General features: G+C 41.8%; 1 protein-coding gene and 1 pseudogene across 1 annotated transcript; both read left to right on the top strand.

Moving 5' to 3' along the window:
• The first annotated feature begins 31256 nt into the window (after positions 1 to 31256).
• Positions 31257 to 31687, top strand: LOC115481888 (annotated as a pseudogene).
• Positions 31688 to 41099: 9412 nt separating this feature from the next.
• On the top strand, positions 41100 to 102217 carry BARX2 (BARX homeobox 2). Its single transcript, XM_030221697.1, has 4 exons — positions 41100 to 41655; positions 88976 to 89282; positions 96998 to 97082; positions 100685 to 102217. The coding sequence occupies exons 1-4, from the start codon at positions 41469 to 41471 to the stop codon at positions 100979 to 100981; spliced, it is 876 nt and encodes a 291-aa protein (XP_030077557.1). The 5' UTR covers positions 41100 to 41468; the 3' UTR covers positions 100982 to 102217.
• The last annotated feature ends 41962 nt before the right edge of the window (positions 102218 to 144179 follow it).

The raw sequence follows: 144179 nt of genomic DNA, 5'->3' as shown, positions 1-144179 counted from the left end.
CTTAGTAGCGCCTATAGAAATGATAAGTAGTAGTAGGTCCTAGTTGTTAGAACATTTAAGAAAGAAAATTTAGGTCAGTAGGTTGATCAAAGTAGTTTAGCCAGTCTGATTATATGCTACACCATTTTCTGAAATCCTAGACAACAGTGTCAGGAAATAATAAATCATGTAACCAGCATTAGCAAATCTATCTTTAAATGACACCATACACAGTGTGGTTTTAATAAAGTTCACAGCTCATGCTGGACGAGGTTAAAACCTTACAGAATTGGATATGCATTGTGAGATAATGACTTAAGTGGAGTCATTACTGAGTTGCCACATTTGCTGTGTCAGGTATTCCTGCAAAGTATTAAGAACTGCAAAATTACCTGTGGTACTTACTATCCTTTGACTTGCTAGAGGAGCCATAGTGCAGGTGATGTGGGATACCATGACAGTAATGGAACTAGGCGTAAGGGTATTCATGCTATTTCCATATCTGGTGGTGGATGTTTTCTTCTTATAGATATTCAATAATTCTATTCATTTTCCAAAAATTGATTTTAGAAGGAGAATTACTTTAATGAAAACAACAAAAAAGCAATCCAAAATCACAATCAGTGCACCATTGTAAAGATAAACATAATGCAAAGCAATCTAATTATTTGATATCCCCATGGTGGTTCTCAGTCTACATTTTAGAATATCCATCAAAAATATATATGCCATACATTTCCACACATTGGATTGAAGCCCCAGGATAATGTAAGCAAATATTTCTCAGAAGTATTCATTATGGATATCCTGAAAACCAGACCAGTTGATGGTTCTCTAAAGCAAATTACTTTGCTGCCTTAGGTCTCCTTTTACAAAGCTGTGGTAGAAAGAAGCTTTAGCGCACCCTTACGTGGTTTTTCCCATGCACTACAGCTATTTTTTCTACAGCTGGAAAATGGATGATTTTCCATTTTTCCAATTAATGGCCATGCGCTAATGTTGCTATTAGCACCCTGCTATTATTAAAAATGAGTGCATAAGCCTTTACCAACACCTATTTTGTAAGTGGAAATGGCTCATGCATTTAACCTTGCACTAATCAGTTAGCACACGGCAATGAAGCTACACTGAGGGCCTGTTTACTAAGCCACGCTATATATATAGAATATATGGGTGTCTCTAGCGTTTAGCGCGCTAATTTTAGTGTGTGCTAAATACACTAGTGCACCTTAGTAAACAGAGCGTTAACTGATTAATGTAGAAACACCCACTCTCCGCCCCCAGACATGCCCCCTCTGTGTGTGGTTTGCATGTGCACATTGGGCTTTTACCACAGGACATCTCAGCGCATCCCACAGTAAGCCTTTTCTGGTACAGTAAGAATATGCTAGTGCTTACTGCAGTGGCGTAGCCACAGGTAGGCCTAGGGCTCAGGGCCACCCAACAATAGCACACGTTTAGTGGTAGCTGGTGGGGATCCCAGACTCCGCCAGCTGAAGACTTCTCCCTGATGGTAATGAAAACGCTGATGGTAATGAATACCAGCACCACCAGCTGAGATATTTCTTTGCTTGTGGTGGTGATGCCCGGGGGGGTGGGGGGGGGGGGGGAGAGAACACTTGGTGCCCACCCACTTCTTGCCTAGGCCCACCCAAAATCTGTTGTTTGGCTACACCCCTGGCTTACTGCCACTTAGTAAATGGAGGTTTTAGTCTCCTCCATCCACCCCCTTTTTATGCCTTCCTTACATGAGAAATGATATGTTTCCACATCATGACTCTGTATTCTCTGCTCGATTCAATGTAAGTCACATCAAACTGAGTTTTCAACTCGGATGATTGTGCGGTACAAATACAAATAAAGTAAAATAACATGTCCATGCAAAAGTAATCCAAAAACCAGGAATAAACTGATTAGTTTCAGAGCAAGGACAGTGAATGCCAGTTATTTTCAATCCAGTCATCAGGACACACCTAGTCATAGCTGTTTTCAGGACATCCACAATGAATATGCATGAGAGAGATTTGCATACTGTGGAAGAAGAACATGCCAAATCTGTTTCATGCATATTTATTTATTTATTTATTTACTGCATTTGTATCCCACATTTTCCCACCTATTTGCAGGCTCAATGTGGCTTACATTGTTCCGTCATGGCGATCGCCATTCCGGAGTGAGAGATACAAGTGGTATTACATAAAGATCATGAATGACTTGATAGTAGATTAAGCAATCAAGTATAAAGAGTTCATGTTCGGAATAAGAGATAGAGAGGCTTATTTTCAAAGCACTTAGACTTACAAAGTTGCATAGTAACCTATGAAACTTTGTAAGTCTAAGTGCTTTGAAAATGAGCCCCAAAGTGGTATTGCAATAAAAGTTCGTAAGATGGATCATTGCGGTATGCCTTGATGAGGACACAGTAGATTCAAATTCAGAATGGGAAATAAAGCGGTATTGCGTTAACGTTCATAGGAGGGAACTTTGCGGTATGCCTTGTTGAAGAGGTAGGTCTTCAGTGATTTCTGAAAGTTGGTTAGGTCGTGCATTTTTTTCACGTCGAGTGGTAGTGCATTCCATAACTGCGTGCTTCTGTAGGAAAAGCTGGATGCATGACATGTGTTAATTCATTGGGGATATTCTGAAAACCGAACTGGTTAGATGTTTCTTAAGGACTAGGTTGAGAACTACTGCAGTTTATTTATTTATTTGGATTTATTTACCTGCCTTTTAAAAGACATTTTCCCATGGTGGTGTACAGCAATTTACCACCATACCTGGAGCTATAAATTTTCAGATGGTATTGTTGTATCTGCATGTATGGTTGTCAACTGGATTCATATTCACCCAACAGGATTGATCCAGTTTTGGATTTACCCTACTGCAAGTAGGGACTTATAGTTCTGATTTCCCCATTGCATGCCTTAAGAAAAGCAAGACTACAAGTCCCTGCATGCAATGGGGTAAACCCAGGACTGGATCAACCCTGTTGGGCGAATGTGGATTTAGTTGGCAGCCTAATCTTAACTTGTCAACGGTAGCCCACGTTGATAACTTCACGCCAGTTCTCATTGCATAAAGCAGAAAGTTATCATCGTGGGCTACTGTTGAGACATTCAATTTTATTGTTAGTCCCAGACTCCCAGTCATTAGTAATTGAGGGGGGGGGGGGGGGTGGAGTTTTCAATGTGGGCTACCGTTAAGATGAGTTATTTTACTGTTAACCCCAATTATTAGTAAATAGGTCTCATTGCATAAAATGGGACCTGTGCTAAACTAGCATGTGTTAGTGGTAAAATAACTTGTCTTAATAGTAGCCCACATTGATAACTTTCCCCTTTAGTGTGAAGAGTTTCAGTCTCTTGTAACCAGAGCTGATATTGTGATATCATAATGCCTCATTCCACCAATGCCTAAGAGCCAACCTCATCAGTGTTGTCCAAATGACTTGATTGTCCTATACTTGGCTCACGGAAGTAATCAATATAGGCTACAGTTGAGACATATTATTTTACTGTTAATCCCATTTATTAGTAATTGGGGGGAGGGTGAAGTTACCAACGTGGGCTACCATTAAGTTGAGTTATTTTACTGTTAGCCCCAGTTATTAGTAATTAGGTCTTATTGCATCAAATGGGACCTGTGCTAAAATAGCACATGTTAGTTTACAATAACATATCCTAACAGCAGCCCTCATTGATAACTTCCCCCATTAGTGTGAAAAGTTTAAGTCTCTGGTAACCAGAGCTGATATTGTGATGTCATAATGCTTCATTTCATTAGTGCCTAAGAACCAACCTCATCAGTGATGTCCCAATGGTTTGATTGGGTTATAATGGCCCACTTTTATTACATACAGCAGTGATTTCAATTTCTAGAGACATTCCTTTTTCTTTAATTGAGGAGGGAAGTAATCAATGTAGAGGGGCATAACTGAACGGGGCACCTAAGTTTTTATGAGGGCGTCCTCGCAGGACGGCCCCATGAAGGGGCGGGGAAACCCATATTATCGAAACAAGATGGGCGTCCATCTTTTGTTTTGATAATATGGTCGGGGACGCCAAATCTCAACATTTAGGTCGACCTCAGATATGGTCGACCTAAATGTTGAGATGGTCGACCTTAGAGATGGTCATCCCCAGTTTTCAGCCATAATGGAAACCGGGGATGCCCATCTCAAAAATAACCAAATCCAAGCCCTTTGGTTGTGGGAGGAGCCAGAATTCGTAGTTCACTGGTCCCCCTGACATGCCAGGCAACCAACCAAGGCACCCTAGGGTGCACTGCAGTGGACTTCACAAATTGCTCCCAGGTGCATAGCTCCCTTACCTTGGGTGCTGAGCCCCCCAAAACCCACTCCCCACAACTGTACACCACCACTACCATAGTCCTAAGGGGTGAAGGGGGGCACCTAATGTGGGTACAGTGGGTTTGTGGTGGGTTTTGGTGGGCTCACATTTACCGCCACAAGTGTAACAGGTAAGGGGGGATGGGCCTGGGTCCGCCTGCCTGAAGTGCACTGCACCCACTAAAACTGCTCCAGGGACCTGCATAGTGCTGTGATGGAGCTGGGTATGACATTTGAGGCTGGCATAGAGGCTGGCAAAAAATGTTTTTTAAAGTTTTATTTTTAAGGGTGGGAGGGGGTTGGTGACCACTGGGGGAGTAAGGGGAGGCCATCCCCAATACCCTCCGGTGGTCATCTGGTCAGTTTGGGCACCTTTTCACGGCTTGGTTGGAAGAAAAAATGGACCAAGTAAAGTCGCCCAAGTGCTCGTCAGGGACGCCCTTCTTTTTTCCATTATGGCCGAAGACGCCCATCTCTAATCACATCCCAGTCCTGCCTCGCTATGGTGCCGACACGCCCCCGTGAACTCTGGTCATTCCCACGGACAGGAAGCAGTTGAGGACACCCAAAATCGGCTTTACGATTATGCGATTTGGGCAAACCCTGAGAGGACGCCCATCTCCCGATGTGTGTCGGAAGATGGGCACCCTTCTCTTTTGAAAATAAGCCTGATAGGCTACTGTTGAGACATGTTATTTTACTGTTAATCCCAGTTATTAGTAACTAGGTCTCATTGCATAAAATGAGTTAGTGATAAAATAACACATCTTAACAGTAGCTCACATTGATAACTATGCCCCTATATGTGTATATATTTGCATATATATATGTATATCTATCTATCTATCTATCTATCTATCTATCTATCTATCTATCTATCTATCTATATCTATTTACATCTATATCTATATCTAATCTATATATCTGTATCTATATCTATAAATCTATATCTATATATCTATTCATCTATATATATCTATATCTATTTCTCTCTCTCTCTCTCTCTCTCTATATATATATATCTGCAAAAATGACTTTATAAAGGCACTGCCTTAGAGCTAGAAATGTCCATCCATGTTATCATGAAATTTAGCTCCATTCCTCTTTGTCCCGTGATTAGCCTACCAAATATTCCATTGCACTTCACATTTCGCTGTTCTAGTTGACTTATCTTTTTTTTCTTTAATTCAATACTTGCTATACTGCCCTTCAACAATAATATCCCTCTTACCAGGAAGTAATTTAATGAGGTGAAGGATTTCGTTCCATTGTTCTATGCACTGGGAGAGGTGTACTTTAAAATACATTCTGAGAACATAGCTATTGTGTTAAATGGAATTTCTCCATACAGCCTCATCCCCTAAGAGATGCCTGTGAGATTATTGATAGGAAGTGACTTTACAACCAGGAACTCTTGTTAAAAAGAAAGAACAGTACAAGGACTTTTTTCATTAGTTGATGTTGTGTAACAGCCAACAGGCCGATATTTTAAAGGGCTTATCCGATGAGCAAGACCTGCTAACCAGATAAGTCCCGGTGAACTCAATACTCAGAGGCACTATCCGGATAGTGCGGCTGAGTATTTCCTCTGACTGCTGCTGCACTATCTGCATAGTGCTAGGGTGGTCAGTTTGTGGAGCTGGGGACGATGTTTATGTTTATTAAAATTTACACTCACTATAGTAAACTTGGGTTCAGAATAATTTATCTTTTTATATATATATATGTATGCACTTTAAAAAAATGCTAAAGTGTTTTAAATTGTTTTAAATGTGCTCAGACCATACCGTTTACACCCATTATATCCCCAAGAGGAATATGTGGTGGTGTCACAATGGAACCATCATTGCACATATGATGTTCCACCTCCTAATATTTGTGTATGTACATACAGCTGCGCCCAAGTAGATCTTACTCACCCAATGTATGGTATATCTATAATACATATGTATAGTCATGGACTATTCACATGTAAATATTGTTAGACTTGAGCTCAAACCTCCGCCCATAAAATTATAGGGTACATTCCATATTACCTTCTGATACATGGATAATAAACATACAGTTCACCGTTTGTTTTAAACTAAAGGAGGAATATGTTAATTCATGCCACCCTGATTTCTCTTCCCCACATATCTTACACAAACCAACCACAATGCGATATACACACATATTCACATAATTATTTCACTTCCCTTGGTTTAAACAAACGGTGAACTTTATGTTTTATTATCCATGTATCAGAAGGTAATATGGAATGTACCATAATTTATGGGCGGAGGTTTGAGCTCAAGTCTAACAATATTTAATGTGAATAGTCCATGACTTATACATATGTATTATAGATATACGATACATTGGTGAGTAAGATCTACTTGGGCGCAGCTGTATGTACATACACCAAATATTAGGAGGTGGAACATCTATGTGCAATGATGGTTCATTGTGACACCACCACATATTCCTCTTGGGGATATAATGGGTGTAACGGTATGGTCTGAGCACATTTAAAACAATTTAAAACACTTTAGCATTTTTTTTAAAGTGCATACATATATATATATAAAAAGATAAATTATTCTGAACCCAAGTTTACTATAGTGAGTTTAAGGTTTAACTTGGTTGGTTGGATTTGATCTTCCTGATTTTTTGTAATTTATTAAAATTTACAGCCTGCTGTATCGAATGATTACAGTGGGTTACAAACAAATGTAGATTATAAAGTACACAATATCAGAATCCGACCAAACCCATGATCTTTGATTTCTGTCAAAACTGAATCTGTGACTAAATTGGCCACTCCATTCGATAGAAAACTGAAACCGTAAATGAAACTGCCCCTAAGTGGCTAGATGCCATCTTTGGAAAGGGAGGAGCAGCCTGGTGGTTAGAGCACTATGCTTGCATCAAGGAGTGCTGGTTTCAAATCCCACTGCTGCTCCTTGTGATCTTAGGCAAATCACTTATAACCCTTCATTGCACGTGTTCCATCTAAGCTGAGCAGGAGTTCTCCAACGGCATTGCTGCAGGTGGGGGGTGCTACATTAATATTATGCTTTCAGTCATAAATATAGGCAGATTTCCTAGAGTCCTGCAGAGCTTGCCTGTTCCTCACTATTGAAAAAGTGAGAGTGAAGCAGCATACCCCCCCCCCCCCACCCCACTGGCCAGAGCTAAATGTGGAGGACTCCTGACTCAGCTTAGAGGGAACAGTGCTCCATTGCCTCATTCACAACATTAGATTGTGAGTTCTCCATGGACAGAGAAATACCCACTGTTATCTGAATGTTACTCACCTTAAGCTACTACTGAAAAAGGTGTGATCAAAACGAAAGAATTTTGGGCCAGGCTAGGAGTGGGGCAAGCCTAATCCTAAAAGTTATCCAGACACAATCAATTAACTTAAGCCAATTATCCAACTGACCCCATTATGATTTCGGACGTTTACAGTTAAGGGGTTCCTAAGTAGGATGTTTCTTTTGTTTTGTCTTCAACTGAGGAGGGTTTTTTTTTTTAGCTCCTGACAGCAAGTCACAAGTTCTATTGTATTTCTAATAAAAAGGCATTATGCTATATTCTTTTTGTTTTGCTTTTATTTATTAATTCAACATGATCAGCGTGTTTTAATTCTGTCGGCCACAGTGGTCTAAATAAAACACGAGTATTAGTGCCGGTATTTGCATTGCAGCCACTGTTGATATCTGTGTAGTGGGGTCCAGAAATTAATTGAACAATGAATCAATTAATGCCAATAATTGGCTTTTTAACAAGCAATTATTGGCACTAATTAGATTTAATTGGAACTTAGGCCCGTAATTTGTTTTTGGCACCATATATAGAATTCACCCTATATGGCTCAGGGATGGACAACAAGGAGGTTGATCACAGGAGATGGCATGAGCCTACCTGGCCCATTATTTGGGATGAAGCCAGTAGGTGGAGCTTGTTGCCCTGTCAATTACATTGTTTTGGGTGTACCAAGATGGCAGCAGCTGCATAGGGAGAATTAAACCTCCAGGGTGGAGTGGTTGGAGACTGGCTTCAGCCTTGTGACATCATGCTCCTGTTATCAAACCTCCTTGATGGGCAACCACGATTGTTGAGGCCACAACTCAGTAGAGTTTTCAAGATTTCCACAATGACTATGCATTAATTTGCAGGTACTACTTCCATTATATCCATTTCATGGCATATCTTATGGAAATTTTGGAAACCCAACTGGGCTGTGGCCCTCGACGACCATGTTGCCCACACCTGATCTGGATACTGCTGGGGCAGTCTGTAAAGATATCCACTGTCACTATTCCTTTCATTCTATAATCTGGTGCTCAATTTTATGCTTAGTGTGCACAATTATGTGCGCAGGTGATAGAATACCTAATGTGTAACTTAATTGACAATTAGTTGCTAATTGGCACTAACAATGAATTAGTGGTGATAATGGTTTTAATTGGTGCCGATTGGCACTTTTTTGTTTTAAGAACATAAGCTTTGCTATACTGGGACAGACCGAAGGTCCATCAAGTCTAGTATTCTTTTTCCAACAGTGGCCAATCCAGGTCACAGGTACCTGGCAAGAGCCCCAAAACAGTTTAAACAGATTTTATGCAGCTTATCCTAGAAGTAAGCAGTGGATTTTCCCAAGACCATCTTAATAATGGCTTCTGGACTTTTCTTTTAGGAAATTATCCAAACCTTTTTTAAACCATGCTAAGCTAACTGCTTTCCACATTCTCTGGCAACAAATTCCAGAGTTTAATTACACATTGAGGGGTCCTTTTACTAAGGTGCACTGAAAATGGCCTGCAGTACTGTAGGCGAGTGTTTTCGGCACGTGCAGATCCATTTTCAGCATGCCCTGCAAAAAGAAATATTTTCTCTGGTTTGTTTTAAATTTACTACTTAGCAACTTCATTGCATACCCCCCTACTCCTACTATTTTTGGAAAGCGTAAACAAGCGATGCACCTCTACCTGTTCCACTCAGTATTTTATAAATCCTTTATTCATATCTTTCCCTCAGCCATCTCTTCTCCAAGCTGTAGAGCCCTAGTTGCTTTAGCCTTTCCTCATATATTATGGTTTTTTTTTTCCTGGAATCTGTTTAGTGTTTTTTAAAAATGTAATCCACTAATAGAGGAATAAATAAATAGACTAACATTATATGCAATGTATCAGATGCGATTTTGCAATTTAGAAATGTCTGATACATATAAGTGGCAGATTTTGTAAACCTGTACATCAAGAGAAGATGATTAGGGGGAGTAAACTCAAAATGTTTTTCAACTCGGGCTGGTTCTGAATTCCAGAGGAGGTAAACCTAATTCCCCTTTCAAGCACTCCTCCAACCCGAGCTGCAAAAAAAAGAAGTTAGCTGGGGGTTATGATGATTTGCACAGGGTAATGAAGATGATTAAAAACGCCCCCTAAATATGCCATTATAAAATATGGCATTACATTCGTGTAGATCACATCCCTTTTAAATCTCTACATAATACCACCTATAAGAAGCACATTTTCTTAAATTGCTGCTTATATGTATATGCCAATTTACACTTATAAAACCACTTTTTATATAAAAAAATCTGAACCTGAGGCAAAGATAATGAAATATTTGCCTAAGATCACAAAGCTCTTACCCTAAATTTAAAATATTGTTAAAGACTCACTTGTTTGAGAAGGCTTTTGCTGTCAACTGGATTCTGGACTATTCCCTGAGAGTCCACTAGTCCACAATCTTATTTACATTTCTTATTTCATTTTTTTTTCTTGTTTCTCCTTCACTTACTCCCCTTTCTTTAGAATTTATTTTTATTCTAATTTTCCTTTATTTTATTGATGTACATCGCCTTGTTATCTTATTGAGGAAAGGCGATTCAACAAGCTCTAATAAACCATAAGTAGCATTATTGTGACTTGAGCCCTGGCTTCCCTGTATCTCAGGCTACAACTCTTTTACTTCACATGCTTGTACCTTACAGTATCTTCTGTTATGCCCAGTAAGTCCAGAAGGCTTTCATAACAGTACTGGTTGAACCATTAGGCAAAGTAGGTGGCCACTTGAGGGCGTCATCTTCTGGAGGACAGCAAGAGCGGCTTTAGTTAAAGCAAACCAATAGGTCCTGAGAGGCCCCCAAATTAAAGACCATTAGAGGTTAGTTTACCTACAGGGACAGCAGGCAATTTTTAAATAGCAAGGCGATGAAAATGATAAAGCGGATGGGGCAACTTCCCAATGAGGAAAGGATGAAGCGGCTTAGGGCTCTTCAGCTTGAAGAAAGACGGCTGAGGGGAGATATGATGGAGGTCTATAAAATAATGAGTGGAGTGGAACGGGTAGGCGTGAATCATTTGTTTACTCTTTGCAAAATACTAGGACTAGGGAGCATGCGATGAAGCTACAAAGTAGTACATTTAAAACAAATCGGAGAAAAAGTTTCTTCACTCAATGTGTAATTAAACTCTGGAATTCGTTGCCAGAGAAGGTGGTAAAGGCGGTTAGCTTAGCGGGTTTAAAAAAGGTTTAGACGGCTTCTTAAAGGAAAAGTCCATAGACCATTATTAAAATGACTTGGGGAAAATCCATTGCTTATTTCTGGGATAAGCAGCATAAATATATTGAATTTTTTGGGGATCTTGCTAGGTATTTGTGACCTGGATTGGCCACTGCTGGAAACAGGATGCTGGACTGATGGACCTTTGGTCTGTCCCAGTGTGGCAATACGTATGTACTTATAAGGAGTTCTAAATAAAGATTGATGCTTATAATCTCACAAATCATTTGAAAATGAATAAAAAAAACTAAATCAAAAAGTGGAAACAGTGGAAAAAGAAGACCTCAGTCAAAAATGTCACTACCCTCCATATATATAACATATTAGGTTGGGATTATATAATCATTGGTTTAAAAAAATCTTCATTTGGAAAAACGGACATGAAAAACTCCTACTCTTCCTAAAAGACATTGTATAGATTCCATGCTTCACTGTACTTATCACCACCATAGAAAAGTCCAAATCAATAGCAAATTTATCAGTGCTTATTTCAAAGTATCCATTGCTGTATCTATACAGCATTGTATAGAAAAGTTTGGTGGCAATGGGGAAATAGGAATATAGGAAAATATTCTGCTATCCATATAATTATCTGGCCAGCCAATTAGAAAAAGATGGATGGTCCCAACACTTGTGAGAGAAATTATCAGCCCCCTCCCCTACACATAACATAATACCCTTGCTGCTGTGATTTTGCCAATATAGGTACAGGTCTTTTGACTCACTAAAGCAATAATATATTTATTTATCACCTTTTCATCCAAACAGGGTCCTTTGAAGGCTTTTGTGGTTTAATAACTTCAGAAACACACATGAACATTGCCACTGTTCTTTCTGAATGTTTCTATAGACTTCGTCAAATAAGGTCTCTCTGCCCATTCCTGGAGGCTAATGCCCTCCATATTCTGACGCAATGCCTTAGTTCTTAACAGCATTGACTATTGCAATGCATTTTTTTAACGGTTTGTGGCAGAGAGAATTATGGCGTCTTCAGATAATACAGAATATAGCGGTCAAGTTGATTACTGGCAGCTGAAGGTATGACCATGTCACTCCCCTCCTTAGATAAGAACATTGGCTTCCTGTGCACACACATATTCAATATAAAATTCTGATCTTAATTCATAAAACTCTCACTTCTGGTCAACCCCCCCATTCTGTCTCAGTATCTGTTACCCTACTGTCCCACCCGGGTACTGAAGATGATGATGAGTACATTATAGTCCGCCACTCTCCCCAAAAAATGGTTCAGAGCGGGTTAACAACAAATCATGTTATAAACAACAATAATCCTGATTACAACAGCGATCCAGATTACAAGTAAGCATACTTAAGTTTCAAGATAGACAAAATCTCATATCTACTGGAAGTATATTCCAAACTTTTGTCATTTGAAAAATCATAGACTATTCCTGAATACTTTTGAACTTAATTCCTCTAAATGAAGGAACTCTCAATGTAAGATATGTGCAAGTTTGTTGATCTCTATCAGATATACCACCCATATTACAACCTGAATGAAATTAGGAGGTACAATATGATCTAAGACATTCCACAATGTGGAGCTCCAAGTGTGGACTTATTTGTCAGGTAATAGCTGTTTAAATGTGGAGGGAAAGAAATCCTGTAAGGATGGAAGCAGAGAAGGATCAAGACAGGTGAAAAGGAGGAGCAAACCTCACGTGAACATGAGCAACAAACAGAAGAAAGTGGGGTAGATCCAAGGAGGATATCAAGTGGTTTTAATTAGAAAAACAGCTAAAAGACGGCTCAACACAGTCGTGTTTTGGCACAAAAGGCCTGTATCAGGGGTCTGGTGAATCTCTGATGTTATGGCAGAAATGCTTAACAACGAGATTGTGGTCGAAGTACTTGCTGTAAAATCCTCAGCAGGAAAGAAGCGCTAAATAGCAGTCGCCGTCCAAACGTCTAGTTCAGTACCCTATTACGCCAGATGTTGAAGGAAGTAATGTAGTTAGGATAAAGAAAAACAGGCAGTAATGATCTTACTAAGATAATGGAATGGTGCGTAAAGAGGAAAAACTGAAAGAAGGAAATTGGTGAGTAATAACCAAATCAAGAGTGTGATCAGCAGAGTGAGCAGGAACTGATATGACTTGAGATAGACCTAAATCAGACAATAAAGAAGAAAGGTAAGCAGAGCCTGGATGGGATGCAGAATCAACATGAGTACTAAAATCTCCAAGAATGAGAAAGTACTTTGTCCCTCCCTCTGAAACAGCGCACTCGAGGGCTCTCAGCGCAAGTAGCATGCAAATGCATGCTAAACAGGGCTTCTAGCGCAATTAGCTTGCAAATGCATGCTAATTGGCGCTTAACGCATTCATCCCCAATGATCAGCAACCAGCGCGCCAAAGATTGGGTCACTGGCCGCAGCAAAATCAATGCCAGCTCCGAGCTGGCGTTAGATTTTGTGGATCATTGGGGAGGAATGGTGAGCCCTGTCCAGCATGCAGTTGCATGCTGGCAGGCCCCCCCTTCCCCCTCAAGGCAAACGCGAATGGGGGGCTGGAGGTCCGGTGGACCTCCGGTCCTCCCGACAACCCCCCCCCATGTTCACGGAGGCTGGAGATCCGGTGGGTCTCCAGCCCCCGAAACCCCCTGAAATTGTTGCTTGGCCATCTCCGGACAAAGGATCTTTTCCAACTGTGATCCATCGACGGGGGTGGGGTGGGGCTGGAGGTCTGGTGGACCTCCAGCCCACCCCAAATTCTCCCCCCAGCGTTGTCCTTAGATTCCCTGGTGGTCCGTGGTGTGCTGTGGGTTCATGCCGGCCCCCCTCCCGGCCCCCCTCCTGGCCCCCCTACCTTTTGTTGGAGGAGGGACGCAGCCTGCCTTCCTCCTCCTCTTCCAGTCAGTCGACACCCAAAATGGCGGCGCCCAGCACCGCCCACTGCATCCTGGGATGCACTGGGCGGGGCTACAGACCATGTAAGGGAGCAATTCCCTTACATGGTCCGTAGTCCCGCCAGCGCATCCCAGGATGCAATTGGCGGGGCTGGGCGCCGCCATTTTGGGCGTCGACTGACTGGAAGAGGAGGGAGGCAGGCAGGCTGCGTCCCTCCTCCAACAAAAGGTAGGGGGGCCGGGATGGGGCCGGGAGGGGGGCCTGCAGGACACCACAGCACACCACGGACCACCAGGGAATCTAAGGACAACACTGGGGGGAGGATTTGGGGTGGGGCTCAGCCCCCCCCCCCGTCGATGGATCACAGTTGGAAAAGATTCTTTGGCCGGAGGCGGCCAATCAACGATTTCTGGGGGTTTTGGGGGGCTGGAGACCCACCGATCCTCCAGCCCCCCCCCCGTCGGTGGGTGGAAGGGTGGGAGAGGGTTTGTCCGGCGGCGGCCACAATTTTTTCTGGGGGTTTGGGGGGGGGGGGCCTCGTTGTTCGGGGCCTCGGGGCAGGCTGTTTGACAGGTTTGGGCTTTTGACAGCCCAGACCTGTCAACAAGTGCGGGAGGATTGTGCTGAGCACATGCTCGGCACAATTCTCCCGCACTTTAAACATAATAATCAAAGATAATAGCGCTGCTTAGATTTGCATGCATTATCTTTGATCATCGATGCAGAAAAGCCCTGAGCTGTCCCGGCGCTATTTTTAGGGCGCTGTTTGGAACAGCGCAGGGCTTTTGATCATCTGCCCATTGGTGTTTCCTTTTTCTGTCCCTTTTGACTTTTCTCTGTATATTGTAGTTTATTTCCTACTATGGCTGTCCTATTTATTGATGTTGTAAACTGCTATGATGGCACATACCCTTTAGCGGCACATCAAATAAAGAAAAACTTGAAACTTGAAACCCTTGGTAAAGTGTCAATGTTAGGTAAAGTGAGGCAGATAAAGGGCCTGATTCATTAAGCGTTTTTCTCCAACACAGACGGGAGAAATATCCACAATGAATATGCATGAGATAGATTTGCAAACAGTGGAGGAAGTGAATGCAATTTTATCTCATATATTTTCATTGTGGGTATCCTGAAAACCTGACTGACTGGGTGTGTTCTGAAAACTGTGTAGAGACCCCTGCTCTAACTCAGGGATTCTCACATAGTTCAGTGTTTAAGCTATCTATAGGAATATGTATGAAATGTGTATACATTGAATCTAAGCGCTGTAACTCATGCATATTCATTATAGATACATTGTAAAGCACACTAGCTAGAGCAGTGCCTAGCCAGTTGGGTTTGCAGGTTTATCACATTGAATATGCATGAGAGAGATTTGAACACAAGAGACATCCATATATGCAAACGTATCTCATGCATATTTATTGTGGATATCCTAAAAACCTGGCTGGCTAGATGTGCCTCCAGGAGAGGGCTGAGAAGGACAGAGCTAGAGTTATCCAAAGGAAGGACTGGTTCAGAACTACCAGTCTAACCACCAGACCTCACTTTCTTCCTGGAGCACCTATATCTACCACTACAAGTCATGGTGGGCTGTGGCAACATCATCTTGGAATGCCACAAATCAGGATGCAGTGGGATGAGAGAGAAATGCCAGAACTCCATTCTCTTGATGGCTTCGCAACAACATGGGCTGGTCACATTGCAAAGAATGGCTGGCTGATCTGAATTTACAGCTTGTTATATGATGGTGCAGAGTAGGCACTGTGTGTGCAGCATGTTTCTGTTAGCATGACGATTCATGTGCAATAGATCTCAACAGTCATTTTAAAGAGCAGCTTCAGGCAACAGCTTGCAATGCACTCCCCAAGCTCAGGCAGCTTCATAATGGGTTAGGCGGGGTTTGGGTGGTTTTTTTCAAGAAACAAAACGCAATTGTGTTGATGAAGACATGCTTCTTGATGCCAAAAGTTAATGAGCGCAATTAGCAATGATTTATACACATAACTATTTCCTTAGCTAACGCATCACACACTGCCCAGGAAACAGAGCTAAGTGCCTGTGACAGCTTTAAAGCAATCCACACTGTTTCTTCTGTTTATGACACTTTGCACAATACTATCTTGCCCTTCCCCCTTCCTATGATTTGGAATATGCAGAAGAACGATTAATCGAAGTTGTTTGCCAAGATTTACCACTACAAATATCCTGGTATTCTCAATGGGGAACCATGCAGGCTCAAAGCTGGGAGAATTCGTGCACTGGTGCAGAAACAGAAGAAATTCTTCAGTAAACCATCTATCCTACTCCCAAGGTTAGCTCAACCATTTAGCAGAAATCAGGGGCGTAGCTACGTGGGGCCACGGGGGCATGGGACCCCATAGATTTGGCCCTGGCCCCGCCTGCTGCCAACCTTTTCAACCCCTCCTCCCGCCGCCAACCTTCCCCCGCCATCGTCGGGTACCTTTGCTGGCGGGGGTCCCCAACCCCCACCAGCCGAAGTCCTCTTCTCCATCGCGGCCAAGTTGCTGATTTGCAAGGGCAGGCTTCTGTTTCTGTGAGTCACAGAAACAGAAGCCTGCCCTTGCAGATCAGCAATGCGGGTGCGCCAGAGAAGAGGACTTTGGCTGGCGGGGGTTGGGGACCCCAGCCAACCAAGGTACCCGATGGCGGCAGCGGGGGAGGGTTGGCGGCGGGGGGAAGAGGGGGTCGAAAGGGTTGGCACCGGGGGGGGGGGTCAAAGGTGGTGGTTGCGGCAGGGGTGTTTTCAAAATGGCAGCAGGGGGGTCAGCGGCGCCGGGGTGGAGATAAAATGTGCCCCTCACCTCGGGCTCTGGACCCCCCTCCCGCCAAAGTCTGGCTATGCCCCTGGCAGAAATAGGGGTCCTTTTATTAAGCCGTGGTAAAAATTGGCCTGTGGTAGTGTAGGCGCGTGTATTAGGTGCACGCCGGGCTAGTTTTTACCACATCTACAAAAAATATATATTTTTTTAATGCCGTAAAAATGAAACCAGCGCATGCCTAAAACCGCCCTGAGCCCTCAACGCTACCCATTAATCTAGCGGTAAAATGTCATACATTACACCCACGGTGATCGGCGCGTGTAGGAGGAAATAAATAAATAATGCATCCACGCATTATAGGCACACATCAATTCTGAAATTACCACCAGGAGGGCACGCTGGCCTGGCGCTAGTCTCATTTGGGCACGTGATGCACATGCATAGAGCCTGCCGCGGCTTAGTAAAAGGGCCACTAGGTTATTACCTAGGGCAGCAACTTCTGGGGGGCAGCAAGAAACAGCTGGAGTGAAAGCACAATAGGGCCTCACAACCACATAATCTTAAATAACTAACAGGAGGTACCTTTACCAGTGGGAAGGCTGGGCAGTTTTCAAACAGCCTTTTAATCCAGATGATTCGGGGGGAGGGGGTGGTATTGGGGTGATCATAACTGTTGGGGGCCAAGGAGCTTAAACTTAATTGGAGAAGGCGCAAGGCTGAAGGTTTACTAGAGGTCTTGACATTAATTTTCAGGCTGGAGGAGCATTGTGGAGTGAGTGGGCATTACTCTCACCCCACCAGATCCCGGGGACACTGAATAATGCCGGAGATAGCATTGGTGGGAGGAGGTGTGGGACCTGCTGGGGGTGCCTTCCAGTGAGAGTTTGATCATGGCAAGTATTGCTTCTGGGGGAGGGAAGTACAGGGTGGGCACATGCCCACGGGTGAAGGGGGTGGAGGGGTTCTGCATTGAAGGGGAAGATTCCTGGAGGGAGTTACCACCAGCTGCAACTGCCATTGGGGTAGTACTTTGGGTGGGTGATCCCCCCCCCTGGGGGAAGATTTGCTTTCAGCAGGGGTGATAGAGTTGGCGGGGGCTTGCTGTCTGGGGGAATGAGCCTGGAGAGCCTGGAAGTTGCTGTGGAGAGGGATGCTGGTGTGTGTGTGTGGCGTGGGTGGGAGGAGGGAGGGGACACTGCTGATCAGGCCATTTGATGAAGGGGCAGTGATTTTAGAAAGTTGCATTGGGGGCTATTTTTTCTCTCCATATCTAGATGTTGAGGGGCTTGGATGTGCAGCCCTGCTCCTGTTTATAAGAGGCTTTACATTTGCAGAGCCTTTTATAACATAGTGTGGAGAATCCACACATACTGTCTTGAAGTTTGGATTGCCTTCTACATGTCCTATTGTAACATCTGCCTCGGTGTGACTTTATAAACTAGTTCCTAAGTAGGTCCCTACTTATCCCCTTAAACTAGACACTTATTATACAGTTACACGCTTAATGAATCAGGAAAGCAATGCATATGTTTAACCTATATAAGTAAATAGGCACTCTAAATAAATTTCTAGCTGCTTATCCTTTCATGTGGATTTTTAAATTTGAAAATAATCACAAAACTACACTAGTAAACCCTCAGCTGAAAACTCCAGAAACTTTTTTCATTGCATATCTAATGGTATAATGATATCATTCTATGACTGCATAAAACCCAGTTTTTATAAAAAGTATTCCTACGCAATCACGTATGTGTCAGGTTGTCAAATCTCAACAGCAATACTGTTCAATAAAAAGCAATTTCACTGCATAATAGCTGCACTCTACTACACAGAGTTCACAGCCTGAACCACAGTGGGCTGGTCTTCCAGTCCTCAAAGGCACCAAGAGAGATTTGCATGCTATGTAGGTAATAGGCATGTAAATCTCCTTCATATACATTCATTAGGGAAAGCCTTAACAACCTCACTGCTGGTGGCCCTTGACTACTGGGAATGAAGACCAAAGCCATAGGGAGTCTTTTTAACAAGAACATTAGAAAATAAGAATAGCCAAACTGGGTCCATCTAGCCCAACATTGGCCAATCCAGATCACAAGTACCTGGCAGAAACCTAATTAGTAGCAACATTCCATGCTACCAATCCTGAGGTCCACCAGGAGATAAACACTTTTAAAATACGTAGTGAACATTAAACAGACACATAACAGTTCCCCTCATAACTCCCCCCCCCCCAAAAAAAAAACTGTCTCTTCCCAGCACTGTAGGATCTTAATATTTTTTATTAAGGTCTCACTACTCATTCTATCCTTTGACACCAGGCACTATTTTCCATGTCAACTTTTCCTCTAAACATTTGATAAATGAGCTAAATGGAAAGCAAATACTCACTCCCGTGCAATTATCACATTTCCCCTTTCAGGCAAACTCTGTAGATTGTTTTTCTACCTGTTTTTGCTATCCTGTAAATTTACTATGGATGAGTCATGTTAGTTCATGTGCAGCTGTGCTTTGCTAACTTAGTTTGTGGTGTTCCAACACTGTGGAGGGTCTCTAACAAAAAAAAAGGGAAAAAAAAAAGGTCCAGGTAGGAGGTTGTCAAAAGCTCATGCACAACACTGATTGGATGATTATCAAAGTATCACACAGCGTGCAGTAAAGCCTGTCTGGGGTGTTGTTTTTTGGTTTAATTAAAACATTTTTTCTGCATATGGTTTTATTCTTCCATTGCAAGTGATAACAAATGTTGGTACTTATATATTTATGTTATAGTTTGTGTAATATTAATGACTGGATAACAGCCTAAATAAAGCTTTGAATGAACAGTGATATATAAAGTTGGAAATAGAAGCATGCATCAATAGACTTTAGACCAGAATTATCAAGACCTTTTTTCATGGACACAGAGGGGATAATTCTATAAGAAGGGTGTCAACATTTAGGCACCAAGAACTCACATGCATGACCAGAATATAGGAATATAAGCCCGTATTTGTGGACATAAGTGTTTAAATGCTAATGTTCTGGCGATGCAATGGCATGTAGTTTGAAGGTGGGTGTAAACATGGGCAGAGTCTGGGAAGAGCACACAGTTGTTCACATAGGGAAAAATTCAGTAAAAGACATCCAAAGTTAGACACTGCGAAGATCGCCCTTTGCAGAATAGTAGCTTAGCACAGATCTTGCACCTAACTGTGGGCCTGTTGAAACAGTTCAAACTCCTCTTATTGACCTATAAGTGCATTCACTCTGCAGCTCCTCAGTACCTCTCCACTCTCATCTCTCCCTACATTCCTCCCCGGGAACTCCGTTCACTGGGTAAATCTCGCTTATCTGCACCCTTCTCCTCTACTGCTAACTCCAGACTCCGTTCCTTTTATCTTGCTGCACCATATGCCTGGAATAGACTTCCTGAGCCGGTACGTCAAGCTCCATCTCTGGAATAATAAAAGGGACAGTCCCGAGACGTGAAAAGAGTCTCGTGGATAACTGTTACAGCACAAGATCAAAAGTATGTGTCGCACACACAGAGTGAAGGCAATAGCAGATGTGAAAAGGTGGGGGCTGTCAGTTTTGAAGAGTGGTTATAAGAACAGAGAAACCAAAAGGATTTTAGAGGAGAGCAATCTGAAAGCGTGCTGTTCTCCTAGAGTAAAGGAAATTACCTCGATACGGGAACATACAGAAGAGAAAGAGCAGGATTAGACCCAGGGGAGTAATAGGAAGAGGTAGGTAGAAGAAGTTAGGATGAAGGAGAACAGGAAAAGGGATTAGGGAGGAAAGTAAGGTCGACAGAAGAAGAAAGAACAGAATACATAGTGAGAACAAGGGGACAGGGATTTGAAAAGGAGGGATTAAGACAGAACACAGGGTGGGATTGGAAGCAGAAAATGCGCAATCTCTAAGGATTGTTAAGCGAGAATGCTAGCATAAAGACCAATCCAAAGATTTTGAACATTGAAATAAACTTACAGCAAACCCCAAATCGCAGTCGCCTGGATTCGTTGTTATGCACCATTCACACAACAAGCACAGTCTTGCGCACATCACGCAAATCAAAGAGATAGACAGGATAGGAGAAAGAAAAGAGGGTGAGAAAAACAGAACAGAATATTGAAAGATAGAAACGCAAATATTTAGTTCAGCGCAGGGCAGTAAGACATTCAGGGAAGAAAGTAAAAAGACAGAAGAATAGAAGAGTATTTAAAGTAGGGGGGGGAAAACGGACAGAACATTGGTGCCCAATACCCCTCTAATGGGCAATGTCCTTGTGAGGCAGAAGGACAGAAAGTAGCGGTAGGGAGAGGCAGGTGAGTATGAGAGAAAAAAGAGAGAAGGAAAATAAAGTGACAGAGAGAAACAGAGAACATTTGAACGCACAAAATTAAGTCCGTCTTCAAATCTAATCTAAAAGCCCACCTTTTTTGATGCTGCTTTTAACTCCTAACCCTTATTCACTTGTTCAGAACCCTTATTTTATCATCCTCACTTTAATATTCCCTTATCTCTTGTTTGTCCTGTTTGTCTGTCCTAATTAGATTATAAGCTCTGTCGAGCAGGGACTGTCTCTTCATGTTCAAATGTACAAATGTACAGCGCTGCATACGTCTAGTAGCGCTTTAGAAATGATAAGTAGTAGTAAATTCTGGCACGCAACTAGTAGTGGTTGGGTGCGAAAATGACACTGCTCTATATCATCGCGTTGAAATTCTAGGAATGCCTCTGACCCTCCTATGGCCAAGCTCCCTTTTGAGCTGCATGCCATAACATTTAGGCACGTACCCCGGATTCTATATAACACGCCTAACGTTACGCGCTGAAACCTAAGTGGATTCTGTAACAACGCAAGTAACTTAATTGGCTTAATAAGCTAACCAGCATTGATAACAGCACCTAACAAACAATAATGAGCACTAATTGGCAATAATTAGAATTTATGCGCACAACTCGCTAAGCATACTCTTTCATGAACTGTGCCTAAATTCTAATGCAAGTTCAAGAGGGTTAATCTCTAGTTCAAGAGGGTTATGGCTGGGGAAATGGGTGTTTCATGGGCGTTCTAAAATTTATGCATGTAGTTATAGAATATGGCCCAGTGCGCGTAAATCTATGCACAGGGATTTATGCCACGTTTTTATTGGTATAAATGGATATGTGTAGTTTTAGGCACTGGGATATCAACTAAGTGTATTCTCTATACCGCACCTAAATCTAGGTGCCACTTATAGAATATGCTTAGTTGGAAATGCTTACTGTGTGGATTTTTTTTAGGCACCTTATATAGAATCTGGCTCTTATGTTATAGAATAGGGCACAGGGCGGCAGACCTGCATGTAAACCCAAATGAGTGCCAATTAAAACCAATTATTGATGGTTAGTGGCTCATTAACTAATGCGTTTGAACACAGATCTGGAATCCATGCCCAAATTTGCATTATCTATATAGAATCCAGGGGATAAAGTATAGCATACTATAATCTACACACACTTTTTGCACCAGCTCTATGGCTGGTGTAAGTGGTCACTCCTAAATTATACACACGCATTTGTGTTGCTATGCTACTATTCTGCAAAGCAGCACTTATAAATCTTTTCATGTCCATGACCCCATGATCGTGGCCAAATAAAATTGTGGGCCCCTCCCCCAGCGGTGTAGAATAATGACACCCCATGGAGAGCCCACCAGGTCATAATCCATTTGGGATCTCAATCCACAGTTTGGGAAGCTCTGCAAAAAGGGAAAGTAGGCGCCTACTTTCCATTATTGAATAGGCTCCAAATAGCTGCCCCTTTATACAATTGCCCTCTGAAAGGGACAAGGCCTGACCCTTCTTGTGATATTACTATTTTATTAGAATCTATTGTGCAGAGAGATAATGAGAAATGAACCAGAAATTACATTTCATCCTCCAGCCTCCAGATCTAATGAAAGCCAAGTTCAATTACATCCAATTTTGGTTTTATTTCCACAGAGGAAGAAATAGTATCAAGCAGAAACAAGTGAAGATTTTTTATTGAATAAAAGCAGTTTACCTGAATGTGTCAGGAAGAGCTGAAAATCCACTTTAACAAAAGCAGTGAGGCCTGAGGACAAGAATGTGCGACCCCTTCCCCTAGGATTTCAAAAACTAGTCACCATGTTCTCTCAAGAGTGTTAAAAAACCAACTAAAAAAAAAAGTAGAAGAGGGAAAGAGAGTGAAGATGACACAGAGAGAGAGAGAGAGTGGGGGAAAGGGGGCGAACTGCGATATTCATTATAGAAAAGAGGAGTAGGGAAACACATTAGGAAGAGAGATGAATCTCATAGCCAAGGGGTGCCAGGGTCTATGCATGAGGACGTAATGGGCAATGGAACACCTCCAAAAAGAGGTAGGTTTTGAGCTCACATTAGATCACAAAGAAGTTTGTGATCTAACGTGTTCTATTTGCTGGTTGCAAAGTTCTGGCCTTGTACAGAGAAAATAGAGTTTCTAATTCTGAAGTGAACAATATCTCGAACTGAAGAGACAATCATGCGATGTTGAGTAGTGGAGCAAAGAGATCATGCTGGGAAATATTTAGATAAGAGACTAGCAAGAAATGAAGGATCCTCAGTGGATCTAATTTTGAAAACCAAGAGCAGAATTTTGTAAATAATGCGGAAAGAGAGTGGAAACCGATGGGAGGCTTGTAGAAGTTGTGACAAGATCGTATTTCTGGGCACCATGAATCAGTTTAATTGCAGTATGTTGGACCAGCTGGAAATGGCGGAGATCCTTTGATGTAAGCGATTTATAAAGAGGGTTACAATAATCAAGTTGACTGATGATAAGAGAGTGGACCAACACATTATGAGCTGATGAATGCAAGAGCAATCGGATAGAGTGGATGAGTTTTAATTTACAGAATGACTGTGAAATGACAGATGAAAGGTGCTTAATGTAGGAGAGTTTACTATCCAAGATGACTCCAAGAATTCTAGTACTAGATACTAGGAGGACAGGGGTTTGGCAGAGCAGCAATGGAGAGGCAAGGGGAATCTCTTTTCTGCCAGTAAAAAGAAGAAGATTACATTTCGTAGGGTTCAATACCAATTTATCGGATCAGAGCCAGTCACTAATCTGTGTAAGCTTAGAATTAAGGATAGAGATCTCATGGAGGTTGGTGGGATCAAGAGTGCAGAGTAACTGTATATCATCCGCACAGACATACAGTGGGGGAAATAAGTATTTGATCCCTTGCTGATTTTGTAAGTTTGCCCACTGACAAAGACATGAGCAGCCCATAATTGAAGGGTAGGTTATTGGTAACAGTGAGAGATAGCACATCACAAATTAAATCCGGAAAATCACATTGTGGAAAGTATATGAATTTATTTGCATTCTGCAGAGGGAAATAAGTATTTAATCCCTCTGGCAAACAAGACCTAATACTTGGTGGCAAAACCCTTGTTGGCAAGCACAGCGGTCAGACGTCTTCTGTAGTTGATGATGAGGTTTGCACACATGTCAGGAGGAATTTTGGTCCACTCCTCTTTGCAGATCATCTCTAAATCATTAAGAGTTCTGGGCTGTCGCTTGGCAACTCGCAGCTTCAGCTCCCTCCATAAGTTTTCAATGGGATTAAGGTCTGGTGACTGGCTAGGCCACTCCATGACCCTAATGTGCTTCTTCCTGAGCCACTCCTTTGTTGCCTTGGCTGTATGTTTTGGGTCATTGTCATGCTGGAAGACCCAGCCACGACCCATTTTTAAGGCCCTGGCGGAGGGAAGGAGGTTGTCACTCAGAATTGTACGGTACATGGCCCCATCCATTCTCCCATTGATGCGGTGAAGTAGTCCTGTGCCCTTAGCAGAGAAACACCCCCAAAACATAACATTTCCACCTCCATGCTTGACAGTGGGGACGGTGTTCTTTGGGTCATAGGCAGCATTTCTCTTCCTCCAAACACGGCGAGTTGAGTTCATGCCAAAGAGCTCAATTTTTGTCTCATCTGACCACAGCACCTTCTCCCAATCACTCTCGGCATCATCCAGGTGTTCACTGGCAAACTTCAGACGGGCCGTCACATGTGCCTTCCGGAGCAGGGGGACCTTGCAGGCACTGCAGGATTGCAATCCGTTATGTCGTAATGTGTTACCAATGGTTTTCGTGGTGACAGTGGTCCCAGCTGCCTTGAGATCATTGACAAGTTCCCCCCTTGTAGTTGTAGGCTGATTTCTAACCTTCCTCATGATCAAGGATACCCCACGAGGTGAGATTTTGCGTGGAGCCCCAGATCTTTGTCGATTGACAGTCATTTTGTACTTCTTCCATTTTCTTACTATGGCACCAACAGTTGTCTCCTTCTCGCCCAGCGTCTTACTGATGGTTTTGTAGCCCATTCCAGCCTTGTGCAGGTGTATGATCTTGTCCCTGACATCCTTAGACAGCTCCTTGCTCTTGGCCATTTTGTAGAGGTTAGAGTCTGATTGATTCACTGAGTCTGTGGACAGGTGTCTTTCATACAGGTGACCATTGCCGACAGCTGTCTGTCATGCAGGTAACGAGTTGATTTGGAGCATCTACCTGGTCTGTAGGGGCCAGATCTCTTACTGGTTGGTGGGGGATCAAATACTTATTTCCCTCTGCAGAATGCAAATAAATTCATATACTTTCCACAATGTGATTTTCCGGATTTAATTTGTGATGTGCTATCTCTCGCTGTTACCAATAACCTACCCTTCAATTATGGGCTGCTCATGTCTTTGTCAGTGGGCAAACTTACAAAATCAGCAAGGGATCAAATACTTATTTCCCCCACTGTATGTGGTGAATCCTAGTGAGCGTATTAAGGTCAGGAGTGCTGCTAAAAAGATATTGAACAATAGAGGGGCCAGAATTGATCCCTGTGGTAAGCCAGATGCAAGAGAAAAAGGAGGAGTCAGAGTTGGTTGTCCGTACCGTACAGCTTGGGGATGTATTCAAATAGGGATCCTTTACAAAGTGACGGTAAGTTGGCACGCGCTGTTTTCCACAGTAGAAAATAATTTTCTATTTACTACCGAGGGGGCATTCTCGGCAGTAATTGGCAGTGTGGCCACATTGCCACTTGCTGCCTGATTACCACACAAGTAGCGCAGTAAGGGCTCAGGCAATTAAATAGCCGCACTCTACTTTTAATATTATTGCATGGCCATTTACTGCTTCATTTTAAAAGGCCGTTATACCTGCTGTGGTAAAAAAAAAAGGCCCAGCGCACCAATTTCTTGTGCCCACACTAGCTCAGACCATTTTTTACCACAGCTTAGTAAAAGACCCCCGATGTACCTTGGAGTGACACCACTTTATGGCACCAAAACCAGAGCTGGAGCCCTTTAACACCCCATTAAGAGGCAAATAATGCAGGTTAATGCCCTAACACATGTTGATAACTACTCCACTGGACAGCAAAAATCTGCTGATATGAAATATGCCAGGAGCTGTCCATACTTGCACTCCCTTCCCTCTCCTTTTGCCCAGCTTGCACTCCTCAACTCACACACAGACTTCTCTGCTTTAATTTTGCAAGAGCAGGTGAAAACCTGGAGGAGGAAAACAAGCATTCTGAAGGATTTGGACTACAGGCAGTGACTGCACTTTGAAAATTATCTTCTGAGTTAAAAAAAATTACTAAGACATTAATACAAATATCATCATTGTCATGTATCATGGGTTATAGAGCTGCAACTGTTTTGTCTTCTCTATACCTCATATTGGCTTAGCTTTCACCCAACGCGTAATTAAACTCTGTAATTCGTTGCTGGAGAACATGGTGAAGGCGGTTAGCTTGGCAGAGTTTAAAAAGGGGTTAGACGGTTTCCTAAAGGACAAGTCCATAAACCACTACTAAATGGACTTGGGAAAAATCCACAATTCCAGGAATAACATGTATAGAATGTTTGTACGTTTGGGAACCTTGCCAGGTGCCCTTGGCCTGGATTGGCAGCTGCCGTGGATAGGATGCTGGGCTCGATGGACCCTTGGTCTTTTCCCAGTGTGGCATTACTTATGTACTTATATGGGTTCTGTCTGGATCCCTTTATCCTGTAGATTATTAATTCTAAAAAATGGATCAAAAAATTTTAGAAGTGTTTTTCTCTTTGGAAGTGACATTTTAAATATTTATCTGGAACATTAGCAACAACTTGTTTTTTCTTATCCTATGTAAATTAATCCCCCAAAATTTTCAGTTAAAAATAACAAATACTGATTTTATAGATTCCTCTCAATGTAAGAAACTGGCCATACCTCATGGACATCTGGTCTTTTTTAAACATGTAATTATATAAATATTAATTTTTGAACTCTGAAATAAGAGGTTGGGAGGCTCTGATAGCACATCAAGCACTTAAGAGACGTGAGTCTCTGGAAGTGCGGTCATATTCAGAATATTTTCAGTAAGGTCATAGGTGCACATAGCAGTCAGCACTAGAGGCACGCATGATGTGTGATTATCCACATTTCTGTCATTACTCGAAGAGCGCTTCAAAAAGGCTTGTTTGTGTTTTCAGGAACGTATTCTGCATGCTTCGAATATCACTTGTTTCATCACTTAGCCATCCTGGTGTTAGGCTTAATCAAAGGAAGCGGGGCAAGCTGCCTGGAAAAAAGTGAGGAGGGAGACAGTGTCAAACTACCATCTGTTGTGAACTTGTGGCCTTCGTGAGCTAGTTTGTGGAGCCTGGACTCGTGGGCTTCCAATTCTCATGGGTCTTCTCAGAGGAAGCTGTGGCAGACTGAATCTCTGCATAAGTTGAATTATTTTTGGAGTAATCAATTATATTTAAAATGAAAAAGAAGGATCAATGAAAAATATTATAACCTACTGCTTTTGAGAAGTAGAAAGCTTTTAAAAGGCCACAAGACTGATAATCCTAATATATATATATATAGATAGATAGATAGATAGATAGATAGATAGATAGATAGATATATTAGCGCGTGAGTCCTTACCACAAGGTCAATGGGTAGCGGGTAAGGGCTCAGGCAATAAATAGCCATGTGGTACTTTTAATTCTAGTGCATGGCCATTTACTGCCCCATTGATAAATGCTTTTCCCAGCTGCCATAAATAATGTCCCAGCGTGCGCCAAATGCACGCACCCACAGTACTGCAGGCCACGTTTTACCATGGCTGTCAAATGCTACTTTACTAGTTTGAAGTGGAATGTGGATATAGATATCGAGAGTGGAAATGCACTAGTGCATATTAGAAACTCTAGCCCTATTTATTTATTCTTTTTTTTCTTTATAAACCCACCTATTTAAAACTCTAAGCAGCAGACAATAAATCATGAAGACTAATAAACCAGAAGACATCAAAATGTATAATAATTCACAAGCGTTCTACAATAAAATACAAACATTATGTAACATTACATAGAAACTATGACAGAACTGTATGCGGAAGGAAGCCAGTCTTCCTAAAAGGATATCAGAAAAACTGCATAAAAAGGGAAATCAAATCAGCCACTCAATAGAGAGCAGACGGCAGGGTATTCCAGAACGTGGATCCAGCGGCTTAAAAGGAATAAGAATAAAGCACTCATTTGGTCAAACCTTTACCAAAAGGGATTGTCAAAAGTGCAGACTATGCATAGGCCAGTGTAGGGCCTAAGCTCTCAATACAAAGGTGAGGAAAAATTAACACACCTACCTCGGAAACTCCCAAGAATTCAGTTTTCATGATCATTTTACAGAACAAAAAAGACTCCCAACTTCCTTCCACACTTTCAACATTCATGGGCAAGAAAGTTATTAGTGAACAGAACAGAAATAGAAACTTCCTCACGAAATATTATTTAGAATGTGAAATATCAGGAAAGGAAGAGAAAAGGAAAACTATTTTCCTAGGAGGTTTGATATTACTCTTTTCTTCATCTTTCCTTTAAACTCCTTGGTTCTGGTTTCTCACCTATACTGAAGCTAATTTTATAACAGAGCACCTAAGCTATAAGGTACATAGGAGCACATATTGCATTTATTTTATAAAGAAAACATATGTACCTATGTGCTTCTATGAAACAGCCTCTGGAGAGATGCTTCCACAGAAATTACACCTGCTCCAAGCCAGAAGTGTATTTAATAACATATGCCTATGTCTGGCCCAGATCTGCTCAACCAGCTCCCCAGGAACAACTATGCATATAGGACGAGATTCTATAAATGGAAACTAGAAAATTGGCACCGAAATAAATAATGCTTAGTGCTATTCTATAAACCATGCTTACAGTTAGGCGCAGTTTATACAATAACGCTTAATGGCGGGAACGGCAACTACATATCTACTATCTGTTGCAGTTGCTTTGCCACTGTTTAGTTTGTCAAATTGACCTATTATATCTTCCTGGTTTACAGAGTTTTGTTTCAGTTCCTTCAAGTTACTGTACACCGCCTTGAATGAACTCCTTCAAAAAGGCGGTAAATAAATCCAAATAAATAAATAAATAAATAAATTTAGGTGTGACCATTTACACCAATGAAAGCCTGGTGTAACATAGTAACATAGTAGATGACGGCAGAAAAAGACCTGCACGGTCCATCCAGTCTGCCCAAGAAGATAAATTCATATGTGCTACTTTTTTATTTGTACTGTCCTCTTCAGTGCACAGACTGTATAAGTCTGGCCAGCACTATCCCCGCCTCCCAACCACCAACCCTGCCTCCCAACCACCAGCTCTGGCACAGACCATATAAGTCTGGCCAGCCCTATCCCCGCCTCCCAACCACCAACCCCGCCTCCCAACCACCAGCTCTGGCACAGACCATATAAGTCTGCCCAGCACTATCCTTGCCTCCCGCCACCAGCTCTGGCACAGGCCGTATAAGTCTGCCCAGCACTATCCCCGCCGCCCAACCACCAGCCCTGGCACAGACCGTATAAGTCTGCCCAGCACTAGTCCCGCCTCCCAACCACCAGCCCCAGCACAGACCGTATATGTCTGCCCAGCACTAGCCCCGCCTCCCAACCACCAGCTCTGCCACCCATTCTAGGCTAAGCTCCTGAGGATCCCTTCCTTCTGCACAGGATTCCTTTATATTTATCCCACGCATGTTTGAATTCCGTTACCGTTTTCATCTCCACCACCTCCCGCGGGAGGGCATTCCAAGCATCCACCACCCTCTCCGTGTAAATCCTCAAGTGTAAATTAGGCACAGATCCTGCTAATTCTATAACAATGTGCATATATTTTAGGAACGCCCCCCACCCATCCATGCTCTTCCCATGGTCATGACCCCTTTTCAGATCCACGCACTAGAATTTACATACACCTCTTTATAGAATATAGAAACTGATAATTTCTGCCTGTATTTTACTTCTCATGGATTATTCACTACAATAGGAGACTCCTCATAGACGTATTCTGGAAGGTGTGTTCCCCTTAAACACTTTGAGTGCTGGCGCAGAATTGGCTACCTTGTCTCCATCAATATAACCTCCATACTATCTCCTGTGCCCCTTTTCCCAAAATTATGCAGGTAAACAACACCTATGAGACTCTTTTGGTGGAATGTGGCTTCTGCTCTATTGAAATGCTTCCTAACGACATGAGTTCTGAGTTTCAGTATAAATGCATTTTGGATTTAATTTTATAGAGCATTTTTCATGTGTGCATTTTATTATTGTAAAATTGTATCACTAAATGCACAAGTGTAAGGGTGTGCATACTTAGAAGTGTACTGTGCATACTGAATCGTTTATCGTTTATTCATTTTACTATACCGTTTCAAATTGTATTTACAAAACAGAATGGTTTACATATTAATATAAAAATCATAAAAAACAAACATAAAAGAACTCCATCAATTTGATAGGAAAGCAAGCTAAGACAACCATTCTAAAAGATAAAAAAACACCAATGCTTACTAAACAGCTATTCATAACAAGTACATGACTAACATAATTGTGCTGCATATTCAAATTCTGCCTAATACTGCCTAAGTTCCTGCCTAAAATTCAGCAGCATGTACATGTGTAAATGTCAGCATTCTAATTAATATAAGAACATAAGAACAGCCATACTGGGTCATACCAAAGGTCCATCTAGCCCAGTATCCTGTTTCCAACAGTGACCAGTCCAGGTCACAAGTACCTGGCAGAAACCCAAAAAGTAGCAACATTCCATGCTACCAATCCCAGGGCAAGCACTGGTTTCCCCATGTCTGTTTCAATAGCAGACTATGGACTTTTCCTCCAGTAACTTTTCAAACCTTTTTTAAACCCAGATAAGCTAACTGCTGTTACCACATCCTCTGGCAGCAAGTTCCAGAGCTTAACTATACTTTGAGTGAAAAAATATTTCCTCCTATTTGTTTTAAAAGTATTTCCATGTAATTTCGTTGAGTGTCCCCTGGTCTTTGTGCTTTTTGAAAGTGTGAAAAATTGATTCACTTTTACCCATTCTATACCTCTACAAATGTGTCTAGTTTCCTTTTAGAATAGGCTCCATATAGGTTCCCTTTAGGCCACCATAGATATCCCTTTATGGAAATGCCGTTATTGTGTGGGTGGAGCTGGGGAGGAGTTGCAATGTATGAGTGTAATTTATAATACACAGAGGCACATGCATAGAGTACACACACACAGTAATGGCTTCAGAGCAGGCTTAAATTTGTGCAAGAGCATTTGTGCACTATTAAGAAGAGTTCTGAAAGCCTGTTTTATAAACAGCGCATAGGCTTTCCGTGCGGACTCCGAAGAAGTTCAGCAACGGGCACGAGACATCCGCCAATCATCCAAAGATGACCGAGGAAGGCATTGCTGCTGGAGGTGTAATGAATATTAACACCACCCTGCAAGAAGTGCTTAAGACCGCACTCATCCATGATGGCTTAGCTCGTGGTATTAGAGAAGCTGCCAAAGCCTTGGACAAGCGCCAAGCGCACCTTTGTGTTCTTGCTTCCAACTGCGATGAACCCATGTATGTGAAGCTGGTTGAGGCATTGTGTGCAGAACATCAGATCAACCTGATCAAGATTGATGACAAGAAATTGGGTGAGTGGGTAGGCCTCTGCAAAATCGACAGAGGGCAAACCCCGAAAAGTAGTTGGCTGTAGTTGTGTGGTTGTCAAGGAGTATGGCAAAGAGTCTCAGGCCAAAGATGTCATCGAAGAATACTTTAAGTGCAAGAAATGAATAAATGGAAAATAAAGACTAAAACAAACAAACAAACAAAAAACCCCCCAGCACATAGGCACCCATTTGTCTTTATAAACAATGGGGCCCTTTTACTAAACTGCAGTAAAATTTACAATTGCTGCATGATAGCTGCAAATTCAACACAACACCTATCGGGGGTGCTCTCTGTATGTTCCATTGCAGGTCATGTGTTAATGTTCACATAGAGGTCAACCACTGAGGTGGAGGAATAGCATCCACTATGAACGTAACAGGCCAGACAAAGGAGTAGCGTGATCAACAAAACCCTTCCAATGATACCAGGGAGATGGAAGTTATCATATACATATTTATTCCATAATTAAGATGGTGTTAAAAATGATGACTCGGCACAGCACTGTGTTTTGGCTAAAGTGCCTGCCTCAGGAATCTGTGCATATATGATAGAACCCAAATGTGGCAAAGAATGCTTCACGAAAGTGCTAAGAATGGATCAAAAATGTGTCAAAGTAGTGTACTGCTGTAACTGAGGTGTGAATCACTAAACTGGTGGTACCTGCTCCTGGTTAACACAGAAGCCATTACTGCCTCCTGTTTAGGAAGCAGTAAGTGGTCCCACCTTAACTTTGCATTAGGCAGTTAGGGATAGATTCTATATATGGTGCCTAAAAAAATCAGCGCCAAAAAAAATGCTTAAGAAGTATTCTGTAAGCTGTGCCTAAAGTTAGGGCTGGTTTATAGAATTAACAGTGAAGTGGAGGGGTCATGCATTAATTTAGGCACCGCCATTTGCATCAACGAAAATGTGGTGCAAATGCCTGTACCTAAATTTACACGCAGAGCACCGTTATTCTATAATTATGTGTGTAACACAAAAAGGTGCCCCTGATGAGCACTGAAATGCCCATGACCCTCTCATTTCTGTTTCCCCTTTTTTGGGCCATACGTAAATTTTAGCCTTCGGATCCCGTGTCTAACTTTACGCATGCAATTCTCAATCTAATCAGTTGCAATAACTGCTTGGCTCATTATTAAATTGCACGTGCAAATCGGGATCATGCCTCAATTTGCACACACAATTTTCAGGGACCTTTATGGAATCAGGGGGTTAATGCTCAGTAAGGGGCCCTTTTACTAAGACATGTAGGCACCTACGTGCATCAAATTAGAACTACCACCTGGCTACCGCGTGCCCCGGGTGGTAATTCTAATTTCTACGTGCATCGAAAACGCGTGACAGAAAATAATTTCTATTTTGTACTATGTGGTGCTAACCGGGCGGTAATCGTCAGTGTACATGCACTGACGATTACCACTCGGTTAACACGTGAGAACTTACCACTAAGTCAATGGGTGGCGGTAAGGTCTCAGGCCCAAAATGGATGCACACTGATTTTTATTTTGCTGCACGTCCATTTTCAGCAAAAAAAAAAGGCCTTTTTTGCAGGTGTGCTGAAAAATGGACCTGCGTGCGTCCAATACATGCGCCTACACCAGCGCAGGCCATTTTTCAGTGCATCTTAGTAAAAGGGCCCCTAAGTGCCTTCCGTGTCCATTTTCTGCTGTTTCTTGCACCCTGGCACTTAAGTGCGGTGTACCGTGTAGTAATTGCTAAATTACTCCAAAGCTCCTTAAGGGCTAGACTTTACATATGGTGCCTAAAAAATTTGCATAGAAAAAAATTATGCCTAGGTGTATTCTCTAAAGTATGCCTAAATTCTATACAATAGACTTAAATTTCCACACAGTATATAGAATACATTGAGTGATGCGCCATGCGACTAAATTTGGTTGCATCCATTTAGGCCACATTTTACTTGGTGTAAATCCTGATGCCTAAATTAGGTGCAAATTGGGTGTATTCTATAATAATGTACATAGATTTTGGAAATGCCCACACCTCCGTTTCAACTATGCAGCTTAGAATTTAGGCGCACCATGTTATAGAACACACGTGAGTGAGTTGTACACAAAAATCTTAATCAATGTCAATTAGTGCTGATAATTGCTTGTTAACATCCAATTATCATAGCCACACCCCTTTTGAACTTCACAAATTAGAATTTAGGCACGGTTTATTACAGAATATGCTTAGCGAGTTGTGCATGTAAATTCTAATTATTGCCAATTAGTGCTTGTTAACTTCTGTTATCAACGTTGATTAGCATCAACGTTGATTAGCTTGTTAAGCTAATTAAGTTACACACGTTATAGAATACGCCTGGATTTCAGAGTGAATCTCTAGATGCGCTATATAGAATCCGGGGCATAGTGCCTACTTTTTTTTTTCACTTAAATTTGTTTTTGTTTCTTTTTTCCAAATGAAAATACAATGCAAGTAAAACATCAAACATGTTCATCCGTAATACAAATGAACATGAAAGTCACACTTTCCAAAACCAGAGCCGAATGGTACATAAGCACATAAGCACCACCATACTGGGAAAAGACCAAGGGTCCTCAAGCCCAGCATAGCCAATCCAGGCTTCAAGAACCTGGCAACCCCCACCCCCTAAAAATAATATTAATAATGAATAATGAATAAATAATAATGTTCAATGGACTTTTCCTTTAGGAACCGTAACACATTATATACAACTCCCTGTCTCAATGAACTCAAGGACTAGGAGGTTATGTGGCCACTTTAGACAATACTGTGTTGACATTCCTGGAAGCAGGATTGGTACTTACGCATGTATTCTATTAAATACACATATAGAGGTGGATTCTATATATGGCGCCTAAAAAATCAGTGCGGAGAACATTCCCGCCTAAGCATATTCTATAAGCTGCACCTACATTTAGATAGGTATAGAGAATGCACTTAGTTGATATCCCAGCATCTAAAACTATGCGTGTCCATTTACACCAATGAAAACACGGGTAAATCCTGGCATGTAGATTTACATGCACTGGGCCAAATTCTATAAGTATGTGTGTAAATTTTGGAATGCCCAAAGAATGCCCATTACCATGCCCCTTTTTGCCTCCACGTGTTAGAACTTAGGCGTACAAGTTGTGCATGTAAATTCTAATTATTGTCAATTATTGCTTGTTCTGTTAACAAAGCTGATTGGGCTGTTAAGCCAATTAACTTACGTGCATTGTTTTGGAATACGCTTGGATTTCAGTGTGGATCTCTAGGTGTGCTATATAGAATCTGTGTGCAAGTAGCTGATTGCTACTTGCACACGGATGTACAAAGTTATACCTGCCTCAAAAGAGGTATAACATGGGGTTTCAGCCTCCTTCCCTAGATGCCCTGTTTAACAATCACCCTCAGTATTTATGTGGGATAAAGCAAAGTAAACTTGTCTGAATGGTCCTTAGCAACGACACATACATAGATTAAGAAGAAAAAAAAAGAAAACACAAGAAGTCTTTTTATGGACAATATTGTCTAATCTATGCTCTACCGTATTGTTCTGAGAGTATCTGAGCCAAAATTCTCATTAAGCATGTCAAACTTGTTCCTTTGCCGAAAGTTTTAATCCTGGCCTGTCACATTTTTATTTCATGTGAGAGGGAGTTACAGGATATTGCAGTTGCAAGAGAGATGGAAGAATTTTTCATCTTATGCTGTCATGGGGGTGTTAACAGACCTTCCTTACAGCAGTTGGCAAGGATCTATTCTGGAGTTGCTTTGCCTAGGCTAGAATTATGAGGAAGGGTAGAGCAGACATGCCAAGATGCACAGATCAAAGAGCCAAAATCCAAAACAACTACCTGTGGAGAGAGACAGAATATCATCAAGATCAAGAGATGCAATCAGAGATCAGGAAAATGTGACAAAAGAATATAGAAATCAAGGGAGGTATCTTAGGTGCCACTGGCCTGATTAAAAGCCACTTCCAAACTATGTTGCATGTTCTTTGTTCTTTGAAGCAATACAAGAATGAAGAGACTAAGATCCTACCTAACTTAGGGGTCCTTTTATTAAGGTGCGCTGAAAAATGGCCTGTGGTAGTGTAAGCGCATGTTTTGGGCACGTGCAGAATCATTTTTAAAATTGTTGCCGAAAATAGATGTGTGGCAAAATGTAAATTGCCGCACGTCCATTTTGGGTTTGAGACCTTACCACCAGCCATTTACCTAGTGGTAAAGTCTCACCTGGTAACCGGGCAGTTATGACCTACGCACGTCAAATGCCACTTGGCACACGTCCGATATGCATGGCCGCACTTATCGAACGCATAGCAAAAATGAAATTACTGCAACAGCCACGTGGTAGCTGTGCAGTAACTCCATTTTGGTGCACGTTGGGTGCACACAGATGCTTACACGGCTTAGTAAAAGGGCCCCTCACCTTGGTTTAAGAGTGAGATTCATTGCTGTCATACTATGTGCAAGATACCCATTTGGAGATGTAAATCTCAGAGGACAGGCCACCTGCTTATTCATTTTATTTTATTTTTTTAATTTTTTAAAGGATATTTTATTGAAATTTTTGTTAGGTAAAAGGGTTCTGTTACCTACCAGCTGGTCTTAGCTAGGAACACACTTTGTAGTATTTATCACATCAGAGATAATTATTTTTCTGCTCTAATTCTTAATACAGAGTTTAAAAATTTTTTACTTTTGTATTACAAATATTTCACTAAATGGACTGATAGATAGAAAGAACAATCAGAGCAATTTGAATACCCCCCCCCCCCTTAAATCCACTCATCCCTATGCAAGGAAAAACTGTTCTCAACTGAACACTAAAAATTACTAGGCATAAATAAATATGTATAAATAAAAACTCCAAATCTGTCTACACTGGTTTAATGGTGGAATTGACTTCTTTTAACTGTTAGCTCCAAATGCCTGCTTATTGGTGGCTTAGCTTTGTGTTAGGAGTGGAAAATTAGTCTCTGTTTTGCAAATGAAGGGTCTGACATGAATCCCAGCTGCCCCATTGGTTACTTATATAGATTCTTAAAATGACTCACTTCATACAGCCTTAATTAAGGTGAGTCCTTCCTGATATAATCCCACCTACAATTCACTCTTTTAACTCATAAATCTTTGACAATCTTAGACTGTAAGTTCCAAAAACCAAGGACTAACTTTTATGTGTCTTTCTAAAATATCAGGGGGTATGCACAGACAATTTTTTTATTTCATTTTATTTTATATTTCATGCAGTTTATGTTTGTCAATTTAAAACGAAAAAGAAATTAAAACATGATAAAATCAAAACAAAATGTAAAACGTTGGATCCTCTGTCCCCCCTCCCCCACCCCAAATACTCCTAAGCCATTCCCCAATTTTGCCCCAGACTCTCCTATTCCGTCTTTCTGAGAAGCCTGGTTGCTGTAGCCCTGCAAAAATTCCTTGTTAGGCTAAGAGAGGCTTGGGACAGGTGGGAGTGGATTTTTTTTTTTTAATACAGCAGCAGTGACTTTATATGAGTTTTAAAAATAAAACAAATGAAAATGAACAAAATCTTCTTTTCTTTTGTTTTGCTTTAAAAATGGATTAACATTCATGGTTCAATACTATGCAAAAGATCAGTAATTACTGCTACATTTTAAGCCATGAATAACCACGTATTTGTCCCAAAGCTTTTTTTAATGCAGTGTGTGTGTGTGTGTGTGTGGGGGGGGGGGGGGGGGGGGTGTAAAAGGGCCGTATTAATCTTCTAACGGATGCAGGAGTCTTCAGATAGTTTGTTCATATCGACTGTACACTGTGCTGAGTCTGTATCATATTATTTTTAACAAGGATTTAATTTGCCCCTTTCTAAGTTATGTAGGTGATCAATAGAAATCAAACAAAATAAAACATGGAAAAGAAAATAAGATGATACCTTTTTTATTGTACATAACTTAATACGTTTCTTGATCTGACGAAGAAGGGCAACCTTCAAAAGCTAATCAAGAAATGTATTAAGTTATGTCCAGTAAAAAAGGTATCATCTTATTTTCTTTTCCATGTTTTATTTTGTTTGATTTCTATTGATTACCTTTAAAAGTGGACTAACACGGCTACCACACCTCCCTACTTAAGTTGTGTAGGAAATTGATGGTTGATCATTTTACTATGATCATACCATATCTGTTTACATTAGCTATATATCATTTTTCATGTGTTCAAAAAGGCAGTTAATAAACCTTAACAAACAAACAAACAAACAAACAAACAAGTAACCTATCTGTGTAAGTCGTTGAACAGAACACTTTAAAAAAATATTAACGTCAAATACAATTGTGGATAGGATTATGTAGAAAGGGATATAGTGGTGTAGTCCAATACAGAACTATTTGATTTTCTTATCCAAGAAGCATCATGAAAAATTGAGGACGTCACTTAACTTCCTTCAGTCCAGACCAGAAAACTGCCAACCCTTGAGATTTGCCCCTGTTTAGTGGCTTCCTTGATGTTCAGCTTTTGCTACCCATGCAAATGAGCAGGGTAACAAAATCGCACATGAAACTTTGCACCCAAGATGTCCGATGTTTCTGTGTGCACACTTTGTGATCTCAGCAGCTCATTAATATCGAATTTAAATAAACTTTCACTACAATGGAGTAGATGCAAGGATTTACTATCTGTGAAGAGGGGCGAACTTTTGAATATTTTGGCATACGGGGCTTTGCATGGACAAAACATACAATAACCTTGAACTTGTGACATTTTTGCACGGTGTTTTCACATATTTTTGCACTCCTAGCCCTGTTTGCAATAAGGTTGACCTCTTAGTTCTTACCTTTATGAGGAAGAGACATTGTAAAGATGTAATTTAGCAGGAATTATAAGAATGAGCAGAAATGAATCGTGAAACCAACTGCAGAATCTGCTACGGTACATCAGTATTTCTAACATTCTGCAAGGACGTGAAGGAAAATACAAATAATTGCAGGGCTACAACACTTTACAATAAATTCATGTTTGCATCTCTAATACCATACATACTCTTCTGATATACAATATTATTTTACAGAATAAGAAATTATATGGCACCAACAGTGTATCCATTAGAACATTAAAAACAACTCTCTTTACCTCCTATACACTACACTAAAAGGCTTTTCCAAAAATATACCATCATCCAAAGCTTAAAATTCCGTAATATGGATGGATTTCATCACATGTAAGGAAGTCTGTGTTTCAGGGGATATTTTTGCAACTATAACATCTGCAATAAAACAAGTGACATTTCTGACTAGAAATGATTCATTAGTTACTTCTGCTAATTCAGCCAGGGAGCATTTCTAGTAGTCAATAATAACCTTATTAATAGCACGGTCGATTTATCCAGCTCAGAATCAATGCCAAGGAAAATATTCTTATAAAACTTTTTAATCTGTTAAAAGGGGCAAGGAAGAACTCGAAGAACAGAGACAAATTTTTGGCTTTCCAAAGATGCACAGTTAAGTGGATTGATCTTACACGGGGGAGATGTTTGTCGTTACGGTAAGTTTAAAACTTTTTGTACATTTCTGTAATTCAAAATGGAAGCATGTCAAAATCTTGATCATCAGAAAATGTGCTATCCATTGCTTCTAAAACTCTTTAGTTTTAAAAATAGTTGTGTTATTTAATAATAATAATAATAAGCCCCTTGTAAAACACATTCAATTACCATTTGTCTAAAGAAAATACTATTGTGTATTTTGTCTTTAATAATAATGGTGATATCATCGATGGGATTGACTTGAAGTACAACATTCAATTTTTCCTGCTCCAAAAATACTACTGTAAAACATTTCTTTATTTATGAATATTTTTGTACAGTTTATTAGTGAAAAATACAGGTCCAGGCAATGAGATTTAATTTGCAAGGTAATTACAATGAATCGATCCAAATTCCAATCCAATTCAAATCATGTAAATCTGGTTAAATTCTTCGATGTTGAGAAAAGAATAATCTGAAGAAATATTCTTCCATTAAAAGTAGGCACTAAGAATTGTATAATATAAGGACATTGTTAGACAAGTAACCGGTATGTTTATTTTTTTTAATGCGGCTTAAGTCTGCGGTACCCAGACTCAATAAAAGACTCTCTTTTTGCTTTGCTTATTTGTTGTTGTTGGTTTTTTATTTGTTAGCCTTTATTTCTGAGCCTATTCAATAAAATTGATTGAAAAACAATCATGAAAATCTAGATGGAAAATACCTGAAAAGGTGTTGTCTTGAATGTCAAACCCAATGCTTATGTAGAAATTAAAAGGTTAATTTAGTAAAAAATACATATTTTTAAGTACACATTCCGAAAGTAAAACTTTGGCAAAACATTGTTATTTGTTACAGATAATATTTCGTTTTCAAAACAAGCAGAATGTCAACTCGGATCACAAACAGCTTTCCATACTGGAATTGAATTGTTAAAGATTTTTCCAAGGGGCCTCGATCTAGATAAAACCGGTTAGAATCTAAGCCGGTTTTTTAAAAATCGGAAATAGTACAGAGCCAAAGAGAGAAACCTAAGCACTTTTGGCAAGCTTAATATAAAAGTGTGACTTATTTATACACATCAAAATTGTGCATAGAAACCTAAGTACTTTTGGCAAGCTTAATATAAAACTGTGATTTATTTATACACATCAAAATTGTGCTAGGAGATTCTGAAGATAATCTATAAATTGAACGAGACAGCACAAGCTCTTGCACAACGAAACTGTAGGAAAGCCCGGGGGCATTTGGTGTCGAACCAGAAAGGAATTTAAACTGTTACAATACAATAAACTCTGCCACTTTCCAAAGAAGAGACAAACAGAGGTGCAATCAATCTCTGAAATATTTATTGGGCGCTCAGAGTTTTATTTTTTTTTCCAGCCCGCAGTCTCCTGTGACATTTGTAAAGGCAAAGATCAAGAAAATGAGAACGTTTGAAAACTGAAAGCCAGTGGGCGGAGAAGGCTGTAATTGAACATACTAGCTAATGCAAGGTTTGGGGATACTTTTGAGATAAGACTGGCAACGACTGTACAGAATCTACTGGGCACAAATAAAACGTAATTAAATGTATCAGGAAATAAATTTAGAAAATCTGAATGTAAAATACTAGGCTGTCTGGATTGCCTACTAACACCAGCGGTTTAAGTTGATAATTGTACTTATTTTTCATAGTATAGGTATATTGGCAATAAATTCGTCTCCCCCTTTTATCCACATGTGTAGTATTTATGCATTTTCCATACGTGCAATCAGATGCATTTATCATCAGCGTTTTAAAGTTGGCAATCTCTTTTTGGACTAGCCTGCTCTGGCAAACCACAAAGTAAAGTGAGCAGCTTTCATTTATTAAACAATTGCCTAATTGCAATCTGCGAAGTAGGAAAATCTGGAATGCCTCCAGCCCTAATCTGTGTACCTTGAACTGGAGATTAAGGAAAAAACAAAACAAAACCCGAGCGGTGAAGAGAGGGAGGGGAAAGGAGAAAGGAGGGAGGGAGGGAGGGAGGGAATGCGTCCCATTTGCTCTCTATGGCCTCCCTGCACAGAGTAGGGAGACAAGGGAGGAGAAGCTTGTCCTGCCCAAAAGAAAAACCTCTCTGATTGACAGCTGAAGTGTCCTAAAAAAGGGCTTGACATGAGGTTGATCTACGGGTTTATATAGGAGAGAGAGAGAGAGAGAGAGCAGGAAACCTGGAGAGCTTTTTCCACCTATGGTACTCGTTCTCTCATTCCTCTCAGGTGGCCTTTTTTCCAGTCCCTTTGGAAGTTTTCCTTTCTTTATTTTGTCCCCCAATTTGTGATTTTTTTTTAAATGTATGTGTGTGTTTTTGTCCCCTTGCATTTGATTCGGTAACTTCGGAGGGGGGAAAAAAAAAAACAAGCTTCTTTTATTTATTTATAGTTTTTTTGTGTGTGTGCCAGCCGCGGTTCTACCATGTTCTGCCAAGCCGAGCTGAGGCTCGCCTCTCCCGGGCAGCTGAAGGTAGCCAGGCGGCGCTACAAGACCTTCATGATCGATGAAATCCTGTCCAAGGAAACGTGCGATTATTTCGAGAAGCTTTCTTTGTGTTCTGCGTGTCCCTCTCTCGTCGTCAGACCCAAGCCTCTGCACTCATGTTCCGGTAAGCTTTTCAGCCCCAAATCTGACTCCTTCCCGCCACTCCTGCACCCCGTCTTTGGTCAGTAGAAACCCCACATGCATCTGCCCAGGTTTAAGACTGGCCTGGGCACGGCGCTAAAGATTGGCATTTTAGGCTGGTGGCAAAAAGCTCAGTGCCACAGAAGGAACGTATCAGCATGCAATAGATTGTCTAATAATCACAACACTCCCATAACTGCAATGGTAAAACCAGGCACTCAGGCAGCAGATTGGCGGTAATTTAGAAATCTAATAGTTTCCTAACTCTTGTGTAATATTTCTGCTGTTTCCCCACCTAGAATTGCATGGATTACCTGTGAATAGATGAGGAAAGCAAGTGAAATTTCCATTATGTTAGAAAATAATTAAAATGGATATTGCAGTCGGCACTTATAATATGAGTTGCAAGGATGATGATGTACAGAAACGATATGAACCCCCCCCCCCCAAACAATTATATTATTTTTATATACGGTCCAAAAATTCTTCTTCCAGTCCTACACAGAATCCTACAGTGAAAGACACGTTTAGAAGCTGTAGGATTATGCCTTATTTGTAATATACATGTACCTACAAAAGAAGGTGTGTATGTTAGATACACATACAGCATTAGGTTTGTGTGCTTAAGGAAACAGTATAAGCAAAATAGAATTCTTAAGCTCCCTGTTGAAAGAAGGAACCTGTTTTTAACCGTGTAATCCTCAACTTTGGATTACGTTGAAACTGTGATTGAAAGGTGTTTAAAACGGTGATCTTTGGAAACTGATGTATTTTCGGTCCATGAAAATAAAGTAAAAAATGCGAACAAAAATTAAAACCACAGACAAACCACAAACAATAACAACCAAAAATACATCAGTTGTTAGCAGACAATGTACTAAATATTTTATTTCACCGTTTGGTACGGCAGATGAAACATTAAAAAAAAAAATCATTAGTCTTTACCGAGATAACACACGAAAGAACATTTGCAAAACCTTAGCAGTCATGTATCATAATTGCAACTGTCAGATTACAAAAAACACCGAACCACCCATTATTTATTTCCCTCATCAAGCATAGTTTCTTCATGTGCTTTTTATTGGTACAATATAAAGACCGACAAACATTTTTAATTTTTTAAAAAATGGCCCTGGTCGTCTCTTCTTCAAATGTCTTAAAGGGCTGGGTTTGGTACATAGGCCTTTTGCAAAAGATAAGTAGCAGAGATATTAAGAGGATTAATAGCTTTGAATGGCATTAGCAATCAGCTGACACAAGTGAAAAAGAGTTCGGTAACTATAGACTGAAAAGGAAATTCACCTTTTTACTGTTTACGTTTATTTGGTTAATGTAAGGAGACGCAAGTTTGTGATGCTTGTTTTGGAGACGTTTTTCTAAATGTTGTAGAGCTTTGTTTTATTGTTCTTGAAAGGGTGGGAGAAAGTAAGCCTGGAAAATTTGGGCTTCTGGCTTATAGTATAACCTCCACTGAGGCTAGAATGCCATGGGGTCTTCCACCATTACCCCTCTTTTTATTGCCTCTCCCATCCAGCACAACCACGGCAGTGACAGTCTTGGCTGAGAGACAGAAACTGCGCTTCTTTCCAGAACATCAAACGCATGTGCTCTTAAGCAAGCCTGCAAATCTGTAGCTGTCCCTGTTTTGTGACTCCCCTGATCTTTCCCTTCCCTTCCCTGGCTGCCTGCTTAATACTCCCCAGTTCTAATTGTTCCAAGAGGCAGGAGGTTATATCCTGAAATCTAGTTTCCCGCAGAGCAGTGCTTAGTATTGCAGTCGGGCTGCACCCATCAGAAAAATTGAAAAGTTGAAAATTGATTTATCTTTAAGAGGCCATCCCTTCACTCAAGAAGATTAGAAAAAAATGTATATGATGTGGTCATACAGATTGGTAGTGAGTGCTATATTTTGTCAAATTTTGGACAAGCTGAACTTTGAGGAACAGAAATTTGGCTTATAAAGAAGTCTGTTACACAGTTAATGGATACGATATACAGCCGCATGACTGTACTACAGTAATAAACTTTCAAATGCTATATGGGGATATTTCCATTCTTATCATGTTTGGGGATTAATGCTGGGCAAATAAAAACAGTGGGGATGACATAAATATATAAATGCATACTTGCACCACCTAAACATGGAGACATAAAATATGTTTACCAAACGTAACTTCTGGGCAATGATATACAGGGCAATTCTATAAACTGGCACCTTGAGTGAAGGAGTAGCCTAATGATTAGTACAGAGGGCTGGGAACTGGGTTCTACTCCCAGTGCAGCTGCTGTGACTCTGGGCAAGTTACTCAATCCTTCATGGCCCCAGGTGGGGTGGACAAACAGGGCAATTGCCCTGGGCCCCCATGTCACTGGGGGCCCCAAACCTGCCTGAAGTTGAAAGAGGGACAATCTGCAAGCAAGCTTTGGGGTCCCCTCCCTAGCATCTGCCCTGGGTCCCATCATGTATAGCACTGGTACAAAAACTAAGATTGTAAGCCCACTAGGGACAGTGAAAGTACCTGAATGAGGTATGTACCACTTATGTAAAAAAGGATCACTGGATTTAATATACTGCCTTTCTGTGGGTACAACGAAAGTGGTTTACTTATATTATATGCAGGTACTTTTCCTGTCCCTAGTGGGCTCACAATCTAACTTTGTACCTGGGGCGATGGAGGGTTAAGTGACTTGCTGAGGGTCGCAAGAAACTGCAGTGGGAAGTAAACCCAGTTCTCCAGGTTCTCAGCCCACTTTACTAATCATTAGGCTACTCCTCTGTGTCAAAGGCACCATTAATTGACAGTTAAGTGCTTGTGTGCACTAGGTGCTGTTCTATAAGGCAGCATGTACTGTCATAGCACTGAACTGCAAAGGGGGGGAGGGGACATAAGTGTGTCTCCCAGTTATGCATGTAGTTTATAGGCTATTATAAATTAGGTGTGTCACTTGGGGGCTCATTTTTGAAAGTGAAAAATATATATAAAAAAAAAAGTCTCAAAAAGCACCACTTGGATGGATTTCTTCTCTAAACATCCAAATTGGTATTTTTGAAACCTGTTTTGCAGACATCTATCTATGCATTTCATCTGCAATGTGTCCAAATCACAAGGGGGTGTGTTGGGGCATTTTGAAGGTGGGCTTGGGCTGTGCCTGGTTCATCTCTGGCTATCCTTTCAGTCTTAACAGCAATGATAGAAATGATATGTAGAAACTTCTCAGAATATGTTATCTAGGACCACATAGTTTACAAATCCTGGGTGACTAAGTTTTTCCTCTTCTTTGATCCTGCCTATGATGTCATAGTCTAGCATCTGTGACATCGTAGCTCATTAGAATGGAAAGAACTGCATTTCTCTGAAGTCATCAAACAGCAGGAAGCATAGGATCATGAAAGAAAGGGTTTGTTTTTGTTGTTGTTCAACACCCATATCTTCAGGTGAACAGCAGTGATGGAAAAGAAGTCCACAAAACAAAGTGTCTGAAAAGAGAATGGGCTATAATCATTTTAAAATCTATAAATCACACTGCCTGTTTCGGTGCTCAACAAATTACCCATATTGAATTTTGTAGGTAAGATTTAAGACCAAAAATGAAGCAGATATACATAGAGAAAAACGTACTATTAAAAACAACAAATGGGTAAATATTTAGCATTCATGTACTCTAACCCTCTTTTTGATGAAATATTGGGAGCCAAATACAGCACCAAGCAAGTGCTCAAACAGTATTATAAACGTAGGGTTCTGCCAATGCATCTCCTACCGATGTTAACGTAACATAACATATTATTTTCTGCAAAATCTTACAGTTCGATATGGATTACAAGATAAGCTGGACAAGCTAGGATATACATTGCATGAAATATCTGTAAAATCTCCAGCAAAAAGTGCATCAAGGAGACCAGGGATAAATTTAAAAAAGAGAAAGAAGGGCACATTTTGCATAATTTGTAGATTTTCTAAAAATAATTGTGAATTGTTCAAGGGCTGGAGGGAAAAATACCCCTGCCTGAGTGAAATTTGCAGCTAAACTGTATTTTGACTTTGAAATATTAGGAAGACAGTTATTAAATAATACTCACTTTTATAAACAATTCCTTTGAAATATTTACACAACAGGAATGTTAGATTCCAAAAACTAGTCGAGAAATATATTAAGCTACTCCCATAACAAATGCTGCTTTAGTTATTTTTTTTCTTTGTTCATCTGTATTTCATCTGTGTTTTGTCTCCCGAAGCAACATGAAGTGCTTACAAATTGCTGAAGATAGTGATTACTTGCTGCTTTTACTGTTAATTGCAATGTTTTATACTGCTACCACATGTGTGTGACACTGTATAGATAGACACAAGAGATATCTTTATGGGACTGGAAGATGGAGGGAAGTTACGTACATTGTTGGAATGAGAAAGTTGAAAGATAGGTTACTGATTGAAAAGTGTGACTTGGGGGTTCTGTTTGGTACCTGTATGGCATATACACAATTAAGAGAGCTGTCATGAAACTTGATCAGTGGGGAAGAAATGTGGACAGTTGAATATCAACTTCCAAGAGGATTGAGGAAAAGGCTGCATGTAAGAGTCAAATTGTTGGAAAGTTAAGTATCAGCTGGATCCTCTGATTGAGCTGTAGATCAGATTAATTTTCTTTGCCTTGCCTGGTGCTCTGCGGTAAATTCTGAAATAGCCTAGAGGATTCCATTAATCCTTAGATAAAGGTCTGGAATGATTTCTAGTGAAGAAATGAATTCTTCATGTTATCTTCATGTTTTTGCAAAATGCAATGTTTCAGGTCATCTTCTACTAATTCAATATTTCTTTTTTTACTCCAGTACTGGCTGTAATGGACTAGTTTCAATTGACTTTCCATAGCTTCTCTGACTCTAAATGAATGACTTATGTATTTGAATTGCAGATCTTCAATTTGTTGGCTCAATAGGCATTAATTGTCCTATTTTATACATTAAAAAAGGCATTAAAAGAGGCAATGTTATGTACTTTATAGCATCATTCCTACAGGAGGAAGAATTTGGTGATGCCACATTATGGGAGTTTCTGTATTAAAATGTTGTACTAGGTCAGTACCAGTGTTTCCCCCGTTGACTATGCTTATGTTTTTGCACCAGGCAAATCTAGGGCTAACTTTTAACAAATGGGTCCTTGGTCCAAACTAATTATAGATTAGGACAAGGGTGGGCACCCACGATCCTCGAGGGCTGCAACCCAGTCAGGTTTTCAAGATTTAGATCTATTTGTATACAATGGAAGTAGTACATGCGAATCAATCTCATGCATGTTCATTGTGGAAATCTTGAAAACCCGACTGGGTTGCGTCCCTTGAGTACCGTGGTTGCCCACCTCTGGATTAAGGGATAGTGAAACAATAAAATTGCCAAAAATACCCTGAACCCTTTAAATATTCTGTCCCATATGCATTTCTTACTGAAATGTGCAAGAGAACAGAATTATTAAATTATTTCATATTGCCTCTACTCTGTGTTGTGTTTAAGTGTCTGCAAAACTCAACGTTATTGCCCATATTATAAAACCTGATAAAACAATTCAATCAAGGAAAACTGTATTTTTAAGGTGATAAAAGCACAAATTCTGCTGGCTTTAGATGAGTCTTTATGTAGGATATTGAAACTTGCAACATGAGGATACTTCTATAAAGTTGTTGCCAACACTTACAGGCCAATTGCATGTGTAAATATATAGAATAATGGCATATATGCACCTATGTGCACATATACACATGTATATGCCAAAAATCTACCTAAGGGGCCCTTTTATCAAACAGCTGTTAGAAAACTGATGCTGGACCCGGAGTCACAGCAAATAAGTGCTGTTGGGGAGGAGGGGAAGTAATGATATGCCAGGTGCGTGGGCAGAGGAACACTATGATTAATTGAACTAATTGGGATTTATTTTTTAAAATTGCAATTAGTAAATAATGCATTAATCACGTTTGTCCTGATTAGATTGTAAGCTCTGTCGAGCAGGGACTGTCTCTTCATGTTCAAGTGTACAGCACTGCGTACGTCTAGTAGCGCTATAGAAATAAGTAGTAGTAGTAGGTGGCCAATGGTGGCATCAGCACATGAAATCGCCGTGCAACGAGGACGCCTTTTACCACTGTGGGTAAATATATATATATTTTAAAGGGGCAGTAAATAGTTGTGCGGTAATTAAAAAGTTGCCACAGAACCATTTATTACTGGAGCCCTTACCATGTCCTTTTTAGGAGGCAGTGAGGGCTCCAGCATTAACCTGGCAGTAATCAGGCAGCATGTGGCGCTGCTCAGTTACCACCAGGCATGCCCACTCCCTGCCTGCCGATAATAGAAAATATTTTCTAGTGCCGGAAGTGTTATGCGGCAGGTCCAGAACTACCGCCAGGCTCCTGGGAGAGCCCAGTGGTAGGGCCGATTTGTCCCATGCGAACCTGGCTGCAGTCCTACCACCAGGTAATAAAAAGGGCCCCCTAAGTGCTATTCTGTAAATATGTGAATATTTACATACTGTATATTTTACAAGTAGGCACACATATAGGCTGAGTCTGGGCAGGAACAGGGGTAAGATTCACACTGATGATACCATAAGTCTCATGCACACACACCAGCTCTATGGCATTTAAGTGCATACTCTGATGCTTAAGCACATAGGTGTGTATCTTACCTGTTACACTTATTCTATAAAGGACAACGGCACCTATTTTCCTTTGCAGAACAGATGTCATATGGGATCTCCCAGGTGCTTAAATATAGATGCACCCGTTATAGAATTACACCTCATCTATCTATTGATATCCTTAGACTATTAGCCCTCCAGGGAAAGGGAAATACCCAGTGTACCTGAATGTAACTCACCTTGAGCTACTACTGAAAAAGGTGTGAGCAAAATCCAAATAAATAAATAAATAAATTAAATTCCCTATCTTATCAAATAGCAAACACCTCTAAACTTGGGGATGGTTACTTCCAATATCTGAAGAAGAAAGAACATGGCTACATTTTCCTTCTTATTTCCTAGTATGGCTGATACATTTTAGGAATATGACATGGAAATGTGTGTAGTGAGAATTCACTTTTAAAAATGTTAAGAAGAGAAATGATCTTTTAGTATGGAAACAGTTTTCGATTTTCCTGCTCCTCACTAACACTGAAGTGCTCAAGCCTGCAGCAGGCTCCTCGGAGGGGCTAGTGAACCAGGTGCACTTGAAATGAACAAGTAGATGTATTTTGCTTAAGTTCTAGCACCCCACAAGAAGCATTTGCAAAATTAGAATGTTTTCACAATTAAAGTGATTATGTTGTGTGATCGTCATGTTAGTCCACTTTATGGAAATCAAGGTCCCGAAGAAGCAAGTGTAATTCCTGAAAGCTAGTAAAAAAAATGCATTCAGTGAGTCCAGTAAAATAGTAAAACCTTCAATTTTGTTTCTTGCCATTTATTTCCGCACAGTGATTAAAAAAATGTCAGATCTGAAGATTTATGCACCGTCCCAGCTAAGTAAACATTCAGTTATAGGCAATATAATTAATAAAAACAAACCCTGCAATCGTGCTTAACATGCTTTGGTTTTTAGCCATCCATTCTTTCATTCTCCAAGAGTGGAATGCTCATTTGGAAGCACAGATAAGACCTGACTGCTATTGACAGAGAGTTAGAGAGGTGGTAGGAGATTTTCCAAATGTTCTTAAAAAGTCATAATGTCTTCTCCCATCAGGAAAGCATGCTTCATGTGTTAAAAAAATACTCAATAAGAAAAGTGTTGAGGCAGTGCAGAAAGTAATACACCTAAACTTCCGGAAAACACTAAAAACTAATCTGTTTAATAAGGCATAAATACCTGATCTCTGCAACAGAACAAAACTAAAGTACGGAATGGACATAACACAACTCTTCCGCTGTACGATTCCCTAATGTGGCTATGCCACATGAACTTTATCTTACCACAACATCACTTTGTATTTGTTCACACCGGAGTCAGCAAACGCCTCTCCGGTACTATGTAAGCCACATTGAGCCTGCAAATAGGTGGGAAAATGTGGGATAGAAATATAACAAACAAATAAATAAATAAATGTATTTTGGAAGTGTCCTGTGATGAAAGATTTTTGGGACACTGGTTGATACATGAAGGGACATACTTATAGCAGAGACCCTGGGAAGATTTTTGTATGATATACTGGGTAGAAGCTCTTCTCAGCAATTCATGAACACAGAGAGAAAACTTTTCTTTACTCTGACAAAAAGGAAAAATAATAGTGTCTCTTTCTATATAGACTGAAGAAAACTGCTTTTGATTTTGTGATTATAGATAGGAAGATTGTACGTATAAGGGAAATGGAAAGGATTCTGCTGATTTGCGTCAAAGATAAAAAGCTTTACAATGAAACCCATACTACAGCCAACTTTTTTTTCTTGCAAAAAACTTCTCATAATAAGGAGTTTCTCTGTAACAGAGAAGACAAGTTGCTACCATTATTGATGTCTAAAGCATGATAAATATATCAATTACATTCTGTAGTGAGTGCAACAAAAATACTACCATAGATTCACAGTACGATCAATGTGCTCTGGAAAAATTTCCTTTTGAAAGAGTGCTGTAAATATAAAACTAGGCTTTAAAAAAAAATCGCTTTTCCTATTCTGTGCATATGGAAAAAAATATTCATTGAATAAGGTTCATGGAAGTCCCTCAACCCTGAACAGAAGGCATGGGGTCAGGGCTAGTTTAACCATTAGGCAGAATAGGGCAGAACACTGGCAATCAAAGCAAAACATTAAGTTTAGACAGCAACTCAAAGAACCATTAGTACTTTTACCTGCAGGCCAGAGGGCAATTTTCAAACAGTCAATTTACCTGGGTAAATGGCTTTTGCTTTCTCTCTCTCTTTTATATATATATATATATATATATATATATATATATGTATATGTATATGTATATATGTATATATATATATATATACACACACACACACACACAGGGTGAGGCAAAAAACGTAACCCACCACAGGTGTTTGCAGGTTTCTCAGAACCAGTTCTGAATTTTAACGAGAAATTTTATGTACTTATTTAAGTCATCATACTTGTGTATAACCATTAAACAACATTTAATTATCTTAAGCTATGTTGATGTTACTGACATTTTAGCATCACTACCTAGCAATTTATGTGCGTAAAAAATGTTCAAGCTAAAACACAGTAAAATAACATCATTCCAACGATACAATTAACAGCATGTCAGAATTTCGCAGTCACTGTGAATGCTCAAAGTGTCCACCCCCAGCTTTAACACAGGTCTGTAGTCACTGGGAAGTTCTTAACCGCCTTTGTTCTGAAACCTTGTTCACACAGGGGTCCTTTTACTAAGGCACATAGGTGCCTACGTGCATCCAATGCATGCCAATTTGAACTACCGCCCAGCTACCGCGTGCCCCTGTAGGTAATTCTATTTTTGACGCCTGTCCAAAACATGTGGGTGAAAATATTTTCTATTTTCTACTATGTGGCGCTTACCTGGCAGTAATTGGCAGTTTATGTGCACTGGCTGCTTAACGTCCGTGGTGGTAAGGCCTCAGGCTGAAAATGGACGCACGCTGGTTTTTAATTTTGCCCCACATTCGTTTTCGGACACAAAAAAATGCATTTTTTTTCTAGGCGCTGAAAAAAATGACCTATGCACATCCAAAACATGTGCCTACACCAGCACAGGCCACGTTTAAGCAAGCCTTAGTAAAAGGGCCCCACAGTGTCTGGATTCTCATTTTGTTGACTATTGACACGTTGTCCTGATTGTCATTCTGATCCGAAATACTTTTAAAGAAATTATCTGTAAATTATCGGGTTATCAAAAACAAGTTATTCAGATTCAAATTATTGTTTACAAAATGTGACGTCATTAACAGCAAGCTGGTTCCCTGTTTTGTTTTTCAAATAATGGTAGTTTTACAGCGCAAATATTTTTGAACTTGCAAAAATCACTGGGTGGTCACATTTTAAAGTCTGTAACTTCACCGTGTTTAAAGATAATCTCATTTCCACTCAGCACTTAAATGTAGACAATAACATCAAATAAAGCTGTAAAACTTCACATTGAAATTCCAAGTGGTTGCTATGAAAACAGCAAAAAGGTTTTTTTTTTTTTTTGCCTCACCCTGTGTGTGTGTATATATATATCTCTACAGTAGAGTCTCACATATCTGACATGTGATGTCACAGTATTGTCATTGAGAAGTGCACAGGCTTCTCTTTCTCTTTTCTGGCATCACATTTAGGGGCCCTTTTATTAAGTCGTGTAGGCGCGTACGTGTGTCCTACACATGCCAATTTTGAACGCCCGGTAATTTCATCTTTTATGCGGGTCCACTAGGCATGCCAGAAATTTTCCTGCATGCGGCGCTAACCGGGCACTAATCGGTATTATACGTGCATAGACCATTACCGCCCCGGTTAATGCGTGAGACTTTACCACTAGGTCAATAGGTGGCGGTAAGGTCTCAGACCCAAAATTGATGTGCGACAATTTTTATATTGCTGCACATCCATTTTCAGCCAAAAAAGGCCTTTTTTGCAGGCGCGCTGAAAAATGGACCTGCGCACATTCAATACACACATCTACACCAATGCAGGTCATTTTTCGGCGCACTTTAGTAAAAGAAACCCTTAGTTTGAAAGACTGCTTCCTCTTTTGAAACATGCATTCAGTATACTTCTGCTTTATCCCTCATCCACTTGTTCTGCATAAGAACAGCCATACTGGGTCAGACCAATGGTCCATCTAGCCCAGTATCCTGCTTCCAACAGTGGCCAATCCAGGTCACAAGAACCAGGCAGAAACCCAATTAGTATCAACATTCCATGCTACCAATCCCAGGGAGGTAGTGGCTTTCCCCATGTTCATCTCAATAACAGACTATTATTTGACTTTTCAATTTATCCAAGTATCTATTGGTCCTCTTTACTTTGAATAATTGAGGCTCTACTTTGTGTGTATCTATCTATCTATCTATCTATCTATCTATCTATCTATCTATCTATCTATCTATCTATCTATCTATCTATCTATCTATCTATCTATTTTTATTTATTTATTTATGACATTTTTACCCCACATTAGCCCGAGTGACTCAGGTTAAATGTGGCTTACATAACAAATAATTAAATGAATGAATGATGTATATTAAAATTATATAAACAGATTATAAAGTATAATAAATAATGCTATAACATTGACTTTGTACAACAAATATAACGTGGTGAATTAATGTGGATGCAACTGTTCTTAAGGGTAGATGGATAAAGAAGAATATTAAATCATAATTAAGTTTGTAAACAAAGAAATGATGATTAATAAATATGGGTACAATTAGGGCTAGATAGGATTAGGGAGGAAAGAGGAAGTAAAATGAATTGTATGAATGGATAATGTACAAATAGAATTCTTTGTTTTCTGAAAGGCTCAATTGGAAAAAAAAGAGTATTCAGTAGGTTTCTGAAGGACAGGTAATCATCTGTGCGTTTAATTGTTTTTGGTAGAGAATTCCAAATTTTAGTACCTTGATATGAGAAACTGTCATTGTGAACTGTTTTATAGATTACATTAGTACAAATAGGGAAATGCAGAATGAAAAATTCTCTGGATGATGATATGGCATTACGTGGGGGTAATTAATTGAGATTGTTCATATATGATGGAGCAGAACCATATAGAATTTGGTGAATAAAAACACAGAACTTGAAAGATATTCAAGTGTAGGTTACTAATAAAAGATAGAGTTGCTTTGGTGAAGTGAGGTGATCTACATATGAGGCAAGCAGCAGTATTTTGAGCAGTTTGTAATTTTTTGATAAGGCTGCCTTTAATTCATATATATATGCGTGTGATTAAAAGTATGATTGTCCTATTATGCTGCTTTGTAGGATTGCTCAGAGAGGCTGGAAAGTTTAATTATCAAGCCCATTCATATCATCCACTACCTCTTCCACTTACTAAGAGAACTTATGTGCTTGGCCCATGCTTTCTTGAATTCAGATATGGTGTTCATTTCCATCACCTCCACTGGGAGGCCATTTGATTTCCCCTTCAACCTATGCTTCCTCATTCCAGATCTTTCAGTTGAAAGAGACTTGCTTCCTGTGCATTTATGCCACAGAAATATTTAAATGTCTCTATTATATCTCCTCTCTCCTGCTTTTCTTGCAAAGTATAAATATTGAGACCTTTAAGTCTGTCCCTTATACTTTATGATGAAGACCATTGACCATTTTAGTAGCCGCCCTCTGGACTGTTTATATCTTTATGAAGATGCAGTCTCCAGAATTGTACACAGTACTGTAAATGTGGTTTCACCAGACACCTAGAAAGAGGTAATATCACCTACTTCTTCCTGTAACATCCCACTCCCTATGCACCCAAGCATCCTTCTGCCACTTGCTATCACCTTCTAATTGTTTGGCCACCTTGAGATCATCAGATATGATCACACCCAAGTCTTGCACTTCTTTTGTGCACAGAACCACTTTACCTGGTTTTCATAGCTCAAATGCATGAATCTCAGCTGCCAAATTCTAGACTATTCTTCAAGTTTTGCTAGATCCTCATGCTATCCAACAATCAATGGTGTCTACCCTATTGAAGATTTTGTATTATCTGTAAAGAGGCAAACCTTTCCAGATAGCCCTTTAGCAATATTAAAGAGAGCTGGAGCTGTCTTCCATTCAACCAGTTTCTAACCCAGTCAATCACTTTAGAACCCATATCGAGGACTCAGTATTTATAAATCACCTATCTAGCACCATGTCAAAGGCTTTGCTAAAATCTAAGTAAACCACATCTAGCACTCTCCCTCAATAAATTAGATTTGTCTGACAAGACCTACCTCTAATAATACTATGCTGTCACAGGTCCTGCAATGCATTGGATTCCAGAAACCTATCCTCAGCAGGAGGAAGGAGGATAGGGGGTCTGAAAACTAATATACAGCTAAAGTTTCACTTACAGAGCTTAATACCCTTGCACTAGGCCTGCACAGAGTGGCAGTTACAATTACAACCCGAGCCAGAAGACACAAGGTAACCTCCACAGACTGAATGGTTCATTTAGGGGGACTTTTACTAAGCCACAGTAACATTTTTAGCTCGCGGTAGAAATCAGCTGGCAGTAAATGCCAAGAAGCCCATTATATTCCTATGGGCGTCTTGGTGTTTACTGCCAGCTGATTTCTACTGTGAGTTAAAAACGCTACTGCAGCTTAGTAAAATACCCCCTTAAATCTTTGGGAGCAATTCTATAACAGGACATCTCCATTTACATGCCCCAGTGCAGTTTGGGGAGTGTCTAGTGTATAATGGCATCTGGGCACCCTGACTCCATTATAGAATATTAGCATACATTTGCACTGATGTACCAAATATGCGACCTGGTATAAATGGGTATGCCTAAGAGTGCCATGCAATGTGTGTAACTTATTGCAGTCCAGTCCAGTGCCCCCATGCTTCACCCATATATACACCCCCTTGCAGTTACATGTTATAGAATAGTGTGCAGTGCACTTACATGCACAAGGTGTGAGTTACCGCACATGCCCAGTTATAGAACTGCCTTTCATATCTGCTGTTGCAGATTATGACGCCAACAGATGGAAGCTATGCTACCCAAAGTAAATCATATAGAGGGGCATTACCAAGTACTTTGTTCTGGTTTACCAAATAACTGGAGATTTGAGATAGAACCGAACTATGATTTGAATGCCCTGATATCATTTGGAGATTATGTTTAACACTGTGCTGACTATCTGAAAAGCCCTGATATGTACAGATCAAGTTGACAAGTTTATGAAGTGTTTTTCAAGTTATTGTTAGGAAAGCAAGTTGAAGTTGAAACACAAAGACTGCTGCCTATTTTGTGTGTGAATGAAATAAAGAGTACTCAGAAAAGAATACCCTTCGGCCTACCAGTATTTAGCCCAGCCTTGGCCTACGCCCAGCTCGACATCTTTAGCTCTGTTTTTGTACATCCTGGCCCCGAGGTGCCTGACCCAAAGAACTTAGCCAGTGTCTATGAACGGTGTGAGCGGGACCAGGGTTATACTATTAAGACTGGAAAAGGTCTGGGACTTCAATACTTGGGACAGTGATTTTCAACCCAGTCCTTAGAACATATCCAGTCAGTTGGGTTTTCAGGATATCTGTAATTGAGTGTGCATGAGAGATTTTGATGCATTGCCTCAGTATGGGCAGATCTATCTCATACTTATTCCAAATGGGAATCCTGTCAATCCAAGTGGCTGGGTGTGTCCATGGACTGTTTGAACATTTCTGATTAGAAGACCTGTTTGTTCTCTTTTGTCCTTCATGTGCCTTGCAATCCACTTAGAGAGGGTATTTTGGTTGTACCTTCTTTTAAGGGCATTTACTTGGCTTGTGTGAGGACAAGGGTATTATACTACTACTACTACTACTTATCATTTCTATAGCGCTACTAGACGTACTCAGTGCTGTATACTTGAACATGAAGAGACAGTTATCGATGGTTGCCCTTGTCCTCTGGAATGGCCTTCCTGAAATGATCTGTTTGGGAAAAGGATTACAGGTGGTTTTGTAAAGAGGTAAATATGGTTATGGAGGCAGGCCTGCTGGGAGAGATGAGGATTGGTTAGTAGATTCAGCTGTGGGTCTGTAGTGTAGGTAATGATGATGTAGTAGATTTGGCGGGAATATTAGCATGATTTGATTTTTATTGTTAATCATTTATTCATTGCTGTAAATCTCTTCTACCTTTTTTTAGAGGCTTTAAAAAAAATTGAAGTAAAATAATGAAATAACTCCCATATATCTGGTACATGTGGAGGGGCATAATTGAACGGGATGCCCATGTTTTCCTGAGGGCGTCCTCACAGGATGTCCCTGTGAAGGGACGGGGAAACCCGTATTATCGAAACAAGATGTGCGGCCATCTTTTGTTTTGATAATACGGTTGGGGACGCCCAAATCTCAACATTTAGGTTGACCTTAGAGATGGTCGTCCTTAGAGATGGTCATCCCCGATTTTCGGCGATAATGGAAACCGAGGATGCCCATCTCAGAAACGACCAAATCCAAGCCCTTTGGTCGTGGGAGGAGCCACCAACTGAGCACCCTAGGGGGCACTGCAGTGGACTTCAGAAAAAGCTCCCAGGTGCATGGCTCCCTTACCTTGTGTGCTAAGCCCCCAAACCCCCCCAAAACCCACTCCCCACAACTGTACACCACTACCATAGCCCTTAGGGATGAAGGGGGGGGGGCACCTAGATGTGGGTACAGTGGGTTTGTGGTGGGTTTTGGAGGGCTCACATTTACCACCACAAATTTAACAGGTGGGGGGATGGGCCTGGGTTTGCCTGCCTGAAGTGCACTGCAGTATCCACTAAAACTGTTCCAGGGATCTGCATACTGCTGTCATGGAGCTGGGTATGATATTTGAGGCTGGCATAGAGGCTGGAAAAAATATTTTAAATTTTTTTTAATGGTGGGAGGGGGTTAGTGACCACTGAGGGAGTAGGGAGAGGTCATCCCCGATTCCCTCCTCTGGTCATTTAGGGCACATTTTTGTGGCTTGGTTGTAAAATAAAAGGACCAAGTAAAGTCGGCCAAGTGTTCGTCAGGGACGCCCTTCTTTTTTCCATTATTGGCCGAGGACGCCCATGTGTTAAGCACGCCCCAGTCCCGCCTTCGCTATGCTTCCGAGATGCCCCTGTGAACTTTGGTCGTTCCCATGACGGAAAGCAGTTGAGGGCACCCAAAATCGGCTTTCGATTATGCCGATTTGGGCGACCCTGGGAGAAGGATGCCCATCTCCCGATTTGTGTCAAAAGATGGGTACCCTTCTCTTTCAAAAATGAGCCCAACAGTGTACTACAAGTGATGGCTGATGGGTCAAAAAGTAGATGATGTGACTCTAGTACCCTTCTGTACCCTCTCACCTCCATGGCCCTCTCTTTTACTCTCTTTTGTTTCTGCCAGGTACTTGTGACCTGGCTTGGCCACTGTTGGAAACAGGATACTGGGCTAGATGGATCATTGGTCTGACCCAGGATGGCTATTCCTATGTTCTTATTGTTGCATCTCTATGTTCTTTACTTTGAGTGAAACAATTACATACCACACCTGGGAATAATCATACACTCTTACATATAAGCACATTCAGTATGTGGGTTTCCTTTTACTTTTTTTTTTTGCCGAAAATGGATGTGCGGCAAAATTAAAATTGCTGCGTGTCCATTTTGGGTCTGAGACCTTACCGCTAGCCATTGACCTGGCGGTAAAGACTCACATGGTAACCGGGCGGTAATGACCTACGCACGCCAAATGCCACTTGGTGCGCATCTGTTACGCATGGCCGAAAATAAAAAATATTTTTCAGACGCGTGTATTGGACGTGTGCCAAAAATGAAATTACCGCAAGAGCCCCTGAGACAATGGTAAAAGGTCCTATACAACAACTCTGTTTTTTTTCAGTAAGTTGTCTCAAAGATGGACGATTTGGACTCTAAGGGGCCCCTTTACTGAGCTGCGTAAGCATCTACATGTGCCCAAAGCACGCCAAAATGGTGTTACTGCCAGACTACCACGTGGCTCTTGCGGTAATTTCATTTTGGCGTGTGTCCAATACACGCGTCTGAAAAATATTTTTTTATTTTTGGGTGTGTGTAACAGACGCGCGCCAAGTGGCATTTGGTGTGCGTAGGTGATTACTGTCTGGTTAAGAGATAAGACATAAGCATCACCATGCTGGAACAGACCAAGGGTCCATTGAGCCCAGCACCCTGTCTCCGACAGCGGCCAAAAGAACAAGCATTTCGTCCCGCCCATCCCAGGAATAGTGGATTATTCCTACGTCTATTCAATAACTTTCTATGATAAGACTCCTTTTCCTCCAGGAAGCCGTCTAACCTTTTTTAAAACTCCGCTAAGCCAACCGCCCCAACCACCTTATCCAGCAACGAATTTCCGAGTCTAACCATACGTTGAGTGAAGAAAAACTTCCTCCGATTCGTTTTAAATTTACTACACTGCAGCTTCATCACTTACCATGTGAGTCTTTACCGCCAGGTCAATGGCTGGCAGTAAGGTGTCAGACCCAAAATGGATGCGCAGCAATTTTGATTTTGCCGCATGCCCATTTTTGGCAAAAAAGGCCTTTTTTACAGGTGTGCTAAAAAATGGATTGGCATGCGCCCAAAACTACTGCAAGCCATTTTTCAGCATGCCCTTAGCAAGCAAGCTTACAAGCTATGCGAGCTTGTATATTTTGATATGGTCCAGGTTTGAATTAGTTAAGGGAATAGAGAATGTATTAAATTAATTTAAAAAGTTCTACTGTTGTGCCTGTAATGTTCGCTATGGGAGAAGCTTTCAGTATAACAATTTAATTTGTGTAAGGTGCTACAGTAAGATCTGATGGCTTTCTATTATAAAAACGCCCTTGAGACCAATAAAAGCACTCTGAGAAGCAGAATGTTCCAACAGCCGAAATTACTTCCACTCTGTGTGTATTTTGTAAAATGGGCCTTCTGGATAGAATCCATAAATTGTTATGGCAATCCAAACACCTGTGAAAACATACCGAGATGCACATTACAATCTTATTTTAACTAATCCTTTCCACTGAGTATAGAATAACTATATAAGAAAATCATCACACCAACTTCTCAGAACAGATTATTTACACAGTTGATATTATTGTAAGTTCTGGTAAATGACAAATTCCACCCCCCCCCCCCCAAAAAAAAAAAAAGAATTTGGAGGGTAATAATCTTTTATTTTTTTGTGATAAATGGGTCTTCCAGTTCGGTTCGTCTGCAATGCAATATCACAGTGCTTCATGCCTTTCAATTAGCTGTACTGAAATTCTGTTATGAAAGGCCCTCAGTTGGAACTGGGGTTAGGATTTAGTGCTATCAGCCTTCTTTCATAAGCACCCGAGGATTTCTCCCCAATTTTTATATCATCTCTGCCCTTAACGCACCTACTTTGGTCATTGTAGGTGCTGTCCTGGGCTGGAGGCCACATGCCAGGGATCTTTTTCAAACCCAGCAATCATGGATTCTACATCTGGTCACTAGGTGTCGCTCTTAAGTAATGACTGTGACTCCCTCTGCCTGGGAGCTTTGAATGTCTTGAAGGCATAAGCTTTTACACCTCTTGACTTAATACTTGGTGGAAGCCCCCTTTTGCAGCAATAACAGACATGAGTCATTTGGGATGTGTCCCAGTAGCTTTAAACAGTAGGATGGTACAGTTTTTGCCTGTTGTTCGTGGCAGAATATTTCAAGTTCTTTCAAGTTGGCCGGGGATTGTCTGTGGACTGCAGTGGTGAAGTATTGCCACAGACGTTCTACTAAATTCAGGTCTGGGCTTTAACTAGGCCACTTGAGGATGTTCACTGTATTCTCACCAAGGCATTCCATTTGTTCTTAGGATCCTGAAAGGTGAATCTTCCCTGTCCCAGGTCTATGGCAGACTGAAGCAGGTTTTCTTCAATGATCTTCTTGTGCATTAGATCATCCATCTTCATAAGCTTCCCTGTCCGCACTGTTGCATAGTATCCCAACAATGTAATGCTGCCACAACCAGGATTTATTATAGGGATGGGGGTTAGCAGGATTGATGTGTTTGTTATGCCATACATATCACTTTTCACTGAGACTAAAAAGTTCCACTTTGGCCTCATGAGACCTTCTCCTACATGTACTGTATACAGTCAATATCAGAGGTTAGTAAAGCGGACTTTGATCCTGGGGAACTGGGTTTGATTCCCACTGCAGCTCTTTGTGACTCTGGGCAAGTCACTTAACCCTCCATTGCCCCAGGTACAAATAAGTACCTGTATATACTATGTAAACTGCTTTGAATGTAGTTGCAAAAACCACAGAAAGGCAGTATATCAAGTCCCATTCCCTTTCCCTTTCTTAAGTGTTTCTTTGCACATTTTATGGCTTTTCTTCAGCAGTGGATTCCTTCTTGCCACCCTCCCATATAGGCCATGCTTGTGGAGTTAGCTTAAAAATTGTTAAAAAGTCAACATTTTCCCTACTCTCAGCCAAAGACCTCTGTTGTTCTAGGTAATCTTAGGCCTCACAGTGAAGCGATCTTCCTCTGCAGTTTCCTTAGCCCATGGCTACTCACGTTTGAGGGATGGCCTGATCAGTGGTGCCAAACGTTTTCTACTTTGCAATGATGGACTTGACTGTTCTTTAAGGGATATTTAAACACCTTCCAGCTAATATTCAGCCAGTGGCAGTCATAATAAAAAAAAAACAAAAAACTGACAGTCAATGGCTAAATTAATCCCAGATAAGGAAAGGGAAAGAGAATGGAACTTGATATATCACCTTTCTGTCATTTTTGCCACTACGTTCAAAGCGGTTTACATAGTATATACAGGTACTTATTTGTACCTGGGGCAATGGAGGGTTAAGTGACTTGCCCAGAGTCCACTGCAGTAACCACTAGACTACTCCACTCCAGGCCGATATTCAGCTGAAGGTCTGCATAAGACAGTTATCTAGGCTCTGCCTGAATATCAGCTTGGACCCGCATTAAGGATTAAACTGCTCCTTGGCTCCTCCAATCCCCCTCCCACCCCACCCCACCCCTAAAGCACCCCCCTTCTTTGGGCAGTGGACATTTTCTGTTCCTGTTTCTCTTGTACAGATTTTTTTTGTGTATGTGTCCAGGGCTTATTACTGCCATTCTCATCTCACTAACTGGATATGAATGAACGCACATGTTCTTTTTGAAGTTGGAATCTCCGAACCTGATAGATATTCATGGGGTTGGGAAACTGACATGGGGTTAATAGGGGGCAGAGGGTGTAAGGTACGGTTAGCTTAGTAGAGTTTAAAAAGGGGCTAGGCGGTTTCCTAAAGGACAAGTCCATAAACCACTACTAAATGGACTTGGGAAAAATCCACAATTCCAGGAATAACATGTATAGAATGTTTGTACGTTTGGGAAGCTTGCCAGGTGCCCTTGGCCTGGATTGGCCGCTGTCGTGGACAGGATGCTGGGCTCGATGGACCTTTGGTCTTTTCCCAGTGTGGCATTACTTATGACTACTGTAGTAGGGGATTCTGTAACAGGGTTGACATTAAACATGATGGCTCCTATTATGGGAGCTTGTGGGAATGAGAGAGGGGGGATTGTTTTCACTGTGGGTGGGGTGGGGGAGGGAGAGGAGGGTTGGGAAGGGTAGGGCCTATATGCATTGGGAGGTTTGAGCACGGTTTATCATTTTTATGTGGCTTTGGATGGAAAGGTGGATTGGTACTTGGCTGCGAGGCCTATTCCTTAAAAACTGGGCTGAGATCAGAACTATTGCTCGAGGGAACTGGTGGCTGGGACAGCTTCCTCTGTGGTACACATATAAGCCTTCTCTTTGGTTGGTGCAAATTTTGGCAATAATATAAGGTGCAGATTGTGACTTGGAATGTGGGAGGAATTAATTCTCCCATGAAATGTTCAAATTTTTACAGCATCTCCAACATTATAAAATTGATATTGCTCTTCTATAAGAAACACACTTCAGTGCTATTGAACATGCAAAACTTAAAACCTGGAGGGTGGGGGAATGTGTAGCAGCACAGGGAAAGAAGAGCGGTGTTGCTATTCTGTTTAGAAAGGACATAGCAGCCTAAGTCCACGTAACCTTTCTGGTCTTGCCTGATGATACAGAGATTTGGGGTTAAATTAACCAGACACATGGGTATGGTTTTGGGTGGAGGACTGCTTGGGGGCTGTGGACCAACTTTTGTTAAATAAACCAGGGGCATTTCGAGGAACAAATAAAGGTGAAACCCATTTATTCTGTAAAAGGTGTTTGGTGGTGCGTAAATATATTCTACATTATCAGAATCCCTGGCATATTGGCATTGGAGGAATCAGTTCCATCTGTTGGCAATGGGGGAGGCTAGATGTGTTAGGGGTTAACTCAAACACAATAAGCAGTTTCTGCCGGTGTGGGATTCTTACTTGCTAACACTTAGCCCATAAGGACGTAGCCTGCTTCTTAATACCATATAGAAGACACAGTGTATTTCTTAGTGTCAATAGCAAGGCTTTATCTTGGCGCAGAATTTGTTAATTTTACCAACACCCTTCGATTTTGGGATTGGGACAGGGAGGGAGGGATATAAATTGGGGAACCCTTCCCCTTAACTGGTGGTCATAACTATGGGGGGGGGGGGGGTCATAAGAATACAGGTCCCCTGCAGCTGAAGTTGTTGTACTTCTTTTGGATAGGGGGAAGGGGTGGGAGGCTTTTGTTGTATTACTTTGTGGTTATAGTGGTCAGTGAATAATATGGGAGAATAAGGGAAGGAAAATGTTTTGTATTTATAAAAATGTTGCATGACACTGTATGTTTTTATTCTGCTTTATCTTCAATCAAATTGTTTAAACATAAAATTGCGCACGTATCTGGCTGCACTCTATTCTGTGAGGCAAGGTGCCTAACTCCCATAGCATGTATCCCAGAAGGGGGTGTGGCTATGGGAGGAACATGGGCGTGTCAGGGGTGTTCCAAAAACTTACATGTGTAGTTATAGAATACTGGGTCAGTGTGCCCAATTAGGGTGACAGCATTCATACCAGGTTTCAGCAGGCATAAGTCTGACTCCCAAAGTTAGGAACAGGAATCAGAACTACCTGTGATTCTGTAAAGCAGGGGCGTAGCTACGTGGGGCCACAGGGGCTTGGGCCCTCCCAGATTTGGCCCTGGCCCCCACCGACCCTTTCAACCCCCCCTTTCCGTCACCACTAACCCTCCCCCGCCGCTGCCATCGGGTACCTGTGCTAGCAGGGGTCCCCAACCCCCGCCAGCACAAGTACCTGACGGTGGCGGTGGGGAACTTGGGGGAGGGTTGGTGGTGGGGGACTCGGGAGAGGGTTGGCAGCGCTGGGGGGGTGCTAAAATGTGCCCCCTCACCTCGGGCTCTGGGCCCCCCTCCTGCTGTAAAGGGTATGTACCTTATATAGAATAGCGTTTAGTGCCAAATTTTTCTAGTATCCATTTTTGAGCGCTATTTATAGAACCTCATATATATATATATATATATATATATATATATATATATATATATATATATATACTTAAGTTATACATAAGGCACTATATGTATAAGGCCCTTGAATAGTTGAGCCATGCTAAATGTATAACAGCTTTTATTTCTGATAGTTAGAAAAAAAAAGCAGTTATACATTTAGCATGGCTCAAAGTGTGTGAATTCTGACGTGGGCATGTTTAAACCTTTGCTTCAAATTCACTTTATGCTCTTTGAATATTTCTGTAATTGTTCTTCCATGCTGAAGGTGTGGAGTGTGTTGTATAGATCAGTAAAACAAACTCTTACTGTAATGTATTTTAAATAGTAAATTTTAGACAGCAGAAGGGGAAAAATGTACACGGGTGTGAAAACTTGTACAAAGTATTGTACGCACAGGGACCAGTATTCAGCAGAAGATAAGTAGGTAGGAGAAGCTCCTACCTAGTTAAAATCCCACCTTTTTGATGCTGCTTTTAACTCCTGACCCTTACTCACTTGTTCAGAACCCTTATTTTATCATCCCTACCTTAGTAATTCCCTTATCTCTTATTTGTCCTGTTTGTCTGTCCTAATTAGATTGTAAGCTCTGTCGAGCAGGGACTGTCTCTTCATGTTCAAGTGTACAGCGCTGTGTACGTCTAGTAGCGCTATAGAAATGACAAGTAGTAGTAGTAGTAATCTTGTGCTGAATGGGTGATCTCCAGATTTCAGCTGCATATAACCAGATAACGTCACTGAAAATATGGATATATCGCTGCAGCACTATCTGGATAGCACTGCAATAGTCCACGGGCAGGTTGAGCAGTAGTTACCCAGGCACTGCCAATCTTCAGTGATGGTATCCGCCGGATAAGTATATGGATAACTTAGGACAGCAAAAAGTGTGTCCTAAATTAACCAGGTAGTTAATCCGGGTACCATTGTTGAATATCTATGCAAATCTCTTTTGCATATTCATTGTAGATATCCTGAAAACCTGACTGGCATGGGGGTATTCCAGGACTGACTTGGGAAACACTGATCTACAGTACTCGGGAAACGTCCGGCAGCCCCCTTGTGCCTGGATATTCTGTGCTGGTACCCGAATAGAGCCTGGCATTGAATATTTGGTGGACAAATTCTAGTCTCATTCTTAAACGATAGAGACCCTATGCCATTGTCTTAACAGCAATGATATGCTTCCACCTACCAGGAACACAGAGAGAGTTTCGGCATGATAGAAACATGAAAGATGAAGAAAAGAAGCATTTGTACTTGATGAGCACACTGAAACAGGGAATTATTTATTACTGGTTTAACAAAGGTTTCCTCTACTGTGCTGCCTGTGCAAACATTTTTCAGGACACTGGTTCATAATTTATTAAAGACCAGATCCAGTGCTTATGTACACCATGTGAAAACAGACAGACCTTCCGAACATGCTGTTTCATTATATCATTCTGCAAGAAGTAAGAAATGGCACTCACTTCTGTTTTACTGCTTCAGGCTGCCTAGTCTTCAGAAGCTGGCCTATAGAGCCCTGACTTTATTGTGAAGTAAAGGTGATGTGAAGTAAAGGTGCATCATAATCTGTATGTGTTTATTGACAGCAGAGGTGAGGAAAGGAATTGATGTCCACTTTTACCACATGCTCCATTGAAACTGTCCAGCTCAGCAATCAAGTTGCTGTAACAGGGGAGATCTTGTCACATTAACTAGATCTTAAGAGTACACGAAAAGTGACAGAGGCTGGTCACACAGAGAGTAGCAGAGTTTCCCAAACCTGCTCTGAAGACCCTACAATTTATCAGGTTTTCAGAAGACTCACAATAAAGATGTGTGAGATCAGTTTGTGTGCACTAGGTCTCCAAGAGTCCACTGTGTCTGATGCAGGAGTAAATTAGTGACACAAAATAATCATTTTGGAAAGAACAGTCTCCTTCAGTGTTTGCTGCTTATACTGGAACTCCATGCACATATCTGAAAATTATCCAAGGTCTTGAGTTTTTGAATGATAGATGAGCTCTGAAAGAAACTTCCTCAGTAGAGCTGAGGTACTAACCCACTGCTGGGAGACCCATTCTAGTACACTTGCTGTGGACGCAAATGAGTCTCTATGATAAACTTTCATGAGAAAGTCTGCAAAATCCAAAATAGGAAAATGATGACGGCATCTCTTGAAGAGTTGTTATCAGTTTTGAATGTCACTTTATTAATGTTCATCTTTTTTTGTGAAAGCCAGTGACATAAAGATATATTTGGGTGACTGATGTTCACAGAATCCTGAAGTAATGAGATGCTTTTCATCATACTGCATTGTAACGCCTCATTAACTCAAGAGTCCTTTTACAAAGCATAGGTAAGCCCAATGTGAGCTTACCACATGCTAACTCAGAACTACTGCTGGTCCAATATGTCCGTTCAGGGGAGAGGCAGTTCCCTCAACCACCCACTCCTTACCATCTATCTCCCATTGGAGGTTTGTCCCAAAAAAGATTTTCCTCTGGTGGGAGAGATTTGGCATTGCAACAGTCTGAGCCACAACCATCTTCATTTGGTTTTTCCTTGAAACCTGTTGAATTTCCTGAGGAAGCCCCCAACAGAAGATGTTGAAGCTTCACAAATATCTCTATATGATGTGTAGAAAGTGGTTAAGAGAACCGAGACAATGGTAAAAGGTCCTGTACATCAAATCCGTGTATTTTTCCAGTAAGTTGTGTCAAAGATGGACGATTTGGACTCTAAGGGGCCCTTTTACTAAGCCTAATGCACGCCAAAATGGAGTTACCGCCCAGCTACCACGTGGCTCTTGCAGTAATTTCGTTTTTGGTGTGCATCTGATAAATAATTTTTTTTCGGACGTGCATATCAGACGTGCGCCAAGTGGCATTTGACACGCATAGGTCTTTACCACCCAGTTACCACGTGAGACTTTACCCCTAGGTTAATGACTGGCGGTAAGATCTCAGACCCAAAATGGACGCACGCCAATTTTGATTTTGCCACACGTCCATTTTCAGCAAAAAATTTAAAAAGAACATTTTTTGCAGGAGCGCTGAAAAATGGACCTGCGCACATCCAAAATAGATGCCTACACTACCGCAGGCCATTTTTCAGCACACCTTGGTAAAAGGACCACTAAGATTCAACAATTAGATAATTTTTTTAAGAAATCTGAATCTCAAATTGGGGTATTACAACAAGCAGGAACATCTGGAATTAAAGATAGTTTGCATTTACATAGATAGATAGAAAAATTAGGTCAGCTTAGGGCTACCAACTTGAGATTCTTGAATTTTCCTGTTTGTCCAGATATTGCTTAAGAAATATTTCAAAGAAGTTTTGCTTTTACCTAATGCTACTACTGTACTACTATTGATCATTTCTATAGCTGATACTATTGTTGTTACAAAATGTTATTATTTACTTAGGAAAGTACTAAGTAAGGCCCAAGATGAGTTGCCACTTGATATATTATCCACTAGAGATAATGAGATAGATAATTTAGCTGCTTTTTTAGAAATGTCCCAGGATAATATATCATTGCATTCCAGTCTCCTGGTGTCTTTTTCTTCAGAACCGGACAAGACTACAATTATGTGAAATTACTTTAGAAAGAAAGATTTCCTGTATTGTGGAGGGAAAATACAGATATTTCCAGATGTCTCTAAGGCAACTCAATTAAGAAGTAAGCAATTTGTTCAGTTAAAAGCTAGGGCCTTAGTTTTCCTCCAAATGTTTGATTACGGTACTTTATGTCAAATATGTCTTCTTTGAACCAGACCAGTTGGAAAGACTGTTATTAGATAGGTGAGTTAAATAATACTGAGTAGAAGAAAAACTGGGATGTTTGACCATGGAAACCAAAGACTGGAGAGATGGATTCTTCAAGAAACAAACGTTTATTAAATTAAAAGACTTGACACAAACACTGTATTTCGGCCGCTAGGCCTGCATCAGGAGTCTCAGTAAAGACTGGTATAACTGAGTCTTTTTTCGCAAAAGGTCTTTCTAAAGACAGAATTTTTTTTACACCATTCCATATTCTATAACATCTGCGCATCTTCTTCTATGTTTGTGCAGCGCTGCATACACTTTGTAGCGCTATAAAAATGCTAAATAGTAGTAGTAGTAGTCCGGTATATTGTGACTAGCTGTCCTAATTTCCTTATCAAAACAAATGATCAAAACCTCATTCTTGATTAAAAAGAAACTTTTTAAAAAAGCAATGTGTTTTTCAACATCTTCCCAAAACAAGTGCATCCAGAATTATTGATAAAACATAAATGGGCTCATTTTCGAAAGAGATGGATGTCCAAAAAGTGACATAAATCGGCACTTGGACGTCCATCTCACAGAAACGTCCAAATCGGTATAATCGAAACCGCATTTTGGATGTCTTTCTCGGAAGTCTGTCGGAAGGACGTCCAAATCTCAAGGGGGCATATCGGAGGTGTGTTCAAGGCAGAACTTGGGCATTCCTAAGACATCTTTGAACATCTTTGAGCCATAATGGAACAAAGCAAAAATGTCCAGCACTAAAACTTGGATATTTTTGTTATGAATAAGGCACAAAAAGGTGCCCCAAATGACCAGATGACCACTGAAGGGAATCAGGGATGACCTCGCCTTACTCCCCCAGTGGTCACTAACCCCTTCCCACCCCCAAAAAGTGTGGTGAAGAATATTACATGCCAGCCTCAGATGTCATATTCAGGTCCATGACAGCAGTATGCAGGTCCCTGGAGTAGTTTAGTGCACTTCAGACAGGTGGACCCAGGCCCATACCCCCACTACCTGTTACACTTGAGCAGGAAACTGTGAGCCCTCCAAAACCCACCAGAAACCCACTGTACCCACATATAGGTGCCCATTGACCCGTAAGGGCTATGGTAGTGGTGTACAGTTAGGGGTAGTGGGGTTTGGGGGGGGGGTTGGGGGGGGTTGGGGGGCTCAGCACACAAGGTAAGGGAGCTGTGTACCTGGGAGCATTTTATGAAGTTCAATGCAGTGCCCCCTAGGGTGCCCGATTGCTGTCCTGGCATGTCAGGGAGACCAATGCACTACGAATGCTGACTCCTCCCATGTTCAAATGGCTTGACTTTGGATGTTTTAGACTTGGACGTTTTTGTTTCAAAAATGGCCGAAAATCAAAGACGTCCAAATCGCAAAATGTCCAGATTCAAGGATGTCCATGGTATTTCTGAACACAAAAGATTTATGTCCATCTTTTTCGAAAATGACCTTCTCCCTGCCTCGGAATTTGGACATCTTTGTAAAACGTCCAAATTCTGACTTCGACGTTTCTTTCGAAAATGTCCCTCAAAGCATACTAGCGTCAACTTTTGGGTGCTTGATAAGCAAGAAGATCTATCACAAATCTTAAATCACTTGGCTGAAGGCATATTTTTCACTGAAGGGAAAATAAAAGGAGAATAGGTATCAGTCTTTCTACGTCTAGAAACTGAAAATTCAAAATGAGAGAATAGATATTCAGGACAATCACCATTAAGAACTCAGTGCAAAATACAGGAAAATTTAAACAAGATCCTGGCCTCCATCAGGAGCCAATGAAGCTTTATAGAAAATGTAGAAATTCTATCATGTTTATAAAAAGAAAATATCAGTCTAACTGCAGTATTTTGAATTGTCTGCAGTCGTTGAAGAATGTATCTAAGAGCACCAAGATATATCAAGTTACAATAAATAATCTAGCTTTGACAAAAGCAGAGATTGAACAAGCAATCTAAATTGTTCAACCTCAAAGAACTTTCTTATTTGTCATAATTTTCACATTAAAAAAAGCGCTTTTAATCATAGAATTGACCTGTGGTTCAAGGGAAAGGGATTTGTCCAAAAAGATACCCCAAATTTTAATTACAGGAGAGAAAGGATATTTGCCCCTCCCCCCGCCGCTTACTAAGCCATGCTAGTGGCCGGTGGAGTGCTAATGCCGACAAAGCCCATGTGATCGAGCCATGGATCAGGATTATTATCCAAAAATAAAAACTTGGTTTTCTCAGGGTTCAATTTACATCCATACACTTATTATTGACATACAACTCTTTATCTAAACTTGCAGCTTGAAATGACAATAAAGTGTTCATAAGTTTTAACCTCCTCTTGTTTTTTAAAGATGGATAGGTAAACGGATTAAGATTTCCGGTAGTAGATACCGAAAACACGAAATTGTCAGGAAAATATAAAGGAGAAAGATCGCAAATTATCTTATACAACAAATAGTAAATTTTGAAAAAGACCCTGGCCTTTTCACCTTACTCACCTTAATTTTATTTACTTTTCAGCCATAAAGATTTAATTACAGTTGTATTATTTATGGTTAGAGGGAAGAGGTGGTATCAGAAGAAACCTCCTTTCTTCCTCTTCTCAGCCCAGACCTACCTTCTGTTCCAACCCCATCCTCCACTGCCCAATTTTAATGTTGCTTCCCAGAGGTGCCTGTTTGACAGGAGTTAAACAACCTTGCACTTCAGAAAAGAAAGAATCCCCAGAACTGAGATTTCAGAACGTTTTTGCTATAGGCATAAACACCAGTGATCTTTGGAAAGTAGCACTTCAGAGTCCAAGAATGCCCCAAGCAACATCAGAGAAGCCTGATAATTTATTAGCCACGTTTAAGAAGGAGCAATAAATTCCATGGACTGTCAAAGAATTATTTAGTTGGGGGTGGAGCAGTTACAACATTTGTGTAAAAAATGTATATATAGTTAAAAGATATGCACAAGTTTCTTATAGCAGATGGTTTAAGAGACATCATGTTTTGAATAGTCTAGATATTTTATCTTGTATGCTTTAAAGACACTAATGCTTGGTAAAATTTGTATAAAAAGCTTTTTTAAACAGAAGGGGGGGGGGGTGTCTTTTTACAGCCTCTCCCTTATACAGTTTGTGTGCTGCTCTATGTAGTGAGCATCAGTGCAGGTTTTCAGAATTTGTCATCTGCCATAAACAGACATACAAGCTGAATTTAGGACAGGTAGTCTGGCAGAGGCAAAATATTTTTTGTCTTACATGGAACCTCAACAGTACAAGCAAACGTTGCTGCCAAATAATATCAAGAGCGGACAGACAGGCATGTTTTTGGTGTTGAGAATATTTCAGTAAATTAGCATCAAGATCAGTTACTACAGGAGAAGAGGTAATTTTGGAAACTTGAAACGTAAGATTTTTCTGACAAGCCTTACCTCTAGAAAAATCATGCTTGACTCCAGAAACTGCACCATCTTCTCTTTTAGCAGTGATTTCATTAATTTACTCACCACCAAGGTCAGACTAACCAGTCTGTAGTTCATAGCTTCTGTGAATAGGAACTACATCCACTCACGTTCACCATTCTATGAGTTTCTGGATTCACCTACCCCCTCCCCCGAGCTATTTAAAAAAAAAATGGCATTACATTGCCCATCCTCCATTCCTTGGAAGCCGTAGATGATTTTGGGCCTAAAATTCAAAGCGATTTAGCCGGCTAAGTGCGGCTGATTATCGCAGTTAGCGCCAAACTCAAAGCCAGCTATGTTGGAGGTATTCCAGGGATGGAATCAGCAATTGGCCACTTAAATGCTGATATTCAGTCCTTAAGGGGGAGATTCTATATATGGCACCTAAAAAGAAATTGGCATCGACTAAGCGTATTCTATAATGGGTGCCTAGAATTAGGCGCCGATTATAGAATATGCTTAGTTTATATTTCATTGCCTAAATCTACGTGCATTCATTTATACCAATGAAAACATGGTTGAAATCCCAGCGCATAGATTTAGGTGTACTGGGCCAGATTCTATACCTAGGTGTGTAAATTTCAGAACGCCCATGAAACACCCAGTTCCCTACCCATAACCATGTCTCTTTTCCCTTGTGCATGTTAGAAGTTCAGTGCACGTCATTATGGAATATGCTTAGCAAGTTATGCACCTAAATTCTAATCAGTGCCAATTAGTTCTCATTATTGCTTAAGTGCTGTTACCAGCATTCATTAGCTTGTTAAGCTTGTTAAACTACATGCATTGTTATAGAATCCACAATGATTTTGGCACTGATCTTTAGGCTCAATATAAGGAATCTGGGGGGGTAAGCGGCCAGGTTTACCACATAAATGGAACCACATTTAAGCATTTTATGCGGTAACCCATGGCCGCTTCAGTGATGAATATTGACTTAAGTGGCTATAAAGCTCATTTTCGAAAGGGATCGCTGGCAATCTTCCGACACATATCGGGAGATCACCGGCGATCTCCTGATCCCGGCCAAATCGGTATTATCGAAAGACGATTTTGGCCAGCCCCAACTACTTTTTCGTCGCGGCGCTGGCCAACCTTCAAGGGGGCATGTTGGTAGGGTAGCGAAGGCAAGACGGGGAGTGGGGCGGGGGCGTGGTTACAGGATGGCCAGCTTCACCTTATAATGAAAAAAAAAATGGCTGGCTTGAACGAGCATTTCGCCGGCTGGACTTGGTCCATTTATTTTTAGGACCAAGTCTGAAAAAAGTGCTCCAACTGACCAGATGACCACCAGAGGGAAGCGGGCATCACCTCCCCTTACTCCCCCAGTGGTCACCAACCCCCCTCCCACCCCCCGAAAAAACTAAAACTTTTTTTGCCAGCCTGTATGCCAGCCTGACATCTCATACCCTGCTCCTTGACAGCAGTATACAGGTCCCTGGAGCAGTTTTTAGTGGGTGCAGTGCACTTCAGGCAGGTGGACCCAGGCCCATCCCCCCCTACCTATTACACTTGTGGTGGTTAATGTTGAGCCCTCCAAAAAAAAACTCAAACCCACTGTACCCCCATGTAGGTGCCTATGGTAATGGTGTAGAGTTCTGCGGAGTGGGTTTTGGGGGGATTTGGGGGGCTCAGCACCCAAGGTAAAGGTGCTATGCATCTGGAAGCTATTTTTGGTTTTTAAAAAATTTTTAAGTGCCCCCTAGGGTGCCCAGTTGGTGTCCTGGCATGTCAGAGGGGCTAGTGCACTACAAATGCTGGCTCCTCCCACGACCAAATGCCTTGCATTTCGCCGGGTTTGAGATGGCCGGGCCCGGTTGCCATTATGACTGGAAAATGAAGCCAGCCATATCATGTAAACCCGGCGATCCTGCTGTAAACCCAGCGAGCGATTTGGCCGGCGCCAAGTGTATTTCGAAAATACGCTTTGCTCCGCCCCCTCGTGGAGCCGGCTCAAAGATGGCCAGCCATCGATTTGGCCAGTGCCATTAGATTATGCCCCTCTTTGTCTTAACTAGCTGAAAAATAACCTGATATTCAAAGCTGAAGCCCTCATGGGTTGTGGCTTTGAATATCTGGGAATAACGCTGTTAGTGGCGAGCAAAATACTCACTGCCCAATGGCTGAATATTGACCCTTTAAAAATTTTCCAGCTGTTGTCTCTCCTTAGCTTTCATCACACTGCTCAATTGCCCACATTATAGAATTACCATATGAATCCAGAAAAAAATCAATGCCTTGGACCAGATCTATATAATGCCAGCTATATAGAAGTGGGACTAATATTCCATAGGGATGTAACTGTTCTTTTTGGGCTGTTGGAGTGGGGCCCGACTTCCTATGCACCTTGCTTTTCATATAAAGACTGTCAGTGAGCCAGAAGCCTGATTTCTCGAGCTTTAACCACATTGCACTGTACTTAACTGCCTAAAGCCTTGATGTAGTCCTTCCCTTAAATAGTTAATGACTCCCAACGGCTCACTTCTTGATACTCAATTAATAACCTCAATTTAATCTACTTTAATCCGTCTCAGTCATTGCCTTACTGTCTTGTCTGTCTGGTTTGACGAGACTGTGAAGTTCAAGGCGTAGGAACGATGTGTCTGTGTATAGCAACGCATACATCTGGTATACACTGAACCCTGGATTCTATATAGCGCTCTTAGTGTTCCAAGCATATTTTATAACAATGCGTGTAACTTAATTGGCTTAACAAGCTAATCAGTATTGATAACAGGTCTTAACGAGCAATAATGAGCACTAATTGGCAATAATTAGAATTTACACACCTAACTCTCTAAGCATATTCTGTAACGCAGTGCGCCTAAATTCTAATGTGTGTGGTCAAAAAGGGGCATGGTTATGGGTGTGGAAATGAGCATTTCATGGGTGTTCCAAAATTTACGTGCACTGTTAAGAGATGAAAACGGTAATGGAATTCAAACATGCGTGGGATAAACACAAAGGAATCCTGTTTAGAAGGAATGGTTCTGTGGAATCTTAGCGGAGACGTCGGTAATTGGAAACAAAACGGGAGCTGGCCAGACTTCTACGGTCTATGCCCTGATCGTGACTGAATAGATAGGGATGGACTGGAGTGTAAATTTTAAGGGGCTTCGACGTTAGCTTCAGAACTTAGTACAAGAACAGTACTGGGCAGACTTCTACGGTCTGTGCCCTGAGAAAGGCAAGGACAAATCAAACTTGGGTATACATATAAAGTAACACATACCATGTAAAATGAGTTTATCTTGTTGGGCAGACTGGATGGACCATACAGGTCTTTATCTGCCGTCATTTCATTTACTATGTTATAGAATATGCCCCTCTGTGCCTGAATCTACTCACTGGCATTTATGCTATGAAAATCTGACTGGTTAGGTGTGTCCTAAGGATTAGACTTGGAAGCCCTGCTTTAGGAGCTTAAAAGTTAGTGGGATGATATTCTTCCTGCAGTGGTCAATAGTTTCAAAGCTGCTGACAGCCTCAGGCTGAATTTATTCTATTCTGGGCCATGTCTGGGCACTGGCATTGATTACCCACGTCCTCAGTAGATCCGGAAGTTATGCAAAGAAGGCCAATATTGTGCTGTTACCCAGGCACATAACTGGGCATAGTTAGGACTGCTTTTTATGCAGTCCTATCTGTCCAGGCACCGGCATTGAATATCGCTGGAGCCTGCATATCTTCTGTATCTGCCCTGACCACCAAGGACTACCCTGGCACTAAGTGGACAGTGCTGTGGCAATCAGAGGGGATGTTCAACTGCTTACCTGGTTAAGTGCTGCTGAATATCCTTGCCTGGCACACTGATTGGGGTGTAAGCAGGCAGGAGTCTCTCCTGCTCACTTAAAGCCCTTTGAATACTATGATTATACTGTAAATTTAGGCTTGCTATTTATTTGTTTATTATTTATTTATTTATTTGGATTTTGCTCACACCTTTTTCATTAGTAGCTCAAGGTGATTTACATTCAGGTACACTGGGTATTGTAGATTTATGAGCCTAATGCTGAAAATTAGTGATAAATGCCTAAGTTTTTTCTCACGCTAAATCTGCTCCCTATTGTCACCCACTTTTTATGCCCCTAAATTTAGGAGTTTAGTGAACTTTTGAGTATTAATTTAGGCACCCAGCTTTAGCATAAGAATATAAGAATATATAAACATAAGCATTGTTATACTGGGACAGACTCAGTGTCCTGTTTAAACAGTGACCAATCCAGGTCACATGTACCTGGCAAGATTCTGAAAGAGTAAAAGAAATTGTATGTGTTTATCCCAGAAATAAGTAGTGGATTTCCCAAGTCCATCTTAATAATGGCTTATGGACTTTTAGGAACTTGTCCAAACCTTTTTTAATCCCTGCTAAGCTAACTGCCTTTACCACATTCTCTGACAACTAATTCCAGAGATTAATTACACATTGAAGAATAAATATTATCTTCTATTTATTTTAAATTTACTACTTAGTAGCTTCATTACGTGCCCCCTAATCCTTGTAATTTTGGAAACAGTAAACAAGTGATTCACATCTACTTGTTCCACTCAACTCAGTGTTTTATAGATCTCTATCACATCTCCCCTCAGCCTTCTCTTCTTCAAGCTGAAGAGCCCTAGCATCTTTAGCCTTTCCTCATAAGGAAGTCATCCCATCCCCTTTATCATTTTTGTTGCCCTTCTCTGTATATTATCTAATTGCGCTATATCTTTTTTGAGATATAAAATCCCCTCTGATTTTTGAGATGTGGTGACCAAAACTGCAAATTTTCAAAGAGGCCAGTTTAGAGCATAACTCTCAAAGTTAAGAGCATAAATCTTATGAATATTGGGATCTGACGTTTTAAAAATTTAGCTCACACCTTTCCAGTCCTAGGTCAAGGTGAAATATCTTCAGGTACAGTATGTATTTAGCTGTTTCTGTAGTGCTTACAATGCAAGATAGACCTGTAGGTATGGAGGGTATAAGTGTTTTGTTCAGAGGCACAAGGAGCATAACACTTGGACGTTTTTCTGCCATAATGGAACAAAACAAAAACATCCAGGGCTATTAGTTGGATGTTTTAGTCTAGACCTGTTTTATTAACGAATAAGCCACAAAAAAGTGCCCTAAATTACAAGATGACCACTGCAGGAATAAAGGAATGACACCCCCTTCCTCCTTCAGTGGTCACTGACTCCCTCCCACCCCACAAATATGTAAATGAAACAGTACATACCAACCTCTATGACAACTTCAGATGTTATGACCAGTCCTATTAGAGCAGCAAGCAGGTTCTTCAAACAGCCTAGTGGTCGGTGCAGTACATTGTAGAGAAAGTGACCCAGACCCATAATCTACTGTAACCATTACACTTGTGGTGGAATGTGTCAACCCTCCCCCCAAAACTTATTGTACCCATATATAGGTGACACCTGCAGCCTTAGTGACTATTGTAGTGGTGTGTATTTGGGTACAGTAGGATTTTTTAAATAAGTTTTGAAGGGCTCACCATACAATATGGGGGGGGGGGGTAATGGTGAGATGTGTACCTAGGACCTTTTATGTGAAGTCCACTGCAGTGCCCCCTAGGGTGTTCTACTGTTCTGCTGGGGTGCCTGTGTGGCCAGTCTACTAGGACAGCTGGCTCCTCCTATGTCTCAATGGCTTGATTTTGTGTGTTTTTCACTTGGACTTTTTTTTGTTATAATGGTCTAAAAGATAGATGCATTAAGCACAATAACGTCTAGGAAATGGCTATTTTCAAAGGAAAAAGATATACGCTCAAAGTCAGATTTAGATATGATGTTGAAAATGCCCCTCTGTGTCTAAACACTATCTCCTAATCTCTATCTTTCTTTTCTCTAATTCAAATGAAATTTTATGTAAACTACTTTGCTGTTTCCCAAGGAAAGGCAGTATATAAAGACAAATAAACCATAGTAAATGATGGCAGATAAAGACCTGTATGATAAGGGATTTGAAATACTGCCTTTCTGAGGTTACAATCAAAGGGATTTACGTATTATATACAGGTACTTTTTCTATCCCTAGTGGACTCACAATCTGTTGTTTTTTTTGCTTGCACCTGAGGCAACAAGGGATTAAGTGACTTGCCCAAGGTCACAAGGAGCTGAAGTGAGAATCAAACACAATTTTCCTGGTTTTCAGGCACTATCCATTAGGTTATTCCTCTGTTCCATCCATTCTTCCCAACAAGGCAGCCTGAGCCATACCTGCCAATCCGTGCAGGTCACACTCCTTCACGATCAAATACTGGTATCTGAATTCAAGAAAGCTTGGGACAAGTGCATAGGACCTCTAAGGGAAAGGAAGGGATAGTAGGTGGCATGCATAGGTAGACTGGATAGGTCTTTATCTGCCTTCATTTTTCTATGCTTACGTTTCTAAGTTTCTAGGAGGTCCTTTTATTAAGCTGCGGTAGAAAAATCACTAAGGTGGAACATTTGATCAGTAGAGAGGGGGACATTATCAAATTCAAGGATTTACAAAATAAGATAGGAAACGCATGGGGGGACTATTTTGCATATGTGCAAGTCAAACATTACATTTTGAGCCTTAACCAAACGACACTATGATCGAAAATTGGCGCTCAGATACAAACTTTTTTCCAGGCCCTGGAGGTGGTAGGAATGACAATGTCCACTATAAAACGTGCACTGGAGAAAAGGGGCCCCACCAAAGACTTAGGATACATTAAACACAAGTGGGAACAAGACTCGAGGTTGGGGAACTGGGATGTCGAGGCTACGTTGAGACACATTCCGAAGCTCACCACAGACGAGAGGCTCAGAGAGAGCAGATATAGAGTGACAATGCGAGCCTATATTTCAGGGCAACAATGGGGACATATGAATCCTACCGGGGATGCGAAATGTGCTAAATGTGACAATGTAGCTCCCACATTATTTCATGCCTTTTGGGCTTGCCTGAGCATCCGTGCATTCTGGAGGCAAATTCAACGCTTCCTGATTAAAACGGTACAGGGACTGGCAGGGGGGACCTGGGACCATTATGTGCTGGATACACAGTCTGCGTTTAACTCACAGGCGAAAGGACCTAGGCTGTGGTGCCGTAAGGTCTGCCTGATAGCTCGTAAGACCATATTACAAAAATGGATATCCCAGGATCCACCTGCATATTGGCATTGGCGGAACCAAATACATGGAATGGCAACCTGGGAAGCTAGAGAGGCGAGAGGCAACCCAAAACGGAAAAAAATCTTCATGCAAATATGGGGGTCAATATATACAAGGGCTGAGCCCACGAGGAAAAAGTTTATTGCTCAACCATTTGTGATTTGTTTCCAGATAACCTGATTTATAAGTGAGTCCTGTTCCTGATGGGGCTTGGGGGGGGATTAAGGGGGGGAGAAAATATGGAAAACTTGTTGATGGTAGACTTTACATAGCTTACACCAATGTATGTTGGAAGAATTGATGTAATGTATTGGAAGTTTAATGGTTGTATATCTTTGGTTGACCCATCAATAAAAAATGTTGAAACATAAGCTGCGGTAGAAAGAGGCCTTAGCGCTTCATATGTGGGTTTGTCCTGCGCGCTATGGCCATTTTTATCACAGCCAGAAAATGGCTGATTTTCCATTCCCCATTAATGGCCATGTGCTAATGTTGCCATTAGCATGTGGCCAATAAAAAAAATTAGCTTGTGAGTCCTTACTGCCACATATTTTGTAGGAAATAAGGGGTCACATACTAATCATGTACTAATCAGTTAGCATGCAGTAATGTAGCTGTGCTAACTGATCAGCGCAGAAATGCCCACTCTCTGCCCCCAGACACCCCCCCTTGGAAAAAAATTTTTTTAGCACACGGGTTGTGTGCGCAGATTAGGAACTTAACACATCATGCCTGAGTGTGTCTCGTGGTAAGCCATTTGAAGCTGTGGTAAGCATGTGTTACTGCTTACTGCAGCTTATTGATTTATTTATTTATTTAGTTAGTTAGTTAGTTGCATTTATATCCCACATTTTCCCACCTATTTGCGGGCTCAGTGTGGCTTACAATACATTGTAAATAATAAATAATGGAAATACAGTTACGATTATGGTTACATTGTGAATAGTTAAGGAAGACAGAGTTGTATCGGTCACCTTTGGGGCGTAGAAACTATAGGATAGTTAGGATAGCTTAGTAAAAGGACCCCTATGTTACAAATAGGGCGGTCAGCAATTTGCCACAATGCCAACCATATATAGGTAGTTACATTTGATTTAAGTTCGTCTTGGATCGGAATCTTGGCTACCAATTTTAAATTAAAATCTTAATCCTAACCAATTCTGCCCTCTCCAATGACTATCACTATTGATAATGTGCACTACCTTTTTTCTACCACCATAAAAATCATGGGCATAACTATCGACCAATACCTATCATTTGAACCTCAGGTTTCTGCGGTGATTTCAAGTGTCTTTAATTCTCTGTGGTGATTGAAAAGACTGAGGCCTTTCTTTTCTAACTCACTTTTTCGCTTTTTAGCTCGATCTTTACTGCTATCCAGATTTGATTACTGTAATGCTGTTTACTCAGGTCTAAAAGTCTCTCTCTTATCAAAAAACTTCAAACAGCTCAGAATACTGTGGCTCATCTCGTATGTAAAGCCTCATGATTCATTAAGTCAGCTCCTCTTTTAATTACATTTTAGTTGGTCTTTTACCTATCTTCTCCTTGATTTTTCCGTGTTGTAAAAATCTTCGGTACAGATCTATTCATGATGCAAGGTTCACATACTAAGCTACTAGGAAATGGAATTCCCTATTGACTACTTGAAATTTCTTATTTAGGGCCCTGATTACTAAGCTGTGGTGTAAAAATTAGTGTGTGCTAATGATAGAGACACCCATAGGAATATAATGGATGTCTCTGTCATTAGCACATGCTAATTTTTAGCGTGCACTAAAAAGTTAGTGCACCTACACTGCAGCTTAGTAAACAGGGCCCCTTAGTAAATTCCTTGCCACTGTTGGTGATTGTTATTCTTTTAGTTAATTTGTTATTTCAAAGTGATTCATTTTACTGCTTGGACGTTTTAATCATTTATTGTTTTGTATTTTCATTATAGTTCTCATTGTAATTTGCTTTAAAAGTTTGATGTAAACCACATTGAATCCAAACTTGTTTGGGATAATAATGCGGGGTACATATACCATAAATAAATAGATAATAATCTTGGAAGAGTGGTTTTATAATTTTGCTTGCAGCTTAATTACTTTCATTGTCAATACCTGATTAAATGAACAATCCAACAATGTTGCAAACTGACAACATTTTACTATCACCCTTAAAGTGTCTTCCCCTCCCCCTCTGAGATACCCTCATAGTATATGATATGAATGAGATATAAAATGTGCACACTTGCTCCTGATTTGTCCTTGCTATTTTTGGTGCACAGATTGTAGAAATCCTCCTGGAACTGGCCTTCCATCCAGTGGCGTAGCAAGGGCGGGGTGGTGGGGGCGGTCCACCCTGGGTGCATGCTGCTGGAGGGTGCAGAGAGCAGCCGCGTGCCTGTCGGCTCCGCTGGTTCCCTGCTCCCTCAGAGGGAGCAGGGAGCCAGTGGAGCCGACAGGCGCACGGCTGCTCTCTGCACCCTCCAGCAGCCAAGAATGCACCCGGGGGGGGGGGGGGGGGGGGGGATTGATGCATCGGGGAGGGGGGTGTCATTGCGCCAGGGGGGGGTGTCGTGCTGCACCCTGGGGGGGGGGGGGTGCGCAGCGGCGATCCGCCCCGGGTGGCAGCTGACCTAGGATTGCCACTGCTTCCATCCCAACCGCTGGAGTTGCCATCAAAGCCTACTTTAGCATATAGCATGGCAATTTATCTTGAAAAACAAGTGACAGTAAGCTTGGTAAAAGTTGAGTAGGGTCCATTGCAGCGAAGCAGGTTGGTACTAATGGCCAATCTGGGTCTTATCTTATGACATCTGCTTTTGTGTGTGAGAAGGGGAACGAACATGTGAGACAGGTTTCTTTTAATTGAGGCAAGAGGTAAAGCTATTTTGTGCACACCTGGCCTGATTTACTTAGGCCTCAGTTAGTTTGTCCTTCCCTGGGGCAAAAGCTTGCTGCCAGTGCTATAGATCAATATTTGTCTGCTACGAGGAACATTAACTATAAAATAAGGAACAGTTCCTCACAAATATATGGTAACGCCAAGGGAACATTAGGAAGCATGTAGCTCATCGTCTCCTACCTCTGTTTGCTTTCTGTCTATCCTTCTTCTCCTCCCCTTCGAAGGCAGATGTATGTGCAGGGCAGGATAAAGACATAGGCAAACTAGGCACATGCCTAGGTCTCAAATGTTTAGGAGAGAGTCCTCTCATGTATACCACTTTGATAGATTTTAGGTTGGCAGGCAGTATATCAGAAATAAAATAAAAATAATTTACTGGGTCCCAAGGTGGAATTTTTCTTCTAGTAAATCAGCTGCTGTAGAAAGAAGAGTTGGAGGGGGAGACAAGAGCCACCACAGCACTCAGAGATCTGTCTACTCTTCCCACCTCCTCTGCACTGTCCTCCAGTCAGCAGGGGGAGTCAGTGAGCAGTGCTTCATACCTGCTGCTTCCTCCTCTGCCAATTTTCTTCTATAGTCTGAAGCATGTGGGGCTCAGTTCCTATTTATATTACAGTGGGGAGCACAATATATCTCTTTGCCTTGGGACCATCCAAAGGTTAATCTTGCCCTGTATACATGCAATAAAATAATGGAAAATTGGAATGTGACCATTTCATAGAGTACAAAACAGAGCACAGATTAGAACTGCAAATAACAGCGAATTTCTGGAGCTGACACTGGAAAACAACTTTCAAAGGCAAAAACAGAGATGTGGGACTATTGCATAAATAGGCTTGACACAAAATCTGATTAGCGGAGGACACATGAAGTAACAAAATTGAATTGATAGCACTGAAAATGAAGTCTTCCATTTCTGCACTGAACATATGCAGGAAGATGTAGGAGTGTTAGTTTTTTTCAGTCTTAGGGTGCAGTTCTGTAAGGAGCGTACCAACAATTAGGTATGAAGAACATGTGTAAATGGCCAGAATACCAGCATATATGCATTTATGTCTGCACATACAGCTATGCTATGCACTATTCTATAAAACGACGCCTAAATGACATGGTATTTAGTGTGAAGGTGGATGTACACATGGGCAGAATTTAGGTGGGAACATTTGCACGAGCTCTAAGGCTCACACTTAAAATATACACATGCATTTGTCCTGCACTACAAGCTTAGGGGCCCTTTTTCAAAGTGTTGGTAAGCCCAATACGGGCTTACCGTGCACTAATCTGAAGCTACCGCCAGCCAGAAGTGGAGCTAGGTTGACGGCGCTGGGGGAGCGAAAGCAGCGCAAGAGCAGACTTCCAGCGGTACCGGCGCACATTTTCAATGCAACACGTTGAGAAAAAAATAGGCACCGGTACCGGCAGAACTCCGTTTGGGGGAGCGGCCGCTCCCCTGGCACCCCCCCTAGCTACGCCACTGCCACCAGCCCAATTCAGGCACCGATGGTTGTTCCAGCCCCCGATTCACCATTTCCCACACTAAGGAAGATTGGCCTATATTTTGTAGTGCAGCGCTAACCCAGCGGTAATTGGGCAGCACCGTGCGCTACCCAGTTACCACCGGGTTAGTTTGGGGGCTTTTACCGCCACCTCAGTGGGCGGTGGTAAGTGCTCTCCCTCACATGGCCATGTGGTAAGAGCAATCGTACCACATGGCCATGACTATTTTCAGCCTTTTTTACCCACTGCGGTAAAAAGGGCCTAAGCACGTGGCAAGAACAGCCCCCTCCGCTAGCACAGGGAATTTTTACCGCAGCTTGGAAAAAGGACCCCTTAGATAGCAACATGGTTACCAGTGGGATATCTAGAACTGATTCTTTGGTGTTTTTTGAGATTAACATGGGTGAGCATTAGACAGTATTCATAGGGACATTGGCCTATGCTGCTATTGTTTATTGGATGAACCTGACTGTAAAGTGGAAGGAGCAAGACCCAGCCAGGCACACCAATGGTTATGCTCTGGTGGTGACATATCTTCAGGGGAAACTAAATTATAGTCAATGCAATTTTATCTAGACTGTTTTGATAGCACAAATGAAAGAAAATACAATGTACACCACAAAATTATTTGTTAAAAATGTAATGGCACCTTATGACTCCATAACCTGCATGTGTATGTCTTGAAGGTCCTCGTGGATGGGTTGTTGTGTACATAAAGTGGGGACTGGGGGGTATGGGGAGTGTGTATGGCAGAATATTTTTTTTTTTGGGGGGGGGGAGAATTTAGAATATGAGAGGGAGAAGGGTGCACAGAGAGTGGTGAGTGTGTAAGTATGTGCATGCATGCACATGTGTGTGTATTATTATAGCTTGCAAAATTTTCTAATTTTCTACCCCGAGAGGCCAAATGTTTCAGAATCACTTCCCTTAAGAAATACTTGTGATTTCTCCTTGCACCCCAGCATCTGTAACAGGCACTCCCAGCCCTTGACAGCTTGAAGAGAAATATTATCTGGGAGGGAGTCTCTAACTTGACTTTATGGTTTTTTTAAGTGGTCATAAGTAGATAGTTGATTGGTTCAGTTGAATCTTGTTAGCTGTCTAAAGAAGAGAAAGGTAAATCATGTTATTGTAAGTTGAAGGTGTTTTGTTATAAATGAATAGGGGGGAAGAGGGGTTGGTGGTTGGGAGGCTAGGATAGGGGAGGGCAGACTTATACGGTCTGTACCAGAGCCGATGATGGGAGGTGGGACTGGTGGTTGGGAGGCGGGAAATACTGCTGGGCAGACTTATACGGTCTGTGCCCTGAAAAGGACAGGTACAAATTCAAGGTAAGGTATACACATATGAGTTTGTCTTGGGCAGACTAGATGGACCATGCAGGTCTTTTTCTGCCGTCATCTACTATGTTACTATGTTACTATGTTACTGGAAATTCAATAATGATAATAATAATAATAGTAATAATAATAAAAAGAAATAGTTATGGGAAAGCACCCCCAAAGATTTGATGGAAGAAGTTTTAAAGTTCTGCCTTGTAAATAAAGTCCAGGGTACAGCTAGTGGAAATTTCACTTCCAGAAATTTCTGAGGTGTATAATTAAGCACCAAGACATGTCCAAGTATTAATTGTAGTGTAACTGTGTACATCTGGGTGTACAAAGCTTCAGGTTGAGTGTTGCTGAACACACCATGAATTATATAATTATATTAAGGTCTGTGCAGTGTTATATTTCAACATGGAGAAATATTTTAAAAATATAGAAAAAAAAGGAAAGGTAAGAAGTCCAAAACAATAACATTTTTCAGCTGTTTAAACATATTTGGTATTGCATGTTGAGCGCCCTCTGAACTCATTTGAGGTCCTGTAATTGCATGATATGAAGCACTGCTGTTTTGGGGCTCATCGGCTCAAAGAATATCATTGTTAAAGCCATAGGGCCCTGTTTACTAAGCAGCATTATAAGTGTGTTAACATTTTTAACGGGCGTTAACTATCTACGCACATTAACCATGTACATGCCTACAATATACCTATAGGCGCCTACATGGTTAGCGCGCGTGCTAAGTGTAGGCACGCTATAAACACTAACGCACACATGGGCAGAATTTAGGCGGGAACATTTGCACGAGCTCTAAGGCTCACGAGCTCTAAGGCTCTAAGGCCCATAGGCACCAAAATTTCAAAAATAATTACGGGCACCAAACATACTCCACCCTGGACACAGTGAAGAAGCTTGCTCAATATTTGGGGTGCTCAGCACCTACTGGCACCCACAGAGCTGGATCTCAGGGTTACAGCTCCCTCTTCAGTTGAGGATTCAGCTGTAACTTCTTTAACTGAGGTTTTATATTGGTTTAATAGTTAATAATAGGTGGCGTGGAGGGGCATAATCGAATGGGGCGCCCAAGTTTTCATGAGGGCGTCCTTGCAGGACGGCCCCGCGAAGGGGCGGGGAAACCTGAATTATTGAAACAAGATGGGCGTCCATCTTTCGTTTCGATAATAAGGTAGGGGACGCCCAAATCTCAACATTTAGGTCGACCTTAGAGATGGTCGACCTAAATGTTGAGATGGTCGACCTTAGAGATGGTTGTCCCCAGTTTTCAGCCATGATGGAAACCGAGGAAGCCCATCTCAAAAACGACCAAATCCAAGCCCTTTGGTCGTGGGAGGAGCCAGAATTCGTAGTGCACTGGTCCCCCTGACATGCCAGGACACCAACAGGGCACCCTAGCACTGCAGTGGACTTCACAAATTGCTCCCAGGTGCATAGCTCCCTTACCTTGGGTTCTGAGCCCCCCAAAAACCCCCAACCCCCCCCCCCAAAACCCACTCCCCACAACTGTACACCACTACCATAGCCCTAAGGGGTGAAGGGTGGCGCACCTACATGTGGATACAGTGGGTTTTGGGTGGGTTTTGGAGGGTTCACATTTACCACCACAATTGTAACAGGTAGGGTGGGGATGGGCATGGGTCTGCCTGGCTGAAGTGCACTGCACCCACTAAAACTGCTCTAGGGACCTGCTTACTGCTGTCAGGGAGCTGGGTATGACATTTGAGGCTGGCATAGAGGCTGGCAAAAAAAATTTTTTAAGTTTCTTTTTTAGGGTGGGAGGGGGTTAGTGACCACTGGGGGAGTAAGGGGAGGTCATCCCCGATTCCCTCCGGTGGTCATCTGGTCAGTTCGGGCACCTTTTTGAGGCTTGGTCACAAGAAAAAATGGACCAAGTAAAGTCGGCCAAGTGCTCATCAAAGACGCCCTTCTTTTTTCTATTATTGGCCGAGGACGCCCATCTCTTAATCACGCCCCAGTCCCACCTTCGCTATGGTGCCGGCACGCCCCGTGAACTTTGGTCATCCCTGCGACGGAAAGCAGTTGAGGATGGCCAAAATCGGCTTTTGATTATGCCGATTTGTGCGACCCTGGGAGAAGTACGCCCATCTCCCGATTTGTGTCGGAAGATGGGCGCCCTTCTCTTTCGAAAATAAGCCTGATAATAGTCATTGTAAACTATTTCCACCTCACAGGTATGTCATTTTTATAAAAAGCAGTGGGTGTCATAGCCAGTGAGCTGGACAGATTCTGTTTAGGTAAGAAGGAAACAAATGTTTTTGGGTCAGATGTAGGATGTGGATCTTCCCATTTTGGTCCAGATGTACAAAAGGTTATTTCACAGTTTTTGGGTAATTTTATAACACATTTTCAGGTGTCAATTATGTTTTACACATGGAAAATAGATCTTATAAAATTGTGGCGGGTTAAAATGCATAAACATTAAGGGGCCCTTTTACAATGGCGTGGCAAGCCCACCGTGGGATTGCCATGCGCCAATTCAGCACTTACGCCTTGGTACAGCAGGAGCCCAGTGGCAGTGCCTGCCCCCCCACGGCGCACCATTTCCGGCACTCAAAAATACTTTTATTTTTTTAGTGCTGGGGCTTACCTGGTGGTAATTGGGCAGCCCTGTGCACTGCACAGTTACTGCTGGGTTAGCGTGGGAGCCCTTACCGCCTCCTACATAGGAGCAGTAAGGGCCCCCCCAGGAAATGGTCATTTTCTTTTTTTTTTTTTTTAAATAAATGTTTTTACCCACTGCAGTAAAAGGGGGCCTCTGCATGCAGCAAATCCATGTGCTGACGCTACGAAGGGTCCCTTTTACCACAGCTTGGTAAAAGGGGCCCTAAGTGCACTGAAAGATAGTACATACTTTATTCCAGTCTGCATATAGGTGTTTCTTAGGGTGCATGTACTTTATAAAATATGAGGGTTATTGTCAAAAGGTCACCTAAAAATTAGACACCCAAAGTATGTGCTCTAAACACAACCCCCTCCCCCCCATATTCAGTGCTATGTAGCCGGCCAAAATGGCTGCTGACCAATTAAATAGTGCTTAACCGTCTGTCCGCCAATATTCGGGGGGAGGGTTAACCAACTATCCCCCACTGAGTATCTCCGGTTAGCGGCTAGCAGATAGCCAGTTAGATCGCCCGATATAACCAGCTATCCTCCGATTTTTAAAACCAATTTAGCGACCATATTAGGCTGTGTGAAAATGTTGGCCGGTTTAAAGATAACCGGCTATGGCTGAATATCAATGTAGCCAGTTATCTTAAGCTGGCCAAAAATAAACCGGATATTCAATGCCACTCACCAGAAATGGCCCGGCATTGAATATCCGGGCACAGCGTCAACTGCGGAAGTTAGCCAGTCTAACTCCTACGGTCTGAATATCAGCCCCAAATTCTATAATGGTGATTATGCATGTAATTGCTATTATAGAATAATACTGTACATTTGCAGTTATGCGCATAACTTTAGACATGAGGACTTAAGCTAGCTCAATGGCTGATGTAAACGCTCACTCCTAACTGCTGTATTCTGTAACCTGCATATATAAGTACTAGGCACGCTCTGACCAACCCAAGCCTCTCCCACATCCACACCCCCTAGTAGTCTTTGATCCTGGGATCTGAAATTCTTTATTAGATGATTTAAGGTTCATGTCAGACTTGCTATTTTCTCAGGCATTTGATCCTGATAATTTTGACTGAATTTTGCTGCACTATGATTATTGTTGAATGTTTTATGTGCTTATATATTAATATCATATTTATTTGTGGATTTTTATGTTTTAAAATGATTATTATGTTTATGTGTATGCCGCACAAGAACTTGGAGATGCGAGGTATAGGAATTTTCTAAATAAAAAACTAAACCTGGTAAAAGTTGAAAAATCCCTGAATTTTTAATTACTAGTGACTATTAAGAAATAAATAAATAAAAAGGAAAGGAATTATAAAACAGAACAAGCGGACCAATATTCATCTGGTGGCAGTCACTGACCATTGCCAGCTAAATTTTAGCCCCGGATGTTCAGTGCTGAGCCATATGTGGACACTGGCATCGAATATCAGGGGTTAATTACATTGGTGCTGGCTGCTAAGATTATGTAGGTTCCGGCCAATATTCAGTCGGGGTCAACATAAGACAGTTATGTGGGCCCTGGCTGAATATCGGCCGGGACCCACATAAAACAAATATGTCCTTTGCTCCTGCTGACACCCCAATGTTCCCCCCTCATAAGACTAGTCCCCTGCAATGCTAGGTTTCCTGACTCCAACCCCCCCACAAGGATAGCCCCTTCCAACACCTGTTCCCTCAACCCTTCTGCTACTCAGGATAGGCTCCCCGGGCCTACCTGAAGTCACCAGTGGTCCAGTGGGGGATAGGACAGAAGCAAAGCCTACTTGCTCCTGACTCTAGTGGCTGTGACGACCTTTGGTACTACCAGGAGGCTGCCATGACAAGTTGTGGCAGTCATTTTGGAGATGCAGCCACTAGGGGCAAGAGCAAGTGGTCTTCCCCCTTGGGAGCCTATCCTGAGTAGCAGGAGGGTTCCGGGGGGCTATCTTTGCAGGGGGTGGTTGGGACCAGAAGACCAGCATTGCGGGGGAGAGGGATTAGTCTTGTGAGGGGACACGGAGGAGGGAGAATTGGCAGGAAGACAGGACACTTTATTTTAATGCAGGCTCCGGCTGATAGCCATCTTTTGAGCTGTCCTAAATTTGCCTGTTTAGCTATATGGGTGCCAGGCCTGAATATTGCTGGCATAACTGTATAAGTTCCGACTCCTTTCCAATGCTACTCACTGTACCGCCCTTGATCTGCCCACATTTTTGTTAGCCAGTCAGAGCCAACATTCAGTGGCACTGCCTGGTTATGTGCCCCTGAATATCGGCAGTTAGGCAGCCCTGAGTGATTTAAGTGGAAAGAGCCTCTCCTGGCCACTTAAATCACTTTGAATATTGCCTGAAAAGTATATACAATATAGAGAGAAATCGTGAGAGAAACAGAAGGGGGTATGGAAGATGGTAGAGCTTATTCCCTCTGAATTAAATACACTTCATTTCATTGGCTGATTTTCTTGCTTCCTTCTTCCCCCTTGTTTTCCATCAGGATCTTCATCTCTCAGAGCATACCCTTTCATCTCTGTGGTCACAAAACAGCCAACTGTGGTCTCTCAACTGTTACCAGGGTCCTCTTCCTCCTGCCTAATACCAGTGCCATCTCCTCAGTTGTCCCCTGGAGCCACACGTTCAGAGACACCTGCCAGTGAGGCACAAGCCAGCAGTGAATCAGAGACTGAGCTACCAGCACCCCGACTGAAAAAACCACGGCGCAGCCGGACCATCTTTACGGAGCTGCAGCTGATGGGTCTGGAGAAGAAGTTCCAGAAGCAGAAATACCTCTCAACCCCGGACAGGTGAGAGGAGCAACAGAAAGTCTCTGTGGCCTAGAGGTCAGAGAAAAATTTTGGAAACCCATTTGTGTAGTAGTTTTGAAACTTTTTTTTGCCTTTACTGTGAGCTTTAAAAGTTATATCTGACCTGGCAATAAATATTTTGTTCCTGTATCAAATAGATAGTGCCTAATAAATGAAGGTCATAACCTCATTGGAAGGAAGTTAACCTCTTCCCCATGCTATGTGCTGTTGCACACTTAGTGCCCCTTTTACAAAGGGGCAGTACCTGTTCTGCTGCTTTGCCACGTGCGAATCTGGCACTACCACCGGACTCCTGTAGAAGCCTGGCATTAGTGACTGACCCCCAATGTGCGCCATTTCTGCCATGTCAGATTTTTTTGTGCTGGGGGGGCTTACCTGGAGGCAATCAGGCAGCGCCGCATGCTGCCTGGTTACCACCACGTTAATGCAGGAGCCCTTACCGCCTCCTAAATAGGTGGCGGTAAGGTCTCCTCCGGGAAATGGCCGCACGTCAATTATTTCACTTACCGCATGGCCATTTCTGTCCTCTATTCAGAATTTACTTTTTCCAGGCTGTGGTAAAAGGGGGGGGGGGGGGGCTCGGCATGTGGCAACACCACCGCAGAGTCCCTTTTACTGCCGCTTGGTAAAAGGGGCCCTTAGTGACGTCATCCTCCTGAAAATGAAGGTGAGATTAGATCTGACTGACTATGACAGCAATGTGATAAATTAACAAGTGATGACTAGCTCAGGAGACAAAGCTGATCCATCCCAGTCCTGGACTCAGATCAGTAGGTAAAAGCACTTTACACTCAACATATAAACAGCAAGCTGCACTTTGGAAGATGAGGAAAAGAATGCCTTAAAGATCTATGTCATTTGAGCGCAGCCCTGTTACCCTATGATGTCACTATGATCGGGAAACACTGCTTCTTCATTAGTTTAAAGGATTAAACAGAAAAATTTACTCCATTTAAACACATCTTGCTTTCATAAGGCTTAGCATTTTCAATTGTAGACATCTGCAAGGCTAGCCCTATCGCCAGGTGGACTAGACATCCACCTAGATTGGCAGACTATCTGGGGGAGGGGGGGGGGGGGGAGAGAGCCATGCAGCATCTGCACAGCCAGCAATGCAGCCCTTTACACTACTGTCTTTGACCATCTGCAGGTGTGTACTCAATACCTGTCCCATTCTGCCCCTTTAACAATATGTCGTATGGGATAAGAAATGGCAGGTCTTGAGCGTACATGTGCATGGAGATGGTCTAAGGCCTGCCATCACAGTTTCCTTTCTGTTAATATGTATGTTCCATTCTGGTGGCAGTTCAAATAGGGTGCCAGCAGCAGCAGTGGCAGGGAAAAGAATAAGGGGGGAATGTTTGACAGCTTTGGGGGAAAGATATAGGGAGAGGTGCTGGACACTTGGGAGAAGGGAAGAAGAGATACTCAACAACTTGGTGGTGGGGGAATGGAGGGAGTCATGTTGGACACCTGGGACAGAAGCGAAGGGGGAGATGCTGGACACTTTGGAGGATGGAAGAGGGTTGAGATGCTGGTGGACACCTTGAGGGGAGGGAAGAGGTAGAGCTGTTGGACACCTGGAATGGGGGGGGGGGGGGGGGGAAAGAAGAGAAATGCTGGATGCCTGGGGGATGAAAAGGGAAGGATGAAGGAGAGAGATGGATACCTGGGGAGAGAGGTAAGGAAAGGGTGATTCTGGTCTACTGAAGGGGATAAGAAAGGGGAGGTGCTGAAGATCTGGGGAGTTAGGGAAAGGAAGGAGAGATGCTGAAGACTTGGGAGAAGGAAAACGGAAATGCTGGAGAAATCTGGGGGATAGGGAACGGGAAATGATGGTAGAGAGGCATAAGGGCAAATGGCTGATGGCTCACTAGGACACCAGATACCCTTGGATAAGTTGTGGAACTTGTGATTATGCAACCTCTTATTGGCTATTTGTGCAAAAAGTTTAAAGTGGCTCTTTAATGTGGATGTATATGTAAACATTTTTGGGGTTTATTTTTGGGCATTCTTGAAATTTTCTCCTGATTTTTAGACATTTGTTCAGTTCATTTAAAACATTTGAATTAATACATTTTTTAACACATATTACAATTTTTAAAAACTTGTGATATTTGACTTAAGGCACATTAATTCTTAGATTAATGTATGCAAATTGATTTAGGGTGCATTAAATGAAGTACTAATGAACCAAATACATGCCAATAAATGCACATCACATCACTGCTCAACAGGGATTTCTTAGCTTTTTTTTTAAGCTCAGAAGGCAAATACCAAAGGAATTTTCCAAATAACTAAACAGTTTACTCAGCTAAATAACCTGGGCTGTAAATTGCCCTTCCCACAGCAGCTACAATTATATGCACTGTTTCACAGTATGCATACTGTTTGCCATGACAAGAAGGAGATCCAGGGGCAGGCAAGGTTGGGCAAGGTTGGGCAAGGTACAGCATCTTTGGGGATTTCATTTTGAAATTCCTGTATATACTTATTATGCATACTTTGCACTTGCTATAAAGAACATAATCTGTGGCTACTTTTTTTTTATCTGTGGTTCCTGCTAAACTCTTGACGGAGTTTCCTATTGTTCAAGGTTTATGGCTTATTGTATTTAACTACTTCCCAATCATGAAACAGCAAAGCAGTATACAAAGCCCAAAAGCATAAAAGTTTCAAGGGTAGCTAGACAGCAACCTACAAAAAGAATAATTATGCCAACAAGCAAGAAAATCTACATAATATATGTAAAATGCTTTGGTTGTGCTCACAGCAAGGTGGTATATCAAAACCATGACCCTTTACCCTTTACCCTTTACCCTTTACACTTTACATAGAAGTGAAATGAAGACACAACACATCCAGGTAGCTTATGCAATTTATACTTAACTAACAGACCTGAAAAAATGAGATCCAATCACATATAAATTACCATAACAAAAAGACTGATTTAAAAGCCAGACTGGGACTTCCTCCGTCAGTGCCCCCTGAGTCTCTTGCAGACACTCATAGCTGGTCTTCTTTTAATCAGATGTCTGCCTTTGAACTCTGTAAGGCACCTGATACTTGCCTCAGTTATATTCCCCCCTCCCCAGGTGATAATATTCCTCTGCAACCACTCAGAGACCCTACATTTAGCCATTTTCTGTTTCTCATCAATATGCTTACAGCCTAATTATAGCCTATCTTCTGAGATTTTTGTACTGCTATAGTTTGATCTCTGCTTAAAAAAACACTCTCTTGATCCCTACTTCATCAGTAATTTTCACCCTATTTCAAATCTTCCCATCACTTCCAAAATGATAGAACAATCACACAGTGGAGTGGAGGAGTGGCCTAGTGGTTAGGGTGGTGGACTTTGGTCCTGAGGAACTGAGTTCGATTCCTGGCACAGGCAGCTCCTTGTGACTCTGGGCAAGTCACTTAACCCTCCATTGCCTGCCGCATTGAGCCTGCCATGAGTGGGAAAGCGTGGGGTACAAATGTAACAAAACAAACACACTTCCAACTTTTCAGATTTTTAGATAACATTAACAGCCCCTATTTAAGGCATGCCAGCTTCCAATCTGGTCATTGCATAGCATCACCATCTTTTGGCTCTTACTAATAAGATTCTGTCAAATAGATGTAGGTAAAGCCTCTTGACTTAATTGGTGCTTTTGATTTGCTTGACTACTCTTTATTGTTCTCTTATCTATCTGACTTGGGCATGAGGGATTTTCTTCATATCTCAGGAATCATACTTTCTCAGTATGCATAAATGCTTAGTTCTTCTTCACGACTCATCTCCGGTGGGGTGTGCCAAAGGGCTCAGTGCTGATCCTATTCTATTTCATTCTTTGTGGTACCCCTTGCTACCTTAATCCAAGGTCTTGGTCTTTGTTCCTTTCTTTATGCTGATGATGTCCAGATTGTACATTAATACAGATGGACCCCGTTATTTATGATTTTTCCTACCTGAATGGCTGCCAGTTAACCATGGGTTTATGCTAAACACCACCATATATGTTGCTAACAGGAAAGAGTGCACACTCACATGCCCTCTGCTCTGTTTTTGCCTGAAAAACTGACATTATTCCCAACATATGTAGTATTGACCATCCATGAATGAGAATAAGTCATCGTTCTTTGGTCTACATCTTCTAATGTAACTTCCTCAAGTTCTAGATCAAATTTGGATTATTTTAATATAATATTGATGGGTTTACTAACATTGATTTTGAAGGATCTTCATATGTTCAAATTGTAGCTATATGGATAATTTTGAATAAGAGTAGATTTCTTCATATTACACATGTAATATTGGGGAACATTGTTCACTCTTTTGCAAGAGTGTCCACTATTCACAAATAGTGTGCATTGTTTCCAAAGAGTGCACACTAGTTGCATTATTGCCCCAAAACACACCCACACAAAAGGTAATAAAAAGAAAATACCCACAAACATCATAGGAAGCTAAACAAAACAAAAATATTTTGGCTGCCCCTACTATTTATATATTTAAACAATTCCTTTATTTACTTTTGCCTACCTCCATATTATGATTACTAATAGCTTACGTATGGTCAGGTATCACCATCTGAATGGAAGCAGGCTATTATAGACCCCTGCCTTAAGGATTATAAAGCTAATTTTCTATGGCTTTGAACTATTTACCCATATCATATTGTTTCTTCAAGTTGAAGGCTGTTGAGAAATTTGTTGCACTACAACTCACTATTTGGAAGAAAAAAAAGGTCTGTATTCAAAGCGGACTGGTTTCTGCGCTTAACATTATATTGAACGGACTTTGACAACTGCTAAATTTTACCAGGATGAACCTGGATCTTTTACTTTCATTGAGCCTTTCAACAACTTTTGACTTGGTCAATCACTGTATACTTATCTGGAGGCTTATTGCCATTGGGATATCGGCATTGCACTTGACTGGTTCCATTCTTCTCTTGAAGGCAGAGCCTTCTGTGTCCAGTGGTGCCATTCTCTTCTCAAAAACAGCTCCTCTGTGGTGCCTTTTCTGCAATGCTCAGCTGAACATGTCTTTTGGCAGCTGATTGGCCTCCAGTCTTCTACTCCTGCCAGCTCTGTTGCACATCTGTTCTAAATGGTGAGCACTGGAGCTGGAGGTAAGAGACAGAATGAGCAAGGCGGGGGTTTTGTGAGTGCCAGGGACAGGGTTGAAAAGATGGTTGGTAGGGAGAGAAAGTGGTAGGGCTGCTGTGGTGAGGGAAGAGTGCTGGGATTGGCATTGTTAAATATGGGGGAAGAGGATTGCAGATGTGGAGGAGGAAGTGTTATGTGGGTATGCATAGGATTGTGGGAAGGAATGTGAACGCTAGTACATAAGTACATAAATAATGCCACTATAGGAAAAGACCAAGGGTCCATCGAGCCCAGCATCCTGTCCATGACAGCGGCCAATCCAGGCCAAGGGCACTTGGCAAGCTTCCCAAACGTACAAACATTCTATACATGTTATTCCTGGAATTGTGGATTTTTCCCAAGTCCATTTAGTAGTGGTTTATGGACTTGTTCTTTAGGAAACTGTCTAACCCCTTTTTAAACTCTGCTAAGCTATCCTCCTTCACCACGTTCTCTGGCAACGAATTCCAGAGTTTAATTATGCATTGGGTGAAGAAACATTTTCTCCGATTTTTTAAAAATTTACTACACTGTAGTTTCATCGCATGCCTCCTAGTCCTAGTATTTTTGGAAAGCGTGAACAGACGCTTCACATCCACCTGTTCCACTCCACTCATTATTTTATATACCTCTATCATGTCTCCCCTCAGCCGTCTCTTCTCCAAGCTGAAAAGCCCTAGCCTCCTTAGTCTTTCTTCATAGGGAAGTCGTCCCATCCCCGCTATCATTTTAGTCGCCCTTCGCTGCACCTTTTCCAATCCTACTATATCTTTCTTGAGATGCGGCGACCAGAATTGAACACAATACTCAAGGTGCGGTCGCACCATGGAGCGATACAACGGCATTATAACATCCTCACACCTGTTTTCCATACCTTTCCTAGTAATACCCAACATTCTATTCGCTTTCCTAGTGCTGGTTACTAGGAGAAACAGGGGTCTTGTGTTTTTATGGCAATGTCATGGAAAAGCTAAATATTTGATTCAACTAGGAATGTTTTGGAACAATAGCACTTGCACTGTGAATATACCAATGACACACAGAAAGAACCCTAATTAGCTGAAAAACAAACATCTAAATTTAATATTTCCTATATTAACATCTAGAGTAAGAACTCTGCTTGTAATGTATCTGGCACAGTCTTGTCACCTGGCTTAGATTAAGGTATTTACAAGCCAAAATGCTCACAGTAAAGTCATAAGATAGTTCTCCACACAAATTTCAGTGCAAACATTATACAAAATATTGACGTGCACATTGGAGATGTGGCAAAAAGCACCCTTTTAAAACAATGTGTTCCATGGATTTTATTCCAAAATGCATAAAGCCAGTAAAGACAACCATAATATTGTGAGACTACCACTAGAGATTGTGGCGGCCATTTTGAGGCCAGAGCTAGCATGGGCATGAATGACTGGGGATTGTTTTTGGTCAGAAGAAAACTAGACCTAGGACATGTGAAGGTAGACCCAGGAGAGCCTACAGGGGGTGCAGTTGGGTGTTCTTCCAGGAGGGAACACTATTTTTGGTGGTGGAGGATAGAAGGGGGGAACTGTACTTGTGTGTGTGTGGGGGGCGGGGGGGGGGGGGTCTAAAATCAGTGCTGTGTGAGTACTGAAATTGGTGATCCCCTTATGTGAGTCTTGGCTAATATTTAACCAGATCCACATAAATGTCTTATGCAGACCCCAAATGAATATCGTCCAGGGTCCCATAAATCCAGGTAGCCAACACATGTCTGGTGATGGTCATACTCAGATATTTGATGTCAGGGCCTGGATATGGTTTGGCATTGAATATTGGGGTCAATTTAGCTAGTGATGGTCAGCACTTAAACAAACAGTAACTGTTGCTGACTAGATATTGACTGTGAAATTATGGGCCCAATATTCAGCTGGCAACAATCAGCATTTTGCTGACTGCTGCTGGCATTATACCTGGAAATTGTGAACCATTTCTGGGCTCCAGCATTGATTTTCCAGGTATATGGAGCCAGTCAACATATATCCAGTTAAGTGTGATACTCAGCACTTAACCAGCTATAAAGAACCACAAAAAAGATAGGACTGCTTGTACTATGGTCCTATATATGCAGTTATCTTTAACCGGTTAAGTGCCGACTCTGTCCCTGGATTGCCCCTAAATTAGCCGGTTTCAGCTTGGGCACTAACTGGGCATTTTCTGCAGCACTATCCAGTTAAGGGCCATTGAAAATACCCAGTTAGCCCCAACAGGCAATTTTAAATGGCCAGGAGAGGCTCCTGGATGTTTAAATCATTGTGAATATCAGGCCCTATGTGTATAAATTTAGGCACTCAACCCTAGTAAATTTTCAAAAAGACCAATTTAAGAGCTAAGTCTCAAAGTTAGGAGCACAAATCCTTTGAATATTGGGCCCTTGGTTACTAATGTGTGATAACTTTTGATCATTTACTCTAATAGGTGTAGCTAACCCTGGTACCTGAATATTTTGAAAACCAGAGTGACATGATTTGAAAACCACTGGTTTAGATAGTTACCTTTTCATACTGACCCTTCATTCCTCTTCTCTTCAGGCTGGACTTAGCTCAGTCGCTGGGACTGACACAACTTCAGGTAAAGACCTGGTACCAAAATCGCCGCATGAAGTGGAAGAAAATGGTAAGTACAATAAACCTTTTGCAGTCTTAGCGGATGCGCGCCAGAAAATAAAAATTATTTTTCGGACGCGCATAGCGAGCACGCGCCAAAAATAAAATTACCACAAGAGCCACGCAGTTGCCGGATGGTAACTCCAAATTGGCGCAGGTTGGGCACACGTAGATGCTTTCACGGCTTAGTAAAAGGGCCCTTTAGTTACCAGCATTTACATCAAGCTTTACTTGGCCTAAATACCTATGACTACATTTTGTCATGTGGACATGCACTAGGTGTATTCTGTAAACCACGCCTAACTTTAGGTGTAGTTTATAGAATACAATTAGGGGTATTTTTTTCAGCGCTGAATTTTATCGGAGCCTTTTATAGAATCTAGCCCTATGTGTGTGTAAATGAACTTTTAAAGCCCAGTTATTCAGCGGGCTTTATCTGGATAGGAGTTGCTCATACCTAGACTTTCAGATTCACTTACCTGGATAAAGCCACAGAAAATTTGGTCCGACCATCTTAAGGTAGTGCCAGGGTTTTCTGGGGCGTAGTCTTATTTCCAAAACCCTCTAAGTCCACTGTAATTAATATTCACTTAGTGGGTTTGAAAATAAGCCCTTCAATTAGAAGCAACATTCAGTCCTCTAGCTGGTAAATATCCAGACAAAGTTAGGAGAGAAAAAAGACTGTCCTAATTTTGTACAGTAGAAGTAGTTATCTGGGTGCTGGTCTGAACATTGCTGGTCCCTACATAAATGCCAACAGCTGCATCAGACCCAGATTTTCAGAGCTGGCACTGAATATCCAGATATAAAAAGCTTGCAGTGGCCTACATTAATATTGACCCATTACAAAATACTGACTAGTGGAAAAGTATGTGCCATGATTTGCTGGTGCTTACTTTGCTGGTGGGTAGGTGCATGAACCAAGTTTGGGCAGCGTATGGGCAGAGTGCACAAGTGCATACAAAAACAATAGAATTCTATCATTTATTCACATATGTGCTAATATCTAGATGTCATGGGGTTGGTGCAAGTGATCGTGCCTGTCTGTGTGGTTTTTGGCCATTGGCACTAGTTGTCACCTATTTCCTTCATAGAATAGGTTTAAAGCGGGTGTATTACCAGCACCTATAGTGGGTGCTAACATTTACACAGCCATTACGTCTGTAAATATTTAGAATACTAGTATATTCTTGAGTATATGCATACTTACATATGTAAATGCCAGCATGCCACCTAAGCACTATTCTACAAATACCCACTTAACTTACATACCAAGTATCTACTGTACAATGGGGGTGTACACAGGGGTGGAGCATGGGCAGGACATAGGCAGGGCTCCCACTTATGCATGTAACTTACAGAATATTGTAAACTATGCACAGCCCAGGGCTGGCTTAACCATTGGACCAGGTGAGATACTGGCTCAGGGCCCCAGCAATAAAGGGTGCCAAAATCCCCAGGTTCTGACGTCCTCAATGGCTCAAACTGTCCAATGGTTAAGGCTTCTCTTCACTCCCCCTCCACGTGTCCAGTATATCTCCCTCCCTCCTTCCCTTCCCCTGCCCAGCGTTTCTCCCTGAATAGCGCACTTTGGGGCCCTTTTATTAAGCCACAGTAAAAAGTGGCCTGCGCTAGTTTTGGCGCATGAAATTGGTGCATGGTGGGCCACTTTTTACTGTGGCAGGGAAAAAAACCTTTTTTTAAAATGGGGCTATGCTCTAATATTAAAATTAGCACATGGCTATTTACTGCCTGAGCTCTTACTGCCACCTTGCAGTAATCAGGTAGCGTTCAGCAATGTGGCCATGCTGCTGATTATTGCCGGGAACACCACCCTCGGTAGAAAATTATTTTGTACTATGGGAAACTGCGTGTGCCAATTTCAGAACTACTGCCGGGCTCCCGCGCTACTCTGGCAGTAGGGCCGATTTGGCGAGTGCTAACCACGCAGTAGCTCTACTGTGCCTTTGTAAAAGGGCCCCATAACCGGATATGATTTCACTGGCTCCATAAACCCGTAAATTCAATGCCGGAGCCCAGAAATGGCCCGGTATTGAATTTCTGGATATAATGCTAGCAGAGGTCAGCAAAAAGCTCAGTGCAGCTGGATGAATATCGACTTCTGGGTAGTTTATCCTATGTTAGTTAGGTGTACCTTGATTATTGTAAACCGAAATATTTCTGATCTTGTAACCCATGTTTAATCTATTTGATGGAAAGACCTATAGATGCCAAACTAATTTAGGGGCATGTTTACTAAATTTTAGTGTGAGCTAATGTGTATTAGCAAGGAGCATGGCCTCACATAGTGCAGGGCCACCCAAATACAGGGTAGGGCCTGGGGCAAGCAATCTTAAGGACCCCCCCTGCAGTGCCCCTCCTCTGCACCCCCACTTACTGCATCTGCTCCCTCACTCTGTCTTCTCTCTCCTGCTCCTGTATGCTGGGACCTGAGTTATCATGTTAATGCATACTCTGCTTTGCTGCTACAGATCCTGTCGCATCGCCTCCCGCCTATGCAGAAACAGGAAGTACTTCACACAGGATGAGGCAGGAAGAAGGACCTGTGGTGGCAGAAGAGAGTTAATGCATTAATGTGATAAACTGGGTCCCGGGCTCGGTACGTAGGAGCAGGAGACCATTCTAGTCTTCTTCTGCCTATGTGTGCCTGCCTGCCAATGGAAGCCTTGATGGTGCCGGCAGGGCCCCCCTTGCAGGCCGGGCCCAGGGGAATCTTGCCCCCCCCCTCTCAGTGGCCCTGAGATAATGCATGCTGATGCATGTTAGCTTAACATTTGATAAACATTCCCCTCTAAATTAAGTTGCATTTCTAAAATGGATCCTAAAAGAAGTATAAAAGTCTGCTTGTTTTTCATGTGTGTGTGTGTTCTATTTTTAACAGAATTTATAAAGCTCTTATGATGGCCAACAGAATAGCTGAACGATTTAGAAAAGCTAGTTCGGAGTATTAAGTTTGCATTTCACCTCTTCTCAGTTTGGAGTTTTCACAGGCAACAAGACTATTTGCTTACTATATACTTTTCCCCCTCCTGCCTGTAAATGGAGTATATAGCACAGCTGTCCTTGCTTCCTTGTTGAATAGTCTGGAACTCATTTTCTTGACCAGATCATGGGATGTGATATTGTTGTGCAGCAAATAACTGGTTTATGCACATAGCACGCGTCCAGAGTGTATTTAATTAAAAAGCAGCTTAAGTGTATTTAATTATGTCATAAAAATTTGAGGATAATTTATCTTGGCTTTTCTTATGCAATCCTTAATTAAATAAGCAGGAAGTGAATTTGGTTGTTAGAATAGTAATCTGAATACAGTTGGTCTTTGACACGAAGCCAGAAGATCATTTTGCTGCTTGGTAGACGTATGTATGATATTTAATTGGACAGCCTATGCCACTGTTCAGAAATTGTGCACATTTCCAAAACACAAGTCCATACAACTGAAACATAATGGAATGTAGAGAACTAAAATGAATTTGAAGCTTTGTTAACTTTGTTGAGCACACACACTGCTCAAAATCCATCCAGGCTGCATTGCTGTTCCACTATATCTCCCTTACCATTTGTCATAATGTTTCCATTGTTTCCCTTCAGGTACTGAAAGGTGGGCAGGAAGCTCCCACAAAGCCGAAAGGCCGCCCAAAGAAAAACTCCATCCCAACCTCGGAAGAGATTGAGGCAGAGGAAAAGCTGAAAAGCCTGGGACAAACCTTGGAAATGGAAACCACAGAGAGTCAGGAAGGAGAGAAAGAACAGGAGGAGGAAGAGGAGTGGGAAGAGGAAAAGGAATCACAATCAGTGAAAAAGACCAGTCTTGATGCTGATGGGTTAAATTCACTGACAGAGTCGACCACAGAGCCTTCCTCACCAGAAAACACCTTATCAAGCTAAAAAGGAGCAGATAAACAAAACTGAATGAATTGATCTGTTGGGCACAATGCCTCTGGGAGCTAAAAATTCTTCAGTCAAGCAATAGACAGCAAGGTGTCCTCTCACTTCGCCTCTACGTGCACATACCAAAGATGTGAATGCGTTATAACGCCTGTTGAAACTGTGCGTAGGGCACCCTGCAGACAGCCGGATGTCAAGGGCTCTAAACTTCAATGGAGAACTGGCCACAGTGATGTTGATAAGATTTGAAGCTTTGCTGTGTTAGGCAAAGCAAAAGAACATTACACATAGGTTATACCTTTCCTCTGTGTTTATTATTATTATTGTTTTTTATTATTGCTTAATGTTTTTTGAATGAGCAGCAAAGCCGAAATTGCCAAGGAAACTATTCTAGATTTTTGCAAGGTCACTGTTTCCTAGCTGATTTGTTAATTAAGCATGGAGATATTTTGAAACACTGGGGTACACAACACTAGAATAGTCCTGTGTGGAATGTTGCATTGTACAGCGATCAAGAATCTATATACTTATAAGAAACATCTGGGTATCAAAACTTTGTTTTCTTATTCCAGAAAAAAAAAGGCCTTTTTCAGATTTTAAATCTAATGAAGAGAAGCGGGTATAAAATCCCTTTGTGCAATAAATTCATGAACTAGTGTAAAAACTATGACTTTTTAAATTTGTACACGAAAATTTACATTTAGTCTAGCCAGTGCAGCTTATTGATAACAATTTTTGGATAGGAAAAGGTGAGGAGGGTGTGCCTTCAAACAAATGTTTCTCCTTTTGTTTGTTTGAGATACGAAAAATTAATTATTAATTTGAGATGATCAATTTACCAATATTAGGCTGATGTTTTCTCCCCAAATATTTAATAAATGTGGAGCCTGTAAGGGAAATTTTTAAGGTGATCGATTTAGTAAAAAGTGGCTTACCAGGATTAATTGGTGGTTTCGATAAATAGCCCTCTTTCAGTGTGACTAGAAGGCCATCTGTGTTTGCTGCATGGAAAGGAGGCTTTCTCAGGGGCATATTGGGGCCAGTAGAGAAAATGTGTATATGGAGTTGGCTTTTTAACATAACCACAACAAATTGACAAGTGAAAGCTTGCATGTGTAGTCCAAGTGAAGACGGTTTCAAAGCCTGCAGTGGGATGTGCATGGAAAAGATTTGTACACCATTGCTGGACTTTTTCCCTGATTTTCAGATATTTTTGCCTCATTTTATTTAACATGTGCTAAAGCTTTCTAAAACATATTTAAGGGCCCTTTTACCAAGCTGCAGGAAAAAGGGTCCAGCGCTGGCGGTGGGGGCTGTTTTTCCCACGTGCCAATGCCCTTTTTACTGCAGTGGGTAAAAAAGCCCCCAGCACACATGGCCATGCGGTAAGAGAACTCTTACCGCATGGCCATGCTTCGGGGAGCCTTTACCGCCACCCATTGAGGTGGCGATAAGGTCTTCTGTGCTAACTCAGCGGTAACCGGGCAGCGCGCGGTGATGCCCAATTACCACCGGGTTACTGCTGCACAAGCCATTTCCGGGGGTTTTATTTTTGCCCCAGAAGTGGCGCATGCTCGGGGCAGGACAAGTGGTAAGCCACTCTGTAAAAGGACCCCTAATTGACTTAAGGCATGCTAATTCATAGGTTAATATGTTTTTAAAGCATGCTAATGAATTGGACGTGCTCTAATGAATGCACATCTCCAGTCTGCGGCTACAAGGTTAGGTGTAGACTTTGTCACAAGAAGAACACTTGGAACTTCAGTCGTCAATTTTCACGTATAACATGTGATTAAAAATGTAACAACCATGGCGTTCTCTGCCTACAGGGCACTAAACATGTCTTCTACTTCCCTCTCTCTAACTGCTTTGAGTGTGATCTATTTCTTTTCATTAACATATTTTCTACAAACAGGCATCCATGACTTGCTTAGCCCATAAAATACCACATGTTGTTTGGGTCAAGGCCAGAACCCAGATCCCAGGGCACAAATTTGATTGGAGGCCCCAAAGCGTACATTACAAAAATTCTGCTTTTCTGAGAAATCATTACATTTAGAAACACAGAATAATGGTGGCAGATAAAGACCAAGTGGCCTATTCAGTCTGCCCATCCATACCATCTCTATCCCTTCCTCTCCCTTAGAGATCCTACTTACTTGTCCCAAGCTGGCTTGAATTCAGTTAGTCTTTATCTCCACCACCTCCTCTGGGAGGTCATTCCATACATTCACCACCCTTTCCATGAAGAAGTATTTCCTTATGTTGCTTCTGAGTCTGTCCCCTTTCACCCTCATCCTATGCCCCCTCATTCCAGAGCTTCCTTTCAACTGAAAGAGACTTGCTTCCTGTGCATTTATCCAACATAGGTATTTATATGTCTCTATCATATCTCCCCCCCCCCCCCCACCTTTCTTCCAAAGTATACATATTGAGATCTTTAAGTCTGTCCTCATATGCTTTATGATGACAACCACTGGCCATTTCAGTAGCCACCCTCTAGACCCTGGTGATTAACCCTCTGAGACAGGCTGAAGGCTTATAAAATGAAATGTATATTTTGGTTTAAACAAAAAAGCATCACATGCATATCCTAAATTTGTATAGGGCATCTAGGTTAGGAATTTGCTACAGTAGCATAGTAGATGACGGCAGAAAAAGACCTGCACGGTCCATCCAGTCTGCCCAACAAGATAAACTCACATGTGCCATTTTTTGTGTATACCTTACCTTGATTTGTACCTATCTTTTTCAGGGCACAGACCATATAAGTCTGCCCAGCACTATCCCCGCCTCCCAACCACCAGCCCCGCCTCCCAACCACCGGCTCTGGCACAGACTGTATAAGTCTGCCCAGCACTATCCCCACCTCGCAATCACCAGCCCCGCCTCCCACCACCGGCTCTGGCACAGACCGTATAAGTCTGCCCAGCACTATCCCCACCTCCCAACCACCAGCCCTGCCTCCCACCACCGGCTAAGCTTCTGGGGATCCCTTCCTTTTACAAAAGGCTGACTGAACATGAAGCCTTTTGTATATATAGGAACATGGAGAAAACATGTATTTGATGGCGCATATAGTAAGACAAGCCATTTTACAAACAAACATACAAAATGGAGAGGCATCTCAAACAGTTTCATTTACAAATATACCCCTTATTCTATAAATTTAGAGACTAAGTGGGGGGGGGGGGGGGTGGAATTATCAATGTAGTCTACTGATGTTTTATTTTACTATTAACCCCAGTTATTGGTAACTAGGTCTCACTGCATAAAATGAAACCTGTGTTAATATAGCACAAATTAGTGTTAAAATGTCCCATCTTAACGGTAGCCCACGTTGATAACTTCCTCTTATATTGTGAAGAGTTTCAGCTTCTGGTAACCAGAGCTGATATTGTGATGTCATAATGCCTCATTCCTCCAATGCCTAAGAGTCAATCTCATCAGTGATGTCATAATTGATTGATTGCCCTATACTTGACTCACTTTTAGTACATATAGCAGTGAATTTAATTTCTAGAAACATCTTTTTTCTTTAATTAAGGGGGGAAGTTATCAGCGTTGGCTACTGTTAAGATGTATTATCCCCAATTATTAGTAACTAATGGGCCCTTTTACTAAGGTGCATAGGCACCTACATGCATCCAACATGCATCAGTTTGGAACTATCGCCTGGCTACTGCATGCCCCAGGCAGAAATTCCATTCTTTATGCAAGTCTGATACGCGCACCAGAAAATATTTTTTATTTTCTACCACATGGCGCTAACCGGGTGGTAATCAGCAGTGTAAGCATGCTGCTGATTACCATCTGGTTAATGTGTGAGACCTTACTGCTAAGTCAATGGGTGGCGGTAAGGTCTCAGGACAAAAATGGACGCACACTGATTTTTATTTTGCCGCATGTCTATTTTCAGCAAAAAAGGCCTTTTTTGCAGGAGTGCTGAAAAATGGACCTGCGCGCATCCAATACACGCGTCTACACCAGTGCAAGCCATTTTTCAGTGCACCTTATTAAAAGGACCCCTAAGTATCATTGCATACAATGGGACCTGTGCTAAAATAGCATGAGTTAGTGGTAAAATAACATCTCTTTATGGCACCACGTTAACTATGCCCTAATGCAAGCACCAGTTACCCATGTACGTAAGAATAGCCATACTGGGTCAGACCAATGATCCATCTAGCCCAGTATCCTGCTTCCAGCAGTGGGCAATTCAGGTCACCTGACAGAATCCAAGATTCAAGGGTCAAGCAATGGCTTTCCCATGTTTATCTCAATAGCAGTCTATGGACTTTTCCTCCAGGAACTTGTCCAAACCTTTTTTAAACTGACTGATACCACATCCTCTGACAGTGAGTTCCAGAGTTTAACTATTCATTGATGGAAAAATATTTCCTTCTGTTCATTTTAAAATTAGTACCATGTAACTTCTTTGTGTATCCCCTACTCTGTACTATTTGAAAGAGTAAACAGTTGATTTAGTTTTACCTGTGCTACACCACTCAGTATTTTGTAGACCTCTATCATATCCACCCTCAGACATCTCTTTTTTTCAAGTTGAAGAGTCCTGACATCTTAAGTCTTTCCTCATATGAGAGGCGTTTCATCCCTTTAATCATTTTGGTCTGTAATAGAATACTAGCATGGAAGTGTTAGCTGTGTGCTCAGTGGTATTCTATAACAGGCTTAGGGATAGATTCAGTAGATGGTGCCCAAATCTAAGCGCCAGGATGATGCATGCTAAGTGTGAATTCTATAAAGGCATTTCCACTGGGAACTGTTTTGATAGAATACAAGCTTAAGTCATTTTCACGCCTAACTTTAAGTGCGCACATTTATGCCTGGCAAAGGCTGATGTAAATCCTTGCGCCTAACTACTATCAGTTTGGCATGGAAATGGAAGTATTCTATAACTCTGTGTCTAAATCCTGGACATGCTCATGCCCCTCCCTTAGTCACACCCCCTTTAGAGTTGCACACAAGAAAAGGTAGGCGCTCTGTTAACAGACTAGGGGAATAAGTCAGTTATGCATGCATGAAATTGCTAATTAGTACTAGTTAGTGCTTGTTAAGGCCAATCACTGGTACTTATCTCCAATTAAATTCCACTTTAGTGCCAATTAGCTAATTATGTTATGTGCATAACTGACCCTATTCTATAACCGGACATGCATTTGTGTGCCCAACATTAGGCACCGTTAATAGAATTTGGGGGTTAGTATGTAAATGCAAGGGGTGTACACATGGGGCTAGGTTAGGTCCAATACTCGATAAATCCAATGAGATGGACAAATAAATTGTTTTATGTCATGCAGGGACATGTTTGTGCCCCACGTTTACACGTGTTACTTACGGAATGCTGTAAGTTATTCACTAAAGTACCGCATTTAAGCATGCACCTTTACAACTGCTATTGACATGGCATAACTGGGCACACCTAAATGTTGGCACATAAATACCTTCTTATGCTATTATTCTTTGTTGGAATCTGATCACCCATATAGGGCTAGATTCTATAAATGGCACCTAAAAGCCCCTCTTAAGCAGTATTCTATAAGCGTGGTGCAGTTTATGGAATTAACGCTTGAGTGGAGAGGTCGTAAATTTAGGCGCTGCCATTTGCACCAATGAAAGTGTGGTGCAAATGCCCTTGCCTAAATTTATGCATGGAACACTGTTATTTTATAATTACATGTGTAAAGCAATACTATGCCCCCAATCTGCCTTGAAACACCCATGTCCCTCCTATTTCTGCACCCCCTCTTTTGGGCCACATGAAATTTTAGGCAGGCATCCTAAAATCTAATTAGTACCAGTAATTGCTTGTTAAAAAAACTATTATTGGCACTAATTGGCTCATTCTATTAAATTGCACGTACAAATCAGGAGCACAACTACATGTGTATGCACAATTTTTGGTGACTTTTACAGAATCAAGGGGATACTGTTTTAGAATTAGTGCTTAGCACATGCATCTTAGAGCCTGACCTTTGGCTCCTTTCATTGAATTGTTTCCACAAGCAGCAATTTTGCTTCTAACACATGTAACTGCCACAACTTAGATATGTAAATGGTGCCGGCATGTCCAAGAGGAGTCAATTAAGCAGGGCCGGTCCTAGGGTCTCTGGCGCCCCCCTGCAGACTATGTTGGCGCCCCCCCCCCCCCCAGCATCTTCTTTCTCTCTTCTCCCACCCTGCCCCTGTCCAGCGATTCTCCTTCGCCCCATCCCCCTTTTTCTTGTTGCCACCCTGCGTGGTTTAAGTCTTTTTTAAATTACCTCCGTCCCAGCGGCCGCGTCATTTCAAAGCCCTGCCTGTCTCTAGGCTTCCCTCCCTTCGTGAGTTCGTTCCCTCAGAGTCTCGCCCTTGAGGAAATGACATCAGAAGGCGGGACTCTGCGGAACAAACTCACGAAGGGAGGGAAGGCTAGAGACAGGCAGGGCTTTCAAATGATGCGGCTGCTGGGATGGAGATAAATTAAAGATTTAAATCCCCCAAGGGCGGCGCGGTATGGCGCCGCAGCGGCGCCCTTGAAGGCAGGCGCCCCCCTGCAGTGCTTACCCCGCTTACTGGGTTTGACCGGCCCTGCAATTAAGGACCTGAGCTCCAAGGCTCACATTTTTGGGGAATTTTAGGTGGTTTTCAACCCCAGAGAGGTAAGCACAATTCTCTCCTCAAGCTTTTCTTCAAAGTCCAAATGAGAAGTTAGCTGAATGCCGATGTTGAAAATTTTCCAGATATATGTATGTTGCCCACATCAAGCACAGAAACACCTTCTTTAAATATCTTTATACCAGTTCCATACTCCTCTTCCATTTATACGTAAATGCTGATTTACACATATTCGGACTAAAAGATTTAAGATCATGACACCATAAATCAAAATAGAATGATCTATGGTATCAAATGCAGATGATATATCTAGAAGACAGGGCCAGTCTTAGCAATTGTGGGGCCCTGTGCAGACCACTTTGGTGTGGCCCCCTGCCCCCTCCTAGCCCCCGCCCCTTGTTGACAAGATGTGTTTTAAAATTTTTTATTTCAAATAAAGACAAATGAAGCAAAACTTGTACAGAAAAACAAATTCAAATAAGTACAACGCTATCATAGGAAACATTTGGGTTTCAAAAACAACACCATGTGCATGTAAGGACTGGATAAATGAATTAAAACAAATGCCCATAATATGTAATAATTGGTAGCAATAATGAAACAGTGATTGAATATTCACATAGCAAGCAGCCTGAGTCAACAGATGCACATTTTTATAATATACCACTGCATTCCATAAAGCAAAAGGAGCAATTTCCAACATGCCATCTTTTTCTTTTGATATAGACACAGGAAAAAAAGAAGTCAAATGCTCCCAGTTTCAACCTAATATATTGGTTTTTAAAAATTGTACTTATAACTAATAAGTCTGATTAAGTACCTGATTCTCATAACATGATATCTGTTTTGGTGGCCCTTTACTAGTTGAAAACATCTCTGCATGAATGCAGGGAGTCTCTATAGCCAGCCTCTCCAAATGACACAATGATTTATTTTTATTTATTTGGATTTTTTGCTCACACCTTTTTCAGTAGTAGCTCAAGGTGAGTTACTTCAGGTACACTGGATATTTCTCTGTCCCAGGAGGGCTCACAATCTAAGCTTGTACCTGAGGCAATGGAGGGTTAAGTGACTTGCCCAAGATCACAAGGAGCAACAGTGGAATTTGAACCAGCCACCTGTGGATGTCAAGACTGGTGCTCTAACCACTAGGCCACTCCTCTACTCCACTCCACTCCACATTTAAAATGTAGAACAAATTAGTACTCTAACCGATGAAACCAATATTTCCTCTGTGTACATCCATATGCTACACAAGCCAGCATCTTTGAAAATATAAGTGAGGTCCATTAAAAATGCTACCAACAATAAAGAATGACAACGTGGATAGAGCAGCTCATAGATTTGCTTGCTTTGTTTGGGTACATGGATGAGGGGTGCGCGGAGGAGAGGGAAAGGGAGACCAACCTCATGGGCTTCAGTGGCTGTTTCAATCTAACCATCTTCAGTTGTCTCCTACCTGCTCGGCCTGTGGTAGAAAATAGAAAAAAATTTTCTACTGTGAGATTTGGCGCACGCCAAATTCAGAATTACCACCCAAGTCACATGCTAGCCAGGCGGTAGTACCAATTTGGCATTTACTGTACACAGTAGGCCCTTATGCAGCTTAGTAGAAGGGCCCCAGAAATTATTTTCTACTATGGGGATTCGGCACATACCAAATTCAGAATTACCGCCCGACTCACGCACTAGCCTGGCGGCAGTGTTGATTTGGCATGCGCTGTATGTATTGTATAATTATGGTACAGCCAGAGACCCCCCCCCCCCCCCACTGGAATGGTAGCGGGCCCAGTCATAGAGCTCAGGCCATTACAGACCTTGGCTGAGTCATAAATCTGATGGCTGACATAACTGGGAGCTTACTGGAAAAGTATGGCCTAGTTTGTAGCCCGGATTGAGGCCTAAATAAGCTAAATTAGGAAAAGTTAGGTCAATAGATATGGAAACAAAATGGAGGATTTCAGCACAAAATGGAAGCCGTATCTGTTACAAAGTGGAATTTTCTCTAATGTAAGTTAGAAAAACAAGTTGAGAAATGAGTGAGTCATGCCAGGTGCAAAGAAAATAGGGAACTAGCTGTCCAGAGGGGAGGGAGACTTTCCTGTGAGCAGGATTGTAGTCAGCCATGGTGTGAGAAAGGAAAGGTGTAGCTGGATGCAGGGTCTTGCTTAAGATTTGTGGTCAAGCGAGCTAGAGACAAAACCATGTTAGCAAGATAAAAGCTACTCATTAGCATGAGCCAATCAGTGACAACCATGACATTAGCATAGATCCAATCAGGTATATCTATTGTCATATTATCCATATCCTGAGGGCACCTATAAAAATCAGGGTATTTCCTGGTTTAAGTTAGAGAGAAGGGTTGCCACTCTCTCTCTCCAAGGGAAACCAATGTGTCCAGCAGAATTGACAAATTACCTAATTGCTTTCCCTTGTAAAACCTCTAATTAGTAAAAGAAATTATAAAAGATTAGGAATTAACACCTGTTTGCAGCTGGATTATTATATTCCTATAATTAATTGATTGTACGTGCCTGTTGTCAATCACTGATTTGACTTGTACCTTGGCAAATAAACTCCTCATTCCAAATGATGATTTGTGGACTTCACCTTATGATCAGAGGCTGTAAGTATAAATGCTTTTGCTGTATCAGGCTATCTTTCGCTGCATTGTGTGACTTGTGGTCTGGATCCGGTTTGTCGTGAGGCTGGTGTCTTTTCCTTAGACCTAGCGTCTCTCTTAGTGGCGATTCCTTTTGGAGCTTCACAACTCCTTGATTACCCCAGTACTAGTGCTATTTAGAGATGGAGTCAGATTTAAGGTCACTCCAGCCTTCTTGGGGGTCTCTGAACCCTAAATTAAAACAGTATGTAGGCCCTTACACAGCTTAGTAAAAGGGCCCCCTAAGGGAATCTTTTCCCCTTAATCTCATGTATTTTATTCCCACCTGCAAATTGAAACCAAGTTAAAACTGTGACCTCACTACTTAATTGGCAGCACCTACCTATGTTGGTTTGTTAAATGGGGCATCTACACTTGGAAGTAATGCCACTTATATAAGGACGTTGTGAAATTATGTGCATGTGGAAGCTGATGGGTCTATGCCGTTAATTTTTCAATGTATGTCTTTGTAAAATAGCAGCTCCTACTGAATGTGCTGGTGCATATCTGCATTTGTTAGAAAAGGCTCTGTTTTGGCACATCCTTTTCTAAACTATCATAGGAATTCAGCACATCCCAACCTGGACATCTCAATTCTGATCTCTACATTCGCTGTAGGGTGGGGCTCAAATTTTTCTGTAACGTATCAGTACTATTGCATATAGTAGACAGGCTGAGTTTTCCAATAATGTGGAGTAACAGGAACTTTGCTTATCCAACCAACACTTATTCTTGCATCTTTCTTAGGAACATTTCACTTAGAGGAAGATGAGAATGGATATGGGAGCAAATTGGGGGCATGAAATTAGAATAAAGTTCATTTTTCTTTCTTTCTTAACAACAATGTGCCTTAAGCCTGAACGGAAATGGATAAGATTACCCCAGATTCTACCAAAAGTGGGATGGAATTTTTGTGCTGCTAGTGTAGCTTGGTTTCAGGGTAAATGTTTGGGAAGCCTGCAAAAGATTTATGAAAACAATTTTTATTTTTTAATTAAAATATTGAATTAAATAAAATGGAACTTGTGTTGTCTGTTCAGAAAGCCTGGATAAAATTCAAATAAATACATACCTGGCAACTAATTGACCCATCCAATCTGCTTAGTTATTCATATCCGCAATGCCAAGAACATATTCTATATGCCAACTGTTACCAGCTGTAGATTATTACTCCTTCTGCAAGACAGTATTTGTGCTCTTCCTCCTTTGCACTCTGACCTCTCGAGGGTTAAGCATGTAAGATCCTTTATTTGCTCGACATGCAACATCCATCTCCTCCCATGACTAAGCACAAAGCTTTGTAATAATCTGAGGGCCCAATATTTCAAACAATTTCACTAAGGCAGGAGATGCTCCTGCCTGGTTAAATCACACTGACGGGGGGTGACCCCCTGGATTTTCAGTAGCATATAGCTGATAGTGCTGTTGAAAATCCAGGGAGACTGCTATGGCACTATCTGGTTAGCGCCAGGGTGGAGCCAGGATTTTCCTATTTAGAGGTGATTTTCAATCCACTAAGCTACAAAAAGGCTGCCCTAACTTTATCTGGGTACTGGTCTGAATAACTTCCAGCAGCCATGCATGATGGTGCCTGGATTAGGCCTAGCATTGAAGATCAAGGTCTAATACTGCTCATGGTGGACAGAACCTTTAAAATCACTAACTGCTGCAGGCCAAATATTGGGCCCTAAATGGCTACTAATATTAGCATGGATTCTGCAAAAAAATCTCTTGGCATTTCCAAATGGTATCCTGCTATCAACAACCTGCCACACTGACTTAGTTGAAACAAGGAATGTGTAAGCTACCAGACTGATCCAATTGCTAGTTACTCCTATCCTAGCAATCTGCCAGACAGAACACTACTACTACTACTACTACTATTTAGCATTTCTATAGCGCTACAAGGCGTACGCAGCGCTGCACAAACATAGAAGAAAGACAGTCCCTGCTCAAAGAGCTTACAATCTAATAGACAAAAAATAAATAAAGTAAGCAAATCAAATCAATTAATGTGAACGGGAAGGAAGAGAGGAGGGTAGGTGGAGGCGAGTGGTTACAAGTGGTTACGAGTCAAAAGCAATGTTAAAGAGGTGGGCTTTCAGTCTAGATTTAAAGGTGGCCAAGGATGGGGCAAGACTTAGGGGCTCAGGAAGTTTATTCCAGGCGTAGGGTGCAGCGAGACAGAAGGCGCGAAGTCTGGAGTTGGCAGTAGTGGAGAAGGGAACAGATAAGAAGGATTTATCCATGGAACGGAGTGCACGGGAAGGGGTGTAGGGAAGGACGAGTGTGGAGAGATACTGGGGAGCAGCAGAGTGAGTACATTTATAGGTTAGTAGAAGAAGTTTGAACAGGATGCGAAAATGGATAGGGAGCCAGTGAAGGGTCTTGAGGAGAGGGGTAGTATGAGTAAAGCGACTCTGGCGGAAGATAAGACGGGCAGCAGAGTTTTGAACTGACTGCAAGCATCCACTACATGGATGCTTGCAGTTTCAATAGGATTTCCTGCTATTACTGTTCTTGCAACCTGCTAAACACAACCTGTAATTTCTGTCATTGTAGCCTTCCAGACCGAGGACCAGGAACCTGTTGTTAGAGCTGTGTGCTAAGGCTTAGCACTCAGCTTCCTAACACATATTCAGCACTAAGTACCATAGACACTAATATATACATGCTGATTATGCACATATATATGTTTAGAATATTGGTATTTGCATGCATATGTGTGCACAGATGCACATAACTGCCAGAATTCCATCTAAGTGGTATTCTGTAAATACCCATTTAACTAACGGAAATGGAGCAAGGACAATTAAGGATGCCGCAGAGTCCAAGAGGTGTAGGTATTTGACCACAATTTATTCATAAGGGGCTAGATTCTATGTATCACGCCTAAAAAAGCGGCGCCAACATGAAAAAAGCCTAAGTGTATTCTATAAGGTATGTCTTAATTTAGGCATACTTTATAGAATAAAGCTAAATTTACGTACGGTTTATAGAAAACACTGAGCACCCGTCGATGTGACTAAATTTAGTCATGGCCATTTATGTCACATTTTACTTGGTGTAAATGCAGATGCCTAAATTAAACATGGACCAGGTGTATTCTATAACAACGTGCATAGAGTTTAGAAACGCCCATGACCCACCCATTCCATGCCCACAGCCATGCCCCTTTTCAACTATGCAACTTAGAATTTACACACATCACGTTAAGAATACGCTCGGTCAGTTGTGCATGAAAATTCTAATTATTGCCTATTAGTGTCAATAATTGCTTGTTAATTGGCAATTATCAGCGCTGATTGGCTTGTAATCTAATTAAGTTGCGTGCACAATTACAGAATACGACTATTTGTGCATGCAACTTAAATCTCACTATATAGAATCCAGGGGAAATTGTATAAAACGAAGGACAATTTAAGCTTGATAGATCAATAAAACAACAAGAAGAATGAGACTTGACAAAGCCGTGTTTTGGCAAAGATGCGTCAGAAGTCAAACATTCTAATGGAGTGTATCCTCACATATACTTCAATGCTGAAACATCAGTTGTGTTTATAACACAAAGGAAGGATAAAAACTGTATCCTCTGATTTTAACACACATTTAACTTACATAATGCTTATATGCAAGGGGGTGTGCATATGGGAGAAGCTTGGGCAGAGCAGGGAAGGGGCTCAAACTTACACATACCCCCTAAGTCTAGAAATTTGCATGCCCAAATTTGCACATGCAAGTTATAGAATAAGGTCAGTTGTGTGCGTAACTTGATTTAGTAATGAGCTTATCATTGGTGTTAATGAGCAATAATTGGCCTTAATTGGTGCTACTTGGCATCAATTAGCAGTTACGCGAATAACTGCCTTTTTCGGTATTCTATAAGTTGCACCAGTGGTGGACCAAGCCAAACTGCTGCCTGAGGCAGAAAATGAGCTGCCGCCCCAGCTCCCCTTCTGACACACCGCCCTTCCCTACCCATCACCTTCCCTGAAATTACCTTTTCTATTCTTTTCTTGTTTTTCAAAAGAAGGCAGCAGCAGCGACTCCTATAGGCTGCCCTGCTGCTAGTCCAGCTCCTTCTCTCTACTACGGGCATCCCGCCTCTCTGACATAATTTCCTGTTTCCTCGGAGGCGGGCCACCTGAATTAGAGAGAAAGGGCCAGGACAGACAGCAGGGTAGCCTATGGGAGTCACTGCTGCTGTCTTCTTTTGAAAAACAAGAAAAGAAAAGGTAATTTCGGGGAAGGGGTTGGGGAGGGGCGGGCAGAGGGTGATGCCGCCTCACAAGAGTGCCGCCTGGCCTAATGGTAGGGCCGCCACTGAGTTACACATTCAAATTCCAGAGCATGCAACCTCGAGGGGGCACGGACATGGGAGGGGCAAGTTGGTGACATGACAGGTTGTTACATACAGGGGTTATAGAATACTAGCATTTATGCACCTAACTGCCTAGAGTTAGACATGAACATTTACGCCAGCCATTTATATAATAGGCTTCTACCAGGCCCCTCCAGGCACCTAATTATAGGTACCCTGTCATAGAATTGTCTTCTAAGTATCTATCTTATGTTCATAAAGATAGGCAAATTTTGGTGAATTTTCAGCTGCTCCCACTGCGTTCCATTTCTGGTGCTCAAAAATTATTTTTATTTTTTAAGCACCGGGGGCTTATCTGGCGGTAATTAGGCAGCTCTGCATGCTGCCTGATTACTGCCGGGATAGCACAGGAGCCCTTACTGCCTCCTAAATAGGTGGCGGTAAGGGCACCTCTGAGAAATGGCCAAGTGGCACCTACCGCACACCCATTTCTTTTTCTTTTAAAGAGCCTTTTACCCGCTGCGGTAAAAGGGGTACTTGGCGCACAGCAAACCCATGTGCTGATGCCACCTCAGGGGTTCTTTATAGACACTGGAAATTTTTGATATTCAAAAAGAACAGAGGACTAATTTTTGTATATGGCGCAAAAAAAAAAAAAATCAGTGCTGAAAAATTCCCTGCTCGCTATTTTATAAACCATGCTTAAAGTCTAATTTAGCCAGTGGTGGTCAGCATTTTGACCCATATGCTTATAAATTTAGGCCTGCCATTAATTTGTTTAGATTTAGGAGTATTTGTGTGCCTAGTTCTGAAAAATCAATGCTAAGCTCCTATCATTTTACCATGACCTGCATCTGCCTCTATTGACATTCACATTTTTGGTACCTAAATTTGGATTTAGTTCACACATTTCAGTTGCAGCTCAAGGGGAGTTACATTCAGGGCAATGATCAAAAGCTAACACCAGTGGTAAACGGGTTAGTGCCGGATTAGTACCCATGTTAAAAAGCACAGATCATTCAAAGGAGTGGAGCGCAGGTGTTAATGTGCATGCTAAAGATGGCCGCTAATTATATTAGATATAATGGATGTTAATGAAGTCAGTCAGTATTCCCTTCCAGTGCTCAGATGGCAACACTGAAGCAAATGATGGCCTTTAACACTGAAACTTACCGCCAGCTCAGGGGCAGTGTAGAGGGTTTTAAGGAGAGGATTTCTTGTGAATTTCTCACATTAAACTGCCAGTTTTGCCTTCTTTTGCAAATGGAAGCCCGTGCAACTTCTAAGTGCTGTTAGTGAGAAATACACATGTGCACGAGTCCAAGCAGAACGAAAGTGAAAGCACACATTGGTGCCCGTTTATCTGTGCTTAAATATAAGCCTTTCTGGAGCTACTATCTGATTGGCATCTGAGTATCTGCTGTTCAGCGACCAGGTAGGCACTGCTGCGGACTCCCCCATTGGTGACATCATCTGAGGCTTGTGGCTGAAAAAGAGTTGGGCCCTTCTTCAGCATACCGGAGCTACCATCTGACCGACATCTGAGTACCTGCTGTTCAGTGATCAGGCAGGCACAGCTGTGGATTCCCTATTTGTGACATCATTTGGGACCTGTGGCCAAATAAGAGCTGGGCCTTTCCAAAGAACGCAGACCATGAACGCGAACCTGTGGGTACATGCCCAAAGGGGCAGGCCATGCCCCTTTGGAGCCCCTTCTGAGCCCAGAAGAACAGGAGCTGGAAAATATCTTTAGCATTATGGGAAAGAAGAGAAAAGGACAGCGTATGAGTGCAAGTAAAATTGGAGTGGCATCTGTGTATGTGGATCTATGGATCAACATTTACAAGTAGTATCTGTACTGGGGTCATTGGGAATTATGAGTACTCTCTCCCCGACAGCTGCCTCTCTTTCTTCTCCGGAGCGTACTCTGCCTTCTCAGCCTCCTATAACGTTGGTATCAGGAACTAGCACAAATGTAGAAGATAATGCTAGTACCGTTAATTCAATTGTTAGGGAAGGAGTTTCTGGACCTTTGGAGAGAGTGGGGAACCGTGACAGAGTTCCTATTCCAGTGGCCATCCAGATTCCCTCTGATATTGGCCAGGAAGGAACATTTGATAAAGATAGATCTGTTTCTTTACAAGATATTTGGTTAGTAGGTACAAGGATAGAGCTGTCACTATAACAATTTCCTCACTATATATATATATATATATATATATATATATATATATATATATATATATATATATATATATTTATTCAAGATTTGATAGATCACCTTTAACTGCCAGACAGAGCGAGGCAGTTTACAAAAATAATAACAAAAAATATAAGGCAAAGAAAAGAACTACAATATTGTGACAGGAAAGATAAGCAAGCACACAAGCAGAGATAAGTATTTCATTAAAAGTAACAGATTTCGGCAGAGAAAGACCTGTATGGTCCATCCAGTCTGCCCAACAAGATAAACTCATATGTGCTACTTTATGTGTATACCTGACCTTGATTTGTATCTGCCATTTTCAGGGCACAGACCGTAGAAGTCTGCCCAGCACTAGCCCCGCCTTCCAACCACTAGACCCGCCTCCCACCACCGGCTCTGCCACCCAATCTCCGCTAAGCTTCTGAGGATCCATTCCTTCTGAACAGGATTCCTTTATGTTTATCCCACGCATTTTTGAATTCCGTTACTGTTTTCATCTCCACCACCTCCCATGGGAGGGCATTCCAAGTATCCACCAGTCTCCGGGAAAAAATACTTCCTGACATTTTTCTTGAGTCTGCTCCCCTTCAATCTCATTTCATGTCCTCTAGTGACAGAGAGAGTGGTAGATACTTGGAATGCCCTCCCGTGGGAGGTGGTGGAGATGAAAACGGTAGCGGAATTCAAGCATGCGTGGGATAAACATAAAGGAATCCTGTGCAGAAGGAATGGATCCTCAAAATTTGCCGAGATTGGGAAGCGGGGCTGGTGTTTGGGTGGTGGGACTAGTTCTGGGCAAGACTTCTACGGTCTGTGTCCTGAAAATGGCAGATACAAATCAAGGTAGGTATACACAAGAAGTAGCACATATGAGTTTATCTTGTTGGGCAGACTAGATGGACTGTGCAGGTCTTTTTCTGCCATCATCTACTATGTTACTATGTTAGTTCTACCGCCTTCCCATCTATGGAAAAGGTTTGTTTGCGGATTAATATCTTTCAAATATTTGAACGTCTGTATCATATCACCCCTGTTTCTCCTTTCCTCCAGGGTATACATGTTCAGGTCAGCAAGTCTCTCCTCATACGTCTTATAACGCAAGTCCCATACCATTTTTTGTTTTCACCGCTTCAATTCTTTTTACATCCTTAGCAAGATACTGCCTCCAAAACTGAACACAATACTCCAGGTGGGGCCTCACCAATGACTTATACAGGGGCATCAACACCTCCTTTCTTCTGCTGGTCACACCTCTCTCTATACAGCCTAGCAACCTTCTGGCTATGGCCACCGCCTTGTCACACTGTTTCCTCGCCTTCAGATCCTCAGATACTATCACCCCAAGATCCCTCTCCCTGTATGTACATATCAGACTCTCACCACCTAACATATACGTCTCCCGTGGATTTCTACTCCCTAAGTGCATCACTTTGCATTTTTTCGCATTGAATTTTAATTGCCAAACCTTAGACCATTCTTCTAGCTTCTGCAGATCCTTTTTCATGTTTTCCACTCCCTCCTAGGTGTCCACTCTGTTACAAATCTTAGTATCATCCACAAAAAGGCAAATTTTACCTTCTAATCCTTCAGCAATGTCACTCACAAATATATTGAACAGAATCAGCCCCAACACCAATCCCTGAGGCACTCCACTACTCACCTTTCCCTCATCCGAGCGAATTCCATTAACCACCACCCTCTGGCGTCTGTCCGTCAACCAGTTCCTAATCCAGTTCACCACATTGGGTCCTATCTTCAGCCTGTCAAGTTTATTCAAGATAGAGTAGACATAAGATTTCTTTCTCTCATGCACCAATACCCTGCAAACCATCCCAATCAACCAGAATAGGCTTGTTCAAATAACCAGGTCTTTAGCATGGCCTTAAATTTCTTAATACTTAGTTCATTGCGTAATGGTAAAGGCATAGAATTCCAAAGAGAAGGGACTGCAAAAAAGAATGCACAGCAACAAATTGTCTCCAATCGTGCAAAACGGGGCCCTGATAAAGTCATACGTTGATCATTTATAGAGCGTAACATTTGCAGTGATGAATGTGGGATAGTCAAAGAGGCCAGGGGATCAGTTACATTTGTTGAACAGGACAAGAAACTGTTGGATGTTGAGACCCTTCTGCAGAAAACTGATTCTCTTGCTACTTTGTAATTCTCTGCAGTTTCAACAGTGAAAGATAGCTCCTTAATACATTCTTATCTGGAATTGATGGAGAACCATTATCAGATCAAGAATCTTAGAATTTTGAACTTTCCAGTGACTCATTACTTGGCTCCTTTAGAGCTTCTGAAAATGTATCTTAAAAATATATTACAATATCCTCAGGCTGACTCTTTTGAGAATATATTTTATGTTCTAGGAAGCTCTAAACAGACTGACAGGATGAAGGAGAATTAGATCAGATTGTTTCAGTTGATAGTCTGGATGTCTCAGTCTTTGGAGAGAGAGAGAGAGAGAGAGAGAGAGAGAGAGAGAGAGAGAGAGAGAGAGAGAGAGAGAGAGAGAGAGTAGGGGTGGGCCAAAAGACTTCTAGCTGCGAAGTATGGATAAATGATATTTTATTGACAAAGCACCCACACTTAGATAGACTCGACAGGGGGCCATGTTTTCTCAGTTTTTGGAGTCATCTCAAGATATGATTTCTAAGCGTGCTACATTACTGGTAAAATTTTGTCTGAACTTGAGAAATATGTAATCTTGACACACACCCCTGTTTACAAAGCCGCGCTAGCAGCTGGCAGTGCGGTAATGCCGACACAGCCCATTCACTTTGAATGGGCTGTGTCGGCAATGCTGCACGGCAGCCGCTAGCGTGGCTTTGTAAACAAGGGAGACAGTCAGAGGAAGCAGTCCCTACAGATAAAGCCTAGAGCTCAGGCTGTTGGAGTCATTTTTTTTTCTTAAATTCCCCTGTAAATGTTTGGTTACTTATGGGAATAATAAATATATCTTAGTTGATCTTTTCCATTTGGAATTGTTTCTTGTGGATGAATCTGTACTTCAAGGGGAAAGTACTTAATATTTAATTTTTCAGGTTTGAGATTATTTGAGGCAGACTTTTATTTCCTGTCCATCGTGATTTATTTTTGCCTTTGTTAAAGTTTTCTCTTTTCTTAGATGTTAGTCTTGTTGGCTTCCTAGATGTGGACTAAAGTAAAAGATTTTGGTTTTTCCTTTTTTTTGCTATAATTGCCTCTGTATTATTCTGGTATTTTCTTGATTTTGTTTATTGTACATATTGCAAAGAATAAATAAAAAAAATGAGTCTTTCAAAAATGTAAAGTGCAAATCATTTTTAATAGGATCATATTTAAAAGTGCAGAAGAATAGCACAGATGTGTGTCTGCACTTCTGGTTTTGTCTGTAAATCTGCACAAGATCCCTGCTTAGCGTGAAACCCTTGTGTGCATGTGCCATGCATGTAACTCCTCCTACGTTTGGTTTTGTAGCCCAATTTATCCATGCATAAAATTTAAATGTAATTAACTTTGAGCGTCCCTTAGCTAATTTTCTGTGCTGTTGCACTATGGGGTTCTAAGCTGTGGGCTTTAGTGTGAGCATTTGAGCATCTACCCCTAACTTTGTACCTAGGGCAATGGAAGGTTAAATGACTTGTTCAAGAACACAAGGAGCAGCCATGAGATTTGAAGTGCTCTAACCATGAGGCTACTCTTTCATTCCACTAGGAGTTTAGTGAAATTTTGAGCATAAGAAGCCAATAGAAGAACCTGACTCTCAAAATTAGAAGCATATAAACCCTTTGAAAATTGACCCTTCAACTTTATCGGTCTTCTAATATCGGTCTTCTAATATAGAACTTTATTTCATTGTTTTCTGATTACAGAGAGTATATTTTAAAATACCTATAGCATCTTTGTAAACTGAGCAGGCATCATATTAAAACTTTTGTTTGACCAACCATTACCTAACTTTCCAGGAAGCAATAAATACATCTGCAGGAATCATTGTGTACATATCTTTATTTGCTTTATTGTAAAAACTTTAAGCAGTGCTCTGCTGCTAGAATGCATGAGGCAAGGGAGGCTGGCTCCTCACAAGTGTGATTGATGCCATTGGGTTGGCCCTTTGGACATTGCTTGGTTGTGGTGTGATTACTAAAGCACTTTGCTGGCAACATCAGGAGTCAACACAGCATATCTTTTTTTTTTCTCTCTGTTCACATTATTCTTTATTGTTTGTAACTTTTATTTCCCAAATCCTTGTATTAGTTTCCACAATAAAGATAACAGGTCCAAACAATGTTGGGCAAAAGAATAATAAACAATGTCAAATGTATTACAGATATATAATTAGACAAAAAAAAATAAGTTTAGGTCCATAAGAAGTTAAGAAGGTAATGATGCAACGAATTCTTCAAATGCTGCCCAAGTCTCTTTGAAGCTGTTAAGGTGCATTTTCTTCATATCATTTAATAGTTCAAAGATGGCTTCACCATTCATGGAAATTTAGATGCGAGGAGTTCTTCCAATGCACGACTATCAGATGAACTGCTAAAGCTAACATAGTATTGAAGAGTGTGTGATATTGCTCTGCCAATGAAAGGTTTGGAGAAGAAAAGCGTAGTATTATCACATTATAGAATATATTGTTGAGGGTGATGAGATTGAAAAGATTATAATAATTCTTTTCCAAATTTGAGTCCAAAATTTGTTAACCTGAGTGCAGTTACATAACACATGAGTCAAATCACAATCAGATTGAGAGATGGAAGTGTTGATCTTGTTATTTTCACTAATTTAGAAGGGGTCCAGTAGGCTTTGTGAAAAATGAAATAAGAGGATTGTGAGATGCCAGCAGATAAAGTGGGACGAATAAAGTTTGACCAGAAAAAAAGTTTATTTCTTCAGGTTGGAGGTTCAGGGTAGATTCCCAATGATTTTGCAGACTTATGCAGGAGTTCGTAAAGGAGTCATGTAAACATTTGTATAGTTTAGAGGCTTTCTTGTTACCGAGTTGGAAGCTGTGACAGAGATGGAAGGACAGAGGAAGGTCATGTTTACAGTTCTGGGAAAAAGATTTCTGTATAAATGTTGATAATTCTAACCAGGGTTTTGCTTCAGTAATAGGTAAATCATATGAGAGACATGAAGATACAGAAGTATCTAGGTTTTTACATTCTGTAATTTGGGACACTAACCAGATACCATTTTTTTGTCATAAAGGCCAATTCAGGGTAGAGTTTGCAAGTTTAATTAAGGAATTAAACCAGAGACTAGTGTCAGAGGTGTAAATGAGTTTAAGGGTTTTCTTGAAGGAGTTGATCATAATGGAAGTAGCCTCAATTAGGCGTAGTTCAGGAGAGTATGGGAACTTGTCCATTGTGGGTAACAGATGTAGTGGGGTAGGGGATACTGAGCTATTTTCAAAAGTAAGCCATCTTGGAAGGTTATGAAGACTACCACGGTGAAACCAGAATATAGCTTGAGACATTCTAAAAGGAAAATCCTTATACTATGCTGAAAATAATAAGTCCAGCCATTCGCTAGCCCAGTACCTTAAATCCAAACAAAATAGATCCAGAATTCCTCAAATAATAGACACAAATAATACTGTACTGTTAATATATGGCCTGGCTTTAAGGCTACCACTGGAATAGTGATGGCCAAAGCTATGCAGCCTAAAACAACTGAAAAAGTACTGACTAGGCCAAACAACAAGTAAATGATTTAATATTTGAGAATCTGCAAAAAGCAGGTCTGAACAATGAGTCCTGCCACAAATTGGTACAATTTTTAAATCAAATACAGCACCTGTAATGAAAGAATGATGGATCAGATGAATAAAATGGAGCTTATAATTTTTGTATAAAATGATACAGAGGTCATGCAGAGTTCATAAGATGGTGTGAAAAGTATTGCAACAGGGAGATGTGAAACTGTTATCTCAACGCTTCCCAAAACATGCTGATAAGACCGCGTGGGAAAGTATGATCTCAGAAAGTGAGAAAGATTAGGAGCAAGGTTTCTCACCATTCACTTCTATGGAGAGGTTTGTGTATAAAAGAGGGGAGATTTTGCCTTAGTTTTGGACTCCTCCCCAACGCTTCTCTCAGACGGCAGGGCGCTGTGCAGATAAACCCAGAATCTGATGTCTGTATTTGTATCAACTTAAAGACTTGTCTTTGGGTAAGGAATAAAATGTACCTATCTATTTAAACCTATCTCTGTCTCTATTTTTATTGATTCTATCTTCTCTTTACCTAACATTTAGCCTAAGGTAGATCACATACAAGTGATACTCAGTTTTGGACAGAAAGCAGTAGTTATGGGAATTAGTTTTCAATTACGGCTGCTAATGCCGCTCCCTTATGATTGGGTGACAATGGAGGTTAGAGAAACTATACAGAACCTAATACAGTGGGGGAAATAAGTATTTGATCCCTTGCTGATTTTGTAAGTTTGCCCACTGACAAAGACATGAGCAGCCCATAATTGAAGGGTAGGTTATTGGTAACAGTGAGAGATAGCACATCACAAATTAAATCCGGAAAATCACATTGTGGAAAGTATATGAATTTATTTGCATTCTGCAGAGGGAAATAAGTATTTAATCCCTCTGGCAAACAAGACCTAATACTTGGTGGCAAAACCCTTGTTGGCAAGCACAGCGGTCAGACGTCTTCTGTAGTTGATGATGAGGTTTGCACACATGTCAGGAGGAATTTTGGTCCACTCCTCTTTGCAGATCATCTCTAAATCATTAAGAGTTCTGGGCTGTCGCTTGGCAACTCGCAGCTTCAGCTCCCTCCATAAGTTTTCAATGGGATTAAGGTCTGGTGACTGGCTAGGCCACTCCATGACCCTAATGTGCTTCTTCCTGAGCCACTCCTTTGTTGCCTTGGCTGTATGTTTTGGGTCATTGTCGTGCTGGAAGACCCAGCCACGACCCATTTTTAAGGCCCTGGCGGAGGGAAGGAGGTTGTCACTCAGAATTGTACGGTACATGGCCCCATCCATTCTCCCATTGATGCGGTGAAGTAGTCCTGTGCCCTTAGCAGAGAAACACCCCCAAAACATAACATTTCCACCTCCATGCTTGACAGTGGGGACGGTGTTCTTTGGGTCATAGGCAGCATTTCTCTTCCTCCAAACACGGCGAGTTGAGTTCATGCCAAAGAGCTCAATTTTTGTCTCATCTGACCACAGCACCTTCTCCCAATCACTCTCGGCATCATCCAGGTGTTCACTGGCAAACTTCAGACGGGCCGTCACATGTGCCTTCCGGAGCAGGGGGACCTTGCGGGCACTGCAGGATTGCAATCCGTTATGTCGTAATGTGTTACCAATGGTTTTCGTGGTGACAGTGGTCCCAGCTGCCTTGAGATCATTGACAAGTTCCCCCCTTGTAGTTGTAGGCTGATTTCTAACCTTCCTCATGATCAAGGATACCCCACGAGGTGAGATTTTGCGTGGAGCCCCAGATCTTTGTCGATTGACAGTCATTTTGTACTTCTTACATTTTCTTACTATGGCACCAACAGTTGTCTCCTTCTCGCCCAGCGTCTTACTGATGGTTTTGTAGCCCATTCCAGCCTTGTGCAGGTGTATGATCTTGTCCCTGACATCCTTAGACAGCTCCTTGCTCTTGGCCATTTTGTAGAGGTTAGAGTCTGACTGATTCACTGAGTCTGTGGACAGGTGTCTTTCATACAGGTGACCATTGCCGACAGCTGTCTGTCATGCAGGTAACGAGTTGATTTGGAGCATCTACCTGGTCTGTAGGGGCCAGATCTCTTACTGGTTGGTGGGGGATCAAATACTTATTTCCCTCTGCAGAATGCAAATAAATTCATATACTTTCCACAATGTGATTTTCCGGATTTAATTTGTGATGTGCTATCTCTCACTGTTACCAATAACCTACCCTTCAATTATGGGCTGCTCATGTCTTTGTCAGTGGGCAAACTTACAAAATCAGCAAGGGATCAAATACTTATTTCCCCCACTGTATATGAAATAAGTACCTTTAGTCCCCTGTGGGAAGGAGTCAGAAAGAGGTCTATAAGAGGGGGGAATTAAACAGTACATATAACCGATAATAATATTGCACAATTCAAAAATTTCTATATAGCACTGTATAGCTCAGAAATCTCCTTCTCCTCCCCCTCTTTTGAAGATTTTACAAAAACTTTAGTACCCCCAACACAGCATACCTTTAAACTATATTTAAGGACTCAGACACATTTGTTATGAGATACATATCATATCATATCATATCATATCATATCATATCAAGGCAAGGCAAACAGTACTGATACATATATCAACTAGAATTCAACAAATTAAGGGGTCCTTTTACTAAGCTGCCATAAGCACTAGAACGTGCTTACTGCAAGATGCCCTGAGGTGTCCTGCTTAAGTTTGCAATCTGTGCAGCAAACCACATGCTAAAAAAATCATCTTAATTTTTGTGCAGAGGGAACGTGTCTGGGGGTGGAGAGTGGGCATTTCTGCACTAATCAGTGCATCTGCATTACTGTGCACTAACTGATTAGTATGTGAGCCTCACCATCTATAAAACTGGGTGGCAGTAAGGGCTCATGTGCTAATTTTTGTTAATGGCTGCACGCTAATGGCAACATTAGCGCATGGACATTAGTTCATAAAATGGAAACTCAAACATTTCCGGGCTTGCTAAAAATGGCCTTAGCATGTGGGAAAGACCTGCGTAAGGGCAAGCTAAGGCCACTTTTTAGTGCAACTTAGTAAAAGGACCCCTAAGATTGATACCAGTCAACATAATTTAATAAAACAAGCAGGTTACATAAGAAAGACCCTGTAGATGTTGAGATGTTCTCAATGACCAGCCATGAGAAGTGTTGTATAACTACCTTGTGCAGGGGCGTAGCTGAGGGGGGCACAAGGGGAGTGGCTGCTCCCCCACACAAATTTCAAATTAAAATGGAGCCTAACTCTCTTGCTGCTGGGCTCACTCCCCTCACAGGTATCTTTCCCTTCCTCTTCCGATCATCCTTTTGCAGCATTTCTCAAGTTCGTTGGCAGGCAGCAGTACTATCAGCTCTAAAAACAAAGTGAAAGTATGCAGGACCATTTTCCTGCATTCGCCACTGCTGCTCTGCTGGTCATGCCATTTCTGGCCAGTTAAATTGTTTTGAATATTGGCCCCTTTCATTAATATTTGAAGCAAAGCAGAGCAGAGGGAAAAAACAAAACAAAGCCAAAAATGCAACAGAACAGTGAAGAGGGCAGTAGATGGAACAACAGAGTGGAGCCAATCATGAAAGGAAGCAAAATTTATTGAAAGACCCAACACAGCCCGTATTTCGACAAACACTTGTGTCTGAGGAATATTTGATAAAGTCACTGCACAATATATCTTCTCCTGAAAGTCTTCACTCGATAATAATAGTTGAAGATACAAGGAATACTTGTATCTATAGCAACTAGGCTAAGCTTCCTATGTCGTGGAGGAAACAGTTTTGCTTCTTTCCATGATTGGCTCTGCTCTTTTGTTCCATCTGCAGCCCTCTTCACTGTTCTGTTGCATTAATATTTGAGGACCATGGGTCAATTTTAGTAGGCACTAGAAAAGGTGCTGGTATTCCATTCCACCAAGTACCACCTGAAAAAAAAAAGCCTGGAATATATTTTTTCACTAAGCTTGATATACTACCTTACTCCAAAGCAATTTATAGTATGGTATACATTAAAAGGATGAACAAGAAAAGTCATTAACAAGGTATTGACCAGGTCTGATATCTGTTCCTAGGAATTCCCTAGGAGCCTGGAATAGGCTTCCTGAGCCATTACGTCTAGCTCCATCCCTGGCTGCCTTCAAATCCGGGTTAAAGGCCTACCTGTTTGATGCTGCTTTCAACTCCTGACTTGTAACTTTTATCTTATCCTTATGTGTCCTTCTGTCTGTCCTTCCCTTATCCTTTTTGGTCCTGTCTGTTTATCCTGATTTAGATTGTAAGCTCTTTTGAGCAGGGACTGTCTTCTTCATGTTCAATTGTAAAGCGCTGCGTACTGTAGTAGGACAGGGTCCTTGAAACCTCCCTTGAAGCCAGCAGAGCTAGAACTATCGTACCCAGAAGCCAGCAGGGGAAGGGGTGGGACCCAAAACCCGGATAGGATTCCTGTACTGGGAGCGGGCCTGAGCATTAGCAGTAAGGGGGATGCAGAAACACCAGCAGCCAGGAGGGGGAGCAGGAACGAGGAGGACCAGTTTCCCTGGGTCAGGAAGCAATATGTAATTCCTGCCACCTGTGAGAGAGAGAGAGCTGCCTTCCTGAAGTCTTTGAGGAACGGAGGATGTCTGTGGTGAGGAGAAAAAGGACATGGAATGGGAGGAGAGTGGAGCCGATCTCCCAGCAGCTGCACCCTAGGAGGAGGAACAGATGGACATGGAGAGTTAAAGATAAGTGACTTTTTACAACTGTGGGGGGAGAGCAGTGTGTGGGAGGTCACAGAGTGTTTGTTGCTGTGCAGAGGGTGGAGCACTGCTCAGTCTGAGAACCAAAGTACTGTGGTTCCTGACTAAGAAGAGAAACTGATTTGGACTTTGTGGAAGCCAAGGACTACAAACTATAGAACACTTGAAAATAAAGGAACTTTATTTGGGAGGGAAGGGGAGAGGGGGGAATGGACCGAGGTTTGCGGGCTGAGAGAGGAATCTCAGCTGACCTGTTTGTTCTTTGATATTCTGGGGATTGTGGATTACTGTTTGGACACTGCACTTGCTAAAAGCTGAGGACCTCAGAATTGTTTCCCTGAGTTTAAAGGGGGGGGGGGGGGGGGAAGCGCCCAGTGAACAGCGCTCCTGTACTGAGGAGGATTGGAACTACAATAAAAAAGGGATTTTTATTTAACCAGTGTGGTATATGTGCTTTGCCCACAGGGGCAGTTGCAGCGGGTGTTGCACCTGGGGGAGGAGGCCGAGCCCTACGGAAGAAGAGCGGAGTTTACAGTACGACTGGTAGCGCTATAGAAGTGATTTATATTAGTCATAGTAGCATTTGAGATAAGGTGTTTAAATTGGGCAATTTTAAAATTCAATGTACCGAAGAACTGTATGTTTGCATCACTTTTAAGGTTTAAACAAAATATACAAGTGGAGAAAGGAAAAAAGTGATCTGTGAGCCATTTGTAATATAGTGGAGGACATAGAGACTAAGGAGGTCTTTTACTAAAGCTTAGCTCGATTTATCTGCAGCAGGGCCCATAGGAATAAAATGGGCCCTGCTGCAGATAACTCAAGCTAAGTTTTTGTAAAAGACCCCCTAAAAAGACTAACCACACAAAGAACCTTGAGGAACACCAGCTGCTATTCAGGGAGCAAAGGGGATGCCACTGGAAGTTCGGCAGGAAAGACATTGGTGAAATAAAGATAAAGTAAACACAACGGAGATCAAGACAAGTAAAAGAATGCAAGTCAATACTGTAGTTAATATTGAAGACAGTGAGTCAAGTAGGATGGGAGGCTGGAATGTTAAAAGCACAGCCAGTTCTGGGCTACAGGGAAAGGAACTGCCTCATTTGCTGGGTGTAAATTTAAAAAATTGAGAATGGCAGCCAGTGGAGAGAAAGAAGAGAAGCTTCTATGGTGCAAGTACTCCTGCAGCTGTCTTTCTCCTCGAGTGTCAATACTTCTGTGGCCAACAGGGGTTCAGTTCCAAGCCAGTATGCTCCAAGCTCCAAAGACTTCATCCAGCCACTCCCTTCTATCCTGCGTGAAGAAGCAGATGAATGATTTCATCAGAGTTTCTAAAGGGAGGCATATCTTCTTTTGGTCATAACAAAAAAAAATGTCAAATTTTCTCAGTGGGTTATAACTGAAAATCGGAAGTAAGGTGGTACTGTCAGACTTCCCTATCAAAAGGGGAATGGAGAGTGTGATTCTTGTCTAGAATTTATGAAATAAAATCCTTTCAGTTTATTCTTTGGGTGAATCTCTTCATAAAGGTGGTTAATAAAGCCCAATAAATTTAAGGAACAATAAGGTTTAAGGGCACTAAAAGGAGCTTATTTGAATACTTCTTGTCACACTTTTAAATTGTTTGTTGCTCTGAAGCATACCATTACATTGTTGTACTCTTCCTGTTTCTTGGTTGCTACTCAGACAATGACATTGGTCATTTTGAAAGCTGAAGGTACTTTATTAACCTATCAGGGAGTGTGAGAGATATAAAAAAAACTACCATGGAGTACTGGCGTCACAGATACTCCCCTTTATTAACCAAAGGAGAACATCAAGTCTGTAGTGACATGCTTTGGCTTTCAGAATCTTAACACTATCATTTTGGTTGTTCCTCTTAAACTGAATCAGTTGCAATATTTTATTTACTTGTCTTCTCCCTGTCTCAGACTAAAAGCATTCCCTGGTTAATAATTTACCAGCAGTCTTGGTAATACTTGTTTGGGGATGATTAACAAGCATCCAATTGTGAAGGTACACACACATAAGCAATTTACCTAAAAGGCCTTTGCAGATAGCATCACCCAGTTATCTTACCATTCACCTTTAGGATTTATTGAAGACTTTTCCTTGGCCAGTGAGTAGAAGCAGTCCAAACATGTTCATTTCAAGCTCTTTACTCCTCTGGCCTTTTGCTGTTCAGTGATATACTTTCTTGTCTACATAAAATATAATTTCTAGGTGACGAAAAGCATTTGTCATGTCATAAGATTCACAAGGCCCCATTTTTCAAGAACAACATTTTAAACTGTTGATGTCTTGCAGTTGTATGATTCGGCTCATAGGAGCCAGCCTTGTGGGTGCCAATCAATGCTGAGCACCCCCCAATATTAAGCATGCTCCTTCACTGTGTGCAGGGAGGGGTAATTTGTATTGAGGAGTAGAGGAGTGGCCTAGTGGTTAGAGTAGCAGTCTTGACATCCAGAGCTGGCTGGTTCAAATCCCATTGCTGTCCCTTGTGATCTTGGTCAAGTCACTTAACCCCCCACCCCCCCATTTCCTCAAGTACAAGCTTAGATTATGAGCCCTCCAGGGACTTTTTATGCCTTACTCATTCTAAAAATTTTTATTTTCCTCCGAGTGCCCCTTTTACTCAATGAAGATCCAACTGAGTCCTTCAAAGAGTGGAGTGGAAGAGTGACCTAGCGGTTAGAGCACTGGTCTTGCAATCCAAAGGTGGCCAGTTCAAATCCTTGTGATCTTGGGCAAGTCACTTAACCCTCCATTGCCTCAGGTACAAACTGAGATTGTGAGCCCTCCTGGGACAGAGAAATATCCAGTATACCTTAATATAACTCACCTTGAGCTACTGCTGAAAAGGTGTGAGCAAAATCCAAATAAAGAAATTGTATCTGGTACCACTGATCACTGAAAAGTTGGCACCTATAGAACTAATATACAGCTTGTGGCAAACCACTTCAAGACGTGGGCTGACCTAATCCCAGCTATGTAATGTTGGGGCATGAGTGGCTTCCAGAATTGAATACCCAGGTATGTGAGCTGACCTGGAAGTTAACTGGGCACTGACCAATATTCAAACTGGTATCCAGTTAACTCAGTGCTGTCCTAATATTATGCAGCCAGTTAGCAGACTAAATATTGTTGCTACCAGCTAAGTGCTGGCGCTGCTCAAGTTCTGGCTACAGACTGTCCCTAATCTTGGATGAGGGGCTTAACTGAAGTATTAGGCAGATTAGATGGTCACCTGGGAGGGGGGATGGGGTAACAGAGCAACTTCAATCAAAAGATCCTGCCAACCACATAAACTCAAAGAAATAGGAAGGATGGGCAATTTTCAAATGACCCATTTACCTGTGTAAATAGCTGTTGAAAATTGCCCTTTTCATTATTTATTTACCTATGCAGTATGTTGCATAAAACAAACATGGCACATCAGCCAACTAACATTCCAACAGCAAAGCATTTTGGAGGCAGCATTGTGTTGTGGGGTTGCATCGGTACAGTAGAAGGGACAGAAAGGCTTCTGAAGATTGACGAAAAGATGGATGGTGCGAAGCAAGGCAGGATCTTGAAACCAAACCTGTTTTAATCTGATATAGACTTGGAATTAAGCAGAAGATTCATCTTTCAGCAGGACAAAGAGCCCAATCACAACACAAAGCAACAATTGAATGGCTCTGCAAGGAGCAAGTGAATGTCCTCAAATATCTCGGTGAAAGTCCGGATGTGAATCCAATAGAAAAACTGTGGCAAGACTTGAAGACTTCAACCTCCAGATGATCCCCAGCTAAACTGAAAGACCCTGAGCTATTTTGCCAAGAAGAATGAGCAAAACCTGCAGGATCCTGCTGTGCAAAGTTGGTAAACACTTATCCTAAATGACTCATGGCTGTTACAAAAGGAAGTTCCAAAACTTATTGAGTCAAGGGGTGTGAAGCCTTATTCAATCAAGGATTCCTATTTACTTTTTGAATATTTCTATAATTGTTCTTTCACATTGAAAGTATAGAGAATGTTATGTAGTTCAGTGAAAAAAAAAACCCTTCCACTGTAATGCATTTCGAATTGTGTTTTTTGGACAGCACAATGTGAAAAACGCACAAGGGTGTGAAGACTTTTACAAGTCACTATATAGTAGATCAGACTTTTATTGCAAAGCAGTGGGATATACAGTACAATTTTTTTGTTTGTTTTAAAAGGTAAGGGTGAATACATAAAGGGGTAAATTCAATAAATGGCATTCAAAGTTTAGTCTTAGGATGACTTGCATTAAGCTAGTATTCTGTAAATGATACTCTGCATGGAACAGCCTTAACAGAATACTAGCTTAGTATGCATTTCTCGCCTAACTTTGGGCTCAAGCATTTATGCCTGCCAAAGGCTGTTATAAATACTTGCATCCAAATGATGGCAATTAGGTGCGCAAATGCAGGTATTCTATAACATCATGTCTATTTTCTGGGAATGCTCCTGACTCTCCTATGTCCATCCCTTGGCCACACGCTCTTTGAAGTTACAGACTATGGGCCCCTTTTACTAAGCTGCGGCAAAAAGGGGCCTGCGCTGGCATCGGTGCATGTTTTTCATGCATTCCGAGGCTCCCTTTTATTGCAGCAGGTAAAAGGGAAGTCACTCTTTCCTGCAGGAAATGGCCATGTGACAAGTAAAGCATTTGCCGCACGGCAATTTTGGGGGGGAGCCCTTACCACCACCCACTGCCCGATTACCACCAGGTATACACTGGCGCTACAAAAATAAATATATTTTTGTAGCGGCAGATATGATAGCACACTAGGGCTGGGAAGTACCACCGGGCTGCTGTGGTAGCCCGGCGGTACTTGCTGTTTAGTGAGCAGTAAGCTTGCGTTGGCTTACCACCACTTAGTAAAAGGGGCCCTATGAAATTTAGGTGAGCATGTTATAGAATAGGGCATAGGGTCATAGGCGCCCGGTATAAGAGGCTTGGAGAGGCTAAGCCTCCCCCCTGCTGCAGAAGAATGGATCAGCTGTGGAGTCCAGCTGCTCTGAGGGGATTAAATTGTTGATTTACCTCCATCCTCACAGCAGGAACTGCAGTGAAAGCCCTCTAGCAGTTGCAGAAATTGGTTAATGGTTTGTTTACCTTACTGCTGGGAAAGCAGGGGGGGTTGGCTGGAGGTGTCCTGGGTTGTCAGGGAGATATTTAAGGAGGATGACTTCCTGACCTGCACTGAGGACAGATAGCAGCAGGACGGATACTGGGCCAGCAAGATCAGAAAAAGTCACTAGACAACAAAGGTAGAAAAAATCATTTTATTTTCATTATAGTGTTTGGAATATGTCTACTTTGAGAATCAGGTGCTCAACATTAAAAGATTATATTTATTTACTTATTTATGGCATTTTATCCCACATTAAAAATGAATTAGGGTGTTTTGTGGCTCTACAAGAGAATTGTGATGATATGATCCCTTGTTTCATATTGTTGACGGTCTGCATTTTCCGTATGGGTGGTATATTGGTGTATTAGGTATGCCCAGGGTAATATTTATGGTACAGTAAGGTTCTGAGTGTGTTTTTGGACAAAGTTGTGCATAGTGTTTTGCAGTTGAGCGACTGTGGTTAGAATATGCTTTGAGCAACCATTTTATTCTTTGACATATGATACATATCTAATATCTAAATTTAATAAAAGGTATTAATTATGACTTTTATTTTATTTATTTTTTCTGCGTGTTATCAAACAATTATGGATTTAAGCTCCACCCCTGGCCCCACTCCTAACCCCTCCCCCTTTAGCCTCCCCAAACAGTTGGGCCACCGACCGCCTATGCATAGGGTAGATCTATGCATACATCTTAATTACTGCCAATTAAGTGCTTATTAATTCCAGTAATTGATTATTAACACCTAACTAGATCATTCATTTATGCACAGATCTGTGATCCACATCAAAAATTGTGTACCCAACTTTGGGCGACCTATACAGAATCCAGCAGAAGAAGTTCTTTGGCCCCAGCTCTTGAGCATGCTATATAAAGTTGTCCATAAGAAAAGCAAGGATTCTCTGGGCTAACTGCTGCTACCTGAAGTAACTGTTCTTGAGCTTACTTAATGGGGAGTCAATACAAAACTGAGAGACCCTTGTACTAAGCTGCAGTAAATAAGGACCTGTGCTAGTGGCAGAGGCCGTTTTTGCCATGCGTTGAGGCCCTTGTTAATCGCAGCAGGTAAAAAAGCCAAGCAAGACATGGCCATGCAATAAGACCATGTGATAAGATTGTTCTTATTGTATGGCTTTGTGGGGGGAAGTACTTACTGCTACCCATTGAGGTGGCTGTAAGGGCTCCCGTGCTAATCTGGCAGTAACCGTGAAGCGAGGTGCTGCCTGATTACCGCTGGGTAACCCCCTGAGGAAATATTTTTCAAATATTTATGCTAGCGCTTGAAATGCCGCACATTGGGAATGGAACTACCAGTTGGGCTTACTGCCACATAGTAAAAGGGCCCCTTTACATACGTTTCTCAGAAAGAGAGAGTGCATGTTTCGCTCAGAGAAAAATCAGAGAGACAATCCCCCAAATTCTATCAAAAGCACTAAATAATGCACATGCAAATTAATTGAATAAATGAGCTAATTAGCACCAATAATTGTCTTTTAATAAGCAATTATTTGCATTAATTAGATTCCATTAATATGTGTGTGTGCTTAAATTTAGGAATGGGATCCATGTCTAAATTTTATGTGTGAGTCGGAAAAGGGGGCAAGGAAATGGGAGGGACATGGGCGGATCGGGGGTGTGACTTTTAGTTACATGCGTAATTATAGAATAAGGGGCCTCCATGCCTAAATATAGGTGCAGGCATTTGCACCATGTTTTCTTTGGTGAGAATAGCAGTGCCTAAATGTAGGCGTGATCCCTGGGCTTAAGGGCTATTTTATAAACTGCGCCTAACTTTAGGCATGGTTTATAGAATACTGCTACATGCTTTTTTTCAGCACCAATTTTTTTTAGGTGCCATTTATAGAATTTCCCCCAGTGTGTGTTTCTCTAAGACAAAGAATGTGGTTTTCTGAAAAAGAGAGTGAATGTGTGTTGTGAAAGACAGAGAGAGAGGAGCAGCCAGGGGGGCGTTACCAAGATGGCGGCAGTGTGAGCGCGTTCTGTGAAACTGCTCCTTACCGCTCGAGTGAGACAGGATTCCTCAACTTATGATGCCGCATACAAAGTGTAAAGGAGCTCTGAGGCTTCCACCGCTGCCCGCAGCTTCTTCTTCCCCACTCCAGGGCAGCATGGAGCGTTTCCTTACGCGCCCGTCTCAGAGTGGAGAGACGGGGTCGCCTGCTGCAGGGGCATCCGGTGGAGCAGAGCCCCCGCTGGGCTTAGAAACATCTTTATCCCCGCCTCCCGATTCTAAATGCCCTCCGTGTCCGGCCTCAGCGATGGTGAGGGGAGCAGGCAGCCGAGAACCCATGATGGTGAATATAACGAGCCAGCAGGCGGAGGTCCCCCACCACAGGAAGGAAGCCGGGAGAGAGAGAAGTTCTTGTGACTAAAGGACCCGGAACAGCTCCGGAGGTAAATCTAGAGAGGATCTGGCTAAAACTGAGTAAAATGGATTCAACTCTCCAAAACGCTTCAGAAACGGTAAATACTTTATCTGTGAAGTTTGAGGACATGGCAAAAAGTTTAGAAATGCTTAAAGATGACTTGACAAGTAAAAGATGTGAAAAAAGATATGGATCAAATGCAAGAATTTAAAGTGACGGTGATAAAAGATAATCTGGCAACGCATAGAAAAATTGAACAGATTGAGAACTTTAATAGAAGGTTAAACCTTCGTGTATTGAATTTTCCTAAAATTCCTGGCAAGACACCTATTGACGTGTTTAAAAAATATTTGCAAGAAAATTTGAAAATGCCTCAAGAACTTATTCCTCCAATAAATAAAATATACTATCTTCCAATAAGTCCAGGTGGAAAAGAAGGAAAGAAAGAAGGTGTTGGAGCGGATGCTATAGACTTTAACATCTGTCGGAAATTTTGGAACAATCTATTGAAATAGTTCCGGAAAGAGCCACCCTTTTGGTCTCCCTGGTGTTCGAACAGGACCTCAATGCAATATTAAAATTATACTTTAAATTTTCGAAGGTTCCTTTTTATGGAACAAAATTATGGATATTCCCGGATGTTACTAAAGTAACTCAGGAACGTAGAAAAATATTTTTGGCATTGAAACAGGATGTTCTTAAGTTAGGGGGCTCGTTTTTGTTAGTATATCCTTGCAAATGCCTAGTCAGGTTTAGTGGGATAAAGTATGTATTTTATGACTCAGAACAGCTGAAATCCTTTCTAGGTATGAAACAACTTAATGTAGAATTGTGAGGATTGACGAATTGCACACATAAACCGCATTATGCTTTTTTTTTTGTTTTTTGTTAATTTACCTTTAAATAACTCCACTAAATTGTAACTCCCCCCTCCAGTTGAGGTCTAAGAAAGCATGTATAATTTTCTCTTCTTGCTTATTTCTTTAACATTTATATTATGCTGTTTTTCTGTAACAAGTGTTATACTTGTATGAAATTGGGAAATTTTATAAAAAAAAAAAAAAGAGAAAGAGAGAGAGAGAGAGAGAGAGAGTACACACGTGTGTTTCAATGAAATGCAAAGACAAGACGTGAAGGAGCATAATCGAACAGAAACGTCTATCTCCATGGGCGTTTATCTCCGAGAACGGGTCTGTGAAGGGGCGGACCGAACCGTATTTTCGAAAAACATGGACGTTTATCTTTTTTTGAGCTGGGCGTTTTTGTTTTTCAGCGATAATGGAAACCGAAAGCGCCCAGCTCAAAAACGAATAAGTCCAAGACATTTATTCGTGGGAGGGGCCAGGATTCTTAGTGCACTGGTCCCCCTCACATGCCAGGACACCAACTGGGCACCCTAGGGGGCACTTTTACAAAAAAAAAAAAAAAAGGTAAAACAGCTCCCAGGTGCATAGCACCCTTCCCTTGGGCGTTGAGCCCCCCAAATCCCCCTCAAAACCCACTGCCCACAAGTCTACACCATTACTATAGCCCTAAGGGGTGAAGGGGGCACCTACATGTGGGTACAGTGGGTTTGGGGGGCGGTTTGGAGGGCTCCCATTTACCAGCACAAGTGTAACAGGTGGGGGGGGATGGGCCTGGGTCCACCTGCCTGAAGTCCACTGCACCCCCTAATCACTGCTCCAGTGACCTGCATACTGCTGCCAGGGAGGTGGGTATGACATTTGAGGGTGAAAATAAAAAGTTGTGAAACGGCATATTTTGTGGTGGGAGGGGTTTGTGACCACTGGGGGAGTCAGGGGAGGTCATCCCCGATTCCCTCCAGTGGTCATCTGGTCATTTAGGGCACTTTTTGGGGCCATATTTGTGGAAAAACAGGGTCCAGGAAAAGTGCCCTAAATTCTCGCTAAAAACGCATATTTTTTTCCATTATCGGCGAAAGGCGCCCATCTCTGATCGCCCGATAACCACGCCCCAGTTCCGCCTTCACCACTCCTTCGACATGCCCCCATCAACTTTGTCCGCATCCGCGACGGAGTGCAGTTGAAAACGTCCAAATTAGGCTTTTGATTATACCGCTTTATTCGTTTTTGTGAGATAAACATCTATCTCCCGATTTGCGTCACAATATAGGCGTTTTTCTATTTCGATTATAAGCAGGATTTGCTACTTTTTGCAACTACAACAGAACAGTAAATCTTTCATTTACATGCAAAGGTCTTGCTTTCAAGTTTATAAGACCATACATTTTGGGTTCAAAATGTAGACCATGACCTTCTCCTGGAGGAAAAGTTATCCCCTACAACTTTGCTTGCATTTACTCAAAAGTTGCCCAAACATTTGAAAAAAAAAAAAAACTTATGAAAAAAAAATGTGTAGAGAGATATACAAATCCAAGTTTATAATTTAAAATCATGTTGTTCAAGTATGCTTTTTTTTTTTTTTACAGGATCATTCTAGGAGAGGTGGTGTTGGGATGATCATGACTGTTGATTTTAATTATCAACCTCTCTGGAGAGTTGGAGCCTATGGACCTGAAAGTTACTTGAGGAGTGTGGGAGGTTTTACCTAAGGCTAGGAATATTCTTGCACCAGCCTTGTTTCCATGCAGAGGATGGGTTCAATTGTTAGGTCAGCGCTTAATTCATAGTCCTTGGGGGTTAAGGAGTTTTAGTCATCATGTAGCTGTGACATCTAGTGGCTAGATGTAGGGTCCATGATTACAGAATTTTAGCAAGAGCCTGCTGAGTACCCATTGCAATGAATGGGCTAGATGAGTTGGGAGGAGATATAAAATAAAATAAAAATCTCTTGGTAATTACGAACGAAGGCTCCTGGTACTAAGACCCCAGTTCCATTTGAGCTGTAAGCTCAAAAAAGGAGGAGGAAACATTCAGGTCCTCCTCCTTCTATTCCATTAAAAAAAAGTGATAAAATGAAAGTAGTTATGTTCTGATCTTCCAGACATTATATATAAGAGGGTATTCTGAATCTGTCCTTGGGACTCACAAAACTGATCAGGTTCTCAGGATACCCACAATTTCATTTATTTATGGTTTGTCTTTTTGATCATGAGACAAGCATATGAGTATTCATAAGCTCAGTCTGCACGCACTAGAGACATTGGTCAATGCACCACCTAGGCCATCTCAGACCCCCTAACATTAGATTTAAGGTTGGGTCCTTGTGAGGGATGGAGTGATCCCCATTCTGTCCTGCCTGCCAGTGCCATCATTCTGAATCATTCTCTCGTTTTTCATTCTCAGTGACCTACAAAAATATCTCAGATATATTTGACATCACACTTATCATCCTGTAATTTGTGCATTCCAGTACATTATTGATTTTGGCAACTGGAATAAAGATATTGACAAGGAAGTCTTCTGGGAATTTTATGGTGATGTACATCTGATTCATCAGATTTGAGCTAGATTTAACTCATTCTTCACTTGTATTATTCAGAAACTCTGGAGGCATATTCTCAGCTCCTGATTCTTTACTTTTTGGCAGGTTCTTTATCATATTTTTATTACCTCTTCACTGGTGTTACTTATAGCTTCAATATTCATAGATATAAGGGATTTGGGGGTCATTTTACTAAAGGATGTTATGCCTTTGATGCTGGGTTCAGGCAGAAAAATGCATGTAAACATTTTATTGTGTTTGCTTGTGGGATTCTTTTACAATGGCACACTAGCATTTTTAGTGTGTGCTAATGATTAGTGTGGCTAAATGCTAGAGTTGCCCATAGAAATATATATCAACTTCAAACGGAACCACTCAAAGGTTCATCTCCTCACAAAAGACAGGGGGGCAAAAATTGTCCAACAATCAAAAAATAGCCCAGCGTCTTATAGTTCTTAAGAAATTTTTTATTTTTCAAATGCTTGAAAATTTTTACACATGTAATGCATCAATAGCTTTATAAAATCAGCTTGATTACTCAGTATGAGGACCGTTGGCCGACATGCGGCATGTTTCGCTTTTGCTGCATCAGGGTTTGGTCCACGCATTGAACGCCATCCATACATACGTTTTCAACTGTGTGGATGGCGTTTAACGCTTAGCACTAAGTAACATTTATAGAAACATGAAAGCAGATAAAGGCCATATGACCCATCCAGTCTGCCCATCCTCTGTAACCCCTAATTCTTCCTGTTCCCAAGCAAGCTCACATGCTTATCCCATGCCTTTTAAACTTCTGGAACAGTCCTCAACTCCACCACCTCCACCGGGAGGCTATTCCACGTCTCCACCACCCTTTCTGTGAAATAATACTTCCTTAGGTTATGCCTAAGCCTATTACCTCTTCACTTTGTCATATGCCCCCTCATTCCATAGCTCTCCTTCTTCATTTGAAAAAGGCTCTCTTCCTGTATATAAATGCCCTTGAGATATTTAAACGTCTCTATCATGTCTCCTCCCTCCTCTCTTCCAGCGTATACATGTTGAGGTTCATAAGCCTGTCCTTATAATTTTTGCATTCAAGACCGCTTACTAATTTCGTAGCCACCCTCTGGACCGACTCCATCCATCCATTTATAGAATAACAATGTGGATTCCTGCATCCAACTTTGCTGAAACCTGGTGTAAATGCTGGCACGCAACTAATGGCGGTTGGGCTTCTAAATGCCCCTATTCTGTAATACTGCGCCTAAATTTTGGTAATGCCCCTGACCTACCCATGCCCTTCCCCTGCCCATACCCCCTTCTGAGTTGCACATGAGACAAGTTAGGCGTGCAGTGTTAGCTCAAAGGCAGATCCGCATGTAACTCTTAGTTATTGTCGATTAACATCAATAATGGATTGTTAATGGCACATTAACTATTTAGTTTGCACACTGATCTGTGATTCACACCTAAATTTGGGTGACCTTTATAGAATCAAGGGGCAATTGAATAAGAGCCCTGTTTACTAAGCTGCTCTATAGGCACACATGTTTTTAGCGCATGCTAATGCTAGAGACACCCATAGGAATATATGGGTGTCTCTAGCGTTACTATGTGCTAATTTTTAGCGTGCACTAAAAACAGATTAGGGGTTGTATGTTGGATCATGGGGATTGTGTGTGTGTGTGTGTGGGGGGGGGGGGTGACCTGAGCATGGGGGCTTTTTTCTTGAATCAGGGATCAGGGAAGTTGGAGAGGGAAGGATCTGAGTGGGGAGGCTTTCTTGTTGGTTCAGGGGGGAGGGGGGTCAGAGGATCTGTCACATGTGTTGCTTTAAAATAGCTCATGTGACAGATTCCTTTATCTGAGTCCTGGCTAATATTCAGCTGGGCTGGGTACGTGTCTTATCCAATCGGACTGAATATCTACTGAGACCTGGATACGTGCTGATGACCAAGAATGCTCGAATATGCCAATTCAGCCCGCGGCTGTCGACTGCTGAATATTATCCCCCCTCCCCCCACACACACAATATATTCAGCACAGCTGTTTATGTAGATAGCAGCACTAAATACCTGGACAAATTATATTAGTACTAGTAAAAAAGGCCCGTTTCTGACACAAATGAAACGGGCGCTAGCAAGGTTTTCCTCGGAGTGTGTGTGTTTGAGAGAGTGTATGTGAGAGTGAGTGTTTGAGAGTCAGAGTGAAAGTGTGAGTCCAATCCATGCTCCTCTGTCACCTGGCCCCTCCATTCATCCCTATCCAGCAATTCCGCTGTCTCCCTGAGGCCTGCCCTGCAATCCATATGCATCCATGGCCATCTGTCCCCTCCATTCATCCCTATCCAGCAATTCCCCTCTCCATGAGTCCTGCCCTTCCAATCCATGCCCATCCATGCTCCTTTGTCACGTGGCCCCTGCATTTTTCCCTATCCAGCATTTCCCCTCTCTGCCTGAGGCCTGCCCTGCAATCCATATCCATCCATGGCCATCTGTCCCCTCCATTCATCCCTATCCAGCAATTCCCCTCTCCCTGAGTCCTGCCCTTCCAATCCATGCTCCTCTGTCACCTGGCCCCTCCATTCATCCCTATCCAGCAATTCCGCTGTCTCCCTGAGGCCTGCCCTGCAATCCATATGCATCCATGCCCATCTGTGCCCTCCATTCATCCCTATCCAGCAATTCCCCTCTCCCTGAGTCCTGCCCTTCCAATCCATGCCCATCCATGCTCATCTGTCACCTGGCCCCTCCATTTTTCCCTAGCCAGCATTTCCCCTCTCTGCCTGAGGCCTGCCCTGCAATCCATATCCATCCATGGCCATCTGTCCCCTCCATTCATCCCTATTCAGCAATTCCCGTCTCCCTGAGTCCTGCCCTTCCAATCCATGCCCATCCATGCTCATCTGTCACCTGGCCCCTCCATTTTTCCCTATCCAGCAATTGCCCTGTCTCCCTGAGGCCTGCCCTGCAATCCATATCCATCCATGCCCATCTGTCCCCTCTATTCATCCCTATCCAGCAATTTCCCTCTCTCCCTGAGTCCTGCCATCCCAATCCATGCCCATCCATGGTCCTCTGTCCCCTGCCCCCTCCATTCATCCCTTTCCAGCAATTACCCTCTCTCCCTGAGCCCTGCCCTCCCAATCCATGCTCCTCTGTCCCCTGCCGCCTCCATTCATCCTTTTCCAGCAAGTCCCCTGTCTCCCTTCCATGACCCCCCCTTGCATCCATGCTCCTCTCTCTCCCATGTCCCAGCCTGGGCCGCCCTCTTCTTCCCCCCCCCACCCCTTCGCATCCATGGTGTCGTTTCTCCCCTGCCCTCCCGCTCCCATTGTTTTTCTTTTGTGGCCACCCTCTTCGCTCCCCCCAACATGGTTTTTATTTTTTTTTCTTGTTTTTAAATGTACCTCCGTGGCGGTTCCGGCAGCGAAGCGTCAGGGAAGGAGGTGGTGCTCCCGACGTCTAGGTTTCCCTTCGCTGTGTTCCGCCTTCTTTTGACGTCATCCTTGACGTCAGAAGAAGGCGGAACACAGCGAAGGGAAGGCTAGACGTTGAGAGCGCCGCCTCCTTCCCTGACGCTTCGCTGCCGAGCGTTGCGATTGGATGAGTGTAATTGCTCCGCCCTTGACGTCATCACGTTTGACGCGTGGGCGGGGCAGACACAATGCGATCTCACCCCCTTCACTTTTGGCTAACAGAGGCTTCATTCGAACGTTGGAGGTGCGTTTTATATAGAGAGATATTCCATGGACAGCATTTAAAAACCTTGCTGATCATGGTATTTGAATATACGTCCAGATTAACACAAATAAGTCAACAACAAATAAAAAACAAACTTTTCCAGAGAAAAACATGATTAAAACAAACAAATATGTCTGAATTTTTCTATTTATTTCATTATATTAAACTGTTTTGTTCTCATCACAGAATATTATTTCAGATTGATCTTTCATCCATACTCATCTATGCTTGCTTTTTTCCTGTCAACTACTTCCCACATATCCATTCTGCTGCTTTTTCTGTGCTGGTTTTTGTCAAGCTGCACAGCATCTTTGGATAATTCTACAATGAAGCTCATTTTCTCCAGGATCAATATGACTGCTGAGACTTATACTAAGGAACCAGCAGCCAGATGCACTAACCCCCCCCCCCCCCCCCCCCCCCCCGGAAAGAGCCCTTCCCTTACCAATTCCTTAGCGAGTCGGTAAAAAACGGGCATGCATGAAGGAAATCGCATGCAAATGAGCTGCTCGCTGTTAGCTCATTTGCACGCGATTTCCTTCCTAAGGAGGGGAAGCCAGTCGGCCAGCTGAGCATGTGCAGAGCAGCCAACCGTTTTTTTTAAATGCTAAAACTGTGTGTCCTTTCACTAAGCTGTGGTAAGCTCTAATGTGTGCTTACCACAGCTTAAAATGCTTTACTGCAACGTACGCTCAGATATGCTGCGGTAATTTTGGCATTGACTCTGTAAATTGATGTAGATGTTATAGGAAAAGGAAAATAAAAACCAGAAGGGAAGTGTGATTCCTGTGCTTAATTTGAGTTTACTGCTCACTGCAAGCATCGGACATTACGGCTACTGAAAATAGGACTATACAGCACATAAAAACTTTATGCTGGTATAATTAATCAGGCTAGGATTTTATCTAATCAAACATATTGAAGTTCTTAGAAACTATTATGTAAGGAACCAGGGAGTTAATGTTTGAGGAAGTATGACAATTCTAACTACGTTGCTACTTTACTTGCTCAGATAGACCGCCGTAATCATTCTGTGTTCATATGAAAGCTGAAACTGTCAATTCTACACTTGATACGGCAGCTCCTTTAAAGCAAAAATTTTTAATGTCTTCTACTGTGTCTTTAAAATAACGGCAATCTAAATTTCATTACTACCAGCATATCGCTTGATTCTGTTAAGTAAGGGTTAATTTTTAGTTTCCGGACTAAGGCTTCCTAGACGATTACAACTGAATTTATATGCTAAGAAGTATTTTGTTTTGGCATTCTCTGGAGCCTCCCTCTGTTATAGAAGCAGAACAATCAAACTTTAGCATTATAGAATTCGGTACCTTATCCAAAGGGTTAGAAAGCAAAGGTCTAGGGATGAACGGAAATTGTGACATAATCCTAAAGATATAAGCGAGGAAGTAGAGAGAAAGAGAGGCATTTGAGACAGCTGCATTTCTCTTAAGAGAGGTCTGGCCACCATCAAAATCTAAAAAGGAATTCATTACACGCATTTAGAAAAGGAGAAGCTAAAGATATAGAAAAATGGGACGGTAAATAGCGAACAAAAAATATAGGCAAATAGGGTTTTGTACAGGCGTTGAATAAAGATAGAGCGAGAGATGTCAGTCATAAAAAGCGGAGAACTTTAAAACAGCCGTAGAGAGGAAACAGGCTTTTCCTTCATCTATGGCGTACTGAAAAAAAAGGAAAAGCAGAGATAAAACGGCCATAAGTAACTAGAGAGCTGCACACCATAATCAGTGCTTCCAGCTGACGGTAAAAGCAAGTTATAAAAAGTCAAACCGAGTGAGGAGACATGCAAGAGGGTACAAGGAAATCAGAAAGACTAAATATTGGTGTAAGTTGCCAGAAACAGAATTAGAGAGCGTAAAAGGGGGAGGTTAAGTACCTCTCAGAGGGTTAAGTACGGCATACAGGAAATAGACCCAGATCTCGTGGACAACACTCTCCGTACAAGTTGGTGTCGCAGAAAAAAAGGAAAAAGCAGAAGCAGGGAAGTGGGGGCTGTCAGCTCTGAGGAGTGTGTGAAAAGTCAGAAACAACAATGATTTTGAAGAATCAAAAATGACAATGACAAATGTCCCTTAAATAAGGGACATGAAGGAACAGAAAGTAGATTCTGGGTAAGACGGAACAGAACTGTGTCTGGATCAGACTCAACCCAAGATCTTCAGACATATAAGTACAGAGAAAACATAACAGAGAGAAAGCACTGCATCCCACGAATACAGGTGTATTGAGGGAAAGACAAAAAAGTTAAGAACAGAAAGAAGGCGGTGAAGG

This window comes from Microcaecilia unicolor, chromosome 12 (assembly GCF_901765095.1).
Source record: "Microcaecilia unicolor chromosome 12, aMicUni1.1, whole genome shotgun sequence".
Lineage (NCBI taxonomy): Eukaryota > Metazoa > Chordata > Amphibia > Gymnophiona > Siphonopidae > Microcaecilia > Microcaecilia unicolor.
Note: the sequence above shows the minus strand (reverse complement) of the source record. Positions and strands in the feature narration are given on the sequence as shown.

Coding starts and splice junctions, on each gene's coding strand:
- BARX2 (XM_030221697.1), top strand. CDS start 41,469: ATGTTCTGCCAAGCCGAGCTGAGGCTCGCCTCTCCCGGGCAGCTGAAG. Junction 41,656..88,975: donor GCCTCTGCACTCATGTTCCG/GTAAGCTTTTCA, acceptor GTTTTCCATCAG/GATCTTCATCTCTCAGAGCA. Junction 89,283..96,997: donor TACCTCTCAACCCCGGACAG/GTGAGAGGAGCA, acceptor TCTTCTCTTCAG/GCTGGACTTAGCTCAGTCGC.